General features: G+C 42.6%; 4 protein-coding genes across 4 annotated transcripts in view; 3 read left to right on the top strand and 1 right to left on the bottom strand.

Annotated features, from left to right (window-relative positions):
* Positions 1-24,255: 24,255 nt before the first annotated feature.
* amacr (alpha-methylacyl-CoA racemase) lies at positions 24,256-76,060 on the top strand. Its single transcript, XM_014129329.2, has 6 exons — positions 24,256-24,380; positions 24,783-25,040; positions 27,445-27,588; positions 41,737-41,897; positions 73,220-73,406; positions 74,751-76,060. Exons 2-6 carry the CDS (start codon positions 24,794-24,796, stop codon positions 75,158-75,160), a joined length of 1,149 nt encoding a protein of 382 aa, XP_013984804.2. The 5' UTR covers positions 24,256-24,380; positions 24,783-24,793; the 3' UTR covers positions 75,161-76,060.
* Positions 76,061-76,923: 863 nt separating this feature from the next.
* Positions 76,924-102,308, top strand: slc45a2 (solute carrier family 45 member 2). The gene is made up of 7 exons (XM_014129320.2): positions 76,924-77,792; positions 80,536-80,712; positions 89,656-90,014; positions 92,707-92,847; positions 93,725-93,848; positions 99,918-100,123; positions 102,047-102,308. Exons 1-7 carry the CDS (start codon positions 77,321-77,323, stop codon positions 102,272-102,274), a joined length of 1,707 nt encoding a protein of 568 aa, XP_013984795.2. The 5' UTR covers positions 76,924-77,320; the 3' UTR covers positions 102,275-102,308.
* Positions 102,309-106,853: 4,545 nt separating this feature from the next.
* LOC106563589 (relaxin family peptide receptor 3) lies at positions 106,854-108,928 on the bottom strand. Its single transcript, XM_014129309.2, has one exon. The coding sequence runs from the start codon at positions 108,436-108,438 to the stop codon at positions 107,206-107,208; it is 1,233 nt and encodes a 410-aa protein (XP_013984784.1). The 5' UTR covers positions 108,439-108,928; the 3' UTR covers positions 106,854-107,205.
* A 5,268-nt stretch (positions 108,929-114,196) lies between these two features.
* The window catches only part of gzma (granzyme A), a 3,964-nt gene continuing 1,348 nt past the window's right edge, over positions 114,197-116,812 (top strand). The window contains exons 1-3 of the mRNA XM_014133293.2: positions 114,197-114,431; positions 114,557-114,704; positions 115,110-115,263. Of these exons, the coding sequence (XP_013988768.2) occupies positions 114,347-114,431; positions 114,557-114,704; positions 115,110-115,263 (387 nt within the window). The 5' untranslated portion in view covers positions 114,197-114,346. The remainder of the gene's footprint in view (positions 114,432-114,556; positions 114,705-115,109; positions 115,264-116,812) is intronic.

The following is a 116,812-nucleotide window of genomic DNA, read 5'->3' as shown; positions in this document are numbered from 1 at the left end:
CCTTTGTCAAGATAATCCATCCACCTGACAGGTGTGGCATATCAAGAAGCTGATTAAACAGCATGATCATTACACAGGTGCACCTTGTGCTGGGGACAATAAATGTGCAGTTTTGTCACACAACACAATGCCACAGATGTCTCAAGTTTTGAGGGAGCATGCAATTGGCATGCAGACTGCAGGAATGTCCAACAGAGCTGTTACCAGAGATTTTAATGTTAATTTCTCTACCATAAGCCGCCTCCAACGTAGGTCCAACCAGCCTCACAAATGCAGACCACGTGTAACCACTCTAGCCCAGGACCTCCATATATGGCTTTTTCACCTGAGTGATCATCTGAATAAAGCCTTTTTTGGTTGAAAAACGAATTCTGATTGGCTGGGCCTGGCTCCCCAGTGGGTAGGCCTGGCTCCCAAGTGGGTGGGGCTATGCCCTCCCAGGCCCACCCATGGCTGTGCCCCTGCCCAGTCATGTGAAATCCATAGTTTAAGGCCTAATGAATTTATTTCAATTGACTGTTTTCCTTCTATGAACTGTAAAATTGTTGCATGTTGCGCTTATATTTTTGTTCAGTATATTTGAGAAGGTCCCGCCGCACACATTTCCTAGGTTTCCTCAGCAGACCCTCAGCAGCCTATGCCACGTCTATATCACACACACGCACGCACGCACGCACGCACGCACGCACGCACGCACGCACGCACACACACACACACACACACACACACACACACACACACACACACACACACACACACACACACACTATGATTTCCCTCCAGGTATCACGGGTCTTGGTTGTGGTGTGGGTCTCGCTGGCCATGGGTCCAGAGATGGCTGAACAGGCTGATCTGTGACCTGCATATCTTGCCTCAGTGGGTCAGGGATGGTTCATCCTGTGGACAGGGCTTGTTCTTACTGGCACCAATGTCTGTCCTTTTCCCAGTTAGCGGTTCTTTTTGTTTTGTTCCAAGGGCATAACTTTCACAGTTTTTTGGATTCATATGGCAATGATTTGTGATTTGACATGTGTGATTTTGATTGGTGCTTGGTGGTTATTGTCTTCCTGAAAGATTCACTTGCGGCCAAGTTTCAGCCTCCTGGCAGAGGTATCCAGGTTTTTGGCAACCAGGTTCTTCTGCATATGCATTGTTCTTTCGAAGGCCAAACCCACAGCTGGTGTGTGTGGCCAAAGACTTCTATTTTCTTGTCATATAAATACCATACCAACAAGAAAATCCTAACCTCCCCTGTTATTGGTAATGGTGAGAGGTTAGCATGTTTTGGGGGCATGATCTTTGTCCATCTGTAACTTTCTCACTCATCATTATTCACGATTCATTCATGATCATCCATAATCATGGTAGCATCCACATTAAGTGTTCCGAAACATATTCGATTCTTATTTACAATAGAAATGACTGCAAAATGGCAAAATACATTATTTTATCTTTGTTCAAGGTCGACACTTCAGATCCATCCTTAAGTCTTCACAGAGAGACAGTTTCAGCCCTAGCTATGGACCACGTGTAATCCTGCCTTAGGAACAGATTGTTCTTTCAGCAGTAGAGTACACTGGGTCTTTCTCATCAGGGTCAGTGGCCATGGACTGATAACGGTAGTAAATCCACCTGTTCATTAATGATTAGCCTGGGGCAGTTCATTAAAGAAGTCTGCTGGAACTACTGGCAGTTACTCCCTTGTGAAACTAAAGTTTAGATTGGGGGTATTAACAATGTGCATCTATCATCACATCAGACTATGTATAATTTAGAACACATTCTAGTTGCGCCTAAATGCACATCAGTTATTGTAAATCATGTTTAACTTCTTCCTCCATCAATGCCTCTAGTATTTCATCCTTGTCCTTGGACCCCTGATGCTCACCATTGATCTGGTTCATAGCAGGCCTGCTAACTTGAACAATGACAAAGCTGGCGCAGAGAGTGACAGGCAGATGATTGATCTCTCAACACTTTTTTTATGGGGAAAGCTCTTCAGCCATACAGAGCTAGTGGACATTGAACAGCAGGGGTGATCCTCAATTAATCCATGGCAATACATCCCTGCAGTGGACACAGTTCTCATGGTTGTTGAACTCTCACACAAACTGTACTGTCTGCATCGCCTCAATCTACCTCTTGTCTGGTAACTTTCGTTGTTTCTTTCCATGACCTCAGTCTTTTCTGTGCATAACTTGCTATCCTCTTGCTTTATGTCTTGTAAACTTTGAGCAAAGTAAATCACAGGGTTAACAAGTGTAACGGTGCATAGAAAAAACAAGAAAGCTTGTCAAATATTGTATTCTAATTCGGCTTGGTCCCTAAGACCCTCACAAACTTTTACAGATGCACAACTGAGAGCATCCTGTCGGGCTGTATCCCACAGCTGACAGTGCATCACCGGGACACTTACAGCACCCAATGTCACAGGAAGGCCGAAAGGATTATCAAGGACAACAACCACCCGAGCCACGGCCTGTTCACCCGCTATCATCCAGAAGGCGAGGTCAGTACAGGTGCATCAAAGCTGGGACCAAGAGACTGAAAAACACATTCTATCTCAAGGCCATCAGAGTGTTAAATAGCCATCACTAGCTGGCTACCACCCGGTTACTCAACCCTGCACCTTAGAGGCTGCTGCCCTATATACAGTGCACTCAGAAAGTATTCAGACCTTTTCCACATTTTGTAACATTACAGCCTTTTTAGAAAATGGAGAAGAAAAAAAAATCCTCATAAATCTAGTATTCAGACCATTTGCTATGCAACTCTAAATTGAGCTCAAGTGCATCCTGTTTCCATTGATCATCCTTGAGATGTTTCTACAACTTGATTGGAGTCCACCTGTGGTAAATTCAATTGATCGGATATGATTTGGAAAGACACACACCTGCCTATATAAGGTCCCACAGCTGACAGTGCACGTCAGAGCAAAAACCAAGCCATGAGGTCGAAGAAATTGTCCGTAGAGCTCCGAGACAGGATTGTGTCAAGGCACAGATCTGGGGAATGGTACCAAAACATTTCTGCAGCATTGAAGGTCCCCAAGAACACAGTGGCCTCCATCATTCATAAATGGAAGAAGTTTGGAACCACCAACACTCTTCCTAAAGCTGGCCAATGTTATTGGTCACGTACACAGTTTAGCAGGTGCAGTGATATGCTTATCAGCTTACTGGAGGAGTTTACAGTTGATGTCAGAAGTTTACATACAGCTTAGCCAAATACATTTAAACACAGTTTTTCACAATTCCTGACATTTAATCATAGTAAAATTCCCTGTCTTAGGTCAGTTAGGATCACCACTTTATTTTAAGAATGTGAAATGTCAGAATAATAGTAGAGAGAATGATTTATTTCAGCTTTTATTTCTTTCATCACATTTCCAGTGGGTCAGAAGTTTACATAAACTCAATTAGTATTTGGTAGCATCGCCTTTAAATTGTTTAACTTGCGTCAATCGTTTCGGTAGCCTTCCACAAGCTTCCTACAATAAGTTGGGTGAATTTTGGCACATTCCTCCTGACAGAGCTGGTGTAACGGAGTCAGGTTTGTAGGCCTCCTTGCTCGCACACGCTTTTTCAGTTCTGCCCACAAATTGTCTATAGGATTGAGGTCAGGGCTTTGTGATGGCCACTCCAATACCTTGACTTTGTTGTCCTTAAGCCATTTTGCCACAACTTTGGAAGTATGCTTGGGGTCATTGTCCATTTGGAAGACCCATTAGCGACCAAGCTGTAACTTCCTGACTGATGTCTTGAGATGTTGCTTTAATATATCCACATAATTTTCCTCCCTCATGATGCCATCTATTTTGTGAAGTGCACCAGTCCCTCCTGCAGCAAAGCATCCCCACAACATGATGCTGCCACCCCCGTGCTGCACGGTTGGGATGGTGTTCTTTGGCATGTAAGCCTCCCCCTTTTCCCTCCAAACATAGCGATGGCCAAACAGTTATATTTTTGTTTCATCAGACCAGAGGACATTTTTCCAAAAAGTATGATCTTTGTCCCCATGTGCAGTTGCAAACCATAGTCTGGCTTTTTTATGGCGGCTTTGGAGCAGTGGCTTCTTCCTTACTGAGCAGCCTTTCAGGTTATGTCGATATAGGACTTGTTTTACTGTGGATATAGTTACTTTTGCACCTGTTTCTTCCAGCATCTTCACAAGATCCTTTGCTGTTGTTCTGGGATTGATTTGCACTTTTCGCACCAAAGTACGTTCATCTCTAGGAGACAGAAAGCGTCTCCTTCCTGAGCGGTATGATGGCGTGGTCACATGGTGTTTATACTTTTGTACTATTGTTTGTACAGATGAACGTGGTACCTTCAGGCATTTGGAAATCCCTCTCAAGGATGAACCAGACTTGTGGAGGTCTACAATTGTTTTTCTGAGGTCTTGGCTGATTTCCTTTGATTTTCCCATGATGTCAAGCAAAGAGGCACTGAGTTTGAAGGTAGGCCTTGAAATTCATCCACAGGTACACCTCTAATTGACTCAAATGATGTCAATTAGCCTTTCCGAAGCTTCTAAAGCCATGACATCATTTTGTGGAATTTTCCAAGCTGTTTAAAGGCACAGTCAACTTAGTGTATGTAAACTTCTGACCCACTGGAATTGTGACATAGTGAATTATAAGTGAAATAATCTGTCTGTAAACAATTGTTGGAAAAATTACTTGTCATGCTGTCACGGTTGTTGTCGGTGAATGAGGACCAAAACGCAGCAGGTACGTGAATGCTCATCTTGATTTTTAATTACTCTCAAAAATGAACATACAAAATAACAAAACACGAAAAACGAACACTCGACAAATAAACAGTCTGGTAAGGCACAAGGCTATACACAGAATAATCACCCACAAATAACACATACAAACACACCCTAATATATGGGACTCTCAATCAAAGGCAGATAGACAACACCTGCCTTCAACTGAGAGTCCCAACCCCAATCAACCAAACATAGAAACACACACACTAGACTAACCATAGAATTAACTAAACATAAACCAAAACCCGGAAATACTAAATCAAACACCCTTTACACAAACACAACACCCCGAACCACATAAAACAAATACCCTCTGCCACGTCCTGACCAAACTACAAAAACAATTAACCTTATACTGGCCAGGACGTGACACATGCACAATGTAGATGTCCTAGCCGACTTGCCAAAACAATAGTTTGTTAATAAGAAATGAGTGGAGTGGTTGAAAAACAAGTTTTAATGACTCCAACCTAAGTGTATGTAAACTTCCGACTTCAACTGTACATCTACATGTTAGCTATTTAGCAGACACTTATCAATCAACAGATTTCTCATGTAGTTGGCTCGGGGATTCAAACCAGCAACCTTCCGGTTACTGGCCCATCACTTTTATGCAGTAGGCTACTTGCCACTGACCCAAAAATGATGTGCCAGTTTCTCTTTACCAATTTAATAAGTACATTTTAGTCATTTAGCATACGCTCTTATCCAGAGTGATTTACAGGAGCTTCTAGGGTTAAGTGCCTTGCTCAAGGGCACATTGGTAAATGTTTCATGTTTTTTTGATCTGGGATTTGAACCAGCAACCTTTCGGTTACTGGCCCAATGAGGAGTTTGTTAACATTGTAGGCCTAAAAACAACCTCAAAGTGGGGATGTGCTCTACTGTTTATGCATCTGAGTTTGCCTCAGATCTCTACAGAAATGGACCAGAATCACCACTCGTTTTGCAAAGCCCAGGACAATCTCTGTAAACCTTACCATAATCAGAATGCATCACTGGACACAATTTCAGGCTCCATTCTGATATACAGTATGTGATTTGTTCAAAGTTCAAAGTCCTGTGCTCTCCTCAAGTAGCCAATCTGATAGAAATCCCATTCTATGTATGCAAGTGAAAGATTTGCCTTTATCAATCCAACAAACCAGGATTTTGTATTCAATCAAATTTGTGTGTGGCCAGCAGCATACCACCTTGCATCACACTGCTGTCTTGCTTCTGAAGCTAAGCAGGTTTGGTCCTGGTTGGTCCCTAGAAGGGAAACCAGATGCTGCTGGAAGTGGTGTTGGAGGGCCAGTAGGAAGCACCCTTTCCTCCGGTCTAAAGAAATATCCCAATGCCCCAGGGCAGTGATGGGGGACATTTCCCTGTGTAAGATGCTGTCTTTTGGATGGGACTTTAAATGGGTGTCCTGACTCTCTGTGGTCACTAAAGATCCCATGGCACTTTATTGTAGGGGTGTTAACCCTGGTGTCCTGGCTAAATTCACAATCTGGCCCTCATACCATCATGGTCACCTAATCATCCCCAGCTTTACAATTGGCTCATTCCTGTAACTATTCCCCAGGTTGTTGCTGTAAATGAAAATGTGTTCTCAGTCAACTTACCTGGTAAAAATAATTCCAATACTGTGCTTTTGATTGAATTCTAGCTATATTATTTTAACTGGTGGTCTAGTAACAACGCCAAGTCTGTTTAATTCACAAGTTGTTTTCAGACACTATTTTGTTGCTCTGGGTAAATGGGTCCTAATGTATTTTTGGTATTGGTATTTTATTAGGATCCCCATTAGCTGTTGCAAAAGCAGCAGCTACTCTTCCTGGGGTCCACACAAAACATGAAACATAATGCAGAATGACGTAATACAGAACATCATTAGACAAGAACAGCTAAAGAACTACATACAGAACTACATACATTTTTAAAAAGGCACACGTAGCCTACATATCAATGCATACACACAAACTATCTAGGTCAAATAGGGGAGAGGCGTTGTGACGTGAGGGGTTGCTTTATCTGTTATTTGAAACCAGGTTTGCTGTTTATTTTAGCAATATGAGATGGAAGGAAGTTCCATGCAATAAGGGCTCTATATAATACTGTACGTTTTCTTGAATTTGTTCTGGATTTGGGGCCTATGAAAAAAACCCTGTTGGCATGTCCGGTGGGAGAAGTGTGTGTGTCAGAGCTGTGTGTAAGTTGACTATGCAAACAATTTGGGATTTTCAACACATGAATGTTTCTCATAAAAAGAAGAAGTGATGCAGTCAGTCTCTCCTCAACTCTTAGCCTAGAGAGACTGGCAGGCATAGTATTTATATCAGCCCTCTGATTACAATTAAGAGCAAAATTTGCCGCTCTGTTCTGGGCCAGCTGCAGCTTAACTAGGTCTTTCCTTGCAGCACTAGGCCACACGACTGTAGAATAATCAAGATTAGACCAAACTAGAGCCTGCAGAACTTGCTTTTTGGAGTGTGGTGTCAAAAAAGAAGAGCATCTCTTTATTACAGCTAGACCTCTCCCCATCTTTGCAGCCATTGAATCTATATGTTTTGACCATGACAGTTTACAATCTAAGGTAACGCCAAGTAATTTAGTCTCCTCAACTTGTTCAACAGCCACACCATTCATTACCAGATTCAACTGAGGTCTAGCACTTTAAGGAATGATTTGTACCAAATACAATGCTCTTACTTTTAGAGATGTTCAGGACCAGGTATTACTGGCCACCCATTCCAAAACAGACTGCAGCTCTTTGTTAGGGGTTTCAGTGACTTCATTAGCTGTGGTTGCTGATGCGTAAATGGTTGAATCATCAGCATACATGGACACACATACTTTGTTTAATGCCAGTGGCAGGTCATTGTCTCATAACCAATCAAAGCGTATTGCATTTGACAGCTACTGTATGCTTATCGAGATCTGGAGCAAATATACCTATCGACTGTAAGATTTGATCAACCGGAGATAGAGAGGGGTTTGTTATTTTGGAAATGCCAGCCCTTATTATTCACTTGTTAAATCCACTTCAAGCAGTGTAGACGAAGGCGACGAGACAGGTTAAATAATTATTTTTAAGCCTCGAGACAATTGAGACATGGATTGTGTGTGTGTGCCATTCAGAGGGTGAATGTGCAAGACAAAATATTGAAATGCCTTTGAACGGGTGCCAGGAGCACCGGTTTGGGTCAAGAACGGTTTGTGTCAAGATTGACAACGTTGCTGGGTTTTTCACACTCAACTGTTTCTCGTGTATCAAGAAAAGTCCACCACACAAAGAACATCCAGCCGACTTGACACAACTGTGGGAAGCATTGGAGTCAACATTGGCCAGAATCCCTGTGGAATGCTTTGAAACCTGGTAGAGTCCATGCCCAGACGAATTGAGGTTGTTTTGAGGGCAAAAAGGGGATGCAACTCAATATTATGATGGTGTTCCTAATGTTTTGTACACTTAGTGTATATAACAAATGGAAACATATTGGGAAGCTGTCACGTCCATACACAGCGTGCATACATTTCGCAAAGTAATGACATTGGGTTAGTCTTTGAATTAAGTTACATCCCTGCAGTAGTGCATGTCTTTAGAGACCCCGAAGTTCCGTTTCACTCCCTCCTGCTCTCATCTCGTTTCCTTTCATCTGTTTCTTTTTCAAACCAAGACATAAAGAAAGAAGCCAGCCAAATTAAGCCTGCTACTTATAAGCCCCCGTTTGATTTTAATGACTCACAGCTGCAGGTTCTCAGATGAGCACAGAGTTGCTACACGAAAACCCAACACACTCACCAGGATGTTTATCTCTGCATGTGTTGCTTTGTCTCACTGCAACTATGCCGATAACTGATTTTTTACAGAAATACAAAACATTGTGGTCTCTCTCTGAGGCTTTAAAAGCCCTTCATAACCATCAACAGGGAGGATAATGCTTCACTCAAGGATATCCTGCCTAGTTCATTCAATGGAGAGTCTTTTGAAAAGTATTCTTGTACACTGTTTTAGAGATGCTTATTTATAGTGTGTTAGGAAAGTATTCAGACCCCTTCACTTTTTTCACATTTTGTTACGTTACAGCCTTACAGCCTTTGCCTTATTCCAGAATTGATTCAATTACATTTTTTCCTTATCAATGTACACACAACACCCCATAATGACAAAGTGAAAACAGGTGTTTAGACATTTTTGCAAATGTATTACAAATAAAAACCTAAATACCTTATTTACATGTATTAACACATTATTTAAAGTGAGAAGACTTTATCCAGCCTGCATAGCAATCATTTTTGTTTTTGCACGGATGAAAGTATGTTTTTTGTCCTCAGATGGAAGGATGAAAGTGTGACTTCACTTATCAAAATAACATGCAGAACACATTACAGGCATCATGAGTGTATGTAAATTAAGTGACAGTGCAGCTTTTGTGATTGGACAGAGATCATTCTAGTTGTTGTTCTTGACCCGTTTCTCATTGGCTATTTTGGCACCGTGTTCTGGGGGCTAGAAATTCGGTGCTAATCCTGCTCTGGAGCAGAGTCAGCTCGCCCTAGGCTAAGGTTGGTGCTAGCCCACTTTCTAATGTGTAAGTGTAAACACTCGCTTAGCCCTGGGCTAAAATCTCTGTTAGCCCAGGGCAAAAGAGGCACCAAGATGTCATACTTTTTGTCTAACTTGTTGGGAAAGTGGTCATTGTAGCTGATTTATGTAAAACATTGTTTACAGCTAATAGAATAGAATGTTGGAAGTCATGTCACAATGGGTCCTTTAGAAGACTGCGGAAATCCCATGAAAGTGGATGGAGGACAAAAATGACAAAAAAGTAAACTGTACCACGCCTAGGGCTGTGGCGGTCATGAAATTGTCTGTCAGTGATTGTCAAGCAAATAACTGCAGGTCTCACGGTATTTGACCATTAATTAACATAAAAACATTTAGCATCTCCTGGCTTCCACGCATAGCCTACAAGCCACTGATGCAGACCTTTGGAACATCTACAGTTTAAAAAGTCTGATAAATCCATTTAAGTCCAAATAAATCCATTATTTATTTGAGACAGGTCTAAAGAAACATAATATGAAGAAAATGTAGCTCAGAAGAATCTATTTCAGAAGAACAGAATAGCATACTCTGAATTGTCCTTATGTAAAGCCCTGATCTGTTTTTCCCCCCTCATAAAATCTATTTACAATGCCCCAAAATGACAAAGCAAAAGTTTTTAGAAATGTTTGCTAATTTATTAAAAATAAAAATCCCGAAAATATTACATTTACATAAGTATTCAGACCTTTTACTCAGTACTTGGTTGAAGCACCTTAGGCAGTGATTACTGCCTCGAGTCTTCTTGGGTATGACGCTACAAGCTTGGCACACCTGTATTTGGGGAGTTTCTCCCATTCTTCTCTGCAGATCCTCTCAAGCTCTGTCAGGTTGGATGGGGAGCGTTGCTGCACAGATATTTTTAGGTCTCTCCAGAGATGCTTGATTGGGTTCAAGTCTGGGCCACTCAAGGACATCCAGAGACTTGTCCCGAAGCCACTCCTGCGTTGTCTGGCTATGTGCTTCGGGTCATTGTCCTGTTGGAAGGTTAACCTTCGCCCCAGTCTAAGGTCCTGAGCGCTCTGGAGCAGGATCTCTGTACTTTGCTCCGTTCATCTTTCCCTCAATCCCGACTAGTCTCCCAGTCCCTTCCGCTGAAAAACATCCCCACAGCATGATGCTGCCACCACCATGCTTCACCGTAGGAATGGTGCCCGATTTCCTCCAGATGTGAGGCTTGGCATTCAGACCAAAGAGTTCAATCTTGGTTTCATCAGACCAGAGAATCTTGTTTCTCATGGTCTGAGAGTCTTTAGGTGCCTTTCGGAAAACTCCAAGCGGGCTGTCATGTGCCTTTTACTGAGGAGTGGCTTCCGTCTGGCCACTCTACCATAAATGCCTGATTGGTGGGGTGCTGCAGAGATGGTTGACCTTCTGGAAGGTTCTCCCATCTCCACAGAGGAAGTCTAGAGCTCTGTCAGAGTGACCATCGGGTTCTTGGTCACCTCCTTGACCAAGGCCCTTCTCCCCCGATTGCTCAGTTTGGCCGGGCTGCGAGCTCTAGAAAGAGTCTTGGTGGTTCCAAACTTGTTCAATTTAACAATGATGGAGGCCACTGTGTTCTTGGGGACTTTCGACGCTTCAGAAATGTTTTGGCACCTTTCCCCATATCTGTGCCTCAAAAAAATCCTGTCTCTGAGCTTTACAATCAATTCCTTTGACCTCGTGGCTTGGTTTTTGCTCTGACACACACTGCCATCTGTGGGACCTTAAATAGACAGGTGTGTGGCTTTCCAAACGATGTCAAATCAATTGAATTTACCACAGGTGGACTCCAATCAAGTTGTAGAAACAGCTCAAAGGATGATCAATGAAAACAGGATGCACCTGAGCTCAATTTCGAGACTCATAGCAAAGCGTCTGAATACTTATGTAAATAAGCTATTTCTGTTTTTTTATTTAATCAATGTACAAACATTTCTCAAAACCTGTTTTCACTTCATCATTATGGGGTATAGTGTGTAGATTGATGAGGAATTGTATTTATTTAATCAATTTTAGAATAAGGCTGTAACATAAGAAAATGTGAAAAAAATGTGCCCATGGGCTGAATATAATAATTATAATTCCCTTCTCCCAGCAGCCTGCTTCGAAGCACCTCTCACTCACCAGGCTCTCTCAGATAATTAACTTATTATTAGCCAATGCCAACCAGGGTCATTGATGTTTCCTCCGACACATTGGTGCGGCTGGCTTCTGGGTTAAGTAGGTGGGTGTTAAGAAGAGCAGTTTGGCGGGTCCTGTTTCGAAGGACGCATGACTCGACCTTCGCCTCCCGAGCCCATTGGGGAATTGCAGCGATGAAACAAAATTGAAAAAGGGGGTAAAATACCAACAACAACAAAAATGTTTTACACTACCATTCAAAAGTTTGGGGTCACTTAGAAATGTCCTTGTTTTTGAAAGAATATATATATATTTTTGTCCATTAAAATAACATCAAATTGATCAGAAATACAGTGCAGACATGGTTAATGTTGTAAATGACTATTCTAGCTGGAAACGGCTGGTTTTTAATGGAATATCTACATAGGCGTAAAGAGGTCCATTATCAGAAACCAATGGCATTTTGTGTTAGCTAATCCAAGTTTATCGTTTTAAAAGGCTAATTGATCCTTAGAAAACCCTTTTGCAATTATGTTAGCACAGCTGAAAACTGTTGTTCTGATTAAAGAAGCAATACAACTGGCCTTCTTTAGACTAATTGAGTATCTGGAGCATCAGCATTGTGGGTTTGATTACAGGCTCAAAACAACTTTCTTCGGAAACTCGTCAGTTTATTCCTGTTCTGAGAAATGAAGGCTGTTCCATGCGAGAAATTGCCAAGAAACTGAAGATCTCATACAATGCTGCTCCCTTCACAGAACAGCGCAAACTGGCTCTAACTAGAATAGAAAGAGGAGTGGGAGGCCCCGGTGCAAAACTGAGCAAGAGGACAAGTACATTAGAGTGTCTAGTTTGAGAAACAGACACCTCACAAGTTCTCAACTGGCAGCTTCATTATATATTACCCGCAAAACACCAGTCTCAACGTCAACAGTTAAGAGGAGACTCCAGGATGCTGGCGTTCTAGGCAGAGTTGCAAAGAAAAAGACATATCTCAGACTGGACAATAAAAATAAAAGATTTAGATGGGCAAAAGAACACAGACATTGGACAGAGGAACTCTGCCTAGAATTAGCAAAGGCAACAGGCCTGATTCTCCTCCTGCTCTTGAGAGAGCACCGCCCCTAATCCCCCATGGCTAGCATCTATCTCTAATACAAAAGGCATTTGGAAGTCAGCATACATTAGGATAGGTGCTGAGATCAAAGCTTGTCTAAGCTTGTGGAAACCTGCCTCGCATTCTGTTGTCCAAGCCTCTGCTAGTGGTTTCCTATGGGTCTTTCCCTTTTTACCTTGGGGTGTCAGCTGGGCCACTACTCGGTGGAGGGGTGCTGCAATCTTGGCGAAACCTGCTATAAACCACCGGTAGTAGCTGACAAACCCCAGAAAAGAGTGGAGATTGGCCAGGTTGGTAGGAACTCTCCATTCTCTCATGGCTGCAACTTTGTCCCGGTCAGTGCCAACACCTTCTGCTGAGACTATATGACTGAGGTACTTCTGAAAGAAATTAAACTTTGACAGTTTAATCTTCAGTCCTTGCTGGTGCAATCGGGAGAACACTTCCTCCAGCCTCTCAAAGCGTTGCTTTACCGAGGACGAGAACATGATCACATCATCAAGATACGAAAGAACAGACTGGAAGTGAACATGTGAAGATGCGCTCCATGAGGCGCTGGAATGTACTTGGAGCATTGCATAATTCATACGAGATCTGATTGAATTCAAATAGGCCAAATGGTGTGTAAAAGGCAGTCTTGGACTTTTTAGGCCATCTTTGCCTGGCTTTATCTACTTGTCAAATCAAGAGTTGAGAACCACTCAGCCCCCGACTCTTCTAGTGTTGGCAGGGGAAAAGCACCGTTCCTTGTTTTTATAGTCAACACACATCCTTGTAAGAGACGAGAAAGGGTTGCTACTCTCCCGGATAAGGAGGGACTCTTCAATACCTGTTTGATGTGGGCCCTAACCAACTCATACTGGGAGGAGTGGATACTGCGGTAGGGCTGATCACAAATATAGCACTTTGTTTGCTAAGAGTGAAACTGATGTTGGGTGCATTAATCTGATCACCCATAAGATTCTAGTGCTATACTTGTCTACCAGGGTTTTGGCTTGTAGTTGCTCTGCACTATCAAGACCCTCAAAGGGAGGGAAGTCCAAAACGTGCCACTCACTGGGACTGGCTACCTGAGAAGAGACAAAGGCTGTACACTCATGGGAAACTCCATCTGCAAGGAACTCTACTTGGAGTCAGTTTCAGCTACTACTCGAGCCATTTGTATTAATCAACATGTGCGGGTCCCATTTTTCATGAGCTGAAATAAATGATCCCAGAAATGGTCCATACGAACAAAAAGCTTATTTCTCTCAAATGATGTGCACAAATTTGTTTACATGCCTATTAGTAGGCATTTCTCCTTTGCCAAGATAATCCACCTGACAGGTATGGCATATCAAGAAGCTAATTAAACAGCATGATCATTACACAGGTGAACCTTGTGCTGGGGGCAATAAAAGGTCACTCTAAAATGTGCAGTTTTGTCACACAACACAATGCCACAGATGTCTCAAGTTTTGAGGGAGGGTGCAATTGGCATGCTGACTACAGGAATGTCCAACAGAGCTGTTGCCAGATAATTAAAGGTTAATTTCTCTACCATAAGCCACCTCCAATGTCGTTTTAGAGAAATTGGCAGTACATTCAATCGGCCTCACAAACCACAGACCATGTGTAACCACGCCAGCCCAGGACCTCCACATCGGGCTTCTTCACCTGCGGGATCATCTGAGGAGGGGGAGGGTGGGGGGGTGCTGAGGAGTATTTCTGTCATTAATAAAGCCCTTTGTGGGGAAAAAATCATTCTGATTGGCTGGTTCCAAAGTGGGTGGACCTGGCTCCCAAGTGGGTGGGCATATGCCCTCCCAGGCCCACCCACTTGGCTGCTCCTCTGCCCAGTCATGTGAAATCCATAGATTAGGGCCTAATTTAATTATTTCATTTGACTGATTTCCTTCTATGAACTGTAACTCAGTAAAATCTTTGATATATTGCATGTTGCGTTTATATTGTTGTTCTGTATATAACCCTGCGAGGGGTCAGCCAAACATCAGAGTAGCCAATATTGGTGACTGGAACATAAGCTAGTCCTCTCTCCGCTAGTGTAGCACATGGGGATGTGTGAAACTTACTCCTCAGCCTGAAGTGTCCGCACTTGTGCCAGTGAATAGCTAGCTTTTCGCGAGGCACAACTGGTAAGACCCTTCAGGAGGGCGGTCACGTGTGTTAGCAAGGCAGAGGTCCAGAATTTGCGCCAGGCATGGGCTGAATCGGAAACAAGTGGTACTCGCTAAGGAAGCACTGTGATGTCCTTTACAGTGGTGCCGTGACCCGATCTACAGTTGCGCTCAGTTAAGAGCTAGGGTCGCTGTTGAATGAGTTTGAGGGGTGAATGTAGCACATGTGGATGTGTGAAATTTACTCCTCAGCCTGAAGTGTTCCCACTTGAAGTGTTCCCACTTGCGTCAGCGAATAGCTAGCTTTTCGCGTGGAGCCAACTGGTAAGACGCTTCCAGAGGGCGGTCACATGCTTTGTAAGGCAGAGGTCCTGAGTTTGTGCCAGGTATGGGCCAAATTGGGAGAAAGTGGTACCCGTTAAGCAAGCAGCTTGACGTCCTTTACACTAGCACCAGGGAAGGGGAAACTAACAACCGATCCGTGAGGACGCAGTCCTCTGGTTCTAGTGGCTCAACCAAAAACTCTTGCCATCCAGTGCTTCGAAAAACTGGTCATGGCTGGTCATGGCTCACATCAACAGCATCATCCCGGATACCCTAGACCCACTCCAATTTGCATACCGCCCCAACAGATCCACAGATGACGCAATCTCAATCACACTCTACACTGCCCTTTCCCACCTGGACAAAAATAACACCTATGTGAGAATGCTGTTCATTGACTACAGCTCAGTGTTCAACACCATAGTGCCCACAAAGCTCATCACTAAGCTAAGGACCCTGGGACTAAACACTTCCCTCTGCAACTGGATCCTGGACTTCCTGTTGGGCCGCCCCCAGGTGGTAAGGGTAGGCAACAACACGTCTGCCATGCTGATCCTCAACACTGGGGCCCCCCAGGGGTGCGTGCTTAGTCCCCTCCTGTACTCCGTGTTCACCCACGACTGCGTGGCCAAACACGACTCCAACACCATCATTAAGTTTGCTTACAACACAACAGTGGTAGGCCTGATCACCGACAACGATGAGACAGCCTATAGGGAGGAGGCCAGAGACCTGGCAGTGTGGTGCCAGGACAACAACCTCTCCCTCAATGTGAGCAAGACAAAGGAGCTGATCGCGGACTTCAGGAAAAGGCGGGCCGAACAGGCCCCCATTAACATTGACAGGGCTGTAGTGGAGCGGGTTGAGAGTTTCAAGTTACAGTCGTGAAGAGGGCATACCAACACCTTTTCCCCCTCAGGATTTGGCATGGGTCCCCAGATGCTCAAAAAGTTATACAGCTGCACCATCGAGAGCATCCTGACCGGTTACATAGCTGCCTGGTATGGTAACTGTTCGGCATCTGACCGTAAGGTGCTACAGAGGGCAGTGCATACGGCCCAGTACATCACTGGGGCCAAGCTTCCTGCCACCAAGGACCTCTATAATAGGCGGTGTCAGAGGAAAGCCCCAAAAATTGTCAAAGACTCCAGTCACCCAAGTCATAGACTGTTCTCTCTGCAACCACACGGCAAGCGGTACCGGAGGGCCAAGTCTAGGACCAAAAGGCTCCTTAACAGCTTCTACCCCCAAGCTATAAGATTGCTGAACAATTAATCAAATGGCCACCCGGACTATCTACATTTACCCCCCATTTGTTTTTATACTGCTGCTACTCACTGTTTATTATCTATGCACAGTCACTTCACCCCTACCTACATGTACAAATTATTTCGACTAACCTGTATTCCCGCACATTGACTCGGTACCGGTACCCCCTGTATATAGCCTCTTCATTGTGATTTTATTGTGTTACTTTTTTAAATTATTTTTTACTTTAGTTTATTTGGTAAATATTTTCTTAAGTCCTTCGTGAACTGCACTGTTGGTTAAGGGCTTGTAAGTAAGCATTTCTCGGTAAGGTCTACACCTGTTTAATTCTGCGCATGTGACAAATAAAGTTTGATTTGATTTGAATATGCATAAAATGCATTCTCCAATTGCAACGTCTGCCTATGCCCACATATATTGTCTAAAGAAACATTTATATGCTTAATACTTGAAAACACCAAGTTAGGCGTAGGCTATCTAATTTCAAAGTAGTTCAACCTCACTGGCAATCGTGAATGATAATTCTTCACGATTTACTGGTGAAACTTCCAAACTGCATCTCCATTCCAATCACTTGATTGACCTCAATTAGTGTCATGGGAATATGCAGATCTCCTTGAAATAGTTTTGTGAACGAATTTGAGCACATGGTTCTAACAAACTATTAACCTTTCTTGCATTTTGTTTCAATCAAAGCATATATCCTGCCCAGTGGCACGCTCTGTTGTGGCGCAATAGCAATTGAAACAAGCATGCCAGGCCATGACAATGAAAATGATATATTCTGTATCAGGGGAGGATGGAGAACAATCAACAACTCATAGAAATTAGGTGTTTTTGGTGTAACAGTAATGTTATAGGCCTACTGTGCTATGATTATTATATTTGGTTCTGTTATGTAAAATGCTAATTAATGATCCTTATGTGTGTCAAAAGTAGTTCTGCAGGAGGGGTGAAGTCAGGCGCAGGAGACTTAGGTATGTGAAACACGATTAATGAAGAATGCAAGTCCAAAGAACCGAACCGACAAGGCAGGGTAAAAATAATTCCAAAGCAAGAAAAACAGTCTAGGAATGTAGCGGGACGCAGCCCAGCTACCCTAATGCAAAAACGCGTAACGTATTCTTAAGGACAAGAAAAAATAATCCCCCAACCTACAACAACAGACACGAAACAATCCTGCACAACCCCACAGCCAAAACAGACAGACTAAATACCCCACTAATTACTAATCACAAAACAGGTGCTACCCTAACCAGACATTACCAAATGAAACAGGAAAGGAAATCGGTGGCAGCTAGTAGGCCGGCGACGACGACCGCCGAGCGCCGCCCAAACCGGGAGAGGCGCCACCTGTGGACGTTGTGACAATGTGATCTTGTGAGAGTTTGATTCAGCTTTGATCTAACTTTTTAAACAAGCACCATTGTGAAAAGTGATACACTTCTATTTGTAATAATATCAATAAGTTGGTATGGCTATTAGGCATAGACAACAGATTTTGATTAGATTTTAAGGGATTGGAGCACCCTCTGTCGTGCTGAAAGGACAGCACCAGGATGGTGCAATGGTGTTAAAGAAGTTGAACCAACTTGTGGTGCTGAAGGAAAGCCGAAGGATAGCTCTGTCATTCGGCCAGTTCAGGAACAAACAACAATAATTAGCGGTATAGCATAATAGGCCTACCACTACCTGGTATAGCTATTTGTAGGCTTTCGCCTAATGTAAGTATAAATAGCCTACATATAGCATAATATCATTGCATTGTGTAGCTTACACGCTGTATCATAAATACACTTTGATTTGATTAGCTTGAACATATGGTTACAATATACCCTATTACAGAATAAAGAAAACAGAGAGGTGAACTATCAAGTCATAGAATGTATTTGCATCGATTAGACATGCTATCAAATCAATTGGCCAAGTAGTGAACATAAATCATTACTATGTAGAATTGCCGGAAATTTATTTTAAAACAGCCATAAAATCAAGCTTTTGGTGTGGTGTATGCATGCATCTTAATAAACTGTAACTTAAATACATTATTACCACCAACTTGGACCAATTCACATTTCAATTGCCCACCCTGACATTCCAATCTAGAACGGGTCCTGAGTCTCAACCAATAGCCAATGTAGGCTAAATATACCAAGCAGAGCTACAGCAACTTCCAGAGAGGATCATGCTCCTTGGGTGGCAACTCTGGTTTGGGTGTCCTCAGCAGAACGTGTTGCCATAAGCAAGTGGTCACTTCTGTGTTTCACTGCGCAAGAGGAGGTCTGTGGGGTTTGAGGAATATCAAGGCAGACACACAGTGAATTTAGAATTTTTTTCAAAATGTTGATTGGCGTCCACAGTGCACACACATTCTCGCAACCGCCAGAAAGAAGGTAGGGAGGAAATGCAGACCCGAAGACATTCAAGCACACGCTGAGACCCCGAGTATGACTGGACATGGGCCGGATATTTGGTACAACGATCTAGAAAGGGTGCAGAAGCACACCAGCACCCCATTGTATGTTTATTCCATGGCCAAGCATCTCTCTACCTACCCCTTATTCCACACTTTGCCTTTTATGCCCTATGGTCCCTCAACTTCAGACACTTTGGAACTCTCTTTTTTATCTCTATAAACCCACCCTACCTTCACCCATTTTCCCTATGCTGCTTCCTTCACTTGTTCTTCTCCTGATTTGATAGCATATAGATTCAGTAACACGTTTAAAAGTGTTGTGGTGTACTGATTTTGCTACTGTCTTTTCACCTGTGTAATGCTGTCATCCTCCTGCTTATTCTGGGGTTCAGACTGAATGCAGTGTTAAATGTGCTGCTCACAACCGAAAGCAGCACCATGGACCTGTTGAATTGTGTTGATATAGCTGTGTTTTAGGCATGGCTTTCTTGTTTTGAGTCTGTTAAGTGTGTTTCTGTTTCTGCTGGAGTTGACCTAGTATTTTATATAAAGCCTACCTTACACATCCAGTTTCTCCATTTGTAACTCACCAGCCAAAGTCACAATATGCTGTTTTACATTTTGTCTTGTTTTTGCTGGTCTAATTCCTAAAATGGAAAAGCAGAAGAATCTGTGCGCTCTTGGATAGTAATGCTGGTTGAAATGGTGCTCTTCGGTGTCCCAGGTTTGTGGCATTGATGAATGTTTACTTAAATTCAGATGTTTATATGTTGTGTATAAAAGGCATTATTTACTATTTCCATTTTTTTTTAAACAATGTAATTGTTGGAGTTCCTGTGTTTGATGGGTGACTAGGTGCATTCTTGCCAAATAAATATGCTTGTTCATTCATGATTATGGATACATTCTGCAATGACTTAATCTGGCTTTGAAACTGCAACAGAACATGTCAACAAGCTAGTTCTGAATTGCTTTAATACAACAGTACATTCTGACACCATGAATTGAAATAGATTTCACCTTGTTCATATAGTTGGCAGATATAAGAGATGAAATAAAGACCTCCACCGGCTAAATAGGATCTGGTAAAATAAGGGAATGTCGCTAACATCATCTAGGTAGGTAGCTAGCTAGCTAGCTATATAGCTTCTTTCCAAAAAAAAATAGCCTAGTATTGTCACGTTCGTCGTATGGAGTAGACCAAAACGCAGTGGGAATGTGTATGCTCATCTTATTTATTAAAGAATCAAAACAAGACGACGACCAGCCCAATGACTATACAGAGAAACAACTACCCACAAACACAGTGACAAAAACCCCTACTTAAATATGACCTCCAATTAGAAGCAACGAAGAACAGCTGCTTCTAATTGAAAACCAAACCAAAAACCCTGAACATAGAAATAGACTAAATAGACACAGACATAGAAATATACTAACATAGAACATTGCCCAAAAACCCCGAAACACACTAAACAAACACCCCCTGCCACACCCTGACCGAACTACAATAACAAACAACCCCTTTTACTGGTCAGGACGTGACAAGTATTCATTGCACATTATAAATATCTGACTGCTACTAGGATAGTATTCTGTACAAGACAAGACCAAATGCATAAATAAGACAACAAATATTAAAGAAAATATGGATCAGTAAATTAACATTTTCAATATACACTGAGTATATAAAACATTAAGACACCTGCTCTTTCCATGACATAGAATGATCATGTGAATCCAGGTGAAAGCTAGGGTGGGGAAGGTGTTCCTAATGTTTGGTATACTCAGTGTATCTTTCATTTTGGATCAAGGTAGCTAGCTAGCTGACAGCAAAGGTGTCAGCTAGAGATGGCTGGAACTTGCATGGATTTGTAGTCTTGCATGAAGTCTACTTTGTTGCTAATTAGCATGTTCGAATCTGAGAGTAAATAGTGCTGAATATATTGATAAAAGTAACTTTGTCCAAGAAAGATTTACACGGTTATCAAAATGTAACCCCAGGGTAAGCCTACACGAAACACAGCCCTTATTTGAAGTGTTTCTCAAATCCAGAATGGATAACATGAATGTTGGAAAAAGGATTGGAACCATTTCCTTGTTTGTCCGCTAGGCTTTATGGGTATTATGATGTGTCCACTGTGGGGCTCAATTATAGCATCTGTGACAGTTTCAATGTTGCTAACCAAACTATCTCCATTTTAAAGTAGTACATTTTCTTCTTCTTCATTGGCTGATTGCGACCAACTCAACTCACCCAGTTGACAACTTTAAAATGGTGGAAGCCCTCAACAGAGCTGCCAACTCTCATGCATTGGCCATGAGACATTTGATTCTCTTCTGACGCTCACACCCCTTATATCTTATATATCTTATATCACTAACATCAAGGCAGTGACCCGATCCTGTAGGTTCATGCTCTACAACATTCGCAGAGTACGACCCTGCCTCACACAGGAAGCGGCGCAGGTCCTAATCCAGGCACTTGTCATCTCCCGTCTGGATTACTGCAACTCGCTGTTGGCTGGGCTCCCTGCCTGTGCCATTAAACCCCTACAACTCATCCAGAACGCCGCAGCCCGTCTGGTGTTCAACCTTCCCAAGTTCTCTCACGTCACCCCGCTCCTCCGCTCTCTCCACTGGCTTCCAGTTGAAGCTCGCATCCGCTACAAGACCATGGTGATTGCCTACGGAGCTGTGAAGGGAACGGCACCTCCATACCTTCAGGCTCTGATCAGGCCCTACACCCAATCAAGGGCACTGCGTTCATCCACCTCTGGCCTGCTGGCCCCCCTACCTCTGAGGAAGCACAGTTCCCGCTCAGCCCAGTCAAAACTGTTCGCTGCTTTGGCACCCCAATGGTGGAACAAGCTCCCTCACGACGCCAGGACAGCGGAGTCAATCACCACCTTCCGGAGACACCTGAAACCCCACCTCTTTAAGGAATACCTAGGATAGGATAAAGTAATCCTTCTAACCCCCCCCCCTCTTAAAAGATTTAGATGCACTATTGTAAAGTGGTTGTTCCACTGGATATCATAAGGTGAATGCACCAATTTGTAAGTCGCTCTGGATAAGAGCGTCTGCTAAATGACTTAAATGTAATGTAAATGTAATGTAATCTCAAGCATTGAAAAGTACTGCTTTTATTTTTCTAATTAGTCCATTGTATAGTCAGTACGTGAAATGTTCAACTGTGCTCCAAATCCTTTTGAAATCTGAGCATCTGAACCTGCAATTTAACATCACGAGCGGAAACCTCTATCATTGTCCTGTCCTGCCACAGCACTGTGAACCGCGATACATTGAAGCATATGACATTTTAAAGAAACACCCCTCAAGATTAGAGTGGAGCTGAATGGAGAGAGAGAACTCTGCTGAGTTTATAAAACTGTAAAAAGTGCAGCATGGTAGCGCTGTATTATGTACAATGTTGCCAACAAAACAAAGTTACTCCCATCCCTATTGCAGAATGCAGCCTTTTGACAGCATGTACTACAGTCAATTTAATCCACACTTGCATTAGTCCCCTCATTTGGTGATTGGCATTTAGGCCAATGAAAAGGCAACAGACAGACCTACAGTATGTTTTAGCAGGGAAGTTTGGTAGGGTAACCTGACGAGTAACTGCAAAAATAATTTTGTCAAACAGATTGTGAACCCAAAAGTGTATGTTTGATTCTAGAAGGGTGTAAGGACCGATGCCGGAGATGAGAAGCAGGTACGGGGAGTCAAACATTTAATCAGGAACAGACATGAAACAAGACAGGAGCAGTGTTAGCACACGGGTATACAAGGACATATGACAATCAATGATGAAGTAGGGAACAGACCGGGGAACTAGACTGGGGAGATAATGACAGAGGTGATTGAGTCCAGGTGAGTCCAATAATCGCTGATGGGAGTGACAGGGGGAAGGCAGGTGTGCGTAATGAAGGTGGCAGGAGTGTGTAATACTGGGGAGCCTTGCGCCTTTGAGCGCAAGGGAGGCCTGGAAAATGAAAATGAATTAAATGAGGCTAAGTATTGTTGAAGCCACCCATGGACAGTTTTAAATAATTCATACAAATAAGCGTTGGATATCAAATGCTCCAGGCCCCAAGTATAATTTGACATTTTAGTATTGTGCACAAGCTAGGCAGAGATGGTAGGAGGACTCAAACACATATTTTGTCTATGTAGAGTAAGATGATGGAAAGGAGCTTCAACTAGTAGACATAAACCACCTGAATATTGATATTCATTCGATTATTCTTGAAGGCTGGGTGATTTTGAGAAAAAAGTATTGTTATAACAAGAACATTTTCAAACACAAAGCACTTGGGAAACATTGATCAGGGTTGGCCAACCCTCCTGGAGAGCAAGCAAGATTTTCTTCCAGCCCTATGTCAAATGACAAAATCCAAAATGTTTGTGTCCTTACCTTGAAAGCAGTCTATGGACAAGGAAATTGCAATCTATGATTTGGTTACCCACTGCCATCAACCATTAATAGTAGTATTTCCTGTGCAGAGCCTGGTTTAGTAGTAACACTCTTCAGCTTTCCACCTGAGAACAGAGATCAGTCCCTACTTCCAACCTTCCCACTGTTTCTTCCATTTGTCTGTCTCCCCATCTCATGTAATTACTGTCTGAATAAAGTGTCAAACCCCCTAAAAAATATTAGCATACTTAAAATTTCATCCCCCAAAGTAACAAAGTTTTCACATTTTGAGTGTTCATTTATTGTTCAAAGCATGCCTGACCTGTGTTTTTTATTTGTTTTATTTTCCACCCTGGTAATAGGCCTACGCCATGTCAAAATACATAGAATGGCAGGAATTTAGCTTTAAAACAGTAACATTTTACTGGGGGAGGACCCCCAGATCCCCTGTCTAGGGGTTGTGCCAGGGGGAAATGAAATTCATAGAGCAACTCTCACTCCAAGCTTTCTTCAAAAGTTGTCAGCCCTGCCTCAATGGCAATGTCGGCGCTAAAATGTATCCACGATGAGTCCTCTATCTATCTCTATGACAACAGGCACAACTCTGAAATAAAGTTGTTGTTTTTTTCAAAGTTGCCGAAATGCCAATTTCGTCCACTTATATCAGTGGATTTGTAATAACCTAATTATTACATAACGTCTATTCGATCAAATAAGCCCCCCATAGCAAATGAGCATAAAAAAATTGTTGAACAAATTCGACACTCATTGACCTCCATACAAAAACGTATTTTCTTGGACAGATTTTTGGCGGAGTATATCCCCTCGCTTCGCCTCTTCCTCTTTTGATAAACAATACATTCTTGTGGATATTTTGTCCCAAATGTCAGCTGAAGGACAAACCGCACAGCATACCGGTAAAGTAAGTTAAAAAGTAATTGTATTCAATGTTCTGGCTTGTAAGGAACATTTACACGATTTTGCAAGCATTCGTTTCATGTTGTATACCAGTTAATTGTGTATTACAGCTTGATTAATCAGACTATGGCCTCCGTTAGTACCTACAAAAATACGCTATTGCTATGCCTTCTATTCTCAACCAATGACTGTCTAATATGAGTTCTCCACGCTTAGTGATTCTTTAAAGACGTCAATTCCCATGCACCACCAGGAGTTTGACGTCATCAGGAAGTACCCGTAGTCAGAAATATTTTGTTGAGTTTTGTTGTTGTCCAGCAAAGGTAGGTGTTTCTGAGTTTCTATTAAATAGAGTAATGCCCAAACACTATGATTGAATACTTTAAACATTGGCACATGTACTGCGTTTTCGCTATTTATCTACATAGCATGCCAAAAGAGAACTTAGCCTAGATAGTGATGAAAGCAACCCTGCCAAGTGAACTATGACCCATATTCATTGTAAGTTGTCCGCGGCAGTCATTGAATAGATTTATATTGTACAAAACCTTTTATCAAGCTATATTGAATGCACAGTAGCATGTAACAAAATGTAATTAATATATATAGTTAATAAAGGTGTTCATATGATTTAATTGTTATGATAGGCTAACCGCACACTGTCACACTGAATAGCATGTTCATTACATCACATAAAATACATCAGAACACCCATCTTTCAACAGCGGTTCCGTTCATGGCGCTTGCTGGTGTGCGTGTCATCGAGCTTGCGGGCCTGGCCCCAGCGCCCTTTTGCGGCATGATTCTGGCTGACTTTGGCGCCAAGGTGATCCGAGTGGACCGGACCAAGGTTGCAATGACAATGGACACGCAGGCTCGAGGCAAGCGCTCGGTGGCGATCAACCTGAAGAGGCCAGAGGGAGTAGCTGTGCTGAAAAGACTCTGCATTCAATCAGATGTCATCCTTGAGCCCTTCCGCAAAGGTCAGACATGTTCATATTTGGATATCATTGAATACTTCAGTTACTGAATTGTGAAAATTCCCCCTTATAGACTAGATATATGGGATTATTGAATGCCACTTTATTTTATAGGTCAATTATTGACAGGTGATAAGAGATGAGAGTCAGGGTTAAAGGTTTATAATTTGAGTCAGGGTTAAAGGTTTGTAATTCAAATGTACTTTTGAAGGTCCAGCAGTAACTCCTGCATCCATAATGTGAGCATGCGTGTACTCTATCAACCATTTACTAAGTGAAGAGAGCAACATTACATGTCCACCACGGCCTGATTGGGAGTGGATGTACTCTACAGTGTAAGAAAATGCATTTGTAAGCACCAGCTGGTGTTGGCCAAGTCGTAAATAAGGAAGGGATTCCCATACACAGTTTGATTGTTCCCACATGTATTCTGCTCAGAACACACGTCAAAGTGAAACGTGTGACGGAACTACTGATGTGCTGGGTTACAATGTGAGTTTCTCTCCTCCTTTGGTGTAAAAAAGGCTAAGCTCTTTGCTCAGATTAAATGCAGAAGACACATACTGGGACATTTTCAGTTTCCAGGAATTGTGTACAGATTCTTGCGACACGGGGCCGTGCATTATAATGCTGAAACATGAGGTGATGGTGGCAGGTGAATGGCATGACAATGGGCCTCAGGTTCTCGGCTCAGGATCTCGGCACAGTATCTATGCATTCAAATTGCCATTGATAAAATGCAATTGTGTTCGTTGTCCATAGCTTATAGGCTGCCCATACCATAACCCCACCACCACCATGGGGCACTCTGTTCACAACGTTGACCGCTCGCTCACACAACGCCATACACGCTGTCTGTCATCTGCCCGGTACAGTTGAAGCCGGGATTAATCCGTGAAGAGCACACTTCACCAGCGTGCCAGTGGCCATCGAAGGTGAGCATTTGCCCACTGAAGGCGGTTACGACGCCAAACTGCAGTTAGGTCAAGACCCAGGTGAGGATGACAAGTACGCAGATGAGCTTGCCTGAGACGGTTTCATCAGTATTCCAGGTGGCTGGTCTTAGATGATCCCGCAGGTGAAGAAGCTGAATGTGTAGTGCCTGGGCTGGCGTGGTTACACATGGTCTGTGGTTCTGAGGCTGCTTGGACGTACTGTGAAATTCTCTAAAACAACATTGGTAGTGGGAAAAAAAAACTAACATTTTCTGGCAACTGCTCTTTTGGACGTTCCTGCAGTCAGCATGCCAATTGCACGCTCCCTCAACTTGAGACATATGTGGCATTGTGTTGTGTGACAAAACTCTACATTTTTAGAGTGGCCTTCTATTGTCCCCAGCACAAGGTGCACCTGTGTAATGATCATGCTGTTTAATCAGCTTCTTGATATGCCACACCTGTCAGATGGATGGATTATCTTGGCAAAGGAAAAAATGCTCACTAACATGGATGTAAACAAATTTGTGCACAACATTTGAGAGAAATAAGCTTTTGTGCGTATTGAACATTTCGGGGATCTTTTATTTGAACTCGTGAAACATGGGACCAACACTTGTTGCGTTTTTTATATTTTTGTTCAGTATAATTGTAATTTTGTCAGGCTTGCCTTTCCAAATAAAATTGAATCGTTTTTTGCTCATATAATTAATACAAACACCTTGCTTAGTGTCAGATAGCCACTCCTATAAAAATGGTAGAGTAAAACATCCTAATAAAGGACCTCTGAGTACAGCAAAAAGGTTTGATATACCTCGACTGGTATGCCATCCAGCCCTGGTGTTTTCCCGGATTTAAAGGCTTTAATTGCGTCAAGAAGTTCCTCTGTAATTTGTCCTTCACATGAGTCTTTCTGTACAGCTGTTAATTTTACACTTTTAACAGAACAAATATTCAGTTAGAGATGGAGACCGAAATGAAAACAACATATGCTTAAAGTACTTTGCTTCCTCTTTCAAAATATAGTTTGGTGATTTCATTTGGAAAACGTTTCTGTAAATTATTTTTCGTAGTATTTCTGTTGAACATGAGCTGTACTTACTTTCCCACTTCCCTCTATTCAGCTGGTGGCTGAATTGAAAGGACATTTTCCCCAGGGTTTGCACTGTGGTTGGTGTGTCTGATGGTCATATGAGTGCAGGGTCTATAGAAAGAAATAGACCGTGCCAGACAGTGTCCCTGGAACAACCTCAACTACATGACTCAGACTGTAGTGGTTTGCAAGAGGCTTCAGGCTTTATTTGCTTTGTGGTGCATTGTCTTCTGTTTCTGTGGATGTGGTTTAAGTGTTTTGGTTTTGAATAAGCTGTGCCTGGCTAATGGTACACTTTGTTACACCTCTGTACTTTTATTCCTAATTTGAAGCGTATGTAAAGTCTGTTCCTCTCTTTAAACTGTGTGTTTCTATGTAGGAGTTATGGAGAAGCTGGGCCTGGGTCCAGAGGAGCTACTGAAAGAGAACCCTCGTCTGATCTACGCACGCCTCACTGGCTACGGCCAGAGTGGAGCCTTTGCCAAGGCTGCTGGTCACGACATCAACTACCTCGCCATGTCAGGTAGAAACAACTTGACTTTACGTCCATCCGGGACATAAGATGTGGAACAGCCTCAGTTGAAAATCAGATATAGAAATGCACACTATTCAATGGCATATTACTTAGGACTGATAGCACTACAATTAATGAATGGTCTCGATGGCAACCATCTCTGTGGCTGCACGAGTAGAGTGCCATTTTTGCATCCCTTTTGATATTGTAAATATAAATTGTGCACCACTATTGCATACCATGTTATATTACATGAAGTTCCCTTTAACCCTTAGCCAACAATGGTCACGCCCCCGCAGAAATTGAGTTAACATAATAAAAAAATCCCCATCAGTCTAAGATAAAGATTTTTTTTGCGTGGGCTGCATCTCAATCCACTGCATCCGCCGATATCGCCCTTCTTCATCTGCGGTGAAAGGTGGCAAAGTTAGAGGAGTGCTTGTCAGACCGGGAGACATCTCAAAAATCGGTCTTCTCATGAAAACGTCTGAACGGTTTGGCCTATTATGACCACTCTATTGAAAGATGAGACTCTCGAACACTGTGGTGTTTTGCTCTAGGATGCCCACAAGCCTCAAGACTCGTCTGAAGTTCCCCGGTATCAAAATGAATGGAAGTACAGTACAAGTCAAAAGTTTGGACACCTACTCATTTTAAGGGGTTTTCTTTATTTGTACTATTTTCTACATTGTAGAATAGTAGTGAAGACATCAAAACCATGGAATTATGTAGTAACCAAAAAAGTGTTAAACAAATCAAAATATATTTCAGATTCTTCAAAGTAGCTACCCTTTGCCTTGATGACAGCTTTGCACACTCTTGGAATTCTCTCAACCAGCTTCACCTGGAATGCTTTTCCAACAGTCTTGAAGGAGTTCCCACATATGCTGAGCACTTGGCTGCTTTTCCGTCACTCTGCGGTCCAACTCATCCCAAACCATCTCAATTGGATTGAGGTCGGGTGATTGTGGAGGCCAGGTCATCTGATGCAGCACTCCATCACTTTCCTTCTTGGTCAAATAACCCTTACATAGCCTGGAGGTGTGTTGAAAAACTAATTATAGTCCCACTAAGCGCAAACAAAATGGGATGGCTTATTGCTGCAGAATGCTGTTGTAGCCATGCTGGTTAAGTGTGCCTTGAATTCTAAATATGTCACCAGCAAAGCACCATCACACCGCCTCCTCCATGCTTCACGGTGGGAACCACACATGCAGAGATCATCCGTTCACCTACTCTGCATCTCACAAAGACACGTGGTTGGAACCAAAAATCTCAAATTGGGACTCATCAGACCAAAGGACAGTTTTCCACTGGTCTAACGTCCATTGCTTGTGTTTCTTGGCCCAAGCAAGTCTCTTGTTATTATTGATGTCCTTTTAGTAGTGGTGTCCTTGCAGCAATTTGACCATGAAGGCTTGATTCACGCAGTCTCCTCTGAACAGTTGATGTTGAGATGTGTCTGTTACTTGAACTCTGAAGCATTTATTTGGGCTGCAGTCTGATGTGCAGTTGATTTATAGATTTCTGAGGCTGGTAACTCTAATGAACTTATCCTCTGCAGCAGAGAACTCTGGGTCTTCCTATCCTGTGGCGGCAGTCATGAGAGCAAGTTTCATCATAGCGCTTAATGGTTTTTACGACTGCACTTGAAGAAACTTTGAAAGATCTTGAAATTTTCCAGATTGACTGACCTTCATGTCTTAAAGTAATGATGGACTGTCGTTACTCTGCTTATTTGAGCTTTTCTTGCCATAACATGGACTTGGTATTTTACCAAATAGGGCTATCTTCTGTATACCACCCCTACCTTGTCACAACACAACTGATTGGCTCAAACTCATTAAGAAGAAAATAAATTCCACAAAATCACTTTTAACCAGGGACACCTGTTCATTGAAATGCATTCCAGGTGACTATCTCATTAAGCTGGTTGAGAGAATGCCAAGAGTGTGCAAAGCTGTCATCAAGGCTACTTTTAAATAATCTCAAATATAGAATATATTTAGATTTGTTGAACATTATTTTGGTTACTACATTATTCCATATGTTATTTCATAGTTTTGATTATTCTACCATGTAAAAAAAAATAAAGAAAAACCATGGAATGAATGTGTACACACTTTTTTGACTGGTACTGCACAGTGGCAAGAAAAAGTATGTGAACACTTTGGAATTACCTGGATTTCTGCATGAATTGGTCATGAAATTTGATCTCATCTTCATCTAAGTCACAAATAGACACACAGTGTGCTTAAACTAATGACACACAAATTATTGTATATTTCTTGTTTATAATGAATGCATCATGTAAACATTCAGTGTAGGTTGGAAAAAGTATGTGAATCCCTAGGCTAATGACTTCTCCAAAAGCTAATTGGAGTCAGGAGTCAGCTAACCTGGAGTCCAATCAATGAGACGAGAATGGAGATGTTGGTTAGAGCTGCCTTGCCCTATTAAAAAAAACAACACTCACAAAATTTGAGTTTGCTGTTCACGAGAAGCATTGCCTGATGTGAACCATGCCTCGAACAAAAGATCTCAGAAGACCTAAGATTAAGAATTGTTGACTTGCATAAAGCTGGAAAGGATTACAAAAGTATCTCTAAAAGCATTGATGTTCATCAGTCCATGGTAAGACAAATTGCTGAACTTTCTCCATTTTATAGACACTGTTGCTACACTCCCTAGGAGTGGCCGTCCTGCAAAGATGACTGCAAGAGCACAGCGCAGAATGCTCAATGAGGTTAAGAAGAATCCTAGAGTGTCAGCTAAAGACTTACAGAAATCACTGGAACTTGCTGGTATCTCTGACGAGTCTACGATACGTAAAACAGTAAACAAGAATGGTGTTCATGGGAGGACACCATGGAAGAAGCCGCTGCTGTCCAAAAAAAACATTGCTGCACATCTGAAGTTTGCAAAAGAGCACCTGGAAGTTCCACAGCGTTACTGGCAAAATATTCTGTGGACAGATGAAACTACAGTTGTGTGTTCCTTCCAAACAACTCAACTATGTGTGGAGAAAAAAAGGCACAGCACACCAACATCAACCTCATCCCAACTGTAAACTATAGTGGAGGGAGCATCATGGCTTGGGGCTGCCTCAGGGCCTGGACCGCTTGCTATCATCGATAGAAAAATTAAATTAATTCCCAAGTTTATCAAGACATTTTGCAGGAGAATGTAAGGCTATCTGTCCTCCAATTGAAGCTCAACACAAGTTGGATGATGCAACAGGACAACGACCCAAAACACAGAAGTAAATCAACAACAGACTGGCTTCAACTGAAGAAAATACACCTTCTGGAGTGGCCCAGTCAGTCCTGACCTCAACCCGATTGAGATGCTGTGGCATGACCTTGAGCAGTTCACACCAGACATCCAAATAATATTTTGGAGCTGAAATAGTTTTGTAAAGAGTAATTGTCCAAAATTCCTCCTGACCATTGTGCAGGTCTGATCCGCAATTACAGAAAACGTTTGGTTGAGGTTATTGCTGACAGTCAGTTGGACGTGCACCCCATAGCGCTACTGAATTGTCAAAAGCCACGCATTCTCGTTTTCCGGTTGAGCACACACACAGCATTGCTATTTCATTAATAATATATCTACCCACATGTCCAGGGTTTCTGGTTTTCTTTTATATTCCAGTATTGAGGGACTGTTCCGTGCAGGAAAGTTAAAATCCAAAATTGTGTCCATTACCTTTGTTGGTTGTGTATGTAATTAGTACAACAAGCTTTGGCATGCCAGATGTGTGCTCAACGTGTCTGCTTCGCTGCCATCATTACTTGAATGTGGGAAAATACTGTTTTGCCAAAATGACTTCCACCAATCCCTGTGGCCTAGATGATTATAGTATCTATGCGGACCAAAGGTGCCACTAGGTTTTATTCCTGTCAATGTCCGTTCATGCAATAGGGCTATATGAGTCCAAAAAGATGGACATCATCACCAAGCTGTGTCCTTTGATGCCTGCAAATCAAAGGCAGCTCTGGAATGCCTTGGCTGTGAACAGCATTGCTGAGGGTGAGGAGTTATATGGAAGAGCACTGAAGACGTTTTACTTAAAAATGAAATGAAAATGTTACTTAACTATTCAGCATTTTTATCAATTGTAGCTAAATGTAATTTGTGTCCTCTTATGAATATGCACATGTAAATACTGTAAGTTTAAAATTAATTCTTAAATCTGTTATTTATTCAAAATTGTCTTAAGTGTCTTCAAAACAAAATCTATACAAATAATTTAATTGACAATATCATGGTCATTTTTTATAATTAATATTACCCTATGTCATACTTTATGTTCCAATACATCATTATATATTACAAGATAGGTCATCATTTTATGTACTTCAAACAATTTGCTGTGCTACTTTTCACATTTTATTCTTATAACAAGACATGGGCTACTTATAAAACACAGTATGTAATGTGACTGACGCAGAACCTACGTCTCCATGTAAATGCAACTGGGATCTTAGTGGAAGACACACAAAGGATGCAGTTTCAGCTCTGTTACACTGCCAGTAATTACACTGTTATTAATAGCATACATGAGAAGTATAGTAAACTAACCAATGAAAATGGCAGATACTGCTCTTTGCTTGGTATTACCCTGCAATTTGTAACATGTCCTGTTTCTACCGATGCAATTCATTTGGAAACTGTCCCAGCTTCATAACTAATCAGCTAACATTGGCAAATTCTGTAATTTGTCAGGCAAGAAAACGAGATTTGGAGACCGTTGTGCTTCGCTTGCGACCCTGTTATTTGATCATCTCCTTAGAAAGACAACTATAACTATGCCTTATCAAAATAGATTAAAGATGACACTATGTGCAGGTTTAATATAATTAATCTTTTACTTTGTTAGATTCTAGGTTAAACTTGGAACATTGTTATACTCAGAAGTATCATATCGTATCTAAGGAGTGATAGACTGGTTTTTTTTTAAATCAGAAGTTAATGGTTCAGTAGGAGCCAAATGGCTTTGGAATGTGTTGGGTGGACGGGAGGAAGTCACAGGATTGCTACAGGGGATACGGATGGACATCTGTGGATTAGGCAAATCAGGGGTTGAGGTCAGATCCCCTTAAGGGAAAAATTATGGTTTATTACCCTATTACTTCGTCTTCCTGACGAACCTTAAAAGATGTAAGGAGAGAAAATTGGAGTGTATATATACTTGTGGTGGTGGAAACATGTTTTGTCTGAATGCAGCTGTATTGACCCTCTGGGTAGAATAAACTTGATTAAGCTTTCATAATGTCCGTTGAGTGTTTTTACTCTGAGAATTAAAACCTAACACTTTCAACATCCTAAATAAACAAACAATAGTTGAGGATGTGTTGAATCTGTAAACCGTTGTGCCACATACTTTTGACTTCTTACCACGTAGGCTCCCAAACTTTTTTGGCCCACGACCCCATTTCGATATTTCAAAATTCTAGCGACCCCAACCATGTGAAGGAACAAAAAATGTTATTAACAGCCATCACATACAGTTGAAGTTGGAAGTTTACATGCATTTAGTTTGGCGTGATTAAAACTTGTTTTTCAATCACTCCACACATTTCTTGTTAACAAACTATCGTTTTGGCAAGTCGGTTAGGACATCTACTTTGTGCATGACACACGTAATTTTTCCAACAATTGTTTATAGACAGACTATCTCACTTATAATTCACTGTATCACAATTCCAGCGGGTCAGAAGTTTACATACACTAAGTTGACTGTGCCTTTTTAAACAGCTTGGAAAATTCCAGAAAATGATGTCATGGCTTTAGAAGCTTCTGATAGGCTAATTGACGTCAATTGGAGGTGTACCTGTGGATGTATTTCAAGGCCTACCTTCAAACTCAGTGCCTCTTTGCTTGACATCATGGGAAAATCAAAAGAAATCAGCCAAGCCCTCAGAACGAAAATTGTAGACCTCCAAGTCTGGTTCATCCTTGGGAGCAAATTCCAAACGCCTGAAGGTACCATGTTCATCTGTACAAACAATAGTACGCAAGTATAAACACCATGGGACCACGCAGCCGTCATACCGCCCAGGAAGGAGACTCGTTCTGTCTCCTAGAGATGAACGTACTTTGGTGCGAAAAGCGCAAATCATTCCCAGAACAACAGCAAAGGACCTTGTGACGATGCTGGAGGAAACGGGTACAAAAGTATCTATATCCACAGTAAAACGAGTCCTATATCAACATAACCTGAAAGGCCGCTCAGCAAGGAAGAAGCCACTGCTCCAAAACCGCCTTAAAAAAGCCAGACTACGGTTTGCAACTGCACATTGTACTTTTTGGAGAAATGTCCTCTGGTCTGATGAAATAGAACTGTTTGGCCATAATGACCATCGTTATGTTTGGATGAAGAAGGGGGTGGCTTGCAAGCCGAAGAACACCATCCCAACCGTGAAGCACGGGGGTGGCAGCATCATGTTGTGGGGGTTCTTTGCTGCAAGAGGGACTGGTGCACTTCACAAAATAGATGGCATCATGAGGGAGGAAAATGATGTGGATATATTGAAGCAACATCTGAAGACATCAGTCAGGAAGTTAAAGCTTGGTTGCAAATGGGTCTTCCAAATGAATGACCCCAAGCATACTTCCAAAGTTGTGGCCATATGACTTAAGGACAACAAAGTCGAGGAATTGGAATGGCCATCACAAAGCCCTGACCTCAATCCTATAGAAAATGTGTGTGCAGAACTGAAAAAGCATGTGTGAGCAAGGAGGCCTACAAACCTGACTCCGTTACACCAGTTCTGTCAGGAGGAATGGACCAAAATTCATCCAACTTATTGTGGGAAGCTTGTGGAAGGCCACCTCAAATGTTTGACCCAAGTTAAACAATTTAAAGACAATGCTACCAAATACGAATTGAGTGTATGTGAACTTCTGACACCCTGGGAATGTGATGAAAGAAATAAAAGCTGAAATAAATCATTCTCTCTACTATTATTCTGACATTTCACATTCTTGAAATACAGTGGTGATCCAAACTGACCTAAGACAGGGAATTTTTAACAGGATTAAATGTCAGGAATTGTGAAATGCTGAGTTTAAATGTATTTGGCTAAGGTGTATGTAAACTTCCAACTTCAACTGTACTATTAATATGGGGCTATGACAGTCAATTGCAAATTAGTCTGACAATTTATCTCAGCACCACTAATGAGATGGGTGTGCTTGATGCATCTCAAAGTCAGGGGGTGTGGTTGACCTAATCTCTCCTGTCACATCCAACTTGAATCGATATTTGTTTTCAATGCAGACGAGAGCACTGAATCCGCGTGCCATGAGTTTAAATGCAGAGGCTTGCCCGCTGTTCCGTGATAGATGGAGCCCCATCTGTGCAAAAGCCCACCATTTTGATCCTATGGAATTTGTTTTTTGTCAATATAGCCACGCAGCACACTGAACATCCCCTGTGCCGTTTCATGCTCGGGAATCGTGAGACGGAACAATATGTCATCGTGAATAGCATCCCCCGACCATGTATTGCAGCAAACAAAAGTCAATGCATCTCGGTTCCCACAGCTAACGTCCATTTGGAGTGATTAAGGTGGGAAGATTTTGAATCGTTCAGAGTTTCCTCTTGATTGCTAGCTATAGCATCAATTCTTAGTTTCAGTGTTATCTGACAAAGGAATTGATGTGAGTGTCTGTGCTTCTGCCTCCCCACACATTGTTTTCCCCATATCTCCCAGGCTCCTGAGTGTTGCAGCGGTCTAAGGCACTGCATCTCAGTGCAAGAGGTGTTACTATAGTACCTGGTTCGAATCCAGGTGTGATTGGGAGTCCGCTAGGGCGGCGCACAATTGGCCCAGCATCGTCTGGATTTGGCTTGAGTAGGCCGTCATTGTAAATAAGAATTTGTTCTTAACTGACTTGCCTAGTTAAATAAAGGTTAAATATAATTTTTTTATATTATTTGTGGCCGGTAAAATAAGTCTCTGCAATAGTGTGTGGTTTCATAGCGTAGCAGGCTTAGCCATTCACCATGGGAATGATTAAAGTGCAACGGTCAAGTACTGCCTTTTTCCCATGATTTAAGTAATGTAGTTGATTTTAACTTTTAGATTTGAATAATTGTTCTTATGGTTAACCATATTGCAATGATTTTGAGACCATTTTTTTTTTGTATGCTAATTTTAAAAAACAAAATGTTTACCAAGATTTTGGAAATTCTCCCGCACCCCCTCTTTCAGATCAGGTGACCCCACATGCGGTTGAAACCCCAAGTTTGGGAACCGCTGCCCTAAGAGGTGATTATTTGGAAGAGAGCATGTGTATGGTTGAGAAATAGGAGGAAGGAAGAGAGAGACGTGTGAGAAGGAGAGATTATGTTTTTGACCACAACTGTAGCCTATTTGTTACTCCGCTCCTCTCTCTCCCTCTGTTATTCTGTTCCTCTCGGTCAGTGAAAACGAGGGAAGTGATGTGGTAAGTCAGGGATCAATAGCAGAAAGCAGGGAGGAAGAGGAATTAGAGATGTGGAGCGAGAGGAACATGAAGAGAAACGATGGCTTTACAGTGGTGTGGTGTTGGACTGATCATGTTCATACCTGCTACAAAAGGACTAAATTAGGAAAACACTGCTGGCAGCAGAATCCAATATACAGCAGAGAGTTTCTACTTCAATGCAACTCAAACATGAACGCAATGGATATCCCAGTGGCATGTCTAATCGCTGATTGTCTGCGAGTGGATTACAAACCCAAATGCAAATGTGTACAACGTGGGGGAATCAGACAGACTAAAAAAAATGTGAGAACTAACTTCCCTTACCCACCACCTTACTGATCAACGCCCAGTCAGCGAGGGCAAAAGCCAATGAGCTGTCAGCGAATCTGCGCTTCCAAAATCAGTAGTGGGAGGCCTGTTTGCTGCCGTTTACTGAGACTTGGCTGGATGACAGAGTCCCGGACAGGGAAGGGGAGCCGTCCGGCTTCACACTGGTCAGAGCGGACTGTGATCTGAACGTCACAGGGAAAACATCACGGCGGTGGCATCTGCCTGCTTGTCAGGGACCAGTGGTGTAGATCGATCCTGGTAAGAGAGCGACTCTGTACCCCCGACATTGTACTGTGTACATTCAACCGAAAGCTAATACAGCAAAGGCATCAGAGATTATTTATAATCTGTCACAGAAACTGGAATCCATCTCCCCGACACACCCAAAATACATTTTAGGTGATTTTAAAAACTGCACTTTGCACAAGGTCCTACGCACGTACCAACATTATGTGAAATGTCACACCAGGAAAAATAAGACTCTTAATTTGTGCTATGGGACAATACCAAATGCTTCCTCTGCCACCACCAGACTTACACTGGGGACATCAGACCACAATGTTGTCTACCTTCGGCCAACCGACTGTCGGCTCCTGGAGAGGGAGAAACCTACAGTTAGAACTGTCCTCGTCTGGAACGACAATAGTATCACTTGTCTCCAGGGTTTTGAATGTACTATGTGAGAGGTATTTGAGGACAGCAGCTCTGATCTTAACGAACTCAGATGTTATTTCAGACTATGTAAACTTCTGTGTTGAGTCAATTGTGCCTACTAAAACCTGTAAAATTTAGAGTATTAACTTTTTGAATTGCTTGTTGGTTTGGCAATGCCACTATCAGCCAGAAAAATATGTTGAGAAGGATCACCACCGCAGCAGGCAAGGTCCTTGGAGTCAAACAGACAGGCTTGGTCAGGCCCTCAGCAAGGATCACAATTATTTAGACCCAAGCTATCCCCTGTACCTGAACTTTGAACTACTCTCTTTTATTTATTGGTATGTACATGATAATGCAACAAATTTTCCCCATGGGGAGGGACAATAGTCAGTAATTAAGTAAGTTGTTTGCATTTTTTACATTATTACAGAAGTAAACATCTTCGTTAATACAATAGCCTACTTTGTATGGGTGCATTTAGAATCTTTCTCGCTCTAATACTTGTTGCATTTACTGAATTGTTGTCAAAGTACTCTTTTTACATTTTGTGCCATATTGTAGGGTGGAGCCGTGCTTCAAGAAGTTTCATGGCATGTTGTAGGCTAAATACAAACACTGACATGAATTTGTCCTACAAATCTTATAGGGAAATTGGGTTTTGAAATACTTTCTAAATATTGTCCTCTGGTCACATTTAGGATTTTGTGTGTGTGTGTGTGTGTGTGTGTGTGTGTGTAAATAATAAGTATAATATAATTATACTTTTTGAATGAGTAATTTAGTCAAATTTACAACAATTTGAAATAATCTAGGGTTTTTTGTTGTGTTGAGTTAACTGTTTTTTGATAGTGAGTGTTTTTACACAATGGAAGACTGAGTGTAATTCCTATTGACATGAATGTGGTGTCATATTATTATTTTTTTGTTATTTAGCAGACGCTCTTATCCAGAGCGAGTGCATACATTTTCATTTTTTTTTTTTTTCTTACTGGTCCTTCGGGGGAATCAAACTTACAACCCTGGTGTTGCAAGTGCCATGCCCAACTGAACTACATGGGACACTATATTAAAGAAGAGGTTGTGCTCTTAAACTAAGTTAGCTCAAAAACAAAGAACAAATGTCAAGTTATGTCTGTTTTGAAATGTGTGAGAAAATTACCTCCGTTGCTGAGAATTTTCAATCTACAGCAGAATTCTATTTAAGTGAAAATGCCAGAGAAGCAGGTGTTTGGAGGATATATTGGCACAGGTGTTGTTAGGCCCGATACGAAGTCGAGGGCCGGCAAACCGTGGCAATATATCCTCCTAACACCAGCTTCGAGGGCATTATCACTTTTATACAACGGGTTACCAACATATTCAAATAATGATTGACATATATTTTTATGAATTTATTCATACTATTTCATCCTTCCACAAGATATAGTCTTGACACAAATCTAGGATTGCTACCCAAACCGGCTGTTTGTTTGCCAGAGACGCGACCCAGTCGTTCGTTCTAAATGTTACATTGCCATACTGGCTGGTAACGTTCTTATCCCTTGCTTGCTAGCTAGCCAACTACGGCTACCTTACAGTCACGTCAAACAGTGCAGCTAGAATAACAACAGTAGCTGCATTTGCATTTGTTTTCAGCTGTTTTTCTAGTGACATTTATTTGGACCCATCCAAAACAATGAGGCATGATTTCACTTGGCATAGAAAATGTGCTCTCTCGTCAGGACATTGTTCAGAGGAGCTAGCCAACAACACAGCTAACAGAATCACTTCAAACTGAAGCAGGAAAGACTGCAAACTAGCTGCACTTGTTTCATTTTACCTTTTTTTCAATTGACATTTCTTTGTATATATCCATAAAAATGATGCCAGCTGATTCATGATTTCTACTGGCTGAGAAATGCTGCTGCTTGTCCCGACTCCCGATACGTTCATTACAATGGGACAGCTGGAGATCGAATTTGAATATTGAAACATTGTTACCGATATCGGAGAGACAGACAGCGAGGTTTATACAAATCTCTGCTGTTAAACTAAATGTTAGCCTAAAAGATGTGAGATAATGTTAAGATTTTTATAGTGGAGATCAAGTATGTCAATTGCCTGGCTGGGCTGATGAGACAGTGGATTGCGCAGTCAGATGGAACAGAGTAAATAGGCATTTTAAACATCATAGATTTTGCCGGTGGTAACTTGTGGAATAGACACCAGCTGGAATGCAATTTTAACCAATCAACATTCAGGATTAGAACCATCCATTGTATAATGTGGCCTAAAATACATATTTGAAAATGTGCATATCTTTTAAAGGTCTCTCTTGATCAAAACATCAAGAGAGACCTCTGTGGGATATTCAGTGCTGTGAGCTCCCACAGAGCTCTAGCTTGGCTTCCTGAAATCACATTTCATCTCATTTTAATCCTGTCCATCTATGACAGTTTTTTTGTTGTTGTTTAAAATCTATAAATTATTTTAGATTTAATGGCTAAGTCCATCTCCAAATGTGCTATAGTGAAGAAACCGCTTTCCCCTGCTGCACTACGGTGTAAGGATTGCATGCATGTGCATTGTCAGTGGCTATGATGTAGGGTTTAGCCAGGAGTTGGACAGTCGGAAGAGCAAATTAAATGGTAGGAGGGACATCCCAACTTCAAGTGATTTTAGATTTCACTGTTTGAGAAGTATTGAGTCCTAAGCAACTTACATACACATTGTTTGAAGTAGAATAGACCAACATAGCTACTGTAGTAGGTCAAAGCTGTGTGCTGGAAAACCTTGGTAGTGCATAGATGGAGTAGGCATTGTGACGTTCATGGGAATTTCCTTTTTCAGCTTCAGACAAATGCCTACTTCTCACTTAAAATGTAGTTTTGGGTTTTTAATTACACTACATGACAAAGTATGTGGACACCTGCTGGTCGAACATCTCATTCAAAAATCAAGGGCAGTAATATGGAGTTGGTCAGCCCTTTGCAGCTATAATAGCCTCCATTCTTCTGGGAAGGCTCTCTACTAGATGTTGGAACATTGCTGCGGGGACTTGCTTCCATTCAGCCTTGAGCATTAGTGAGGTCGGGTACTGATGTTGGGAGATTAGGCCTGGCTCGCGGTCGGCGTTCCAATTCATCCCAAAGGTGTTCGATGGGGTTGAGGTCAGAGCTCTGTGTAGCCTCTAAATAAGATATGGTGCCACCAATTACCTTCAGAAGTCACATAATTAGTTAAACAAAGTCCACCTGTGTGCAATCTAAGTGTCACATGATCTCAGTGTGTGTATATATACACCTGTACTGAAAGGCCCCAGAGTCTGCAACACCACTAAGCAAGGGGGACCATGAAGACCAAGGAGCTCTCCAAACAGATCAGGGACAAAGTTGTGGAGAAGTACAGTTCAGGGTTGGGTTATAAGAAAATATCAGAAACTTTGAACATCCCACAGAGCACCATTTTTAAAAAATCCTTTATTAAAAAATGGAAAGAATATGACACCACAACAAACCCACCAAAACTCACGGACCATGCAAGGAGGGCATTAATCAGAGAGGCATCAAAGGGACCAAAGATGACCCTGAAGGAGCTGCAAAGCTCATCAGTGGAGATTGGAGTATCTGTCCATAGGACCACTTTAAGCCGTACATTCCACTGAGCTGGGCATTACGGAAGAGTGGCCAGAAAAAAGCCATTGCTTAAAGGAAAAAAATAAGCAAGCATGTGAGAGAATTCCCACACATATGGAAGAAGGTACTCTGGTCAGATGAGACTAACATTGAGCTTTTTGGCCATCAAGGAAAACACTATGTCTGGCACAAACCCAACACCTCTAATCACCCCGAGAACACCATCCCCACAGGTAAGCATGTTGGTGGCAGCATCATGCTGTGGGGATGTTTTTCATTGGCAGGGACTGGGAAACTGGTCAGAATTGAAGGAATGATGGATGGTGCTAAATACAGGGAAATACTTGAGGTAAACCTGTTTCAGTTTTCCAGAGATTTGAGACTGGGACGGAGGTTCACCTTCCAGCAGGACAATGACCCTAAGCATACAGCTAAAGCAACACTCAAGTGGTTTAAGGGGAAATGTTTTAACATCTTGGAATGGCCAAGACAAAGCCCAGACCTCAATCCAATTGAGAATCTGTGGTATGACTTAAAGATTGATGTACACCAGCGGAACCCATCCAACTTGAAGGAGCTGGAGCAGTTTTGCCTTGAAGAATGGGCTAAAATCCCAGTGGCTAGATGTAGCAGGCTTATAGAGTCATACCCCAAGAGACTTGCAGCTGTAATTGCTGCAAAAGGTGGCTCTACAAACTATTGACTTTGGGGGAGTGAATAGTTATTCATGCTCAAGTTCTTTTTTGTTGTTGTCTTGTCTTATTTCTTGTTTGTTTTACAAGAAAAAATTATTTTGCATCTTCAAAGTGGTAGGCATGTTGTGTAAATCAACTGATACAAACCCCCCAAAAATCTATTCTAATTCCAGGTTGTAAGGCAACGAGGTAGGAAAAATGCCAAGGGGGTGAATACTTTCGCAAGCCACTGTAAGGACTTATCATTTAGACTAGATTTGTTTTAAGATCATTTACTTTGTTTATTGTTTGTACCATGGTCCATACAGACATTAAGAAAGGATGATGTATCCTCCTCCATCTCTGCTTCTTTCACTCCATGTATTCCTCTCCTCTTGTGTCAGGCTTGTTGTCCATGCTGGGCCGGAGCCATGAGAAGCCCTACGCTCCTCTGAACCTGTTGGCAGACTTTGCAGGCGGGGGTCTGACCTGTGCCCTCGGGGTGGTCCTGGCCCTGCTGGAGCGGACCAGGTCGGGAATAGGGCAGGTCGTTGACACCAGCATGGTGAGTACGAGATCACATCAGCTCAGTTGATGTCTGAGCAGATCCACAGGTGACATTTACACCCACAGTGCTGTTCTCAGTACGCTGCCAGGCATCAACAACACCTACAGTACTGTTTTCTGTACACCTCCATATCCTCTAAAGGCTTGTACATTGCAGCATACAGATTTTTGCCTGAAAAATGCTGTAGGATATAATGTATTTTTAACAGTAGATAACGCTGTGACATTGAACGAGGGCACTCAACAACAGCAGAAACTTCCAAACTGTTTTTTTTCTTTCCTACCCCTTTAACCTGAACACTGCTCAGACACAGAAGTCACAATCACAACACATTCAGCATGTCTTATGGTTTGCTCCGTACAGTCCCACTACACACTGTAAAATCCCAGATCAATTCCATCACTAAACCAACCCAGTACCACAATCGCAACTGAAAAAAGTAAAGAATACTGTATCTGTGATATTTTTAAGAATTCTCATGTAGCATGTGAATTTTAAATGCCATTCATGTCCAGTATGGAGATTAGGTGGGATGTAAGATGTGCTCAGTACTTGACTTAGGCAGGAGCTCACCGGAACTGAGTTACAGTTCATAAGGAAAGGAGTCAATTGAAATAATTTCATTAGGCCCTAATCTATGGATTTCACATGACTGGGCAGGGGCTCAGCCATGGGTGGGCCTGGGAAAACAGTCCCACCAACTTGGGAACCAGGCCCACCCACTGGGGAGCCAGGCCCAGCCAATCAGACTTTTTTTTTTCCTCACAAAAGGGCTTTATTACAGACAAATACTACTAATTTTCATCAGCTGTCAGGGTGGCTGGTCTCAGACGATCCCGCAGGTGAAGAAGCCGGATGTGGAGGTTGTGATTGTGAGGCCGGTTGGGCGTACTGCACAATTCTCTAAAACCGCGTTTGGTAAAGAAATTAACATTCAGTTGTCTGGCAACAGCTCTGGTGGACATGTCTGCAGTCACCATGCCAATTGCACGCTCCCTCAACTTGAGACATCTGTGGTGTTGCATGACAAAACTACACATTTTAGAGTAGCCTTTTATTGTCCCCAGCACAAGGTGCACCTGTGTAATGATCATGCTGTTTAATCAGCTTCTTGATATGCCTTTCCTGTCAGGTGGATGGATTATCTTGGCAAAGGAGAAATACTAACAGGGATGTAAACAAATTTGTGCACCAAATTTGAGAGATCATCTTTTTGTGCATATGGAACATTTCTGGGATATTTTATTTCAGCTCATGAAACATGGGACCAACACTTTACATGTTGCGCTTATATTTTTGTTCAGTACATAAACGGTACCAGCACTTTTAAAATGAGTACCAGCACCTATTTCAGTCCAAGTCAAGCACTAGATGTGCTCAAGATGTGGTTTTATTAACTTTTGCCGCACCTCACTGTGTCATATTTTTATTAGATCCCTAGACGCCATGATGCCTGAAGCCCCATTTTCAATGAATATATTAACGTCCCCTCCATGATCGCTGTAAACATTACATTTTGCCTAAGGCTTGTACTTTTCTTTTTCCTCCAGGGATTGTTGGTACTTTTCCATAGCTTTTATAAAGTTAGTGACCCCAATTTTAAGGCGAATACTGTGTATTAAGGAGATCTCCAAATGTACCCCTCCGAAGAATTAGACTGTTTAAGTTACAGGAAAAATCATATTGTAGCTATTAAAATGCATTCTGTAAACCAACAAAGACATAATTATCTTTATGTAGACCCCATCTGCAGGTATACAAATTGTATACAAGCAGCCGGCTACTTCCTATTCATGCCTGTGATATTGATGCTTTATTAGTAAGAAGTACTAATATATAATACTGGCCTGCTGGCCCCCCTACCTCTGAGGAAGCACAGTTCCCGCTCAGCCCAGTCAAAACTGTTCGCTGCTCTGGCACCCCAATGGTGGAACAAGCTCCCTCACGACGCCAGGACAGCGGAGTCAGTCACCACCTTCCGGAGACACCTGAAACCCCACCTCTTTAAGGAATACCTAGGATAGGATAAAGTAATCCTTCTAACCCCCCCCCTTAAAAGATTTGATGCACTATTGTAAAGTGGTTGTTCCACTAGATATCATAAGGTGAATGCACCAATTTGTAAGTCGCTCTGGATAAGAGCGTCTGCTAAATGACTTAAATGTAATGTAAATGTAAATGTAAGTATATGTAATATGGTGATAACTGCGTCAGTGATGGGCCATGACAATCACATCGTTATTGTTGGTCTGCAAGGCAAATATCCCTGACATTTTGTTCAATGCCAACCATCTCAAAAGATTCCCTTAACCTATCGCCACAGGCAATCAAAACCAGGCAAACATGAACACAGCTGTGAGGGGTCAGACTGACTGCCAATAGATACTTACCACAGTAGGAGGTAATTCCTTCTCTTGCTAGAACAAAAGACACCACTTGCTGCGTACTGACCTAGTACCGACGAACCAGACGTTTCTAAATGTAGAATCGTCTGCCTGTCGGTGGCCGGCAAATTTACTTTAAGCCAATCAAAGAGTACTACTGTCTGCGTGACGTCAAAAGGAAAAAAGCGGGTACTTTTCCCCGGTGTAATCCACCCCCTTTTTCCTTATGATTTTTTTTTTGTACTGTATTTTTTTGCCATTTTATGAATGTGTTATTCAATGTGGGCTGTAGCAGTAGTAGTAAAGTCCAAATTCAATTTCATATCAAATGTATATATTTTGGGGGGGAATACTTAAAGGGGTCCTAAAATTCTAAATCAAATAGCTAAATGAACCATGTTATGACCATCTAAAAACAATTCCATATGTCACCCCCAACGACTCATGGGATTAACACAAAATAGGTAGCTAGCTATTCAACTGACTCTCGGCAGCTAACAGGCAGCTGCTTCATTCAAAAACAAATCCATTGTGATTTAATTATAATGTTACTCGCTAAGCTAGTTGTGGCCATCTGGCTAGTATCAACAAGGGCTTACTACAAATTCTAGCTAGCTAGTAACAACACTAGTGCATCTTGCTAGCTAACGTTTTCTATCTAGCTACAAATTTTAAGCAGGCAAAAATAACGGTACTGACATCTTGGGGTCTGGAGGATTTTAACGAGGCTCACGGCGGAAGATCTGTTCTATGTTAACAGCAAAAATGTACTGCCGACACTCTTGGCAGAGGTGCTAAACTGTTATAGACCTATATCCATCCTGCCCTGCCTTTCAGTCTTCGAAAGCCAAGAAAATAAACAGATCACCGACCATTTTGAATCCCACCGTACCTTTTCCACTATGCAATCTGGTTTCCGAGCTGGTCATGGGTGCACCTCAGCCACGCTCAAGGTCCTAAATGAATGATATCATAACTGCCATCGATAAAAGACAGTACTGTGCAGCTGTCTTCATCGACCTGGCCAAGGCTTTCAACTCTCTCAATAACTGCATTCTTATCGGCAGACTCAACAGCCTTGGTTTCTCCAATGACTGCCTTGCCTGGTTCACCAACTACTTCTCAGACAGAGTTCAGTGTGTCAAATCGGAGGGCCTGTTCTCCGGACCTCTGGCAGTCTCTATGGGGATGGTCCAATTCTCAGGCCCACTCTTTTCTCTGTGTATATCAGTGATGTCGCTCTTGCTGCTGGTGATTCTGATCCACCTCTACGCAGACGACACCATTCTGTATACTTCTGGCCCTTCTTTGGACACTGTTAACAAACCTCCAGATGAGCTTCAATGCCATACAACACTCCTTCCGTGGCCTCCAACTCCTCTTAAATGCTAGTAAAACTAAATGCATGCTTTTCAACCGATCGCTGCCCGCACCTGCCCGCCCGACTAGCATCACTACTCTGGACAGTTCTGACTTAGAATATGTGGACAACTACAAATTCCTAGGTATCTGGTTAGACTGTAAACTCTCCTTCCAGACTCACATTAACCTGTCTAGGCTAGGGGGCAGTATTTTGACTTTTGGATGAAAAGCGTGCCCAGAGTAAACAACCTAATACTCGGGCCCAGAGTCAAATATTAGTAGATTTGGATAGAAAACACTCTAAAGTTTCCAAAACTGTTTGAATGATGTCTGTGAGTATAACAGAACTCATATGGCAGGCAAAAACCTGAGAAAAATACAACCAGGAAATGAAAATCTGGTTCCGTAGTTTTTTCAAGTCCTTGCCTTTCTGACACACAGTGAGTTAGGGTTCATTCTTCCTAAGGCTTCCACTAGATGTCAACAGTCTTTGGAAAGTTGTTTGAAGCTTTTGCGGTAAACACAGACCGAAGGAGAAGGCTGGGAAGCAGGTGACTCCGAAAATCACTTGAGTTCATTGCACGCGTTCACGTGAGAAGGGACCTGTGTTCCAAAACATTTTTCAAGACTATTATTGAAGTTTGAACTTAAAATGGCCCTAAAGATTGATGCTATACAACGTTTGACATGTTTGAACGAACGTAAATATAACTTTTTCTTGACTTTTCATCGTCACATTTCCCTCGCGCGCCCTACATTTTGAGTAGCCTACTGAACGCGCAAACAACATGGAGTTATTTGGACATAAATTATGAACTTTATCTAACAAAACAACATTTTTTGTGGACCTGGGATTTAAGTGAATATTTCTTATGCTATTTATGCATTTAGATGACTCCAAAATGGCGGGTATCAATAATTGCCTGCTGTTTTTTCTGAGCGCAGTATTCAGATTATTGCAAAGTGTGCTTTCCACGTAAAGTTATTTTGAAATCTGTCAATGCGGTTGCATAAAGGAGTAGCCTATCTATAATTCTTAAAATAATTATGTATTTTGTCAACGTTTATGAGGTGTATTTTTGTAAATTCACCAGAAGTTTTTGGTGGAAAATACATTTTCTGAACATCAAGTGCCAATGTAAAATGCTGTTTTTGGATATAAATATGAACTTGATGGAACAAAAAATGCATGTATTGTCTAACATAATGTCCTAGGAGTGTCATCTGATGAAGTTTGTCCAAGGTTAATGCATAATCTTAGCTGGTTTTGTGCTTTTGGACAGCTACCGTTGCTTTGAAAATGCTAAGAAAATGGCTGTGTTCTTTTGCTGTGGTGGTATCCTAACATAATCTAATGTTTTGCATTCGCTGTAAAGCCTTTTTGAAATCGGACAATGTGGTTGGATTAACGAGAGTCTTATCTTTAAAATGGTGTAAAATAGTTGATTGTTTGAGAAATTGAAATGATTAGATTTTTGCTGTTTTGAATTTCGCGCCATGCTATCTTGTCAAGCAATCCCGGTAATGGGATGAGAACGGGAAGGGGTCCCATAGAGGTTAAGCATCTCCAATCCAAAATTAAATCTAGAATCGGCTTCCTATTTCGCAACAAAGCCTCCTTCACTCATGCTGCTAAACATACCCTCGTAAATCTGACTATCCTACAGATCCTTGACTTCGGGGACGTCATTTACAAAATATCCTCCAACACTTTACTCAGCAAACTGGATGTAGTCTATCACAGTGCCATCCGTTTTGTCACCAAAGCCCCATATACTACCCACCACTGCGACCTGTATGCTCTCGTTGGCTGGCCCTCGCTTCATATTTGTCGCCAAACCCACTGGCTCCAGGTCATCTGTAAGTCTTTGCTAGGTAAAGCCCTGCCTTATCTCAGCTCACTGGTCACCATAGCAACATCCACCCGTAGCACGCACTCCAGCAGGTATATTTCACTGGTCACCCCCAAAGCCAACTCCTCCTTTGCCTGCCTTTCCTTCCAGTTCTCTGCTGCCAATGACTGGATGAATTGCAAAAATCTCTGAAGCTGGAGACTCATATCTCCCTCACTAACTTTACGCATCAGCTGTCAGAGCAGCTTACTGATCACTGTACCTGTACACAGCCCATCTGTAAATGGCCCACCCAACTACCTCATCCCCATATTTGTTATTTATTTTTGCTATTTTTGCACCCCAGTATCTCTACTTGTACATCATCATCTGCACATCTATCACTCCAGTGTTAATGCTAAATTGTAATTATTTCTTACCTCCCTAATCTTACTACATTTGCACACACTGTATATAGATTTTTCTATTGTTTTTTTTCTTCTATTGTGTTAGTGACTGTACGTTTGTTTATCCCATGTGTAACTCTGTGTTTTTTTGTCGCACTGCTTTGCTTTATCTTGGCCAGGTCGCAGTTGTAAATGAGAACTTGTTCTCAACTGGCCTACCTGGTGAAATAAAATAAAAATACAAAAAATAGGTGCTTATCGGCAGGCCCGGTCCTGGACGTTCTGCCGCCCTCCTCCTATCCCTGAAAAACTAGAATCGTGTAGCCTACATGTCGGCCCACAGTGCAATTTTATGAATGCCCATCCATGGCATTACCGTTTGTAAAATAGGCAGTTTCATTGGCTTTGTTAGCCTAATCCTGATTCATAACCAAGGCTAAAGACTAATCATTTTTTCTATTTAAAATCTGCATATCACCTACCCAAGTTTATCAGGAGTTATTTTTGAGCTTGCCGTATTTGCAATGAGAATCAATGTTTACACAGCGGGAAATGCAAAAGTATTTTCTTCACTATTATCAGCTCATCAAAAATGTATGAAAAGGCTTACAATTGAAATCACTGATTCATGCCAATTTAGCTGGAGTAAAACTCCCAGACAGAAGTTGTGAGTAGCCTAATTTCATTGCATATTGTCCATTTTTATTTCGACCTGTCCTGTTTTTTGGAAATAGTGTTTGTTAACATGTTAAGTCATATTCAAATCGAATCTTGGACAGGGCGACATTTAGGCTATTTGATCAGAGACCAAAAACTTTTGTTTTATCATAACATTGTCATAAATATGATCTTCAGTCTAGGCTACAGACAAACTCCATAGGCTGCTACTGTTTCTACTACAGGCCACATGATTTATGTTTGATGACCTGAGCGTTGGTGGAGCGCCACAGCGCTGCGTCTCTAACAGCATCCTGGAGAGGCTCGCTGGGCATGGACAAGACAAATATTTTACGTCCCTGACTTTGGCAAAGTGGGTACAGCTTATCATGGGGCAGCATCAGCACTCACCTAAATAGTTCATATACGACTGGGTGAAAGAATTGTTATTGTTTTTGGGCATAATTATGTGAGGTGCTATGTGTTGTTGGAGGTGTCTTGGTCAGTTTAGCCCTAATGGGCGGGCCGACCCTGCCTATCAGCAGACAGCAGTCAGTGTGCTTGGTGTGTCTGACGCTTGACCGTTGGCATCTTTAATGCAATGATATTATGTCTATGCAGATGTTAACGGTGCTGTACCTAAACTCATTTCACAACTGAGATGACATTTCCTGTAATGGTTTCTTATTCTATGGTCAGTGACTCTGTCACATTATTCAAAATACTTAATACTAGGGCTGGGAATTGCCAGTGACCTCACCATACGATATTATCCCGATACTTAGGTGCCTATACGGTACGTATTGAAATTCTCACGATTCTATAGCTATTGCGATTTGATACTGTGATTTTTTTTTTTTATTGCAATTTGATGTTACACACATTACTCACCAAATGTCTGCTGCAGTGGGACAAGAGGGAGCCATGAGAAAATGAGTTATCAATCATGGAAATAAGTGCTGAAAACAGATTGGCTCCCTTTTTAAAAATAAGCTGGAGAACAAGCTATGAAGGAAAAATACTGGAGTTTTGGTCCAGGTACAGCCAACTAGCACTCAAATAATATTGCCATATTGTCGATACGATATCGTCAAATAATATCCCGCCATGTAACTATCGATTCTCCCCCACATCACTACTTAATACCTTTTTTCTTTTGTTATTATACAAGTGGAACGTTTGTGTAGGAATTTAGAATGCTCATACTTTATTTGTTTGATCAGCCGATGTGTAGTTGCTACTATTGACATTTATGATTGACATGGCTAGTGGGACACTCCCCTGCCAGGTTATAAAGAGGCCTCCCACCTTTTCAAGTCTCTCAGTCGAGCACCTGATTCCCATTTTGTTCGAGCTGGCTGAAGCACATTTGGGTACGCTTTCTTTCCATTGGCTATTACTCAATATTGCAAGCGAGGACTTTAATAGAGTTCAGTTGATGTTATTTAAATGTTGTGTGATCTATGGATGGCTATGTCCACAGTACATCATGATTATGTTTACAGTTGGTGGCTTGTGTAATGTATTGGAACTATTTTATTATAGCGTTGCCGGCGGAAGTACAGTGGGGGGAAAAAAGTATTTGATCCCCTGCTGATTTTGTACGTTTGCCCACTTACAAAGAAATGATTAGTCTAATTTTAATAGTAGGTTTATTTGAACAGTGAGAGACAGAATAACAACAAAAAAATCCTGAAAAACGCATGTCAAAAATGTTATAAAATGATTTGCATTTTAACGAGGGAAATAAGTATTTGACCCCTCTGCAAAACATGACTTAGTACTTGGTGGCAAAACCCTTGTTGGCAATCACAGAGGTCAGACGTTTCTTGTAGTTGGCCACCAGGTTTGCACACATCTCAGGAGGGATTTTGTCCCACTCCTCTTTGCAGATCTTCTCCAAGTCATTAAGGTTTCGAGGCTGACGTTTGGCAACTCGAACCTTCAGCTCCCTCCACAGATTTTCTATGGGATTAAGGTCTGGAGACTGGCTAGGCCACTCCAGGACCTTAATGTGCTTCTTCTTGAGCCACTCCTTTGTTGCCTTGGCCATGTGTTTTGGGTCATTTTCATACTGGAATACCCATCCACGACCCATTTTCAATGCCCTGGCTGAGGGAAGGAGGTTCTCACCCAAGATTTGACGGTACATGGCCCCGTCCATCGTCCCTTTGATGCGGTGAAGTTGTCCTGTCCCCTTAGCAGAAAAACACCCCCAAAGCATAATGTTTCCACCTCCATGTTTGACGGTGGAGATGGTGTTCTTGGGGTCGTAGGCAGCATTCCTCCTCCTCCAAACACGCCGAGTTGAGTTGATGTCAAAGAGCTCCATTTTGGTCTCATCTGACCACAACAGTTTCACCAGTTTTCCTCTGAGTCATTCAGATGTTCATTGGCAAACTTCAGACGGGCATGTATATGTATTCTTGAGCAGGGGGACCTTGCGGGCGCTGCAGGATTTCAGTCCTTCACGGCGTAGTGTGGTACCAATTGTTTTCTTGGTGACTATGGTGCCTTGATCATTGACGAGATCCTCCCGTGTAGATCTGGGCTGATTCCTCACCGTTCTCATGATCATTGCAACTCCACGAGGTGAGATCTTGCATGGAGCCCCAGGCCGAGGGATATTGACAGTTCTTTTGTGTTTCTTCCATTTGCGAATAATCACACCAAATGTTGTCACCTTCTCACCAAGCTGCTTGGTGACGGTCTTACACATTCCAGCCTTGTGTAGGTCTACAATCTTGTCCCTGACATCATTGGAGAGCTCTTTGGTCTTGGCCATGGTGGAGAGTTTGGAATCTGATTGATTGATTGCTTCTGTGGACAGGTGTCTTTTTTACAGGTAACATGCTGCGGTTAGGAGCACTCCCTTTAAGAGTGTGCTCCTAATCTCAGCTCGTTACCTGTATAAAAGACATCTGGGAGCCAGAAATCTTTCTGATTGAGAGTTGGTCAAATACTCATTTCCCTCATTAAAATGCAAATCAATTCATAACATTTTTGACATGCGTTTTTCTGGATATTTTTGTTGTTATTCTGTCTCTCACTGTTCAAATAAACCTACCATTAAAATTATAGACTGATCCTTTCTTTGTCAGTGGGCAAACGTACAAAATCAGCAGGGGATCAAATACTTTTTCCCCCCACTGTATATTCATGACTTAATAAACGGTGATTGGGCGAGTCAGTCCATGTGCACCCGTCAAGTAACAAGTCCAGTGAAGACAGTCTCCGGTGTTGTGTTGCTAGCTATGTTTCATTAAAGTCAACTAAAGTGATATTTTCCTAATGGATTATTCATATAAAACATAAAACTACATGGTGTCATAAGATCAGCCACGATGGCGACGTTTTCACCTCCTAAAAACTTTGTAGTAAGGCACATGCCAAAGAGGACAGATGTCCTGATAGGAACATAGGAAGCTGGGATATTTTGCGGTTGTTTGTTGCTCCTGTGCGGTCAGAGGTTACTGCAGCCAACGAGGGAGGAGAAGAGGATGTGTTATATTTCCTGGGAGAAGTCACAGACGTTGATGACTCAAACAATGCATGGACAGTGGAAACTGGCAATAAAATATACTGCAATAGACCTTTAGGTTGACACGGGGGCAGATAGAATTGTCATATTAAAGACTTATAGCACACTAAAAAAACATGCCGCCACTGAAGAGCACAGTAACTAGACAGCCCAGGGGGTAAACTGAACTGTATGAGTCACTTTACAGTTACTACTATTTGGAAAGGACAGCCGTTTTAGGTTCAAAGTGTATGTGATAAAGAGAATAGAAGTGGTGAAAAGCACAGAGGAGCTCGAGTGCTCATCCTGCTGACCTGAGCAAGCTGAAGATAAAACCAATCAAAATAAAATGATGCGATACCCTACAGTGTAAACACAGCCAGATGTGTCACTGCCCATGCTCCCCAAGGTAAACACAGCCAGATGTGTCACTGCCCATGCTCCCCAAGGTAAACACACCCAGATGTGTCACTGCCCATGCTCCCCAAGGTAAACACAGCCAGATGTGTCACTGCCCATGCTCCCCAAGGTAAACACAGCCAGATGTCACTGCCCATGCTCCCCAAGGCGAAAAAGGAGCTTAACCGCATGGTGGCGGGTGGCGTGATCAGGGAGCATACATAGCGGTGTGCTCCTATGGTCCTGGTGCCCAAGAATAACAAAGATCAGCTGAGGGTATGTGCTGATCTGAGAATGTTAAACTACTCGGTGAAAAGAGAGTCACACATTCTACCTACATATCCTGCCAAAGTTGGCTGGTGCCAAGGTGTTTTCTCTTAGATGCAGGAAGTGGCTTCTGGCAGATTCCACTGGAGAGAGCGTGTCAAGCTTAACATATTCATAACGCCTTTTGGAAGGTACTATTTCAGCAGACTTCCATTTGGAATCACTAGTGCCCCAGAAATCTTCCAGCATGAGATGACAGGGCTCCTGAAGGACTAAGAGGGCGTGACCATTTACATGGATGAGATCCTTATTTACTCTCACAGCAGAGGATGATGTGAGACTCCTATACACACTGGAGGATGCAGGTTTGAAGCTCAACCCAGACAAACATCTACTGCGACAGAAACGTCTCAACTACATATGATATTGCTTTGACGAGAATGGCATTCTTCCTGATGATGCCAAGATCCAGGCCGTCACCCAGCTGGAGCCGGCAAGCAACGTGACAGGGTCCTGGGTATGATCCTCTACCTAGGCAGGTACCTACCGGGTCTAACTGATGTCACCAAACCACTCAACGAGTTGCTCAAGAGTGATGCTGCAGTGCAGGAGGAGGCCTTTAGGAAGTTAAAGCAACTCATCCTGTACTGGCATTTTATGACATGACAAAGCCTATCATAGTCAGTGCAGATGCCAGTAGTTATGTGTTAGTTGGGGTCCTACTACAGAAATACGATGGACAGTTAGTCAGTAGCTTATTGCTCCAGGACTCTCACCGATGCAGAGAAGCGCTATGCACAGATGGAAAAGTAGTGTCTCGCAGCAGTCTGGACGTGAGAAGTTGACAGGTATCTGTATGGCCTAGATGCATTCACACTGCAGTGATATCACAAACCTCTCATTCCACTGCAAAGACCTTGACTTACTGCCTTTGAAGTGCCTTAATTCCAGTGAAGGCAAATCTTAACTCTACAACATTCTAGATAATTCTGCACTTCCAACTTAGTGGCAACAGTTTGGGGAAGACCCTTTCCTGTTTCAGCATGACAATGCCCCCGTGCATAAAGCGAGGTCCATACAGAAATTTTGTCGTGATCGGTGTGGAAGAACTTGACTGGCCTGCACAGAGCCCTGACCTCAACCCCATCAAACACCTTTGGGATGAATTGGAACGCCGACTGCGAGCCAGGCCTAATTGCCCAACATCGGTGCCAAACATCATTAAGTTCCTGGGCAGACACGTCACAGACAAAGTGAAATGGTCCACCTACACAGACCGTGTGGTGAAGAAGGTGCAACAGCGCCTCTTCAACCTCAGGAGGCTGAAGAAATTTGGCTTGTCACCCAAAACCCTGACAAACTTTTACCGATGCACAATCGAGAGCATCCTGTCAGGCTGTATCACAGCTTGGTACGGCAACTGCACTGCCCTCAACCGCAAGGCTCTCCAGAGGGTGGTGCGGTCTGCACAACACATCACCGGGGCAAACTACCTGCCCTCCAGGACACCTACAGCACCTGATGTCATAGGAAGGCCAAAAAGATCATCAAGGGCAACAACCACCCGAGCCCTGCCTGTTCACACCACTATCATCCAGAAGGCGAGGTCAGTACAGGTGCATCAAAGCTGGGACCGAGAGATTGAAAAACAGCTTCTATCTCAAGGCCATCAGACTGCTAAACATCAATCACTAACTCAGAGAGGCTGCTGCCTACATTGAGACCCAATCACTGTACACTTTAATAAATGGATCACTAGTAACTTTAAACAATGCCACTTTAAATAATGCCACTTTAATAATGTCTACATATCTTACATTACTCATATCACATGTATATACTGTATTTTATACCATCTACTGCACCTTGCCTATGCCGCTCGGCCATCGCTCATCCATGTACTTATATGTACATATTCTCATTCATATTCTCATTCATTAGATTTGTGTGTATTAGATAGTTGTTGGGAATTGTTAGATACTACTGCACTGGTGGAACTAGAAGCACAAACATTTTACTACACTGACATTAATATCTGCTAACCATGTGTATGTGACCAATAAGATTTGATTTGAGGGGGGGACCAACTCCATATTAATGCCCTTGATTTTGAAATGTTCGACGAGCAGGTGTCCACATTCTTTTGGTCTTGTAGTGTATTTTTCTTTCTCGCTCTCGTGTGTGTGTGTGTGTGCGTGCACTACCGTTCAAAAGTTTGGGTCACTTAGAAATTTCCTTGTTTTTGAAAGAAAATATATATTTTTTGTCTATTAAAATAACATAAAATGTATCAGAAATTCAGTGCAGACATTGTTAATGTTGTAAATGACTATTGTAGCTGGAAATGGCAGATTTTTATTTTAAATGGAATATCTACATATGCGTACCGAGGCCCATTATCAGCAACCATCACTCCTGTGTTCCAATGGAACGTTGTGTTAGCTAATCCAATTTGCAATTATGTTAGCACAGCTGAAAACTGTTGTTCTGATTGATTAAAGAAGCAATAAAACTGGCCTTCTTTAGACTAGTTGAGTATCTGGAGCATCAGCATTTGTGGGTTCGATAATTGGCTCAAAATGGCCAGAAACAAAGAACTTTATTCTGAAACTCATCAGTCTATTCTTGTTCTGAGAAATAAAGGCTATTCCATGCAATAAATTGCCAAGAAACTGAAGATCTCGTACAACACTGTGTACTACTCCCTTCAAAGAACAGCACAAACTGGCTTTAACCAGAATAGAAAGAGGAGTGGGAGGCCCCGGTGCACAACTGAGCAAGAAGACAAGTACATTAGAGTCTAGTTTGAGAAACAGACATCTCACAAGTCCTCAACTGGCAGCTTCATTAAATAGTACCCGCAAAACACCAGTCTCAACGTCAACAGTGAAGAGGCGATTCCGGGAGGCTGGCCTTCTAGTCAGAGTTGCAAAGAAAAAGCCATATCGCCTCTTCACTGTTGACGTTGAGACTGGTGTTTTGCGGGTACTATTTAATGAAGCTGCCAGTTGAGGACTTGTGAGGCGTCCGGTGAAGACAGTCTCCGTGTTATGTTGCCAGCTATGTTTGTTTCATTAAAGTCAACTAAAAGTGATATTCGCCTCCAGATTCTTCATTAAAAATGTATAACTCTACAACTTGAACCCACAAATCCACACGCAGTTTTCTTTTGGTAGTCCATGTGGTGACACTTGTATGTCAGTTTCGCATGTCATGTTCATCGGGCGTCCATTTGCAGAGTTACCATTTGCAGGTTTATCTTGGCAATCAACCTTGTACATGAGCTCAGTGATTACTCACAGTTACATGTCTGGTGTACCTCTAGGAAGCCTGAGCAAGCAGATGTATCATGTGGAGATTAACTTCTCAGTGTTATACTCATCTAACGTACGATAATCCCATTCCATACAAATGTGCGCAACCGTGACATTCAAACGAGGCTGCAAAGAAAACTATTACATTACAACGTAACGACTTGATTAGTGTGGTGTTGTGTTAGTTAGCCAGCTACATAGTTGTCTTTGCTGTCTCTGTATCTAAGATAATTGTGTAGTTTGAGTAATTATCGAGGTGAGCTAGCCAGCCGCGACGCGACGCCAGACTTAGTCAACACACCTAGTCATCATTAACCCACTGCTAGCTAGCCAACCGTTACCGACTAGCAGCGCTGTAGATACTAATACTTTACAACGGAACGATTTGACTAGTGCAGTGTTAGCTAGCTAGCTACTTAGTTGTCTTTGTCATAGCTTGATAATTGTGTAGTTTAGTAATTATCGAGGTTAGCTAGCCAGCCATCGAGGTTAGCTAGCCAGCTATTTCCGTCCCCCGCGACGCCATTTTTCCTAACCCAGCCAACTATTACCGACGAGCAGCATTGTAGAAACTAAATGCATTACAAGGAACGTCTTGATTAGTGTTATGTTAGCTAGCTAGCTACAAAGTTGCTTTGTATCATGACAAGGTGTAGTACTGAAACTATCGAGGTTACCTAGCCAGCTACACGTTCAAAGTCAACAACGCAGCCACTGCTAGGTAGCCTACTCCACCAGCCAGCAGTACTGTATCATTTTCGTCATTTTAGTCAATAAGATTTTTGCAACGTAAGCTTAACTTTCTGAACATTCGAGACGTGTAGTCCACTTGTCATTCCAATCTCCTTTGCATTAGCGTAGCCTCTTCTGTAGCTTGTCTACTATGTGTCTGTCTATCCCTGTTCTCTCCCCTCTGCACAGGCCATACAAACGCTCCACACCTCGTGGCCGCTGCCACTCTAACCTGGTGGTCCCAGCGCGCACGACCCATGTGGAGTTCCAGGTCTCCGGCAGCCTCTGGAACTGCCGGTCTGCGGCCAACAAGGCTGAGTTCATCTCAGCCTATGCTACCCTCCAGTCCCTAGACTTCCTGGCGCTGACGGAAACATGGATTACCACAGATAACACTGCTACTCCTACTGCTCTCTCCTCGTCTGCCCACGTGTTCTCGCATACCCCTAGAGCATCGAGCCAGCGGGGTGGTGGCACTGGAATCCTCATCTCTCCCAAGTGGACATTCTCTCTTTCTCCCCTGACCCATCTGTCTATCTCCTCATTTGAATTCCATGCTGTCACAGTTACCAGCCATTTCAAGCTTAACATCCTTATCATTTATCGCCCTCCAGGTTCCCTTGGAGAGTTCATCAATGAGCTTGACGCCTTGATAAGTTCCTTTCCTGAGGATGGCTCACCTCTCACAGTTCTGGGTGACTTTAACCTCCCCACGTCTACCTTTGACTCATTCCTCTCTGCCTCCTTCTTTCCACTCCTCTCCTCTTTTGACCTCACCCTCTCACCTTCCCCCCTACTCACAAGGCAGGCAATACGCTTGACCTCATCTTTACTAGATGCTGTTCTTCCACTAATCTCATTGCAACTCCCCTCCAAGTCTCCGACCACTACCTTGTATCCTTTTCCCTCTCGCTCTCATCCAACACTTCACTCTGCCCCTACTCGGATGGTATTGCGCCGTCCCAACCTTCACTCTCTCTCTCCCGCTACTCTCTCCTCTTCCATCCTATCATCTCTTCCCTCTGCTCAAACCTTCTCCAACCTATCTCCTGATTCTGCCTCCTCAACCCTCCTCTCCTCCCTCTCTGCATCCTTTGATTTCCTCTGTCCCCTATCCTCCAGGCCGGCTCGGTCCTCCCCTCCTGCTCCGTGGCTCGACGACTCACTGCGAGCTCACAGAACAGGGCTCCGGGCAGCCGAGCGGAAATGGAGGAAAACTCGCCTCCCTGCGGCCCTGGCATCCTTTCACTCCCTCCTCTCTACATTTTCCTCTTCTGTCTCTGCTGCTAAAGCCACTTTCTACCACTCTAAACTCCAAGCATCTGCCTCTAACCCTAGGAAGCTCTTTGCTACCTTCTCCTCCCTCCTGAATCCTCCCCCCCCACCCCTCCTCCCTCTCTGCGGATGACTTCGTCAACCATTTTGAAAAGAAGGTTGACGACATCTGATCCTCATTTGCTAAGTCAAACGGCACCGCTGGTCCTGCTCACACTGCCCTACCCTGTGCTTTGACCTCTTTCTCCCCTCTCTCTCCAGATGAAATCTTGCGTCTTGTGACGGCCGGCCGCCCAACAACCTGCCCACTTGACCCTATCCCCTCCTCTCTTCTCCAGACCATTTCCGGAGACCTTCTCACCTCGCTCATCAACTCATCCTTGACCACTGGCTACGTCCCTTCCGTCTTCAAGAGAGCGAGAGTTGCACCCCTTCTGAAAAAACCTACACTCGATCCCTCCGATGTCAACAACTACAGACCAGTATCCCTTCTTTCCTTTCTCTCCAAAACTCTTGAACGTGCTGTCCTTGGCCAGCTCTCTTGCTATCTCTCTCAGAATGACCTTCTTGATCCTAATCAGTCAGGTTTCAAGACTGGGCATTCAACTGAGACTGCTCTTCTCTGTGTCACGGAGGCTCTCCGCACTGCTAAAGCTAACTCTCTCTCCTCTGCTCTCATCCTTCTAGACCTATCTGCTGCCTTTGATACTGTGAACCATCAGATCCTCCTCTCCACCCTCTCCGAGCTGGGCATCTCCGGCGCGGCCCACGCTTGGATTGCGTCCTACCTGACAGGTCGCTCCTACCAGGTGGCGTGGCGAGAATCTGTCTCCGCACCACGTGCTCTCACCACTGGTGTCCCCCAGGGCTCTGTTCTAGGCCCTCTCCTATTCTCGCTATACACCAAGTCACTTGGCTCTGTCATATCCTCACATGGTCTCTCATATCATTGCTATGCAGATGACACACAATTAATCTTCTCCTTTCCCCCTTCTGACAACCAGGTGGCGAATCGCATCTCTGCATGTCTGGCAGACATATCAGTGTGGATGACGGATCACCACCTCAAGCTGAACCTCGGCAAGACGGAGCTGCTCTTCCTCCCGGGGAAGGACTGCCCGTTCCATGATCTCGCCATCACGGTTGACCACTCCCTTGTGTCCTCCTCCCAGAGTGCTAAGAGCCTCGGCGTGACCCTGGACAACACCCTGTCGTTCTCCACTAACATCAAGGCGGTGACCCGATCCTGTAGGTTCATGCTCTACAACATTCGCAGAGTACGACCCTGCCTCACACAGGAAGTGGCGCAGGTCCTAATCCAGGCACTTGTCATCTCCCGTCTGGATTACTGCAACTCGTTGTTGGCTGGGCTCCCTGCCTGTGCCATTAAACCCCTACAACTCATCCAGAACGCCGCAGCCCGTCTGGTGTTCAACCTTCCCAAGTTCTCTCACGTCACCCCGCTCCTCCGCTCTCTCCACTGGCTTCCAGTCGAAGCTCGCATCCGCTACAAGACCATGGTGCTTGCCTACGGAGCTGTGAGGGGAACGGCACCTCCGTACCTTCAGGCTCTGATCAGGCCCTACACCCAAACAAGGGCACTGCGTTTATCCACCTCTGGCCTGCTCGCCTCCCTACCTCTGAGGCAGCACAGTTCCCGCTCAGCCCAGTCAAAACTGTTCGCTGCTCTGGCACCCCAATGGTGGAACAAGCTCCCTCACGACGCCAGGACAGCGGAGTCAATCACCACCTTCCGGAGACACCTGAAACCCCACCTCTTTAAGGAATACCTGGGATAGGATAAAGTAATCCTTCTAACCACCCCTTAAAAGATTTAGATGCACTATTGTAAAGTGGTTGTTCCACTGGATATTATAAGGTGAATGCACCAATTTGTAAGTCGCTCTGGATAAGAGCGTCTGCTAAATGACTTAAATGTAAATGTAATGGGACTGTAGCAACTGTGTTGACATCATAATCCGGGATGTGAACTACATTTCTATTCAAGCGTTGATTAACATGGTAATGGCTCTATAGTATTGGAGAAAAGTAGAAAAAACGGACCCCTCTGACGCTGTACGTTACATCGTGATGTGTCATGGCGTAACGTACAGCACGCATAAAGCAACTAATTCTGTCTTACAGCCTTTCTCCACCAGGTGTAGCACTTCTCTCACTGTTTAAAAACAAGAAAGGGACAGGGTAAGGGGGGATACCTATTCATTTTTTGCGTCATCACTGCAAGCTATCATGACTCTCAAAAGCCGCTATAAAAACCAGACGGAGGTCATTGCCTTGAATCATGCAGAGATGATCATCATTAAGGTCTCGTCATTGATTTTGTTGGAAAGGAGAGAAATCATGCTTTACAATGGTATTGATATTACAGTTGATCTGGAAGTATTACGTTTTTTGGCCGCTAAAATAAGGTCAATTGTACAGATCAGTGCGATGTACAAAAGTGAGTTAGTTCACGTTACAGTGCCTTCAGAAAGTATTCACATCCCTTCACTTTTTCCACATTTGTTGTGTTGCAGTCTGAATATAAAATTGATTACATTTAGATGTGTTTGCAATGGCCTACACACAATACCCCATAATGTAAAAGTAGTATTATGTTTTTACAAATTTATGAAAAGCTGAAATGTCTATAGTAAGTATTCAACCCCTTTTATGGCAAGCCTAAATAACTTCAGGAGTAATGTTCTTAACAAGTCACATAAGTTGCGCTGGATTCTGTACAGGGACACTTCAATCTTAAATGAATCATTGTTTATTAACAGCATGCCGGAGAGGTCACAGTCAAACTTAGATGCATAAAGTACCGGTCTGAAGTAGAGGTCAACCGATTATGATTTTTCAACGCCGATACCGGTTATTGGAGGGCCAAAAAAAGCTGATGCCGATTTATTGTTTTTATTTATTTATTTATTTTACATTTATTTGTAATAATAACAATTACAACAATACTGAATGAACACTTATTTTAACTTAATATAATACATCAATAAAATCAATTTAGCCTCAAATAAATAATGAAACATGTTCAGTTTGGTTTAAATAATGCAAAAACAAAGTGTTGGAGAAGAAAGTAAAAGTGCAACATGTGCCATGTAAAAAAAGCTAACGTTTAAGTTCCTTGCGCAGAACATGAGAATATATGAAAGCTGGTGGTTCCTTTTAACATAAGTCTTCAATTTTCCCAGGTAAGAAGTTTTAGGTTGTAGTTATTATAGGAATTATAGGACTATTTCTCTCTATACGATTTGTATTTCATATACCTTTTGACTATTGGATGTTCTTATAGGCACTTTGGTATTGCCAGTGTAACAGTATAGCTTCCGTCACTCTCCTCGCTCCTACCTGGGCTCGAACCAGGAACACATCGACAACAGCCACCCTCGAAGCAGCGTTACCCATGCAGAGCAAGGGGAACAACTACTCCAAGTCTCAGAGCGAGTGACGTTTGAAACGCTATTAGCGCGCACCCGGCTAACTAGCTAGCCATTTCACATCGGTTACACCAGCCTCATCTTGGGAGTTGATAGGCTTGATGTCATAAACAGCGCAATGCATTGTGAAGGGCTGCTGGCAAAACGCACGAAAGTGCTGTTTTGAATGAATGCTTACGAGCCTGCTGCTGCCTACCATCGCTCAGTCAGACTGCTCTATCAAATCATAGACTTAATTATAACATAACACACAGAAATACGAGCCTTAGGTCAAAACAAAACTTTTTTTCCTGTCAGTGAAATACGGAACCGTTCCATATTTTATCTAACGGGTGGCATCCCTAAGTCTAAATATTCCTGTTACATTGCACAACCTTCAATGTTATGTCATAATTACGTCAAATTCTGGCAAATTAGTTCGCAATGAGCCAGGCAGCCCAAACTGTTGCATATACCCTGACTCAGCGTGCAATGAACACAAAATGACACAATTTCACCTGGTTAATATTGCCTGCTAACCTGGATTTCTTTTAGCTAAATATGCAGGTTTAAAAATATATACTTCTGTGTATTGATTTTAAGAAAGGCATTGATGTTTATGGCTAGGTACAGTCGTGCAACGATTGTGCTTTTTTCAGCAAATGCGCTTTTGTTAAATCATCCCCCATTTGGTGAAGTCGGCTGTCTTTGTTAGGAAGAAATAGTCTTCACAGTTCGCAACGAGCCAGGCGGCCCAAACTGCTGCATATACCCTGACTCTGTTTGCTAGAGAAGTGACACATTTGCCCTAGTTAAAAGAAATTCATGTTAGCAGGCAATATTAACTAAATATGCAGGTTTAAAAATATTTACTTGTGTATTGATTTTAAGAAAGGCATTGATGTTTATGGTTGGAGCAACGTGTACCTAAGCGATTATATGCAACGCAGGACAGGCTAGATAAACTAGTAATATCATCAACCATGTGTAGTTAACTTGTGATTATGATTTGATTGTTTTTTATAAGATAAGTTTAATGCTAGCTAGCAACTTACCTTGGCTTCTTACTGCATTCGCGTAACAGGCAGGCTCCTCGTGGAGTGCAATGTAAAGCAGGTGGTTAGAGCGTTGGACTAGTTAACCGTAAGGTTGCAAGATTGAATCCCCGAGCTGACAAGGTAAAAATCTGTCGTTCTGCCCCTGAACAAGGCAGTTAACCCACCGTTCCTAGGCCGTCATTGAAAATAAGAATGTGTTCTTCACTGACTTGCCTAGTTCAATAAAGGTCTAAACATTATTTTTTTTAAATAAGCCAAATCGGCGTCCAAAAATACCGATTTCCGATTGTTATGAAAACTTGAAATCGGCCCTAATTAAGCGGCCATTCCGATTAATCGGTCGACCACTAGTCTGAAGTGAGTTCCACTGGGGCAGTCCCGTTTAGTTCTCTTTTTATATACTGCTTACACAGACAAGTTATATTTGCATGATTTAGCTTATTCATAATTAGTTCATCATTAATGTTTGGTTCATGCATGTGACCGACCAATACCTCACAAGGCTTGTTCTCTCAAAACTTGGATATCCCTTTCTCAAAACAAGGTTCTGGGCATACTACCAAATTGCAGATACTGATAGTGATGATTGCTCCCAGGCACGTTCAGTTACTTGCATGAACACAGAAATTGGTTATTAGAAAAGCACAAACATAAAATGTTCCATCACATTCCCTCTTATCACTCACTCTGTGATAATTATCATTGTTTTATTCATTTGGTTATTACTTGAACTATCAAAGGAGTAAGTGAACAAAATAAATGCATAAAACCACAGACACTTTCAAACCCTTCATTCTGGGTTGTAAACAAAATGAACACACAAAACCAGACACTTCATCCTTTCAAAACCTTCATTCAGTGTTGTACAATCCAACTTGTAAAACCATGGCTTTAGACCTTTGCTTCATACAGTTCCACATATGCTTCATTACACAATTTCATTTATGGATTCTGGCAATGACATTTCAGCTGGAGCTTAGGTTGCGAGAGGCATGTTAATGACAGATCGGTATCTCAATGCATTTGTAGAGGAAATTACTATACATTTCTTAGTGTGCAGACCTCCACAATCAACCTGATACCCCAAATAAACAATTTTGGACAAGCCTAAATCAATTACGAGCACGGTTGACCACCCCTCTCCCTACTTGAAAATCTATGGCCAGACCTGAAAATGGTTCTTTAGTAATGATCAACAACCAATTTGGCAGCGCTTGAAGAATTTTGAAAAGAATAATGGGCAAATGTTGCACAATCCAAGTGTGGAAAGCTCTTAGACTTAGGCAAAAAGTGCTTCTTCAAAGTAAAGACTCAGGGGCATGAATACTTATGTAAATTCGATTTGTGTATTTCATTTTCAATAAATTTGCACGGATTTCATTATGGGGTAGTGTGTGTAGATGGGTGAGAAAAAATAACAATGTAATCCATTTTGGAATTCGGTCTGTAACACAACAAAATGTGGAATGAGTGAAGCGGTATGAATACTTTCTGAAGGCCTGTATGATTCCCCACTTTCTAGAACGGTTAATCCTTAGCCTCTTCTCATCCTTTCTCTGACTCATTCAGATATGTGGTCGGTTCATATGAAAATTGTTCATATGAATGTTTTTTACTCAGAAGGATTAAGTACCAACAACTTCTTATTCCTGGACTCCTGTTGCTATAAGATATGTGGAATTGAAATCCATACACTCAAAGAAATATACTGGGGAAAAGGCTGAAGATGCACACAAGCTTTTATTTGAAAAAGGACTGCTTAGAATGCTTTTGGATGGCTTCTTGAACATTTAGCACTCTGTTCCTGACATCATTTGGTATAGGGATGGCCACTGATCCTGTGAGAAATGGATTTAATTGATGGTCCATCCTTTTGAAATGCATGTGTTTTGTGCATGGCTTGGGTTTGTGACCCTCAAAGAAGCTGTTTCAAAGGAGAATTTCTCAAAAGCTCCCTGATTCGCCACTCCAACAAAACAGTTCAGTGTCAGTGCATGCTGGGTTTTCACTTTGATCTGTCCCCTGCTTTTTTCATAATCCAGTAGTGTGGACAAACTTTTTGAGAAATGGACACCTAACCAGCAGGCTAACAAAGCCATGGAAATAGCTTTACACTGTGGATGTCCCTTCAGTGAGTTGATTTCCATCTATTAACAAAAACATACGAAACACATTGTGGTTTTTGTTTAAAAGCATCCACTGTGTAAAAGGAAGAACACTGTCACTGTTGGGCTATTCCCAAGTTGACGTAAATACAGAATATGTCGAGGTACAAAATGTAAAGGCACCGACTGAATTTTTTTAATTGATTTATTGTGTTTTGAACCCTAGAAACTAGTATGTAGTAAGCTGACTGACAAGGTTATTCCCAAAATGATGTAATACACACTATGGTGAGGTTCAAACGTAGATAGAATGAGAAATGAATTGTATTCTTATTTTTGAGCACTAGAGACTAATATGAGGCCTCTCCCAGTAGCGATGATGATATATTTAATAGCCCGATGCTAATCATTCATTAATAATAATGAATGCATAAAGCCAACAACTGGGATGTGAATGCCGACTGCTAGGGATGTGCGCGGTTATTTGAATATTCAAATGGGCGTTAGTATTCAAATACTTGTGTGAGTATTCATATTTGCTAGAAAAAAATTATAGGCTTATTTTAACATTTAAAAAGGCTTCTTCTGAATTAAAACATCCATGTTAGATACAAGGATACATCATTGTTTTATTAAATCATTTAAAAAGTCATCTTTTCAATGTAGTTTTTATGACATGCGCACCATAAAAAGACTGGTAGCCTCAACCAGTCAAAGTGGCAAAGAGGCTCAATGTGTAGCAAGTGGAGTTAGAGTTCACTAACGCAACGCAAGATGGAATAAAGTTACGTGACATGAGAGAAAATGAGAAGTTTGAAAACCAGGCGGGCTGCAGCATTCTGGATAAGTTGCAGGGGTTTGATGGCACAAGCGGGGAGCCCAGCCAACAGCGAGTTGCAGTAGTCCAGACTGGAGAGGACAAGTGCCTGGATTAGGACCTGCGCCGCTTCCTGTGTGAGGTAAGGTCGTACTCTATGGATGTTGTAGAGCATGAACCTGCAGGAGCAGGTCACTGCTTTGATGTTTGCAGAGAACGACAGGGTGTTGTGCAGGGTCACGCCAAGGTTCTTTACACAATGGGAGGGCGACACTGGAGTTGTCAACCGTGATGGAGAGGTCTTTGAGCAGGCAGGCCTTCCCCGGGAGGAAGAGCAGTTCCGTGTTTTTGAGCTTGAGGTGGTGGGCCGACATCCAAGTTGAGATTTCTGCCAGGCACGCAGAGATGCGCGTCACCACCTGGGTGTCAGAAGGAGAACAGTTGAGTGTCATCCGCATAGCAACAATAGGAGAGACCATGTGAGGATATGACAGAGCCAAGTGACTTGGTGTATAGAGAGAAGAGGGCCTAGAACTGAGCCATGCGGGACATCAGTAGTGAGAGTACGTGGTGCAGACACATATCCTCTCCATGTCACCTGGTAGGAGCGGCCTGTCAGATAGGATGCAATCCAAGAGTGTGCAGAGCCTGAGACGCCCAGCCCTGAGACGGTGAAGAGGAGGATGTGATGGTTCACGGTATCGAAGCCAGCAGATAGATCTAGGAGGATGAGAACAGGTTAGCTAGTCTTGGCTGTAGCCGAGTTGCCTTGGTCCCTTCATCTGCTCGCTCCCATCTCTCACACACTGCCCTCTTCGCAGCTGCAATAGAGTGGTAGCGTCTCTCTACCAACTGCTAATTATGTTTTTAAAGACTAATACTTAAAGAAGTTCACCCAAAATCCAGAAACTCTCAAATAGTTCCATACATTGAAACTAATTCAGTGGAGTTTTCCCTTTCCCCCTCTTTCTCTCTGTAGTGCTGTACTGAAACAGCTGAAAAAACGGGTCATGTGACTCGTGGCATTGGAAGATGCAGTACTCGCTCAGCTCCATTGCCAGTGAATTCATGATTCAGAAATCTACGAAGTGTGGGCAAATTCATTGTTTTATTGAAAGCATACGGCCAAATTACCTATTTTTGTTAAAAGTAATATCTGTTTTGAGTCAGGAAATGTGTACTTTTCCACCTTAAACATTTGATTCTTTTATATCATTACTTTATGTAGCCGACTGCCACAGCAGTGGAGATGGGTAACAACTGCACATGGACCCTCTCGAGGGAATCCTTGCTACGTAGAAACAGCACGTTATGCCCTTATTCACAGATGTACGTTTTTTTTCAGCGGAGAAGTGATGACAGCGTTAAACATTATTTATGCAAAGTTAACAACAACCAACAAATATGTCTGGCGACGAAATACTCGCGAGTGATCAAGAAAACTACTGGAGGGACGCCGATGGTGTCGTCAAACCGTATTTATTTGAGCCTGAGTATTCGGACCAATAATTGAGGCAAATTGAGCTTCAGATGGCAGCAGCAGCTGGATCACAGACCCAACACATTCCTGAGGAATGTTTGTACTTCAGAGAAATGTAATATGTGACTACAATAGTTATAGAAATGGAGGAACATAATGATAATGATGATGATGATGAGCAGTTAGTTTGCTTTTGCAAACAAAGGGATTTTGCAGGCCACAAATGTCCTGCGGGGAAAACTATCTGGAGACCCAACCCTGTTCCAGCTGGGCCAAATGGACAATGATCCAATGAGTAAATAGCTCAACTTTACTTTATTGAATGATCTCTTATCAATAACCTCTATGAGCGGGACCATTGGTGGGTTTATGTTTGCACATTAGTCCAATAGACTATATAGCCTATGTTTATTTATCACAATGTTTTTTGTATATTCTATTCTGCGATGTAAGATAACACATATGCTAACCTGAATAGCAGGGGTTCTCAAAGTGGGGTCCACTGTACTGCAGGAGGTCCACGGCCAGATCTCAAAATCTAGTTTAAAAATAATTATAATTGGGGTGAATATTACCAACAATGACAGATTAGACACATTTTGGCCAAGGGATCCGTGGAGCAAGTTCAGGGTGTAATACAATACAATGTAATTCTAAAATGTATGTTCTTAACCCTGGGCAACATGGGCATGGGAGGCTCACAGGTACCACAGTACTACACCGATTTATACATTTTTCAACTCAATTCTTCTTGTATTCCCCAAAATTGCATTTCTTTTAACATAAATGCATGTAATTAAGTTTTAAAACTGCAAAGGATGATCTCTGTCCTAAAGGCAAAATGTGTAGAATTGCAGGCTATTAGCTTTAAAGCTGCAACATTTTCTCTCCAAAGCCAAGAGATGGGCCTTTTAAAATGTTCCTTCCCAGGGCCCAAGACTTGGTTCATCAAGCCATGCATTGCCAAAGTCATAGTATAACTCTTATTTTTATCTCACTTGAGTTGTGTTTTGATAATGAGGGGGTGGCGGATTAATTTGCTATCACAAAAGGGGTCCCCGGCCAGATCCAGTCCATGGAAATACAGTAGCAACAGCTGTATCTTTTAGTATCCTTTGGTTTTCTGTCCCCATCATTTCAGATCTCATATCTCGTTCATATACATCATCGCTGAAGTGCTTGCTATACACACGCTGCGATGCAAGGATGGCTGCAGAAGTATTTCCATCATATTTACTACATCAAATTGTTACCAAACAATCTTCTGCATCTCTCCGTATCTTTTATCTGAAAACGGTTAAATTTGGTGCCGCCTTCCCTATTTCGTGTATAAAGTGCAGCCAGGGACCGAACACCAGCTTGCTGTTGCTGCCATCTCTTTTTCCACTTTTCGTAGCTAACTTTACCTGCTATATGCCATACGCAACTCCCCCTTGCGGTTGAAGGCTCCAGTGTGAGACGGACGCAGCATATTTAGAATTTTTCAAAACCCTGCGTCTTCCGTCCATCCAACACCAACAAAAGGCACAAAGATGGTTGTACTATGTAGCCAAAATACTGTAAGTGAGGTGAGTGATATGCAGGTCAATAACACTATTGTGGCTTAGTGGCCCAAGCACTTCATCCTCCGTGGACATGTCTGCAAGCCTTTTCTGACCCATTGTCTTACGTAACCAGGAGTGCAGCCGGTGCAGTGCACTAAAGGACCTTTCACAGGAGCAGCTGCTCACAGGAATTGTGATGGCAACCGGAATGATTTCCTTCAGAGAAGGAAACATATCATCATCCAGGAGGTTATGCACAGCAAGCATATCTTTGGGAGGACATCCAGCCTCTCTTTTCAAGAAAGTTTCTGGCCACCAACATCTCTTCTGTTTTAACATCAATACCGTAGTGCTTGGCAAACTCAGTTAAGCATGATGTATCTAGGAAGTTTGAGTTGGGGCTGCATGCCTGTATGCCTTTTTGAGCAGACCTGCATCTACAGTCGAGAATCGCTGGTCAAGCTCACAAACCATCCTGTCCAAGCAGGGGAGCAACAACTCTGTTTTCATTGTTTGGGAATATGACAATTCTGTGCCTAAACCCAAGGAGGTCTCCACCACAATCTCCCATTTTCCTTTGTTTGTGCTTTCTTGCTGCATCTGCCTATGGAATATTGTGAATTTCACAGAGTGCTTTGGTTCTTTCATAAAGTTCTGTGGCAAATGCATCTGTGCGTTTGCCTATCAGTGTGTCACATACAGCTTGTTTGCCGAAACAAGCTTCTGCCAGGTCTACAGTCTCTTTCTGGAGGAACTTATGTAGTCCCTCAGTTATAGAAAGAAGGGACTGAAACATCAGTAGCAAATACACAGTGGAGAACTTATGAAGCTTTGTTCTTAGACCAACAGCCATGAGGGATCCAATGGCAGATAGACCATCGAAAATAGCAGTTAAAGTGTCCAGGACTGCATTTATGGACCGCAGCTGGCATGCCCAGCAAGTGTTTGAGAGCTGTACAAGTTCAGCTGATGCTATTCTAAGTTTGGACTGAGCTTCTTTGAACTTGTGGTGGTTAACTAGGGATGTACTGAAAAACGAATACACATTCTCCAAGAAATTTGAAAAACTCAGCAGCCTCAAGAATAGCCCACAAGTATGACACAACACCACATTAAGCTCATGAGATTAGCAATGTACATAAATTGCCTCCGGATGCAGCACTCTGAAATGTTCTTGCACACCTGCTTTGGACCCACTCATGACAGCTGCACCATCATAGGTCTGTGCAACGCACTTTAGGCCTGCTACCCGTCTCATTTGGAGCTGCATCAAATTACTTGATTTCTGCTAGTGCTAGTAAACGCTCCTTAACTGTCCTCTCTGTCGCATACCGTACACACACAGCCAACTGTTCAGATTGCCCATCCCTGGCCTCATCCGCCATAATGGCATACATTCCAGACTTTGACATCTCAGAGACTATGGTGTCTGTAATCTCTTGAGCACAGCATTCGATCGTGTCATTCTGAGATTCTGGAGAGAGAGACGTCACATTTGATGGATAATTGTACCTTTGTTAGTTACCTGGTAGCTTTGCCATGCCACAACACTGTCTCTGTGTATTTGCGCCATCTCATGTTTACCGAAGATAATGGAAAGCAGAAAACTGCGTTTTTGTGGACAGAGTACTCTACCCAATTATATTTCTCAAACCAGCAGTGCTGAAATGCACTTTTCTGTGTACCAAAACTTCAGCTTCACTTGTCTGGGCCCAGTGTCACCTAAATCGCTCTCATTTCTGGAAGGAATTGCTGCAGCGGCTTGATTACTTTCTCTCCCTGGATCTGTTTGTTGTCCCTCCCTCTCTGGATCTGTTTGTTGTCCCTCCCTCTCTGGATCTGTTTGTTGTCCCTCCCTCTCTGGATCTGTTTGTTGTCCCTCCCTCTCTGGATCTGTTTGTTGTCCCTCCCTCTCTGGATCTGTTTGTTGTCCCTCCCTCTCTGGATCTGTTTGTTGTCCCTCCCTCTCTGGATCTGTTTGTTGTCCCTCCCTCTCTGGATCTGTTTGTTGTCCCTCCCTCTCTGGATCTGTTTGTTGTCCCTCCCTCTCTGGATCTGTTTGTTGTCCCTCCCTCTCTGGATCTGTTTGTTGTCCCTCCCTCTCTGGATCTGTTTGTTGTCCCTCTTTCTCTGGGCATGCTTGCTCTCTCTCACTTATACAGCTCAAATGTTGATCTCTGCCTTGCACAGAAGCCTCTCTTTCTGCATGACCCTTTAAGATATCATGAACATCATTTATTTATGCCTAACAAAAGTAAGACATATGCTGTACAAATTTAACTGAAAGCTAAAACATCTACTTGCTTTTTTATCACTAACCTTCATCAGACATGCTCCCTCAGCCCTATCAGCCTCCAGCTTCTTTCCCTCATTCTTGTCTGCTGTGTTTTGACATGTATTTTTATTAAACTCATTTACAATAACTCAAGGCGTAATAGGTGATTAATCAGTTTAAGTTATAATTTGTTTGTTTGAACTGGTAAAATCTTCAGTTCTCACCGGATTGGCCTTCGGCATAGCTGCTGGCACTGCCTCTCTTGAAGAATTTCTGTATGTCCATCTAACGTTAGTCATTAGCTAGCCTACAGTTGAGAAATTGAGGATAATACAATTACATTGTGATCAACACTGTCACCTTTTCTACACATGACCTACTGATAATTGTTTTGCAATGGCCTACTGAATGAAAGCAATTGAGTATGAAAAGATATGTGCATGATACGTCATCTGTCTCATTTATACCCTTGCACAGATAGCAAAACTACATTGAATACAGCGTTAACTAGATATCATCGCCACATAACTTATGTCGAATTTAAAAGACACCGTTAGCGTTACTGTTAGCTAGCTCGCAACGTCTGTTATACACTGTAACTGGAACATAAAAACGTAATGGTTAACAAAGCTTTGATTATGACCGAAGTCTATAGTAGTGAATACTCTCTCTCTCTCTGTTCTAACTTACCACAAATTCACATCGTAGCCTATCTGCATGAATCCGTCCTGTCAGAGCCTTTTCCTGTCAATTTACGGTTAGCTAGCAGTCTCAAGCCACAGCAGTAGCTAACGGTTCCCTCGAGAGCGTCCATGTGCAGTTGTTACCCATCTCCGCTTCTGTGGCAGTCGGCCACATAAAATAATGATATATAAAATAAACGCAGACGTTTTCGATGGAAAAGTGCACATTTCCTGACTCAAAACCGGTAGTACTTTTGAGTTTGACAATGAATTTGTCCACACTTTTCAAATAATGAAGGCAACAGAGCAGAGCGAGGCCTGCATCCATTTTTGCTGCTGTTTCAGTACAGCACTACAGGGAGGGAGAGGTCAAACTCCACTGAACAAAATATAAATGCAACATGCAACAAACAAAAGATTTTACTGAGGTACAGTTAATGTACGGAAATCAGTCAACTGAAATTAATTCATTAGGCCCTAATCTATGGATTTCAGATGACTGGCAATGCAGATATGTATCTGTTGGTAAAACAGGTAGGAGCGTGGATCAGAAAACCAGTGAGTATCTGGTGTGACCACCATTTGCCTCATGCAGCGTGAAACATCTCCTTCTCATAGAGTTGATCAGGCTGTTGATTGTGGAATGTTGTCCCACTCCTCTTCAATGGCTGTGTGAAGTTTCTGGATATTGGCGGGAACTGGAACACGCTGTTGTATACGTCAATCCAGAGCACCCAAACATGCTCAATGTCTGGTAAGTATGCAGTCCATGGAAGAACTGGGACATTTTCAGCTTCCAGGAATTGTGTACAAACACGAGGTGATGGCAGTGGATGAATGTCATGACAATGGGCCTCAGGTGCTTGTCACGGTATCTCTGTGCATTCAAATTGCCTTCGTTAAAGTGCAATTGTGTTCATTGTCCGTAGCTTATGCCTGCCTGCCCATACCATAACCCCACCACCACCATGGAACACTGTTCACAACGTTGACATCAGCAAACCGCTCGCCCACATGACACTAGACACGCTGTCTGCCATCTCCCCGGTACATTGTGTGAAGAAGCAGGATTTGTAAGTGCTTGGTTACACGTGGTTTGCGGTTGTGAGGCCGGTTGGACATACTGCCAAATTCTCTAAAACGACGTAGGAGGTGACTAATGGTATAGCAATTAACATTACATGTTCTGGCAACAGTTCTGCAGTCAGCATGCCAATTGCACTCAATTGCCTCAAATCTAGAGACGTCTTTGGCATTGTGCTGTGTGGCAGAACTGCACATTTTAGAGTGGCCTTTTATTGTCCCCAGCACAAGGTGCACCTGTGTAATGATCATGCTGTTTAATCAGCTTCTTGATATGCCACACCTGTCAGGTGGATGGATTATCTTGGCAAAGAAGAAATGCTCATTAACAGATGTTAACAAATTTGTGCAAAAAATTTGAGAGAAATAGATTTTTGTGCGTACGGAAAATGTCTGGGAGCTTTTATTTCAGCTCATGAAACATGGGGCCAACACTTTACATGTTGCGTTTTTATATTTTTGTACAGTGTAGTGTCGATGTGTGGAATCAGTTGAGCGTTTCTAGATTTTAGGTAAACGTCTTCTTTTAATCCATTGACTGACAGGTCTGAAGATTTTACCTGAAGCTTTGATTTAAACATTTTTTAGGGAAATGTAGGCCATGGATGACGTTGGAATCAGTGCAACTTTGTTTGCAGTTTGTATGCCAATCATAAAACAGTATAGTCACCCTACACATCCCTCTTATTTCCAGGTAGAAGGTGCTGCCTATGTTGGCTCGTTTGTGTGGAAATCTCGTAGTAATGGCCTGTGGAACAACTCGCGTGGGGAGAACATGCTGGACAGTGGAGCTCCATTCTATGACACGTACCAGACCTCTGATGGGAAATACATGGCTGTCGGGGCTATTGAGACACAGTTCTATAACCAACTCATCCATGGTCAGTTTTGCTCAACTTTACTTTCACTGATTGTCTTATTTTCTTTCTCTCCTGCTTCTCTCTCTTGTTTGTCTTTCCCCTGCTCCTCCACCGCTTCTCCCAACTGTGTCCAGGCAGGCTGATCAGCATCTCTCTGCAGATTATCCCTCCTTCCCTCCCCTGGCATACTGAGCACATCTAACAGTCTGTCATGTATAATGCATATTGCACACACACACACAAACACATCATGCACAGCAAGACAGTGCAAACAACACTCACACCATTCTTTTTCATGCAACCGTCTTGCAGCTGTGAAAATCCATTTTAAAAACTGGACAGATACAGTGCCTTCAGAAAGTATTGACACCCTTTACTTTTTTTTCACGTTGTTGTGCCTTCATTTAAAATCAATTAAATAGAGATTCTTTTTTTTAAACACAAGGCCTAATCTACACTGGAGTTGCTTACCAAGAAGACGGTGCTTGTTCCTGAGTGGCCGAGTTACAGTTTTGACTTAAATCTGCTTGAAAATCTATATAAAGACCTGAAAATGGTTGTGTAGCAATGATCAACCCAATTTGACAGAGCATGATGAATTTTTAAAAGAATTATGGGCAAATGTTTCACAATCCAGGTGGGGAAAGCACTTAGAGTAGTCACTGTCAAAGGTGCTTCTACAAAGTATTGAATCGGGTGTGATGATATTTCTGTATTTCATTTTCAATAAATTTGCCAAGATTTCTAGAAACATGTTGTCATTATGGGGTATTGTGTGTAGATGGGTGAGGGAGGAAAAAAACATTTTTAAATTCAGGCTGTAACACAAGAAAATGTGGAATAATTCAACGGGTATGAATACTTTCTGAAGACACTGTAAATACCCACAGGACACCTCTTGATTAACTCATTTGTGTTTGTTTAAAGATTTCTCTAAACTGTAAAATAATGAAGTACGTCATTCTCACACAGCTTGAATGACACTTCATTCTTTTTGAGCCAGATAAAAGGAATACCAATGATTTAACCTTTCTGTAATGTCAAACATTGATGGGTGCTTGTTCATTACATATGGAATGAGTTTGAATAGATATTACTTCTCTTTCCTGTCATCACTATCTGGGCAAGTGGCAAAGTCATAAACCCAAACAATTTTTTACAACTTCGGTTCTTAATATCTGATTTGAAACCTAACCTTAACCACACTGCTAAATTGTCTAACCCTAACCTTACCTTTTAAAAATAAATGTTTTACCATGTAGCTAACCTTTTGACTTTGCCACATCTAGTGGGAACCTATTTCCTCTACTGCATCCATATCTATGTGTTACTCATAACTCATAATTTGCATATCACCTTTTCTAGGCCTGGGATTAGATGCTGCCAACCTTCCTCCACAGATGAGCTTCTCTGATTGGCCAGTGTTGAGGCAGATCTTCACTAAGCACTTTGCGACTAAGACACAGGAGGAGTGGGGTCGCGTGTTCGATGGAAAGGACGCCTGTGTGACTCCCGTTCTCTCTCTGGACGAAGTGATCTCCCACCCCCATAACCAGGAGAGGGCCTCCTTCCACAGGGACGCCCAGGGGGAGGTGACTCCGAGCCCCGCACCTGTCCTGTCCCGTACCCCTGCTGACCCCTGCCTGGCCCAGGACCCCCTTATAGGGGAACACACACGCCCCGTTCTAGAGGAGTTTGGCTTCAAACTAGCAGAGGTAGACCAGTTGCTCTCAGCTGGTATTATTGAGTGTAACGTAGCCAAAGCACGGTTGTAGCCAGGCCTTTCTTCTTCTACTGCCTCCTGCCTCTCTCCTCCTCCCTCCATCCCATTTTCCTTCTTTAAGAAAAACACCCCGGCTCTCCAATGTACACTTTAGTGTTTAAAAGTTGGACAACCGTCTTTGATACGTGGTGTGCCATGCATTGCTGGTGGATTAGCTATTCAATCATTAAGTACTTGGAGCCCTTGGATAAATCACACTGCAAATGCAATTAATTCATATAATTGTTATTATTATATGTAACTTACAGGTGTTTGTAGTAATGGCTTCCCTGTAATATGCAAAAATTGCTTCAGTAGAACATCTTCCACCTACTGCAAGCCCTGATGCCTTTGTAAGTGTTTGGACTGTAAGCACTTAATTGTAATTGATGTAATTATGTTAATAGCTAGATAGCAATGACAATATGTCAGTCATTACTAGAGTAAGGTAGAGCAGGAGGAGGCGGAGAGAATGATGACCCTTGACTGTAAGTACTCTTTCATATCAGTTATTACCTGTATCAAGGGTTCGTGGTGATTTTACATTATCAAATAAAATGTTATTGGTCACATTCGCAGAATACAGCAGGTGTAGACTTTTACAATGAAATGCTTACTTACGATCCCATTCCCAACAATGCAAAGTTAAAAAGTAAGAAAAATATTTTCTAAATAAAGAAATTGTAACACAATAAAAACAACGAGGCTATATACAAGGAGCACCAGTACCAAATACATTAACGTGTCATAATGTCCCTCTCTGAATAGTCTTTGTAATTCTATAAATGTGGTGAGAAATTATTCTCAGCTATTGACTGAAGTGCCTGTATTTTATCTTGAATGTTTTCAAAGCTGAATGGGCACCCCATTAATAATATTTCTTGACAATTTGTATTAAAATGCTTCAATTAAAGTCATGTTTCTTTTTTATTTTATTTTGTAGTACAGCTGTTAGATCAATTTAATGCATGATGTTCAGAAACCTAGAATTCTATTTGATAATTTAAGTATCACCCAAAGCTATAGATACAGCGCTTTAAATCAGGAATGTCATTTACTACAGGCATATAGACACACACAGTACATTCAGAAAGTATTCAGACCCCTTCACTTTTCTAGCATAATTCATCTAATCGTGATGGACCACATTGATAAGAATGTTCACTTCCTCCACTCAAAGTAGTCTAGCTATTGTCCCCTCAAACACGTGACCGTACCTAGCCCTCACTCATTGGTATTTTTAACTCTGGAACACAATGTATCTATGTCAGTGACCCTAGGACTCGGGGTCTGGTGAGAATGTGGCCTTTAAATCTGTCTGACGCCTCCCTTGGTTCCTCTGACGTGGGCGGCGGGCATGGTTCCCATGAGAACCCCTGGGAATTGCCTCAACGTCTCACATGACTGAGGCAACTAGCCAGTGTCTCATGACAAATACTAACAACGTTTTAGAATTTTAATACATAGAGGAAATAACTTAACTGCCGAGGGTACATCCTTGTCTTTGGGCATCCAGTGTAATGCATCCAGGCTTCTCTTCCAGTAAATACATTGGCTGGTCATCCTCCTCCATCCCCCCCTCCACTCTTCCATCAAAGGGTTACAACTCCTTTTCTCCCTGGGGATCACATGCTACATCACTTGATCAACCTGATGTGCACACGAGCAGACCACAAAAGAGCCCTTGTGAGAGAACTGCATAAAAACAAGAAAGCAAGGATTCAGATACGCATGCAATGTAACATGCTTTTGCAGAGTTGTAAATTAATCTCTTGTCATTCTCCTGTCATCCAATTCTCTCTGTTAGGACTACTGAATTTCTGGTAATCCACCATTAGGTGATAATTTCATGGAACTAATTTTGATGTAAAGGAATGTAGTGTGGTGAAATGGGGTTAAAAAGCCATAATCTTAGTCACGTGCTTAAAAAAAAAAAAACTGAAAGTTGAAACTTCATTCATCTAAATCAAACCAGCAGCCACACCCCATCTCTCCTCCAATCTCTTCAGCCTCTCCTCTCCTTGCCTCAGATCAGGACTTGAGGCTACTTGGACTCATTGCTCAGCTATGCAGTAGAGAATTAGCTTGAGCCAAGAAGCAGAGATTGGGCAGTTTGCCATTGACAAGCGGGCTGAGAGCTACACCCATACACCCTTCATCTCCCCCAGTAGCTATGTCCCTCCTCACAGGGGACCAACCCCAGCCATGCAGGCTTCCGGAGCCCAGAACACACATCACAGGTCTGGGCTGTTACTCAGTGGGGAGTGTGGACTGTAGGGAGTCTACGAAGGAGGACTACTTGGACAGTATGGAGCCCGTTGTGTTTGGGGTGGTGGAGCTTCCCAGGCGGTCTCGGGGGAGGTTGCTGCTGCATGGCATGGTGATGTTTGGAAGGGAATTTTGCTATGCGGTGGAGGCAGCCTTCGTCACGCCAGTGCTTCTTAGTGTCGGACTCCCTCAGAGCTTGTACAGCCTTGTGTGGCTGATCAGCCCCATCCTGGGCTTTCTGCTGCAGCCCATCATCGGCTCGGCCAGCGACTACTGCAGGTCCCCGTGGGGCCGACGGAGGCCCTACATCCTCGCACTGGGGATTATGATGCTGATGGGCCTTACCTTGTTTCTAAATGGAGATGCAGTCATATCTGGTAAGAGCCCATGGCTATCAGGCATAGTGTTCTACAATGTATGTGAGAACTGGTCTATGTTTTTTCAATAGTTGTCATGGAGTTGGGCAGCTTGTATATGAGAAACCAAAATACTTTCACTTTAACATACGTAGTATATTTAATTTAAACTTGTGCTTAATTAATGGGCTGTTTCAATGTTGATAGAAAATGCAAATATTTTTTTTAACGCCCTGCCCGAGCCACCCCTACCTTAAGAGAAACATGAGGGTATCGCGCTCTGAACTCAAACGACTAATTAAATTATCTGAACACCAGATTATTTTGCTCAGACAGTCAAACTAATTAACAGCTGCCAGAAGAGGGCAATAACTGAAATCGAAGAAGAATATTACATATTTACAGACACGTCACTGCATAATTTAGATGTGTGTGTGTTTGTCTGGCAGTTGAATGTGTTTCATAACTATTAATGAGAGGGTGTCTTAGTATGTCTAGACAGAAGGGTCAAATGTTCCTATTATTTTGACTGGACCAAGTTGATTGCACAAGGTGTTCAAAAAAATGAGCTCGACCGCAGGCCTTGCACAACAGCAATTATTGAAACCTTAATATGAGTGCTGGACACAATCCTGAGTCTCAAGGGAAAAACTATCTGCAAAGAACAGAAATGAAAGAGATATGGCATATCTTTACACCTCTGCAAATACTGAGACGTACACTGAACAAAAATGTAAAGGCAACATGGAAAGTGTTGGTCCCATGTTTCATGAGCTGAAATAAATGATCCCGGAAACGTTCCATACGCACTAAAAGCTTATTTCTCTCAAATGTTGTGCACAGATTTGTTTACATCCCTGTTAGTGAGCATTTCTCCTTTGCCAAGATAATCCATCCACCGGACAGGTGTGGCATATCAAGAAGTTGATTAAACATCATGATCATTAACAGGTGCACCTCGTGCTGGGGACAGTAAAAGGCCACTCTAAAATGTGCAGTTTGTCACTCAACACAATGCCACAGATGTCTCAAGTTTTGAGGGAGCGTGCAATTGGCATGCTGACTGCAGGAATGTCTACCAGAGCTGTTGCCAGAGAATTGAATGTTAATTTCTCTACCATAAGCCAATGTCGTTTGAAAGAATTTGGCAGTACCTCCAACCTGTCTCACAACCGCAGACCACGTGTATGACATCGTGTGGGCGAGTCGTTTGCTGATGTCAACGTTGTGAACTGTAACTCAGTAAAATCTTTAAAATTGTTGCATGTTGCATTTATATTTTTGTTCAGTGTACATGTTCGGCCCATACCTCTTTTCACAAACTGTTATATCCACTGTTGTTTATGTTGTTCATTTTCATGTCCGTCCATGAATTTGAGCTTACTGAAAAGGGATTGTTTAATTTATTGGGTCAGGTCTATGGTTAGCTGGTAAGACCTGGGTCAAAATACATATTTCAAATACTTTTAAATAGTTGAGCTGTGCTTGTGTATTGAAAAGTATAAATGTAAGTAGAATAATACTAAAATATGGAAATGAATTCTCTCCGTAAGGGCTTGGATTGGATTTATTTTTGCAGCAGTATCGTACATTGATCTGACAACCTAACTTTTTGTTTTCAGTGAATGCCTTCATTGTTGGTTTCGGTTATGCCGGATTTCACCTTCTCTGTAATAGTACTGTACAATACATAGTGTGACCACTTACAGTACTTTTGTTAAGATGATTATTTCCATTCTTCAACACTAGGAAATAGTAAAACGGGATCTGTGACAATGCACACCCTGTGTGTTAGCTACTGTAGTGTAAAGTACAGTATATGTGGATACAACGGATAAAACTAAGCTTTGAGGAAAGTTCTTGAATTTCTCCAAGATCAAAACGTAGGCCTCAATACATCCGGCATGCCTAATAAGACTGCAACACAACACCCAACTGGGATTTGTAATGGCATTAGTAATCACCCAAATTTAAATACGGCTGGGTAGGTTTTAATTCTGCTGCAATCTGTTAGCCAATTGTTTCTCACTCAAGATTAAGGACATAATTCTGTTTGTTTGTGCTCCGCCGGGTGCACAACATAATTATGACAATTATTCTGACTGATTTGCAACAGTATCTCTTTTTGATGAGCATCAACACTAGATACTGTGATTACTAATACAAATGTTGTACACAGTGTCAGATTGAGGATATTAACATACAATTAAGTAGGAGTTGTTTTTCTAGCCAGACAGAGCCATGCTGGCAATGTGTTTTGTTTAAATTTTAGTTTATTTTCTTTTTAAAGGCCCCCCCCCAAAAAAATGTGCCTTTTGAACTGCCCTTGCATTGTGTTGAACAAAAGGAATGTGGTTTCAAACATGCTGTTCCTTGCTATGTGGTGAATACATGACTGTATTAGCCCCCATCGATCTTGATGAAACCGTAAGTATCAATGTACTGAAACTACATGATCAAATGTGTTTGATCAAGTTGTTAACAAATCCACTGTTTACCTCAGAAGCCCTGGAAAATATGTCTCATCACGTCTGTAAACGTCAGCTGGGCCAGTGTCTGTCTTGAAGTTAATGGCTGAGTGAAAGATGTACTTCTTAAGGCAAACTGACATGATTCAGCTGCTACGCCTCATCCTAAACAAACACAAAAAAGCATTCAGAACTATCTGTTATTGAAAGTGGATCTAGTTGTAGTAACGAGTGAAAAATCGGACAGACTGAATCTGTAACTTGAAGTAAACTCCTGTCTTTTTCCTCTTTTGCAGCGTTAGTACAGGATAGGTCATTGAAGAGGATATGGGCCATCGTCATAGTCATGTTTGGAGTGGTGCTATTTGACTTTGCAGCAGACTTCATCGATGGGCCAGTCAAGGCCTACCTCTTTGACGTCTGCTCGTACACAGACAAGGAAAGAGGACTGCACTACCATGCCCTTCTCACAGGTAAGAAAAATATTATATAACCTCCCTCCCACTAGTCAGATTCAATATTGTTTTAGTGAAAGGCTCTTACTGTTATGCTTGTGGGAATATAGAAATTCAAATTGGTAGGCAAATGTGGAGATTCATTGCTTTATTTGCTGTCTTTATTGATATAGGTTTACTTTTATATTGGTATTATATGTATATTTTCAGAGTTTTGTTGTCATGTAGTTAATGTGATTGTTATGGAATAAGAAAACTGGTGTCCCAATCTACACTCCTTTATATGAAGTTATTTTAGACAGTGCATGTGAGGCAGCCGGACTGGGATCACTGGCTCAGTGCAGTGTGCAGAGTGCATGTCTGGGTGTGGGGAGGAGAGGGTCCCTGCAGCACAGAGTGCATATTCACATGTGATGTAAATACCTCTCAGTATGCTCTGTACTTTTAAGTGGCTGTTTAGTAACCTGAAGCCCGGCCCTCAGAGCTCGCACAGTGAGTGCGTCAGTCAACAAGCTCGTGAGTAAGTATTCGAGTGTACTAGCGAGCGAGTGCGTGGACTCAGCTGATTGCAAGGGAAGCCGGCACAGGGTGGTGTGAGCTTGTTCAGTAGGTCCTAATCCAGCAGATACTCAGTCATGTGTTGGAGTCATGAGTTGGAGCTGAGAGAGAGAGGGGAGGCACATGACCTGCTAGTCACCGTAGCCCTGGTATTTGGAGGAATGTGTGTGTTTTTTCTTGACACACAAGAATTGGCTGTTATGATATTTCTCTTTTGTACTGTTTTATCATTGCAGTCACATGACTTAAACATAAAAAAACACCCCAAACTTAATTTTGACTACCCTCACAACTCAAAAACTTTACTAGCCTGTGAATTTAGAGGTGACGAAGTTGAGAGTCAATTAGTGGATAAATGCATGAAAATACACAAATACATACGCTACCATGCAAAAGTTTGGGGTCGCTTAGAAATGTCCTTGTCTTTGAAAGAAAAGCACATTTCTTCGTCGATTAAAATAATATCAAATTGATCAGAAATACAGTGTAGACATTGTTAATGTTGTAAATGACTATTGTAGCTGGAAACGGCAGATTTTTTATGGAATATCTACATAGGCGTACAGAGGCCCATTATCAGCAACCATCACTCATGTGTTCCAATGGCACGTTGTGTTAGCTAATCCAAGTTTATCATTTTAAAAGGCTAATTGATCATTAGAAAACCATTTTGCAATTAAGTTAGCACAGCTGAAAACTGTTGTACTGATTAAAGAAGCAATAAAACTGGCCTTCTTTAGACTAGTTGAGTATCTGGAGCATCAGCTTTGTGGGTTCAATTACAGGCTCAAAATGGCCAGAAACAAATAACTTTCGTCTGAAACTCGTCAGTCTATTCTTTTTCCGAGAAATGAAGGCTATTCCATGCGAGAAATTGCCAAGAAACGGAAGATCTCGTACAACGCTGTGTACTACTCCCTTCAAAGAACAGCGCAAACAGTCTCTAACCATAATAGAAAGAGGAGTGGGAGGCCTCGGTGCACAACTGAGCAAGAGGACAAGTACATTAGCGTGTCTAGTTTGAGAAACAGACGCCTCACAAGTCCTCAACTGGCAGCTTCATTAAATAGTACCCGCAAAACACCAATCTCAATGTCAACAGTGATGAGGCGACTCCGGGATGCTGGCCTTTTAGGCAGAGTTGCAAAGAAAAATCCATATTTCATACTGGCCAATAAAAATAAAAGATTAAGATGGGCAAAATAACACAGACACTGGACAGAGGAACTCTCCCTAGAAGGCCAGCATGCCGGAGTCACCTCTTCACTGATGACGTTGAAACTGGTGTTTTGCGGGTACTATTTAATGAAGCTGCCAGTTGAGGATTTGTGAGGCGTCTGTTTCTCAAACTAGACACTCTAATGTACTTGTCTTCTTGCTCAGTTGTGCACCAGGGCCTCCCACTCCTCTTTCTATTCTGGTTAGAGCCAGTTTGCGCTGTGAAGGGAGTAGTACACAGCGTTGTACGAGATATTCAGTTTCTTGGCAATTTCTCGCATGGAATAGCCTTCATTTCTCAGAACAAGAATAGACTGACGAGTTTCAGAAGAAAGGTCTTTGTTTCTGGCCATTTTGAGCCTGTAATCGAACCCACAAATGCTGATGCTCCAGATACTCAACTAGTCTAAAGAAGGCCAGTTTTATTGCTTATTTAATCAGAACAACAGTTTTCAGCTGTGCTAACATGATTGCAAAAGGGTTTTCTAATGATCAATTGGCCTTTTAAAATTATAAACTTGGATTAGCTAACACAACGTGCCATTGGAACACAGGAGTGATAGTTCCTGATAATGGGCCTCTGTACACCTATGTAGATATTCCATTAAAAAATCTGCCGTTTCCAGCTACAATAGTCATGTACAACATTAACAATATCTACACTGTATTTATGATCAATTTGATGTTATTTTAATCGACAAAAAATTTGCTTTTCTTTCAAAAACAAGGACATTTCTAAGCGACCCCAAACTTTTGCACGGTAGTGTATATAACAAAATACTTAACATGACAGTTGTTGAAACATGCCATGTCCAAGATATTCTTTGAAGTATGAATTGATTATTCTTTTAGAACTAGAGTTGTTTATATAGCTGGATGTTTTTAGAGATTAGCTGTCTGAGCATGCGGAATGCTAATGGGTTTCATGGTCTTTGGTTCAATGTCTTTTCTAACTCACTGTGTATCTCCAACTAATAATGCAGATGCAGACTTTTTCCAAACTGCCTCTATGGATAGATACAAAAAAATGTATAAAGTTTCCAAGTTTCTCTGCAATAATATACCATTTGCAATAATGGAAGGAGAGGACCAGAGATATACAGTATACATGCAAATATAGCCTGCCGTATAATTCTATTTATATGGCTCGAGAGATGCTATTTGTTATAGTAGTCAGGGAGTAGTGCAGTGAAGTGAAATCTTAGTTTGAGGTTCTCAAACGCAATGCATAATTGATGACAATGTTTCAGTTACATGCAGGTATATCATTGTAGGATACAGGATGAAGAATTTATGGAACACACAGTGCCAGTCAAAAGATTGGACACACCTACTCATTCAATAGTTTTTATTATTATTTGTACTATTTTCTACATTGTATAATAATAGTGAAGACACCAAAAGTATGAAATAACACATATGGAATCATGTAGTAACGAAAAAAGTGATGACAGCTTTGAACACTGTTGGCATTCTCTCAACCAGTTTCATGAGGTAATCTTAGTTTGAGGTTCTCAAACGCAATGCATAATTGATGACAATGCATAATTGTCTAAGGAATGCATTTCAATTAACAGGTGTGCCTTGTTAAAAGTTAATTTGTGGAATTAATTTTCTTCTTAATGCTTTTTAGGCAATCAGTTGTGGTGTGACAAGGTAGGGGTGGTATACAGAAGATATCCCTATTTGGTAAAATACCAAGTCCGTATTATGGCAAGAACAGCTCAAATAAGCAAAGAGAAACAACAGTCCATCAATATTTTAAGACATGAAGGTCAGTCAATGCGGAACATTTCAAGAACTTTTAAAGTTTCTTCAAGTGCAGTCACAAAAACCAAGTGCTATGATGAAACTGTCTCTCTGCATGAGGCCTGCCACAGGATAGGAAGACCCAGAGTTACCTCTGCTGCAGAGGAAAAGTTTATTAGAGTTAACTGCACCACAGATTGCAGCTCAAATAAATGCTTCACAGTAACAGACATCTCAACATCAACTGTTCAGAGAAGACTGTGTGAATCAGGCCTTCATGGTCGAATTGCTGCAAGGACACTACTACTAAAGGACACCAATAATAAGAAGAGACTTGCTTGGGCCAAAAACACGAGCAATGGACATCAGACCAGTGGAAATCTGTCCTCTGGTCTGATGAGTCCAAATTTGAGATTTTTGGTTCCAAACGCCATGTCTTTGTGAGATGCAGAGTAGATGAACGGATGATCTCCGCATGTGTTGTTCTCACCGTGAAGCATGGATGAGGAGGAGTGATGATGGGTGGGTGCTTTGCTGGTGACATTGTCGGTGATTTACAGTTGAAGTCAGAAGTTTACACACACTTAGGTTGGAGTCATTAAAACTCATTTTTCAACCACTCCACAAATTTCTTGTTAACAAACTATAGTTTTGGCAAGTCAGTTAGGACATCTACTTTGTACATGACACAAGTAATTTTTCCAACAATTGCTTACAGACAGATTATTTCACTTATAATTCACTGTATCACAATTCCAGTGGGTCAGAAGTTTACATCCACTAAGTTGACTGTCCCTTTAAACACCTTAGAAAATGTCAGAAAATTATGTCATGCTTTAGAAGCATCTGTTAGGCTAATTGACATCATTTGAGTCAACTGGAGGTGTAACTGTGGATGTATTTCAAGGCCTACCTTCAAACTCAGTGCCTCTTTGCTTGACATCATGGGAAAATCAAAGGAAATCAGCCAAGACCTCAGGAAAATGTAGACCTCTGGTTCATCCTTGGGAGCAATTTCCAAATGCCTGAAGGTACCACGTTCATCTGTACAAAAAATAGTACGCAAGTATAAACACCATGGGACCACGCAGCTGTCATACCGCTCAGGAAGGAGGTGCATTCTGTCTCCTAGAGATAAACGTACTTTGGTGCGAAAAGTGCAAATCAATCCCAGAACAACAGCAAAGGACCTTGTGAAGATGCTGGAGGAAACAGGTACAAACGTATCTATATCCACAGTAAAACGAGTCCTATATCGACATAACCTGAAAGGCCGCTCAGCAAGGAGAAGCCACTGCTCCAAAACCACCATAATAAAACCAGACTACGGTTTGGAACTGCACACAAAGATTGTACTCTTTGGAGAAATGTCCTCTGGTCTGATGAAACAAAAATATAACTTTTTGGCCATAATGACCATCATTATGTTTGGAGGAAAAAGGGGGATGCTTGCAAGCCGAAGAACACCATCCCAACCGTGAAGCACAGGGGTGGCAGCATCATGTTGTGGGGGTGCTTTGCTGCAGGAGGGACTGGTGCACTTCACAAAATAGATCAGCATCATGAAGGAGGAAAATTATGTGGATATATTGAAGCAACATCTCAAGACATCAGTCAGGAAGTTAAAGCTTGGTCGCAAATGGGTCTTCCAAATGAACAATGACCCCAAGCATACTTCCAAAGTTGTGGCAAAATGGCTTAAGGACAACAAAGACAAGGTATTGGAGTGGCCATCACAAAGCCCTGACCTAAATCCTATAGAAAATGTGTCTGTCACGTCCTGACCATAGAAAGCTGGACAGGAGGTGTGACAGGAGGTTTTTCTAGTCATTATTTTCTATGTGGGGTTCTAGTTTAGTTTTTCTATGTTTGGGTGATTTGTGTTATTCCCAATTGGAGGCAGCTGGTAATCATTGTCTCTAATTGGGGATCATACTTAAGTAGCTTGTTTTTCACTTGTGGGTTATGGGATATTGTTTATGTGTAGTTGCTTTGTAGTCACGGTTTGTTTATTCTTTATTTGTTTAGTATTTTTTTCTAAAGTTTCACTTTCTAATAAATTATGTGGAATGCTACTCACGCTGCGCCTTGGTCTGATCATTATTATGACGAACGTGACAGAATATCCCATCCGACCAGGACCAAGCAGCGTGACCAGGTGAAGGAGTCCTGGACTTGGGAAGAAATTCTTGATTGGAAGGGATCCTGGACTTGGGAAGAAATCCTGGCAGGACAGGATCGCCTTCCATGGCGGGAGACGCAAGCGGTGAAGGAAGGACAGCGAAGACGACAGGGTTCCGGGCCACGACACAAGCCCAAGAAGCAACCTCAAAATATTGTTTTGGGGGGGCACATGGGTTGGTCGGCGAGGCTGAGGGGCAAGTCGGAGAGCGAAGAGGAATATTGGGATGAGTCAGAGTCCGTTGAGGAGTTATTGGATAAATTGGAGGAGAGTGGACGGAGGGGAGATTTAGAGACTTTCGAGGAATTGTTGGATAAATTGGAGGAGAGTGAAGAGAGAGAGCTGTTGGTTTGGCGTAGTGTGCATGGCATTTGCCTTGAGGAGCGTGTTAGTCGTCCAATGCCACCTGTGTCAGCTCCCCGTACTCGTCCTGAGAAGTGTGTTAAAGTTCCGGTACAATTGAGGCCGGCTATACGCACCAGGTCTCCAGTGCGCCTTCACAGCCCAGTACGTCCTGTGTCAGCTCCCCGTACTCGTCCTGAGAAGTGTGTTAAAGTTCCGGTACAATTGAGGCCGGCTATAAGCACCAGGTCTCCAGTGTGCCTTCACAGCCCAGTACGTCCTGTGTCACCTCCTCGTACTCTCCCTGAAGTTCGTGTCCCCAGTCCGGTACGTCATGTGCCTACTCCTCGCACTCTTCCTCAAGTGCGCCTTCCCAGTTCGGTGCATCCTGTGCCTGCTCCTCGCACTCTCCCTCAACTGCGCCTTCCCAGTCCGGTGCGTCCTGTGCCTGTTCCTCGCACTCGCCCTGAAGTGCATGTCACCAGTCCGGTGCTACCTGTATCGGCCTCACGCATCAGGCCTCCAGTGCGCCTTCACAGTCCAGGATATCCTGCGCCAGCTCTATGCACAGTGTTGCCAGTGCGCCTGCACAGCCCAGTACGTCCTGTGCCAGCACCTCGCACTTGCCGGGCTAAAGTGGGCATCCAGCCAGGACGGGTTGTGCCAGCTCTATGCTCCAGACCTCCAGTGCACCTCCACGGTCCAGTATATCCTGCACCGGTTCTACGCACCAGGTCTTCAGTGTGCCTCCACAGTCCAGTGCGTCCTGTGCCTGCTCCCCGCACTCACCCTGAAGTGCGTGTCACCAGTTTGGCACCACCTGTGCCGGCTCCATGCACTAGGTCTCCAGTGCGCATTCCCAGTCCAGTACGTCCTGTGCCTCCTCCTCGCACTCTTCCTGAAGTGCGTATCCTCAGTCAGGTACGTCCTGGGCCTGCTCCCCACACTCGCCCTGAGGTGCGTGTTACCAGTCTGGTGCTACCTGTGCCGGCCCCACTCATCAGGCTTCCAGTGCGCCTACCCGTTCCAGAGCTTCAGGCGACGGTCCCCAGTCCAGAGCTTCCGGCGACGGTCCCCAGTCCAGAGCTTCCGGCGACGGTCCCCAGTCCAGAGCTTCCGGCGACGGTCCCCAGTCCAGAGCTTCCGGCGACGGTTCCCAGTCCAGAGCTTCCGGCGACGGTTCCCAGTCCAGAGCTTCCGGCGACAGTTTCCAGTCCAGAGCTTCTGGCGACAGTTTCCAGTCCAGAGCTTCCGGCGACGTTTCACAGTCCGGAACCTCCAACGACGGTCCACAGTCCGGAGCCTCCTGAGACGGTCCACGGCCCGGAGCCTCCTGAGACGGTCCACGGCCCGGAGCCTCCTGAGACGGTCCATGGCCCAGAGCCTCAAGCTCCATGGCCGGAGCTTTCCTCTGCGCCGATGCCCAGTCTAAGCACGGCGATCAGTCTTCTTCTGCGTTGGTGCCCAGTCCAGGCACAGTGTTCAGCCTGGGTCCATGGCTGGACCCGCAGGATGAGCGGGTTCTTCGGCCCGCACCAGAGTCACCTCAGATGTTGACGGATTCGCAGGATGAGAGGGTTCTTCGTCCTGCACCAGAGGCGCCGCCGACACTAGACCCCCCCCCCCCCTAACCCTTCCTTTTTTGTTTCATGTTTTGCAGTCGGAGTCCGCACCTTTGTGGGTGGGTGGGGGGGAAGTACTGTCACGTCCTGACCATAGAAAGCTCTTATTTTCTATGATAGAGTAGGTCAGGGCATGACAGGGGTTTTTTCTAGTTATTATTTTCTATGTGGGGTTCTAGTTTAGTTTTCCTATGTTTGGGTGATTTGTGTGATTCCCAATTGGAGGCAGCTGGTAATCGTTGTCTCTAATTGGGGATCATACTTAAGTAGCTGTTTTTCACTTGTGGGTTATGGGATATTGTTTATGTGTAGTTGCTTTGTAGTCACGGTTTGTTTATTCTTTATTTGTTTTGTATTTTTTTTCTAAAGTTTCACTTTCTAATAAATTATTAAATTAACTTTCTAATAAATTCTAATAAACACTTTCTAAAATACTTATTTCCCTCATTAAAATACAAATCATTTTAAAACATTTTTGACATGCGTTTTTCAGGATTTTTTTGTTGTTATTCTGTCTCTCACTGTTCAAATAAACCTACTATTAAAATGATAGACTGATCATTTCTTTGTAAGTGGGCAAACGTACAAAATCAGCAGGGGATCAAATACTTTTTTCCCCCACTGTATGTCCAAATTATAGGGATATGTCTGACAGAACAAGCCACTTATCTGTGTGCAGGATCGTACTACGTGACAACTCATTTATCACAACATTACTCCCAGCTTCTCTGAGATCACCCAGCCTAAACATTACATTGTGACATGAGCTTTACATTCAGATGCAAGAAGCATTATTTTATAAATCAGACACTGTATTTATTAAATACAGCCCACGTTATCTTCCTTGGAAAATTCAAAACCACCACAGGCAAAATGGTGTCAGGTAGCCTAGCGGTTAGAGCGTTGGGCCAGTAAGCGAAAGGTTAATAGTTCAAATTCAGATCAGACAAAGGTGAACAATCTGCTGATGTGCCCTTGAGCAAGACACTTAATCCTAATGTTAAGACCTAAAGCCGTGACCCCACTCCCAGAGGGTGTCTCGGGGAGTTTGCATATGCAAAAAACACATTACCAATTCACACGTGTATGATACATACTTGTACATGTGTGAAATAGGACAAATATAACCACCCTCCAAATTATTATTATTAATGATGAAATGTTTTTAAAAATGTTCAGTTCAATTCCTGGATTGCAGATGCCGTCTGATGACTCTGCTATGACCAATGGCCTAGGACCCCACCAACTGACCTGATAACCAATCTCTATTGTGCCTGTTGTCTGTTGTAGGGCTTGGGGGTGCCTTTGGGTACCTCGTGGGAGCCATGGACTGGGGTCACTCGTCCCTGGGCCGACTGCTGGGGTCAGAGTACCAGGTCATCTACTTCTTCTCTGCTCTGACCTGGATGGTATTCCTCATCGTGCATCTCTTCAGCATCCCAGAGACACCCCTGGCCAAGGACATTAGCTTGGACGTGATGACCCCCAATGCACTCCTCCTCCTCAGCACACACAGCAGCAGTGGTGGCTATGGATCCTTGCATGGATCAATGTCCCAAGAGTCGGAGGCAGACCTCCGGCCTCGTTCATTCTCTGCCCTGGGGGAAGCCAATTCCGTCACATCCAGTGCCAAGCAACCCAACAAAGAGGTATGTCAAAGACACACCATGAAGTCTAGTCTGGCTGACCTTCTCTATGAGATCCTGACTTTGATACCAATACTGTGTTTTACAGGTAACAAAACAAAGAGATCAGTCTATGAAACTACACACACTAATGGAATGTCAAATCCTTTGAAACACATCAGTGTTAAATGGCATCAGTGTTTATTAAGAAGAATGTGATCACACCGTAGAGTAATCTTAATGTACACTCCAGTATACATGCTTTGATTTAGGGTTTTATGTTCATATCTCATGGCACTTCTATGGCACTTAAAAAGAGGTGACTACCTCTCGAGTATCTCCTTGGGTAAAAGCTCTTGATTTCCTCGTGAGGAGATATGTATTATATACTATTTACACAGTATAGTGTGACCTTTGTGTTTTCTGACACGTGTCTCACTAAACGCTGCTCGCACGCAAGCCCTGACCCCCAGGCTCCAGGCTCTGACTTTAGGTTTGTCTTTGAAAGGTTAAAGCCTGGGAATTATGTAAAGTACTTACGTAGTAGTAACAATGACTGTTTTATACTGATAACGCAAAATGAATGCTTGAGCTTTAAGTATGAGAACAAGTCATTTATAAAGCCATGAGTTTCAATACTCTCCATATTAGACTACGCAAACAGTCTGGGTGTGCATATCTCTCTTTGGAGCATTGCGAGTGGTCTGCGTCCTTAGTCAAATGTGGCATCGCTGTGTGAGATATGTGCTTTCACGCCTCTATGGTGTAGCATTGCTCTGGTGTGTGACAATGGTGACCACTCCACAGGCAATGCCATAGTAACCACATAATTAGAATTTTACACAATTTCAATGTGTATAATTTCCATATATGGTTTGGATAGAGGAGAGTGGATAGAGAAGGTGGGAGGTGGGGATTGGAGACAGCAGGATTGTTAGAGGACAAGGGTCATGCAGTTATTTAAAGAAGCAGGAAACAGTAACTTGTGTCTGTCTGTTCCCAAACCTAGTGTTAATGGAGGAAACAGGTTTTCTTAGTTACCAGCGTCAGCTGGATTACATGCATGGTTACCTTGACGCTGATTAGACCAGGCAGTCATCAGGTCTGGCTAGAGTGTAGAACAACCACTAAAAGGTTGCAATGTCACCTCACACGAGAAAGCCATTTAAACCATCGTTATACTGTACTGTGGCAGTGGCGGTTGTAGCTTGTAATCATAACATTTCAAAGTATATAAATATATACAAATATATACAAAAATAAGACTAATAAATATCAAAAAGAAGTAACAAAGACAAATGTTGATTTGGCACTCGAGCATCAGTATATTACCCATCCCCCTACACTGTCAACCAAGAGTCAAGACTAAATCAATTCACCTTGGTGGTGTGCAGACTGGTTTTATATTATTCTTAACGATTTCGCACAAACCAGAAAAAAATGCAACAATATGTCTGTGAAACTATATGTTATCAGTATTATGAATGAATTGTGGTTTATCTGGTAGCATTTCATAGTGTGACTGATTTTACTAATTGCATTAGTACTGTACAAATTTAGAGGTGCACTTTTTTATAGATTTTCCCGCTCCCCCTACCTCAGGCTTCCAGTGGGGAGACCTCAGGTCAACCTACCCCCGCGCCCCTCCCCATCTCATACTTCTGAGTGGGAGACCTTCCCAGACAGTAGCCTGCCTAGCTCACAAACTATAATCAGGGCGCCCACTCCGACAAGGTTAATTGACCCACAGGCCCACACGGTGACATGATATCATTGACATGATGTGCAAATGAGCAATACAAAACCGATCGCGCAAATGTCACCATTCCGAATTTTTTTGTGCGGGCGCCCCGTGCCGCCCCCGGCAAGATGGCCTCTACCTAAATCCGCCACTTGCTACAGGTATCGGTAACTCAGCCCCTGGAATTAAATGAATTACATGACATGTAAGGCTCAGACAGCCATTCAAACCAGTGCTCTGAAAGAGACACATTGAAACCCAGACTAGTGTTCAACAATCTAATTCAGCACCATAACAATGGAAATGTAATGACTGTATTTATGCCCAGCGTGTAACTAAAGCTGGAAATGAATTATGACTGACTTTTCAGTTATTCAACATTTTATGAAAAGAGACAGGAATGATTACTGTATGTTCTTAGATGATACCATTCTAGCAGGCAAGGGTCCTCTATTATCACAGTAGTCAGACAGGGTACTTCGGTGCAACCATAGATTTTCATATTCTATTTCGATGGGTACAGCCACTTTACAGAATTCCTAGAAAATGTTGATTGGGAATTTATTTGGGGATAATAACATCAGTTTATTGTATGCTGTCATGCCACACTGTGTACATGTACACAATATAAAAAAGCGTTCAATCCGAGAGAACATTAGTTACTATACTAAACCAGAACACGATTAAAGAAATAGAACACACAGTACATTTTATTTCACCCATTTCTTTAATCCCTTGTCCTTTGTTTTTTTTCCCCCCTCGGTTCCTGACTTGTTAAAACAGGATTTTTTGCCGGATAAGGCTAGTATATCTTTCATTAGCTAAAAGTCTTCATCTGACCTCTCTCTTTATTCTTATCTGACCCCTACTGTTCCTTGTTCTTTTTTAATTCCCTCTGTTCTGACCCCCTGTTGTTCCCGTGTGAGTCCTTCTGAAGTCTCATGGCCTGACCCGGTGTGTTTCTCTAAACTGCAGCAGAAGAGGATGACTCTGAAGTCATGTCTCATGGCCATGATTAACATGCCAAGTCATTACCGCTGTCTCTGTGTCAGTCACCTGCTGGGATGGACTGCCTTCCTCTGCAACATGCTCTTCTTCACAGACTTCATGGGACAGGTGAGAAGAGAAAGAGAGAGAGAGAGATGGAGTGAGAGATGGAGTGAGAGTGTGTGTGTGTACGCGGGTCTGTTTCTGTGTCTGTGCGGCGGGAGGAGTGGGTCGTTCGTTCAGTGTAGCTACCGTTAAACATTAAACTAATACTATCACTCATTCACGGCCAATGACTACTGTTATTTGACAGTGGTCATTAAAGAAGTGAATCTTTTCACCCAATTTAAATTCTCATGTCGTCTTCAACGTTAGGCGATAGCAAAATGCTCGCCGTGGTGTTCATTAATAGGCTTCCTCTGTTGGTTTAGCTCCATCACAACAAACCCTGATTGGTGGGTAGTCTCTCGTCACGGCGTTCGCTGATTGGTTTTGTGTGCTCAGATGAATTGGTCTGTAATGACAGACAGGAGTTTATAGTGATCACGGCTGATCTGGATGCTACAAGCACTCACACAGGCCGCAGTTACACGGTGGTCATGGTGAGTTAGTGGTTGCAGGCAGACTGAGGCAGATTGAGCAGCATGCCAGGCGTGAACAAACCCTGCTCTGGCTGTGTCAATAGAGAGCTGTGGCACAGAGATGGCTTATGATGTTGATACAGGCTTTGGCAGCTATGTGATAACACATGGGATGGAGCTTGTTAACTGTTATAAGCTACTGTACAGCACATGCACTATAAAGCGAATACATCATAATCATCATCATTATCCCTCACTTCATGCAGGCACTAGCTTTTATCTCAATCCTCAATACCCATACCACCACTTTTATTGATTATTTGTGGGGGTGACTTTGCCTCCATTTTGTATGTGATTATCATAATTATCATACTTAGTCATAACTTGTGTCAAATAATGGTTGAGTTGATTGTGTGTGTTGACAGATTGTGTATAAGGGCAACCCATATGCGGACCATAACTCCACAGCCTACGAGCGGTATGAGAGGGGGGTGGAGATTGGATGCTGGGGTCTCTGCATCAACGCCGTCTCCTCTGCTCTTTACTCCTGTAAGTCGTGTCGCAGCAAGCATAAGACATTATTGGAGTCAGCGAATGTCTACATGTGATTTAGCTCAATGCCCCCTTTCTGATTTTCTCTACTTGCATATTTTTGATAGTGAATGTTATCAGATCTTCAACCAAAACCCAGTATTAGATAGGGAACCTGAGTTTACAAATAACACATAATGGGACCCATCTCGTCCAAAATGTTGACTCAAGTTTGCCAAAAAGCACCTGGAAGACTCTTGGATGATCATCAAGACTCATGGAAGAATGTTCTATGAACAGGTGAATCAAAATGATAACATTTTGGACGACATGGGTCCCATTATGCCTAGCGAAAACCAAACATTGCATTCCACAGTAAGAACCTTATACCAACGGTCAAGCATGGTGGTGATAGTGTGATGGTTTGGGGATGTCTTGCTGCCTCAGGACCTGGATGACTTGCCTTAATAGAAGGAACCATAAACTCTGTGTTGTGTCAGATAATTCTACTGGAGAATGTCAGGTCATCCGTCTGTGAGCTGAAGGTGAACCGCAGCTGGGTCATGCAGCAAGACAATGATCCAAAAAACACAAGTCTACGTGAAAATGGCTAAAAAGCAACACATTTGAAGATTTGGAATGACCTAGTCAAAGTCCAGACCTAATCCCAATTGAGATGTTGTGGCAGGACTTGAAGCGAGCAGTTCATGCTTGAAAACCACAAATGTTGCTGAGTTAGAGCAGTTCTGTATGGAAGATGGACCAACATTCCTCCACAGCGACATGAGACTGATCAATAACTACAGGAAGTGTTTGGTTGCAGCTAAAGGTGGCACAACCAGTTTGTTGAAAAACCTTTGGCAACGATTACAGGCTTGAGTCGAGCTTGGCACACCTGTATTTGGGGAGTTTCTCCCATTCTTCTCTGCAGATCGTCTCAAGCTCTGTCAGGTTGGATGGGGAGCGTCGCTACACAGCTACTTTGCACAGCAGAGATGGTTGTCCTTCTAGAAGGTTCTCCCATCTACATAGAGAAACTCTTGAGCTCTGTCAGAATGACCATCGGGTTCTTGGTCCCCTCCCTGACCAAGGCCCTTCTCCCCCGATTGCTCAGTTTGGCCGGGCGGCCAGCTCTAGGAAGAGTCTTGGTGTTTCCAAGCATCTTCCATTTAAGAATGATGGAGGCCACTGTGTTCTTGGGAACCTTCAATGCTGCAGTAATTTTTTGGTTCCGATACCCAGATCTGTGCCTCAATGCAATCCTGTCTCGGAGTTCTGTGGACAATTCCTTCGACCTCATGGCTTGGTTTTTGCTCTGACATGCACTGTCAACTGTGGGACCTTATATAGACAGGTGTGTGCCTTTCCAGATCATGTCCAATCAATTGAATTCACCACAGTTGGACTCCAATCAAGTTGTAGAAACATCTCAAGGATGATCAATGGAAACAGGATGCATCTGCGCTCAATTTCGAGTCACATAGCAAAGGGTCTGAATACTTATGTAAATTAGGTATTTCTGTTTTGAAATGTAAAAAAAAAAATCTGTTTTCGCTTTTTCGTTATGGGGTATTGTGTGAGGAAAATTGATGAGGAAAAATGTCTCATTTAATCAATTTTAGAATAAGGCTGTATCGTGACAAAATGTTGAAAAAGTCAAGGTGTCTGACTTAAAATTAACCTTCAACAAGGCACACCTGTTAATTGAAATGCATTCCAGGTGACTACCTCATGAAGCTGATTGTGAGAATGCAGTCATCAAGGCAAAGGGTGGCTACTTTGAAGAATCTAAAATACATGTTGATTTGTTTAACACTTTTCTGGTTACTACATGATTCCATATGTGTTTTTTCATAATGTCGATGTCTTCACTGTTATTCTACAATGTAGAAAATAGTAAAAATAAAGAAAATGCCTTGAATGAGTAGGTGTGTCCAAAGTTTTGACTGGTACTGTATATATACAAAGAAATGTCAAAAGAAAAACAGGTAAAACTAAACGAGCGCTCTGGAGCGCTAGCGTGTCATGGAACACACCTTCCACGTTATTCATTATTTTCCATAGAATGCATAGCCACTTGTTGATTATGCCTTACTTAATTATACATGCAGTCTTCTTGGACACGTTCTGTGTTCTTATACTTAACCAATAAGGCACGAGTGGGTGTGGTATATGGCCAATATACCACGGCTAAGGGCTGCTCTTACGCACGACGCATCACAGAGTGTCTGGACGCAGCCCTTAGCCGTGGTATATTGGCCATATATCACAAACCCCCGAGGTGCCTTATTGCTATTATAAACTGGTTACCAATGTAATTAGAGCAGTAAAAATAAATGTTTGTCAAACCCGTGGTAGATGGTCTGATATACCATGGCTGTCAGCCAATCAGCATTCAGGACTCGAATCACCCAGTTTATTAACAGTAGTATATAATGTAACAAAAAAGGCTTACTTGGCAGTACCAGTCCACATACTGTTTAACCCTTCTGTTGTGTTTGTTTCATGTTAATTCATTCTGTGTTCCTGGTACAAAATGACCGCCCCATTATAGCTGATTATAAATCCATAATAATACATATATTATCACCTAATGTTGTGTAAGATCTTTTTATCAACTTAAGTTCTTGTGAACATTACACGTTTTGAACTTCTATTTGCCATTTATGGCCTGTAGGCCTCAATGACCTGAGCTCATACAACTCGTTTTTGAGTTAAAAAAAAAGCAATGTATGGATTATTTTGACTATAACAAATACTCAGATGAAACATATTGTGCTATTTATCACAGACTACTTTGTGTCAAAGTTTAACAAGGACTCTCTCCTCCTCACCAGTGTCATGATCAAAGATATGATCAAGAGCCTCACATACAGTATATCGTTTGGTCATTGTGCTGCCACAGAATGAATTGTGAGCAAGGCCTCAAAAAAGCTTTATATACCAGAGCTGTGAGAAAAGTTCTATATATTATTGAAACAATGTTGCGATTGTTTGTGAGAATGCCAACAGGTGTGGTTCCTGTGGGGGAAAGATTATATTGGGGAAAGGTTCCTGTGGGGGTTGCCATGGAAGGGGAGTGAGGTGTGTGTGTGTGTGTGTGTGTGTGTGTGTGTGTGTGTGTGTGTGTGTGTGTGTGTGTGTGTGTGTGTGTGTGTGTGTGTGTGTGTGTGTGTGTGTGTGTGTGTGTGTGTGTGTGTGTGTGTGTGTGTGTGTGTGCTCAAACATACATGCATGTGGGGGTCTGGGAATGGAAGTGGGTCCATCTGATGACTGGGCATGTGCCTGAACTCAATTTTATACACTAATTGTAGTCTCACTCATTCATTTCTAATGTCCGGTCATTTTTGACCGGGAATACCACAGGTGTACAAAAGTTAAATAAAACACCCAAAATGTTATTAAAATCATCAAAATGTATTTAGTGTGTTCAGATGACCTTTGTGGACAAAGTCATGGAACCTTGTGACAATCAGATTAAATGAACTACATTTTTCAGAGAGAAAACATGTAAATAGTTCCAATTTGACCGGAACACAGCAGGAGGGTTAAAGCTGAAATCTCTCTCTCTCTCCCTGTCACATTCGTTGTAAGAAGGAGACCAAGGTGCAGCGTGGTAAGCGTACATCACTATTTATTAGATGAACACCGAAACAAAAAAACAAAATAAATACAAAACGAAACGATACGTTTAGTAGGGCATAAGCTCAGTACCAAAACAAGATCCCACAATCACATGTGGGAAAAGGGCTGCCTAAGTATGATCCCCAATCAGAGACAACGATAGACAGCTGCCTCTGATTGGTAATCATACCAGGCCAACAAAGAAATAGAAAATCTAGAATGCCCACCCAAATCACACCCTGACCTAACCAAATAGAGAAATAAATGGGCTCTCTACGGTCAGGGCGTGACAGTACCCCTCCCCAAAGGTGCGGACTCCGGCCGCAAAACCTGACACAATAGGGGAGGGTCTGGGTGAGCATCTAGCCTCGGTGGAGGCTCCGGTGCGGGACGTAGACCCCGCTCTGCTCGCGGATCCGCCATCCTCGGTGGCGACTATATTTCGGGGGTCATCGCCGAAAGCTCCGGACCGTGGATCGTCGCCGGAGGACCCGGACCGTGGATTGTCGCCGGAAGCTCCGGACCGTGCATCGTCGCCGGAGGCTCCGGACCGTAGATCGTCGCCAGAGGCTCTGGACTGCTGACCGCCGCCGGAGGCTCTGGACTGCTGACCGCCGCTGGAGGCTCTGGACTGCCGACCGCCGCTGGAGGCTCTGGACTGCGGACCGTCTCTGGAGGCTCAGGACTGCGGACCGTCTCAGGAGGTTCCGGACCGTGGACCGTCTCAGGAGGTTCCGGACTGTAAGCCGTCTCAGGAGGTTCCGGACTGTAAGCCGTCTCAGGAGGTTCCGGACTGTAAGCCGTCTCAGGAGGTTCCGGACTGTAAGCCGTCTCAGGAGGTTCCGGACTGTAAGCCGTCTCTGAAGGTTCCAGACTGTGGACCGTCTCTGGAGGTTCTGGACTGTAGACCGTCTCTGGAGGTTCCGGACTGTGAAACGTTGCCGGAGGCTCCGGACTGGGGACCGTCGCTGCAGGCTCCGGACTGGGGACCGTCGCTGCAGGCTCCGGACTGGGGACCGTCGCTGCAGGCTCCGGACTGGGGACCGTCGCTGCAGGCTCCGTGCCATGGTTCATCACTACAGGCTCCGGGCCATGGATCATCACTGGAGGCTTTGTGCCATGGATTATCACTGGAGGCTTCGTGCCATGGATCATCACTACAGGCTCCGGGCCATGGATCATCACTGGAGGCTTCGTGCCATGGATTATCACTGGAGGCTTCGTGCCATGGATCATCACTACAGGCTACGGGCCATGGATCATCACTGGAGGCGTCATGCCATGGATCATCACTGGAGGCTTCGTACGTGGAGCCGGAACAGGTCTCACCGGACTGAGGAGACGTACTGTCCGCCTGGTGTGTGGAGCTGCCACAGGGCTTACCAGGCTGGGGAGACGCACTGGAGACCGGGTGCGTGGAGCAGGCACAGGACGTACCAGGCTGGAGAGACGCACTGGAGGCCGGGTGCGTGGAGCAGGCACAAGATATACTGGGCTGTGGAGGTGCACTGGAGGTCTGGAGTGTAGGGTTGACACAACCCGTCCTGGCTGGATGCTCACTTTAGCCCGGCAAGTGCCGGGCGCTGGCACAGGACGCACTGGGCTGTGAAGGCGCACTGGCGACACAGTGCGTAGAGCCGGTGCAGGATATCCTGGGCCGAAAGACGCACCGGAGACCAGGAGCGCTGAGCCTGCACAATCCGTCCTGGCTGAATGCCCACTCTAGCACGGCAAATGCGGGCGCAGGCACTGAGTGCTCCGTGCTGTGAATGCGCACTGGAGACACAGTGCGCATCACCGCATAACACGGTGCCTGACCGGTCACACGTGACTCCCGATCTCGTCGCCGTTCCTCCCTTGCTGCTTCCACCTGTTCCCATGGGAGGCGATCCCTTCCGGCCTGGATCTCCTCCCACGTCCAGGTTCCTTTGCTGTCCAGGATGTCCTCCCATGTCCACTCCTCCTGGCCACGCTGCTTGGTCCGTTTTTGGTGGGATCTTCTGTCACGTTCGTCGTAAGAAGGAGACCAAGTTGCAGCGTGGTAAGCGTACATCATATTTATTAGATGAACACTGAAACAAAAAACGAAATAAATACAAAACGAAAACGATACGTTCAGTAGGGCATAAGCTCAGTACCAAAACAAGATCCCACAATCACAGGTGGGAAAAGGGCTGCCTAAGTATGATCCCCAATCAGAGACAACGATAGACAGCTGCCTCTGATTGGGAATCATACCCGGCCAACAAAGAAATAGAAAATCTAGAATGCCCACCCAAATCACACCCTGACCTAACCAAATAGAGAAATAAATGGGCTCTCTACGGTCGGGGCGTGACACTCCCTCTCACCCTCTCTCCACCCTCCCCTCCTTCTCTCTCTCTCTCTCTCTCTCGCTCTCGCTCTCCCTCTCACCCTCTCTCCACCCTCCCCTCCTTCCCTCTCTCTCTGATGTGTCTGCAGATGTCCAGAGGCTGCTGCTGCCTTACATCGGTCTGAAGGGGCTCTACTTCGTAGGATACTTTGTGTTTGGTCTGGGCACCAGTCTTATCGGCCTGTTCCCCAACATTATCACCACCCTCATCCTGTGCAGTGTCTTCGGAGTCATGTCCAGCACCTTGTACACCATCCCCTTCAACCTCATCTCAGAGTACCACCGTGAGGAGGAGGTCAGTACCCTCTCTTTCATAGCCTGGTCCCAGATCTGGTTGTGCCACTACAATGACCATAGGAGTTGGCAAGACTGCACAAACAGATCTGGGACCAGGCTACTCTCTCACACCTCAGATAGTTGGAACTGATAGTGGATTGTACATTCTGAGGCTGTGGCAGCTTACGTTACAAGCTAATAATGTGTAGTCGTTGCGAACCTCATCCACCACCTGTCTGTAGCTCATACATCGAGTGATGCACATCTGTAACTTGAATACTCACCATGTGTCATGTATCACCGCTCCCCTTTTCGCCTTCATGAAGGCGTAGAGTTACTTTCTAATTCTATTTATTGATTTAGTCTTTATTCTGTTTTCTGTCCAACGAGAGTGTCATGAATCACTTGTAATTCACATTGCATAGGTAATCCCACTATAGGTTGCTTTCTCTGGAATACTTGAATGTCATTCAGGGAAAACAACTCTATACCCGCATTTCTTTTGAATTGATTCCCACACTGTCTAAATCAATACCCATCACCCTTCCAAAGAAGAGCGTATTATAAGACAAGGAGTGGTGAGGATTGGCATCCAAATGTGTCTTAATACAGTGAGATAATGACAGAGTGGACCCACGTGCATCACTAGAGCTGCTTCTGATTACGTTACCACTTCCCTTCACCAACAGATGGGTGACCTTCTGTCCTCCCAACCCCCCGTCTCCCCACTCCCCATGAGCATGACTATTTGCCAGGCCATAGAGCCCAGCTATCTGTTGAGCATGTCAATGTTGAGTGGTCAACGCTGTGTTGGTCAGCATGGGCCCCATGCGAAGAGCAGGTGTGCCCTTCAAAACAGACAGGCCTCCCAAACACCCTCCCCTGTCTCTACAGACCGATCGGACAACCTGTTCCTTTCCATAATGCTGTTGCTCAACAGGCCTCGCTTAGACAAGCTGCTGTTAGTGCTTTGGCTAAGCAGTAAACACCCTTTCATTATGTAAAAAGGGAAAGGCTTGGCTTTGGATGGAAAAAAGGGATTAATGAGATTCAGTTTAGCCAATCTGCACTTCACTTTGGATTCAACACTTTCTGTCAGCTTCGGTAAGGGCATCTCTGGACAGCGCTCCATGTCTAATTGTGAAAATAGTAGACGTATATTCTATAATCTCAGGACGTGGGGAAATACATTTGATCCAAATAATTTAGATTGATGAAACGCACATTTTATCTCAATGAAAATCGGAAAGTATGATTTAAAAAAAATACATATATTGCTTTTTTTATAGGCAAGTGATATGTTATCCACATGAGAACATCAATTCAGCAATAAAGACCCCAAATTACTAACTGTAGTCCAGTCTGCCAATGCACGAGGCTGATTAATTTTGAAACATATAATCCCTAAATTGCTGCTTTCACCAAGAGTTAGGGAAAGACTAATACTGCATAATCAAACAGATGGAAGATTCCAACAATGTCTCCAACTGACAAAGCAAAAGTGTTTTCCACCATTGTACTTTTCTTTCATATCACTATCATGTTCATGTCTGTTTTTCCACTATTTCCCTCTGATAGATTAGTCAATTACACTGATTTATATCAGACCAAACATATCTGGTTTCAGCTCCATTTCCTATCAATCTATTAGCTCCCGTTAGAGCAGGACATGAAGGGGATTTGTGATAACTAGTTTATTGATTTGGAGCTGAAGCATTGCTTGTAATTCTGCTTACTAGGCTATGTTCACAAAAGACTTCCCCAGCTGCTCTTGTTCTTGTAATGTGTCACAACAGGTTACATTTCCTTTAGTTTTACAACATGTTCTTTCACAACATGTCATATACTGGGTGGACTGTGGACGGCGTGTGTGACTATGAGAGTGTGTTTGTTATACAGTAAGTAGCATTTCTAAAATGGATTCTTCCTGTTGTGACACCAGTTGCAGAGAAAGATGGGGAAAGGGAATCCTGCAGGACAGGATCGAGGCACCGGCGTGGATTGTGCAGCGCTCACGTGTATGGTGCAGCTGGCTCAGATCATCGTGGGGGCGGGACTGGGGGCATTGGTTAACATGGCAGGAAGTGTGATTGTGGTGGTCCTATCAGCATCGACGATGTCTCTAATTGGCTGTCTGTTCATCGCCCTCTTCATCAGATACGTGGAATAACCTCTTAATAAAGATATTTACTTATACCCTTTAACCTCGTCTCCCTCTTCCTTACACCCCATTAAGGTTTTTGTAAATGGATTAAAAGCTGCTTCATATGCTCTTGAGCAAGGCAAAACAAACTGTGCAGATCAATGTGTTCCTCTCATCCTCCCTATGTTCCCCATTTGCTATACCAGTAGATGTTCTAAAAAATATGTTGGTGAAGACAGATGGGGCATACTAATGGTGTGCCCTTAGGCGAGGCTTTTAACCAATATAAATCCATCTGTATCGAAGTCAAAACAGTGAGCCTAGTTGCCCCAGATGAATTACGTCAAGCACATCACTCGAAATTGAATTCATTAAAATGAAAGAAGTTAGAAATCCTAGACGTTATTTCATGTGGGTTTAACTCCTTTGAAACACATGTGCACAGAAGCATCCCACTGGGCAAAAACAGGTTGAATCAACATTGTTTCCACATCATTTCAACCCAAAACTTTGATGTGATGATGTTGTTGCACTGTGTTGTTGTTTTTGTCGCACTGCTTTGCTTTATCTTGGCCAGGACTCAGTTGTAAATGAGAACTTGTTCTCAACTGGCCTACCTGGTTAAATAAAGGGGAAAAAATAAAACATGTACGTGGGAAAAGTAATCAATGTAAGGGATTTTCATTTTATTTACCCAACTTTTTACCTAAATCCAATGACATGGTGAAATGTTCTGATGATTTCATGTTGAATTCACATTCGTTGACAACTCAACCAAATGCTAATCAAAACTAGACATTGAACTGACATTTGTGCCCTGTAGGATGTATTGTAAAGTATATCATGTTGTATGTATGCACGGAGGTGCAGTACAGTGCCTTGCAAAAGTATTCATCCCCCTTGGTGTTTTTCCTATTTTGTTGCATTACAACCTGTAATTTAAATAGATTTTTTTTATTTGGATTGCATGTAATGGACATACACCAAATATTCGAAATTGGTGAAGTGAAATTTTAAAAATTACTTGTTTCAAAAAATATATATATAAAAAAAAAAGGAAAAGTGGTGCTATGAAGGCTCCAAATAATATCTGGTGCCACAAATTACCTTCATAAGTCACATACTTAGATTGTACACAGGTGGACTTTATTTATGTGTCACATGATCTGTCACATAAATTCGGAAGTTTACATACACTTAGGATGGTGTCATTAAAACTCGTTTTTCAACCACACCACAAATTTCTTGTTAACAAACTATAGTTTTGGCAAGTCGGTTAGGACATCTACTTTGTGCATGACACAAGTAATTTTTCAAACAATTGTTTACAGACAGATTATTTCCCTTATAATTCATTGTATCACAATTCCAGTCGGTCAGAAGTTTACATACACTACGTTGACTGTGCCTTTAAACAGCTTGGAAAATTCCAGAAAATGGTGTCATGGCTTTAGAAGCTTCTGATAAGCTAATTGACAACACTTGATTCAATTGGAGGTGTATCTGTGGATGTATTTCAAGGTCTACCTTCAAACTCAGTGCCTCTTTGCTTGACATCATGGGAAAATCAAAAGAAATCAGCCAAGACCTCAGAAAGAAAATGTAGACCACAAGTCTGGTTCATCCCTGGGAGCAATTTCCATACGCCTGAAGGTACCACGTTCATCTGTACAAACAATAGTACGCAAGTATAAACACCATGGGACCACGCAGCCATCATACCGCTCAGGAAGGAGACGCATTCTGTCTCCTAGAGATGAACGTACTTTGGTGCAAAAGTGCAAATCATTCCCAGAACAACAGCAATGTGAAGATGTTGGAGGAAACAGCTACAAAAGTATTAATATCCACAGTAAAAAGTGTCCTATATCAACATAACCTGAAAGGCCGCTCAGCAAGGAAGAAGCCGCTGCTCCAAAACTGCCATAAAAAAAGCCAGACTACGGTTTGCAAATGCACATGGAGACAAAGATCGTACTTTTTGGAGAAATGTCCTCTGGTCTGATGAAACAGAAATAGAACTGTTTGGCCATAATGACCATTGTTATGTTTGGAGGAAAAAGGGGGAGGCTTGCAAGTCGAATAACACCATCCCAACCTTGAAGCACGGGGTGGCATCATCATGTTGTGGGGGTGCTTTGCTGCAGGAGGGACTGGTGCACTTCACAAAATAGATGGCATCATGAGGGAGGAAAATTATGTGGATATATTGAAGCAACATTTCAAGACATCAGTCAGGAAGTTAAAGTTTGGTCGCAAATGGGTCTTCCAAATGGACAATGACCCCAAGCATTCTTCCAAAGTTGTGGCCAGATGGCTTAAGGACAACAAAGTCAAGGCATTGGAGTGGCCAGCACAAAGCCCTGACCTCAATCCAATAGAAAATCTGTGGGCAGAACTGAAAAAGCATGTGCGAGCAAGGAGGCCTACAAATCTGACTCAGTTACACCAGCTCTGTCAGGAGGAATGGGCCAAAATTCACCCAACTTATTGTGGGAAGCTTGTGGAAGGGTACCCAAAACATTTGACCCAAGTTAAACAATTCAAAGGCAATGCTACCAAATACTAATTGAGTGTATGTAAACTTCCGACCCACTGGGAATGTGATGAAAGAAATAAAACCAGAAATAAATAATTCTCTCTACTATTATTCTGACATTTCACATTCTTAAAATAAAGTCGTGATACTAACTGACCTAAGACATGGAAGTTTTACTAGGATTAAATGTCAGGAATTGTGAAAAACTGAGTTTAAATGTATTTGGCTAAGGTGTATGTAAACTTCTGACTTCAACTATATACACCTCTTCTGAAAGGCCCCAGAATCTGCAACACCACTAAGCAAGGGGCACCATCAAGCAAGTGGCACCATGAAGACCAATTAGCTCTCCAAACAGGTCAGGGACAAAGTTGTGGAGAAGTACAGATCAGGGTTGGGTTATAAAAAAATACACGAAACTTTGAACATCCCCCGGAGCTCCATTAAATCCATTATTAAAAATGTGAAAGAATATGGCACCACTACAAACCTGCCAAGAGAGGGCCGCCCACCAATACTCACAGACCTGGCAAGGAGGGCATTAATCAGAGAGGCAACAAAGAGACCAAAGATAACCCTGAAGGAGCTGCAAAGCTCCACAGCGGATATTGGAGTATCTGTCCATAGGACCACTTTAAGCCGTACACTCCACAGAGCAGGACTTTACGGAAGTGTGGCTAGATAAAAGCCATTGCTTAAAGAAAGAAATAAGCAAACACATTTGGTGTTCGCCAAAAGGCATGTGGGAGACTCCCCAAACATATAGAAGAAGGTACTCTGGTCAGATGAGACTAAAATTGAGCTTTTTGGCCATCAAGGAAAATGATATGTCTGGCGCAAACCCAACACCTCTCATCACCCCGAGAAAACCATCCCCACAGTGAAGCATGGTGGTGGCAGCATCATGCTGTGGGGATGTTTTTCATCGGCAGGGACTAGGAAACTGGTCAGATTTGAAGGAATGATGGATGGCGCTAAATACAGGGAAATTCTTGAGGGAAACCTGTTTCAGTCTTCCAGAGATTTGAGACTGGGACGGAGGTACACCTTCCAGCGGGACAATGACCCTAAGCATACTGCTAAAGCAACACCCAAGTGGTTTAAGGGGAAACATTTAAATGTCTTGGAATGGCCAAGACAAAGCCCAGACCTCAATCCAATTGAGAATCTGTGGTATGACTTAAAGATTGCTGTACACCAGAGGAACCCATCCAACTTGAAGGAGCTGGAGCAGTTTTGCCTTGATGCATGGGCAAAAATCCGAGTGGCTAGATGTGCCAAGCTTATAGAGACATACCCCAAGAGACTTGTAGCTGTAATTGCTGCAAAAGGTGGCTCTACAGAGTATTGACTTTGGGGGGGGTGAATAGTTATGCACGCTCAAGTTTATAAAAAATATTTTGCAAAATGGTAGGCATGTTGTGTAAATCAAATGATAGACCCCCCCCCCCCCAAATCTATTTTAATTCCAGGTTGTAAGGCAACAAAATAGGAAAAATGCCAAGGGGGTGAATACTTTCGCAAGCCACTGTATATCATGTGGTATGTATGAGGTGCACAGAGGTGCAGTATGTCATGTGTTCTGCACAGAGGGTTATTGTCAATGATGTGCCCCTTGCAGTGCTCTTTCAGTTGTTTCACTTCCAGGGAGAGTGAGTATGTGTCTGTCAACTGCCCACCTTTCATAAGAAACTCTACAGATCACCTCTCGCATGCCCACCTTTCCTAGAAGCAATTAGCTCAGAATAAAAACTTGTCACTGCTGGTGTTTGCTCCTATTATAGTGACGATCTCTGTACTACTCCTCTAAATTGAACTCTAAAACCTGTTAAAGGACAGGTCATCCACATAAATGTGAGAGGAGAGGCTGTGATAGCCCATTTCATTTCCACCTCAATTACTGATTTATAACTTCTTTGCACAATTGAAATAGATGTTGCTCCCACTGAATATATTGCCCACAGGTTAGATCTAGCACTGTGATTCTAAAAAAGGCAATGCAAGTAATTAGGAATGTAAAACTCATGAGCATGTGCAGGATTTATTTACCACATCATTTACCAGAGGTGAATGTCAAGATTATCCTGGTCTTTATTTTGATGTGTCACACATATACATTGAAGCCTACAATTTACAGATTAACCAATGGGCTGCTTGTGCATTAATGATTTGCATCTAAATACATTTTGAACAGGGAAATGCCTTTATTCCGTTTTTGCTTCAATCAGTCGAGAGCATGCCACTTCTGATTGATGCGTAAAATTGACAAAATAGTGGTGATAGAAATGAATAAATATACATATATAAATATACATTGAATAAATAAATCGATTAACACAACAATACATTCATTTAAATAATTCATTCATTTTAAATCAACTTGGCACCATAGACAGCTTGGCAAATGTATTAGGACAGGCTACGTACTGTTCGGGAGCATATCGTTTCTCCCATTGTAAATAACAACACCAGGTGGATAGAAAACCAAGGCTGGCTCTTCCGGACAGAGGGCTAACGGAACAATCGCATGGCCGTGCTCGTCCTGTTCCGGCTTGGTCATTGCCGTAAACGGTCTCATGTTGGTCACGGATGGAGACGTTATTTGCCAAAAAAGTTTCTTCAAAGCCTTTCTGAACTCTCTTCTCATTAGACAATACAATATGGGGTTTAGACAGCTGTTGGAGTGCGCCAAACAGACAGACACTGGGAATATATATGCCTGCGTGGTGTAATATGCCCAACTAAAATGCACAACGTTGTGTTTTATAAGAATCCCCCAAGCCGTTAGTGCCTGGTTGGGCAACCAACAGAGGAAAAATGACAGAACCACTATAGTCACTGATTTAGTCACTTTGGAGCGTCTTTTTGCGGAGGAGGTGTTCACGTTCTTGGATGTGATGAAGCGCAGAAGGAGCAGGTAGCAGACGGAGATGATCCCCAGCGGGATTAGAAAACCGATCAGTACTTTTTGGCTATGGTAAAGTCCAAGCCAGAATTGTGCGTCGACAGTGTCTGGAAATTTAACAAGACACAGTTCCTCGTTGGAGACAGTCGCCGTTGTGGAAAACACCGCATGGGGCAAAGCTGCGAATATAGCAGCAACCCATATGACAATGCTCATAAAGCCTGCCGAGCAGCAGCGCGGACGGCGGCGCCTGCTATTGAGCGCAGAAGCAACGGACCAGTACCGTGCCACACTCATAGCAGTCAGGAAAAACACACTTGCGTACATATTCATCGCTGTCACGTAAGACACTATCTTGCACATGGCTTTTCCAAAAAGCCAAGTGAAGTCCAAAGCGTTCTCTATTGCCCAAAAGGGAAGAGTTAATACAAACTGGAAATCAGTCACTGCTAAACTCGTCACGAAAAGGTTAATAGACGATTTTTTCCATACGTGTTTAGACTTCATTAGGTATAAGACAAGGATGTTTCCTATCAACCCCAAAGCACAGACCACAGAGTAAATCACAGAGATGATTATTCTCAGGACGGCGGATCCATCCCCCAGGAATTCAAAGGACTGGTTCGTTTCATTAAGCATGAAAGAGAAGTTCAACGCAGAAACAGGATAGAATCCGGAACCTTCCTCGGTAAGTTTCCCCTGCATCTCCGACCTCAACCCAGCACTGCTGCCGTTAAGAAAATCCATTCCATGCTCTGCCAGTTGCCTTCGGAGTTATGGGTATCCCAACTGTTGAGACGCACCTGCTGCAGCCTCGGCGGTCTCCCTAAATCCCATGGGTAGTGTTTTTGTTGCCACTCGCTAACACACAACAACCTGCTAGATGTAAAATCCACTTTGAAATGGTCGAAACCCGATCCCAGATGACAACTGCCATAAAAGTAAAAGTGTTTTCATACATGTATCCATTATCAAGTTTTGATAGAAAAACTAAACTTACAATGATTCTTTTTTTTAAATATAAATACAATTTATCATGCGTAAAATCGTGCGAAAAATCATATGGTGTGACCAGTTATATTATCAAGACAAGATGACGGGACACTTCCTCTGAGTGTTTACTGTAATATGACTTGAAATGATCTGCTGCGGACGCGTTTTATTCAAGCGTCTTCGCGGGGATTGGACAATATGCCTTTCACGCATGTGCACTTACGGTCCGCAGTGCTGAATTCGGGCCGTTTATTTACTGTGCATGAGCGACAAAGGATCTATCAAAATCAAATAGCTTCTCCTCTGCTCCCCACTACAGTACATCTTTAATGGAACGACAAGGGAGTCCTAAACTATTTGAGCTCATGCATTAATCATAGACCTATGATTGGTATTACTCTGCCATTATTTCTGGAGAGCTCCATATCACCTGCAAAACTTCAATATATTATACAATTAAAAGTGTGGTTTCAATTCCACTGCCACATTATCCACAATTGTGTGAGAGAGCCATGATTTCCAGTCAGGCTTTCCACTAGGCTACAAATACCCCCCTTATTTAATTATATGTATATATCATTTTTTGTACAATCTCCGTCATCCACTCTAAATCAATTTCTGACAACTGTTGATGTAATTGACTGATTGTGCAGTGCGAGAATAATATAATCATTATCTTGATCATCCTCCTCTGTTTTACACCTTGACACTGTATAATTAACACTGATGCTGCCAACATGAATTGAAATTCCAATTAAATTATTGAATTTACTCATGAAGTGGAAAGTTGACGTTTAATTCAATTCAATTGCAACAATCTCCAAGTCATGGAATTGGAATTGAGTTGGAATTAGGCTCTTTGGACTGTTTGGATTGGAAATTAATTGGAATTGTAAAAACATTTAATCTTTGGAATTGACTTTAATTGGAATTCAATATTTGTACATTTACAGTTAATGAAATTAATGCACTTAGTATCAATATTTAACTGCATGATTTATTTTAAATTATTTCAACTTGTATGTCTATATTTCCAGTATAGCTAAGTTGTCTGAACAGTGACATGATTCCTATTTGAATTGAATTCAAATAGGAATTTGTGGAATTATTGGGGATAATATTGAATTGGGGCTGAATTCTTGAAATGGAAATGCGAGTAATTGAATTATCTCTGAATTCAAAGACTGACCTGGAATTTAAATTGAATTAAATGGCATTTACAAGGAGAATGAATTGAATTACAATTTAATTTGTGGAATTATCCCCAACCATGGCTGTTGCACCTGGATACCTGCACTGTATTGTATGTACATGGTACCACCTCCTATTGGATACAACCTGTAACGATCTTACACCACCATGATAAATCATCACGTCACTCAGTTGTCAATCAATGATTTTCTCTCACACACTATTCACATTCACCGCTTGTGTTATTCCATTACATTTTGACCTCTCTACTCTCTCTCTGCTTTTTTAATTTTCCTGAGTAAATGCCATGTGATAAGGAAGCGCGAGGACTGTAAATATTTCCAAGTGCTACAAGTCCTACGGTTATGTGTGCACGAATGACTGTTAAGTCGCTTTGGCTAAAAACGCCTGCTAAAGGGCATACATGAATGAAAAGTCAATATTCAGATATACTAAAGTTAATATTGTCACAGGTAGAGTCGGGAGAAATCCTATTCATACATCTGATGACTTTACTGAATTTAAAGTGGTGAATTTATCTGATCGGGATCCTCATACAAGCATGTACCTGGGTGGTCGACGCTCAATATTGTGCACAATCTAAATGTCAACTTTCAAAGCTACTGTATGAAGTTAAAGCTCGCTGCTGTTTGAGCAAGACACCACAAGGTGGCAATCATCAGTTGACTACTTTTGCTGAAGAGTCAAATTGAAGCTATTCAGCAAGTCTCTCAGCACAGTTATTGGTATGCATGCAGAATGATCTGTGAGAATGTTTTTTTTGTATTGATCTACTATAGTGAGAGTCTGGTAGTTGGGATGAGCAGGGTTACACGCATGGTTTTAAAAGGATTTTGAATTCTGATAGAAGTTGTACAGTCTTGAAAAGGGAAGACATCAGATGCTGACAACAACCATACCATCAAAGGACATGTTTTAATCTTCCTTAAGACATATCATGTTAACTGAGTCAATGCTATATAAAGATGAATCAGTTATTTTTGTTTTGGTGGTTTGTCCTCTCTGTGGTACTTTGAGCAGTGATGAAAAGTAAGAGATGAAAGGAGAAGAAAGCAGTTGTTTTCAACAGAGAACTGTGCTTCGCTGGCGAAGGCTTTGAGTGGCATAGTGTCAAGCTACAGCATATTCGCCTCTTAATGAAAAGCTTAAATTTAGTCCCAGAGAGAAAACCTGTTCCTCAACAATAGAAGCACACGTTCAAAGGCTTTATCAAGACCCCATCTCTCTCTTTCACACACACACACACACACACACACACACACACACACACACACACACACACACACACACACACACACACACACACACACACACACACACACACACACACACACACACACACACACACACACACACACACACACACACACACACACACACACACAGAGCAATCCCAACAGAAGGATTTGAAAGGCATTGTCTAGGTGTGAGTGCCTCACTTCAAGGCCTGCCTGTAATTCTTTACTATCTCCTCCTCTTGAGAATGGCCTCTGTCATTGCCACTTGGCAACCTCTTTCATATACTCTTGAGGCATTGAAACTTAAAATACGTCACTTTGATTCAATTGTACCACCTTTCTTTGAAAACACATATTCAGCTGAAAGATGACAGCTGGACACCACCATGTTTTTCCCTGCTGCTTTCAACTACATTTATAATTTACATGATAAGAATTACCTCTAGGAAAAATAAATTGTGTGAGGTATTTCACATCCAAACTATAATATTAGCTTTTCCTTTTATTTTTGTATTTTCTTGTTATAATTAGTTAGAAATTAAGTACAGTATTTGGCAGTAGTGAAGAAAATATCTAAATGACGGCTAAGGTGATAATGCACAGGTATCAATTCATGGTCAATTCATTCAGACTATTCTATTTTTGTTTACCTCTAGGCTAATGGATGGCCACGGTAATAGAGCTGGTCAGAGTTGGAGCTGTGTCTGATGGGCTTTTAAACATGTCTTTTATTTTCCACCTTACAGACGTTGGACTGTTATCCTTCCTGTTCTTGCCTTGGGGAAAATGTGTGGGAAGAATACATACAGTAGCCTCATCTCTGTTGTTTGTGTCCAGTTTCTTATGAGGTATAATGCCCTGTTCTGTTATTATCAATATGATAAAACAGTAAGCGAAAGATCATGTATTGTGTATTGTATTGTACAGTCTTAGTTTCTTTTTGTCTATCGTATTCAACTCAGATGTGGGGAAGGGGGTTGTTATCCACAAGTCAAACACACAACATAGTCCCTATGCCTTGTTTGAACGGTAAACCTTACGCTCTGAACTGGTGATCTGAATTCACACTGTCTTATGGAAGTGCTCTTGGGCCCAGGTCACCTGGCTTGTTTTTGTGTCTAACAGCAACTGTAACATTTGGCCCTTCAATAATTAATGAGGAGTTGCAGTCGGCTATCTTCATCTTTCATAACGGTTGTCTGCAGTACACTCACTTTAGTGTTATTTCATCACCGGCCATTGATTATACACCCATAGCATCTGTGGTGAAAGTACAACAAAGACATTCTGAGCTGTAGTTGCTTTGCCTTGACCCCGTCAATGTAGATGTCAACCTTGAGTGCCCAAGGAACCGGATTGGGAGGTGTGTTGTACACCTTTGGCACAGCATAAAGAACATTCTGGCCATGGTGTTATATGAAGTTAAGTTATTGATAGTTAATGGTCTGTTTGTTTGCTTTGATAGAACTAACAGGAAAACAACATTAAAATGGCTTGAAGATGAAAAACTCACCACAGACAGTATAAAGATGAATATGTGTATAATCTACAGGTATGAGGTAGGCCTTTACACAGAGACATACAAGTTAATTAATAATAGATTAAGCGAGACGCTTATCTCAGGTAAACGCGCCTTCAAATCGTTCTGAAAGGAGATGAAAGGTGATCTACTGTTGCACAGCGAGAAAACAACACCCTCATAGGGATGTCACGGAATGTAAAGGTAGCAGCCTGACAAACTCTGTCATAGGGCAAGTGGGTGACGGTGTTCTTTTTTCCTGATGCAACTTTTCAGCAGTTCAACACACTTCAACACTTTTAACTCGGTGTGATTTGAATGTCTGTGCCTATTTGGGGGAAAATTAGAGAAGCTGAACCATCTGTTCAATGGTATTGACTTCTGTGATTCTGACATTTTCTAACTAGAGAAAACATGGTGCTCAGCTTTTTGTTTAAGCTCTCAATAATAGACTTGAGAGGTAACGTTTTTTTTAAAGGAAACTGGGGGTTGTAGCCTGTGGTTAGTCTGCGACATGGCCATGATTTTCTGCATAAAAACCCATCTCATTCCAAGCAGACAACCACTGATTGTCAGTGTCAAAGGCTTTTAAAAGTGTCTCATTTGCACAGTTGTGACTTTAAACTTACACAGCGCTGCCATTTCAAGAAGGACAATGTATAAAGCAAGACAATATATTTAACATCATTGAACATAGTCGAGATTTCTGTAGAAAAACATCACAGAGAGTAAATCAAGTCTTCAGACTCACACTGTCGGTTGTGCAAGGAAATTATACATCACCGTCTGTTATGAACATTGAGGTATATAATTAACAGTTATGAAAAAAATGTATACCTCAAGGGTGTGATCTCAAGGGGTGAAGACAAAAAAGGTGTGAGTGAACAGTGTTGACAGGAAGCATGCTCTGCAGTGTCTGACTAAGCAGCGCTGAGCTGGGAAGAAAGCTCTTCTCTCAAGCTGCTTCTAAAACAACAGTGTTACAACCTCAGAGGAAACAGCCTCAGAAAGGTGTATCTCCATGGCCTAGACTGGTATAAAAGCAAGATTACTAACATTCTAGCACTCCACTGGTCAAAAACTGGCTGAATCGACGTTGTTTCCACATCATAAAAAAATGGAATCAATGTGATGGCATTGAATCAATGTGGAAAACTGATTGGATTTGCAAAAACTAATTGACATAAAGGAATTGTGTATTTTTTTCACCCAACTTTTAACCTAAATCTAATGACAGGGTAAAACTGTTTGTTGATTTCACGTTGAATTCACATTAGTTGATAACTCAACCAAATGTATATCGAAACTAGACTTTGAACTGACGTCTGTGCCCAGTGGGGCAGCACTCATTTGAGCATGTCTTGAACTTATCTCAGAAGTTCCTCCTTAAATCAAAGCTTTATCCACTTATCTTGTATACCCTTTCAATGTTTACTCTGTTCTTATTTATACAATGCTAAAATAACATGACACATTTCTCCAGCTCAAGTTGACATATTTTGCAAGCCGTGTAAAAGTGAGAGAGCAATGGTGTCAAAACCAAGGCATTGTCTGCAGGTGTTGTGAACAGCAGATGTGTTTGTAAAAACCACAAGAGAAACCTCACAGCAAATACAGAGCAATCTCAGCCCCCTTACCTCTCCTACTGAACACTCATAAAATGTGCTTTCTTCCATGGACTCAGTGAGTTGAGATGGAGAGATTCAACAGAATCATACGTTTTGGGGGACCACTGCTGCAAACCGCCCTCTTGATTGCCTCTGTTTGGAAATTAGCAGGTAAGGGTAGATAACTTTCATGTCTATCTTTCAACCTGTGCCTGGCTGTGTCACGTTGTACCACTCTAAAGCGCTGTGCTGTATCTATTGTGACACATTGCGATGATGATGTCTTCTTCTCTCAGCTTGCTCTGAGGTTACAATCGTGGGGGGACATGAGGTCAAGCCTCACTCCAGGCCGTGGATGGTGTCCCTTCAGGTCAAGAACAATCACGTATGTGGGGGCACTCTGATCCGAGACCAGTGGGTTCTGACGGCAGCTCACTGTAAGGGGTATGTTAATTGGCTGATAACTTGGATTTAACACCATGTTAATATCTCAATTACTGAGTTCAGGCAAGGACACCATGTTTATTTGTATTTATAACGTTTATTTGGCAGGGACAATGTACAACAAAACATAAGTCTCAGAGTATGATAAGTGATACGTTGCATCAGATTTAGCTGAAAGCTAATTTACATCTGCAGTCCCCGGCAGGTGAACATATAAACATGAAAACATGTACAAACAGGCATTTAAAACCATAGAAAAGGACATACAGACGTACATACACCATGCTTAGAAAATAAGTGCTTTTTTTGCTTTTACCTCATTTGCATGTGGTTAAAGTATTTGGAAATGGCAGTTCAGAGGAAACGATGTAATGTGAACAAGAAAAACGTGGTCTTGAATTGCAGTGTCTTTGGTGAGTCTAAGAAATTCGTGGAAGCCGTCCTTGGAGCTCACTCTCTGACAAGCAGCAAAAACACACAGCGGGTAGGCATTGAGGAGTACTATGTGCCTGGCACCTACAGTGACAGAACCAAGGAAGATGACATCATGTTAATCAAGGTGAATTTATCACAGCAAAAGCATGCACTCTGGGGCGCTGTGCCTCATTAGTTGGTAAAACGGAATCAATAGTGATATAGTTGGTTGTTGTCCCGGATATAAAGTTGAAGTCGGAAGTTTACATACACCTTAGCCAAATACATTTAAACTCAGTTTTTCACAATTCCTGACATTTAATCCTAGTAAAACTTTCTTGTCTTAGGTCAGTTAGGATCACCACTTTATTTTAAGAATGTGAAATGTCAGAATAATAGTAGAGAGAATGATTTATTTCAGCTTTTATTTATTTCATCACATTCCCAGTGGGTCAGAAGTTTACATAGGTCAATGTTACCAAATACTAATTGAGTTTAAGTTAAACAATTTAATGGCAAACGTTTCGGGTAGCCTTCCACAAGCTTCCCACAATAAGTTCCTCCTGACAGAGTCAGGTTTGTAGGCCTCCTTGCTCGCACACGCTTTTTCAGTTCTGCCCACAAATTTTCTGTAGGATTGAGGTCAGGGCTTTGTGATGGCCACTCCAATACCTTGACTTTGTTGTCCTTAAGCCATTTTGCCACAACTTTGGAAGTATGCTTGGGGTTATTGTCCATTTGGAAGACCCATTTGCGACCAAGCTTTAACTTCCTGACTGATGTCTTGAGATGTTGCTTCAATATATGCACATCATTTTCCTCCCTCCCTCATCTATTTTGTGAAGTGCACCAGTCCCTCCTGCAGCAAAACATCCCCACAACATGATGCTGCCACCCCCGTGCTTCACGGTTGGGATGGTGTTCTTCAGCTCGCAGGCCTCTCCCTTCTTCCTCCTAACATATGATGGTCATTATGGCCAAGCAGTTCTATTTTTGCTTCAGGAGACCAGAGGACATTTCTCCAAAAAGTACGATATTTGTCCCCATGTGCAGTTGCAAACCGGTAGTCTGACTTTTTTATGGCGGTTTTGGAGCAGTGGCTTCTTCCTCGCTGAGCGGGCTTTCAGGTTATGTCGATATAGGACTTGTTTTACTGTGGATATTAATACTTTTGTAGCTGTTTCCTCCAGCATCTTCACATTGCTGTTGTTCTGGGAATGATTTGCACTTTTGCACCAAAGTACGTTCATCTCTAGGAGACAGAATGCGTCTCCTTCCTGAGCGGTATGATGGCTGCGTGGTCCCATGGTGTTTATACTTGCGTACTATTGTTTGTACAGATGAACGTGGTACCTTCAGGCGTATGGAAATTGCTCCCAATGATGAACCAGACTTGTGGAGGTCTACAATTGTTTTTTCTGAGGTCTTGGCTGATTTCTTTTGATTTTCCCATGATGTCAAGCAAAGAGGCACTGAGTTTGAAGGTAGGCCTTGAAATACATCCCAAGGTACACCTCCAATTGACTCAAATTATGTCAAAGTAGCCTATCAGAAGCTTCTAAAGCCATGACATCATTTTCTGGAATTTTCCAAGCTGTTTAAAGGCACAGTCAACTTAGTGTATGTAAACCTCTGACCGACTGGAATTGCGCTACAGTGAAATAATCTGTCTGTAAACAATTGTTCGGAAAAAT

Source organism: Salmo salar, chromosome ssa01, assembly GCF_905237065.1.
Source record: "Salmo salar chromosome ssa01, Ssal_v3.1, whole genome shotgun sequence".
NCBI lineage: Eukaryota > Metazoa > Chordata > Actinopteri > Salmoniformes > Salmonidae > Salmo > Salmo salar.
This window is presented reverse-complemented; position numbering and strand designations above follow the sequence as displayed.

What these genes read in the sequence shown, in the direction of transcription:
- amacr (XM_014129329.2), top strand. Translation starts at nt 24,794, where the DNA reads ATGGCGCTTGCTGGTGTGCGTGTCATCGAGCTTGCGGGCCTGGCCCCA. An exon ending in CAACTACCTCGCCATGTCAG is followed by an intron (nt 27,589 to 41,736) that starts GTAGAAACAACT and finishes CTCTTGTGTCAG; the next exon opens with GCTTGTTGTCCATGCTGGGC. An exon ending in AGGTCGTTGACACCAGCATG is followed by an intron (nt 41,898 to 73,219) that starts GTGAGTACGAGA and finishes TCTTATTTCCAG; the next exon opens with GTAGAAGGTGCTGCCTATGT.
- slc45a2 (XM_014129320.2), top strand. Translation starts at nt 77,321, where the DNA reads ATGTCCCTCCTCACAGGGGACCAACCCCAGCCATGCAGGCTTCCGGAG. An exon ending in TCACAGACTTCATGGGACAG is followed by an intron (nt 92,848 to 93,724) that starts GTGAGAAGAGAA and finishes GTGTGTTGACAG; the next exon opens with ATTGTGTATAAGGGCAACCC. An exon ending in CTCCTCTGCTCTTTACTCCT is followed by an intron (nt 93,849 to 99,917) that starts GTAAGTCGTGTC and finishes ATGTGTCTGCAG; the next exon opens with ATGTCCAGAGGCTGCTGCTG.
- LOC106563589 (XM_014129309.2), bottom strand. Translation starts at nt 108,438, where the DNA reads ATGGATTTTCTTAACGGCAGCAGTGCTGGGTTGAGGTCGGAGATGCAG.